This window comes from Odontesthes bonariensis, chromosome 15, assembly GCF_027942865.1.
Source record: "Odontesthes bonariensis isolate fOdoBon6 chromosome 15, fOdoBon6.hap1, whole genome shotgun sequence".
Taxonomy (NCBI): domain Eukaryota; kingdom Metazoa; phylum Chordata; class Actinopteri; order Atheriniformes; family Atherinopsidae; genus Odontesthes; species Odontesthes bonariensis.
The window spans coordinates 15409406-15553584 of record NC_134520.1 but is presented as its reverse complement, the minus strand read 5'-3'; the positions used below and the strand labels follow the sequence as shown (position 1 = coordinate 15553584).

At 41.3% G+C, this 144179-nt stretch overlaps 4 protein-coding genes across 4 annotated transcripts; 2 read left to right on the top strand and 2 right to left on the bottom strand.

Moving 5' to 3' along the window:
* Positions 1-37318: 37318 nt before the first annotated feature.
* Positions 37319-72474, top strand: lingo3a (leucine rich repeat and Ig domain containing 3a). Its single transcript, XM_075485170.1, has 2 exons — positions 37319-37968; positions 69480-72474. The coding sequence occupies exon 2, from the start codon at positions 69541-69543 to the stop codon at positions 71371-71373; it is 1833 nt and encodes a 610-aa protein (XP_075341285.1). The 5' UTR covers positions 37319-37968; positions 69480-69540; the 3' UTR covers positions 71374-72474.
* A 14357-nt stretch (positions 72475-86831) lies between these two features.
* On the bottom strand, positions 86832-88989 carry LOC142399785 (uncharacterized). Its single transcript, XM_075484325.1, has 2 exons — positions 88909-88989; positions 86832-88221 (listed from the first exon to the last, which is right to left on the bottom strand). The coding sequence occupies exon 2, from the start codon at positions 88215-88217 to the stop codon at positions 87309-87311; it is 909 nt and encodes a 302-aa protein (XP_075340440.1). The 5' UTR covers positions 88218-88221; positions 88909-88989; the 3' UTR covers positions 86832-87308.
* A 16715-nt stretch (positions 88990-105704) lies between these two features.
* On the top strand, positions 105705-121000 carry atp8b3 (ATPase phospholipid transporting 8B3). Its single transcript, XM_075484324.1, has 27 exons — positions 105705-105729; positions 106274-106359; positions 106512-106625; positions 106993-107091; positions 107680-107741; positions 108507-108579; positions 108754-108824; positions 111425-111516; positions 111596-111754; positions 112756-112844; positions 112934-113127; positions 113243-113451; positions 114512-114543; positions 114670-114826; positions 115168-115356; positions 115507-115619; positions 115953-116120; positions 116310-116421; positions 116531-116606; positions 116725-116848; positions 117386-117572; positions 117677-117900; positions 117997-118080; positions 118162-118386; positions 119759-119897; positions 120242-120372; positions 120726-121000. Exons 1-27 carry the CDS (start codon positions 105705-105707, stop codon positions 120927-120929), a joined length of 3438 nt encoding a protein of 1145 aa, XP_075340439.1. The 3' UTR covers positions 120930-121000.
* Positions 121001-123428: 2428 nt separating this feature from the next.
* onecut3a (one cut homeobox 3a) lies at positions 123429-143565 on the bottom strand. The gene is made up of 2 exons (XM_075485169.1): positions 142263-143565; positions 123429-128321 (listed from the first exon to the last, which is right to left on the bottom strand). The coding sequence occupies exons 1-2, from the start codon at positions 143299-143301 to the stop codon at positions 128029-128031; spliced, it is 1332 nt and encodes a 443-aa protein (XP_075341284.1). The 5' UTR covers positions 143302-143565; the 3' UTR covers positions 123429-128028.
* Positions 143566-144179: the final 614 nt, after the last annotated feature.

Below are 144179 nucleotides of genomic sequence, written 5' to 3'. Positions count from 1 at the left end.
ACTTTCTAATCAATCATCCTGGCAGCACATTCCAAAAACATTGATTGTCTACAGCTGCTTATATGAAGCCTAATGAGGAGAGCTGGTCAATCAAAACCAAGAAGACAACATGTGCTTATAATAGAGGAGACACAGCAGGGCAGCCCCTGAAAAGGTCATTATGATGCTCAGGCTGGATGGGGTTCTAGTGTCTGGTTCTGGCACCACTTTAGTCCTGAATGGCTGAATCACACGCTGCCACTGAGTGAGAATAGCTAGACGGGCTCCATCCCACTGGCCTGGTCCACTCAGGCGGTACTGGTACAGAGTGCAGGGACCTAAAAAGGCCTGGAGTGCCAGCTTGGGATCATTCAGAAAGAGCCACAGTATGTTTGGTTTGACTCCCACCTCCTTGGCCAAAGAGTCAGTTTTAAAAAAATACAATACAGTCAAGGGCAGAGTTTGATCTCTAATGGGATGTTTTGACTTGGATATTCTTCCCTAGTTTTTTTTAAGGCTGCACTTCCTTCTTGTTTTTTACTCTTCACACCAGTGTTTGAGTCTTTCGGCAGCTTGAGATTCTCCCAAATGCCCCATGTTGCTGAATACGGTCTGTGGCAGCAAGCCGGCTAATACGCTCCAACTACCAGCCATCCAATTAACCCACATTTCTATGCAGTTTCTCGTTGTTGTGGAGAAAGCATTTCTGTCACAGGAGTAGAGTTTTTAGCGGTACTGGTTGCAGAAGTAGGACAGATAAATGAAAGGATGCTCGGGCTCTGATGGTAAAGAATTCTGTTGGGAGAGGCTGAACAAACACCGCAGAGGATTTTTATGCTGGATCTTCAGATTTTCAGGCTCATGGAAAACTGTATTTGGTTTGCGGTTAGATAAGCTGGTGGGGTGGATGTTGGAGAAATTGCACATTTTCTTTGTGCTGCGGGACGTTGAGGCTGTTCAGGGTCTGCTATTGTTTTGTTTGCCATTATGTTTTTGCCCGCAGCTTTGTGTCGTCCTGTGCTTTTTGAGAAAGTGCCAGATGCAACTTGGGGACGGTGGTGACAACACGCAGGGTGGCTGTTACACCTCGTGCCTGCACACTCAGCTAGAGCAAGTTGAACCCTAAACCTGCCACTTTGATGTGGCCACTGGCACTAATGAGATTTGTCATCTTCTCAAACAGAATTATTTTTGTCCAAGGGTTTGTGTATCTACACACACACACACACACACACACACACACACACACACACACACACACACACACACACACACACTCAGCTCCCGGGCTGCAGCCGGGCTCACTGCACTTTGTTGGACTACTTTATTGATGAAATAACACAGAGTTTTAGGATAACTCGGCCTGGATTCTTGATAAAAAGTAATGTAAATAACTGTGAGTCACGTATGCATTTGTGTGAGAGTGTGTGCGTGTGCACTTTTATAGATTTAAGTGATACATTAATATAAACCTCCACCCTAAGGCTCGCAGAGTCCTGGTGGTGTTGATTATATCTGTGACTGGTGAGGCAACAGGAAATTAAGCGAGGAAGTAACACCTCATAGCTTCAACCTCAAGGTTGAAGCAACGCAAAGAGCCTGAGGCTACGAAAATAACAGTTCCTCACTGACTGTTGTTTTTTTGTGACATATTTCTTTGTGAGCGCTACTGTCTGGAGACCCCAGCCGTTTTAATAGATTTTCATTTCACCTTACCTTGGCTGTCTGGGCACTGCTTATGGGCAGTTGTGAGTTTATACCTTCGATCCTTCAAAGGGTTTTTCTTCAGTGTGATTGATTTAACTGTGATGGGCCATGAAGAGCAACAGCCTGTTTGGCCCTTTCGTTGCTTGTGCACCCACACTGACAGAGCTTTAGAAAAAGGTTGATATCACGGTTTATCAATTGAATCAAAATCTTTTATTTATTTTCTTTTGTTGAAATGCGGATAGTATTGAGGCAAGACACAGAAAAAAAAAAGAAAAAAAAGGTGTAAAGCTGCCAACATGAGCTAAAACTTGCTGGGGCTGAGAGTGCCTTTTAAAATCTGGCCCGTAAAGATAAAGGGACAGAAAGATGTACCGATGGAGAGCGGTGTCAGTGTAGCTTTACAGAACAAGGGAAGTGCCGATGTGCCGCTTTGCTCTCGCCTCCTTACATAACATTAAAAGCATGAAAAGAGTGGCCAGAGGCATGAGAGTACAACCGGTGAGCTGCCGGGCCTGGAGCGCTCCCGTGGTACCTCGAGGCACCAAAGCCGAGGCCATTTGACGGGTCTAAAAATAAGCAGGTGGTGAAAACAAATGTGGTGGCAGAGAGAATGAGTTGTCTCTGAAATACACTCGAGTGTGAGTAGACCAAACTCGTCAGGCTGAGTTTAGCTTGTTGTTGCTGCTGTGATGACCCCTATTGAACCTTTAGAGATTACATAACTTTTGATTTACAAGAGTGGGCTTCCAATCTATTTCCTTGCCCCCACCCTATGCAATCCCCCCCGCTCACTTTTCATCACTCCCTGCTGTTTGTGACATTTGCTGTGGTGTTTATGGGGGCTGTGTGTGCATTGCAGGGCTCAGCCTAACCCGACTGGCCAACCGTCCTAATCGGCTCTCCTGGACTGAGCGCTAACAAGCTTTAAGCAAAGAGGAGCAGTGGTCAGCAAGAAATATCATCCTGTCACAAACATTTTCACCCTGCTGTTGACAACTGGTGTTGAGATGAATATGTGGTATTTAAATGAATATGGTTTACTGAGACATTTAGTGTATAAAAATATACACGTCAGCTGATGCAGTACATTGTGTAAAGCAAAAGGGAGAAGATGATAACTCTGCTCTCTTAAAGTAATTTTTTTTTAAATCTCATTTTTAAATGTGCACTTACTAATAGCAGCTATTGAAGCATGAAAAATATCTCCCCTTATGCACATGTAATTGGTTTTTATTCTATGTACCCAGCTTCTATGTACCCAGCTTGTATCATCTGCAGTGATTGGGATTCTTCTTGTCTGAGCAGTTAAAACCGGCTGGAATCCACAGTGAAAGAGAAACATAACCCCAGAGCTTTCTAATCCACCCACTATGCTCTGCACTACTTCAATCTGCATACGATGTGGGAGGCTATTGTGTGAACTCACTGATCTGATATGGGCAGCACATGTACACACCTCACACAAATGCCCATTTATCATTTTGAAAATGTACCAGAGCTGCAATCAAAGCACCAAATGATAATGTTTTTACACAACCAACACAGGGGTTTTACTGCCTGAGCTTCTTTGTTTACAGCAGGTTGATGTGATTTCACCATTTTTTTCCCACACAGAAGGGAAATCAAAAGCTTTATTTTGTTCATATTAGACGAATACGGCCTGAGGCGGAGGATTCTCCAGGGGTGGAGTTTGAGGACAGTATTTGTTTGCTTTCATTTTGATGCTGTTGATCTGTGTGACGTGATGTCGCACAAATCTCAGAGGAGTCTTTATGAGCAATTATTGCCTCCTGATCTGTGCAAGCAACACGCTAATTTCCAATTTTGAATGTGCATTTATAATCATTCATTCCAAACAAAGCCAGAGAAATGCTGAGATAAAAGACAAAAGTCGTACTTTGCACCTTTTGGTAAATATGCTGATGGTTTCCAAGTTACTGCTCAATATCACTACGATGAAGCTCCCATAATCCCCTCTGACACGTTTCACCAGATGCACATTTTAGATTTAAGTTATTTTGGTCTTGGCAAAGAAGTTGCAGAGAGTGACATCACATCTGCAGCAGATTCTCTGAAAGAGAAAAGCACAGATGCACACGCCTGAAAAGATGCTGAATTCTCCCCATAATAATCCACACATAAGTCACCAATGTTCACCATGATGCAATTGCAGTTTTATGTACTGAATTATTGTGTTTCTGTTGACTTATCTATCTGCCTGCTGGCATTAAGCAGTTCAAAGTCTTTCCCTGTATTTATTTTTTTTATTTTATTTTTTTCATATTTTTATTCTGTCATTTTTATTTTTTCTTGTAAAGGTGGAAATGAGCTGCAGCAGAGTGGGGCTCGGTAATCCTGCCATCCATCCCTCCCAGTCACATACGCCTTATTTACTCCTGACAGCTTCAAATTGAAACTGTGATCACATTTTCCACACCGTTCCTCAGTCACGCTTACTTTTATTGCCGACCAGTATTACCCTCCAGGGGAAGGACGTTTTTTTTTTCTTCTCTTCTTTTCTCTCCCTGTCTTCCCCTTCTGATATCTCTCTTTACCTCTGGCTTCCTCGCGGCCTTCTGGGAGCCATCAGCAGCTGACCCAGTCATTGTTTTATTGTCTGTGTGTCCTCCAGCCTGCCTCTGTTTCTCAGCCGATTTGGCCGATTCATTAGGGTTGAAGACAAAACAGATAGAGAGGACGAGATTGGATTAAGAGAACAGAGGAGAGAAGGGGTGGATTAATCAAAGTGAGTGTGTTTCTCTGGCTGACAACTGCAAACAGTTCTTTCATTAACGTCCGATAAGATGGGTCCAAACACTACTTGTGAGCTGAGCAAAGATAGGCTGTTGTTTTTTTTCAAAAGAAAATCTGTGTTTTGCTCTTTAGCATTGGGTTGGTATCTTTAATCAAGGACATCCTCCAGAAAGAAATGCATACATATCTTTATACAAGATATTGTCTGGCCAAAAATACACACACACATTTTCTCATTTCAGCCTTTTAAAATAAGTCCAGTTAGATTTACTGGCACATTTGCACATAATTAAAAAAAAAAAAAAAAAAAAAGCAGAGATTGTGTGTCTCCAGTGTCGACGAGAGTGGGTCTTGTAAGAAATCTATTGACTGAAACAGATGGCTCTGTCTGAACACACGCATATACACTTAAAGTGCATTAACATCTACATCCAAAGATAAGCTAAAAAGTAATCCATACCTCCCTCCTTCTTGTTTGCTCAATAATACATACACAGCAGATTGCTTCAGTACACTCCAATACACACGAGCACACTCACACAGACACACACCAAATGTCGTCTGTGTCCTTTCTCTTGAAGGAAAAACATTAAGCCCGCCCGTAGGCTGCAGCCACATAACATATTTACAGTGTGTCTCAGACAGTCCTGCACTTTGTTGGTGTCCTGGCTTCCTGCCCAGTCTTTGTTCTGCTGTGTTGTTGTGGGCAGCAGATCGAGAGCTTGGCCGGACTTCACATTACCTATTAACTGCCCTGGGGCCACACAGGTCAGCGGGTGAGCATGAAGACATGACCCCATGCTCAGACCCAAGACTCCTCCCCTGCACATGTACTCAACAATGTATATCTGTGATGGTAAGGACACAGGGATTTGTGTGTGTCTCTCTGAGAAACATCGACCAGACAACTCATTTATGTTGCTACTCCCCCCCCACCCGCTACTGAAATGTGAAAATTAGAAGATGTTTTTTTTTTTCTTAGTAAAACAGATGGTGTCTGGGAACTTTTTTGAATAGAATAGAAGAGGCAATGAAAATAGGGCATTTATTTTTGCTTCATAATTCAAGGACATGTTGAAGAAGTGGTTGTGATTACTTAAACATGATAAAGTGCTATAGTGGGCTAACACACACACACTTCACTGACCTGCACTGTTAGATCAGGAGGAAAAGGACAATTAGGATGTTTAACTCAGTGATAATTTAGAAGTTTTACGCGGAGGACCATATTAGTGACTAATCATCATCATAAAAGAACGCTTTCTAACACTACTCGGGTCATTTTCTCAGTGCTTTAAATGATGCGACTGCCGATTTAATAAGCGTCTTAAGTCTTTCTTCCTCAAATGAATAAATTACAACAGAAATTATGCTTTTTTCTCACACTTGCATTTAAAGGAAAAACAAACACTGAAATAAGTTGCTTTACACAACATATTACTTTCTCCTATGAAATATGGTATCATATTACTTCATAATTCCCAATGTTTGATATAATTGAACATCTTTAACATGTAAACACAATATTTTATAGAATATGGAACTGCTGCAGGACTACCTTCTTTCCTATCAGCTCAAAGCATTATGGTATATATTTGGTGGTTTAATGAGCATGGATTATATGACACTTTTCAGGGTTGGATTGAAGGATTGCATTTGAGTGTACCATATAGTGTACATCAAATCTTACTATACATTTGGACTGCACTGCAAAAAGGCTATCTTACTATGTAGTCAGCAACAGTATATAGTCAGTACTGAGTGATTTCAGACACAGCCCTAATATAAACATGTTTGAGTATTATTTTCTTTTTTATGGTGATTTCCTGTCTTGCTTTGATTTAAAATGTTACTTCCCCCGAGTGCCATGTCTGATTATGTGTGCTCTCTTTGTCCTTGTCCCTTTTGGGTAAATAGTTACTTGTGTTGAAGTCAGTTGACTCTGTGTTGTATGGACTTCTGTACGCTTCAGCCTGTTTGCTAAGCTTTTGTTTTCCCTGTCTGACTTGGTTTTTTTCTATCCATCTTTGGCTGGAATTAAAGCTCACTTTTTGTTTCTAGTACTTTATCACACTGCCCTCTATTTGGACTCACTTTTCAGCCAAACATAACACAACAACATTCTCGTGTAGCTTGTTAAAACTCTAAATCTAATGATCAGTCAGCATTGTTCATTTTGCCAATGCTCCAGTCGTGCTGCACTTGCCAGGTTACAATAATTGGAAGCTTCATCACCAACTGAAACAACGCGTGAGTGATCCCCCCACCCCCCTTTTCCTTTGTGTGCTGTGCTTGGCACTGCAAGAGTGAGCACAGCTTCCTTTTTCTTTTATTAACACATAGACTGTTCGAGATGTCACACATGAAGGCTTAGAAACTGACGGGGGCACCGCCCCCCCAGCTTTAACGCAGCCCTATGTATCCATTTTACCAGTCTACGCAGCAGTTAACAGCTACCACTCTCAGCACTGCTGTGTAGGGCTGAATATAGCTGTCCAGTGAAAAATGAAGTGAAACTTTTGTCTCAGAATAATTTTGCTTTTCAGACTTTGTGGTCAGCCACAACCTGTAGGATAGGTGAAAGACCAGATTTTAGTGGGTGTCCAGGCTGAGTAATTGAGTGGTGAGTTTCAAGGTTACGGTGACAGATGGGTTGAAAAATACATGCAGTGTGTGGATTGTCTATGTAGAAACTTATTCATAGATTACCTGAGAGCTTGGATGATATTTGACCCAAACTCATGAATAACAACTGTTTCTAAAATTAAATTAAGGTCAAGGGCAGCAGTAAAACAGCTGGATGCTCGGAGGTGGACTTCAAATATAGAAAAGTTTTTTGCAGGCATGCAGGACAAAAAAAAGAAAATTAGAAAAGAATGAGTCATCCAAAACAGCATATCGTTTGACTAGAGGAGAAAAGACCAGAACTTTCATAATAAAATAATGACTTTTGACATCTCCCAGGCCTAGAGTCAGATGTTGAGGAAATGTTAAAATGTTGTAGTTTTTCTTGTTTTGTTTTTATAACCTAATGTTACATTTGCTTTTAATTCATGTGGGTTCTGGTAAAGTTTTTGTGTTTTTCTTAGCCCAAATCAAAATGATAAGGGCAAAGTTTGTGTGTGCAGATTACAAACCCTGAAAAATGTGATAAAAGCGTCAAAAGGTTAAAAATCTGGGAAGACTACAACAAACTTTTCAATTCAATAACACTTAATCAATTCCTGAAGCGAAATTCTATCGCTGCAATAGGAATGATCATCAAAGATGTGCTATTGTTATAGAAAGATAACAAAATAAAATAAAAATGAGCTGACAAACATTCAGAAAGTTGATCTGTAGCAGAGAGAGGTGCGCTAGAAATCTTCAGAGACTGCCATCAATGGGTTGGCGTGTTGTTTTTGTAACTTGACAAGAACTTATCCGTTGAGTACACACACAGTGTCAGCAGATAACACAGGTGAACTTTTTGTATTAGACAACATGGACAGGACCTCACAGCCCCGTCTTTTTGTCCGTCCTTAGAGTCTTAAAGTTGAGCAGAAAGTGGTAAAGTTGTTCCTACAGCCATATGTTGGTGAAAAAACAAATGATATTGCCTGATATTCCTGCTATTTCCTCATCAGGGGTCCAATCTCGTCCATTTTATTTGCCTTTTATCTTATCCTTCCCAGGATGATAAAGAGAAGAAATGGTTTAAACTTCCTCCTTCCTTTCTCCACCTTGTTGCCTCTCTTTATCCAAGAAGTCTCCTCTTCAACTCATCTGGACTTAGGGTCTTAGTCCAGGGATTACTTGAGCGTTGGAAAAACTCAATTAGCTCCTCCCACGTGCAAGCGACTTTCTGTTGCCATGGTTATGCATCATAACAGATGTCAAAAAAAAAGAAAAAAAAGTGAAAGAATTGCTGGAAGAAATTATACAGCAGCACAGCATCCAAATTTAACGTAGACATTTTTTTTTGTTTGTTTTAATGCAACAAAAAAACTAAAAGATTGATGCAAAGAAAGACAAACGTCCAGAGCTACTGTGGTATCCTGTCACCAGTGTGGTGCCACTCTAAAACAATATTCCTAAAACTATTTCAACGAGCAGCTAAAAGGGAAGACGGATCTCAAATACGTTAGTAGACATCGTATCTCCGACAATCTCAGTTCTAACATTGAATATCCTTCAGAAAAAAGAAACTGGCCAAAAATTTCCCCCCATACAGCAGGTAAACAGAACAGTGTGCTGATGGAGCTCAGTTATAGTGTGATTATACAGCAGTGTGTATTTGCCTGCAGAGGTGGAGCGTAAGTCTCTGTGGAAATCCTGCACGCCATTTGTGAGTCAACAGGAGCAGATGGTGAAAGTAATATTACTGCCATGATTTTCTTGAAATTTGCATTAGAGGAGGCTAAGCATCTCAGTTTCCCATCATTAAAAGAAGTGGCGGAAAAAAATTTGAGGTCACCAGGCTAGACATATGGGAGCTGAATAAAACTGGCATGTGCAAAATGAGAATCTATAAGCAACAGTTAATTTGCATTCAGTGCTTCTCCTGCCAACTTCAACCTTTAGTATTCCGTCTCTGGAGGCGACGAGAAACAGACTATACTGCTCGAGTTCTTTGTAACTGAATGTCAAGCTTGTAGCTTTAATAAAGAGAGGGGCTTCCGTTGCCACAGGGAAGATGATGATTGTTTCATGTATTCCCTGCAAAATGTGCATGTCAGATAACAAGAGTAGACTTGGGTTGTTATACCTCGTTTAAACCTGATAAGCATTCGTTATCGTTTCCTTTGGTTATATGCAACGTGTCTTCCACTCTGATCAGCTAAAACTTTGTGGATCGAAGTTGCTCAGAGTCTTTGTGTGTGAGATTAGAGCGAGTGCTGCACCTGTCTGATTGAATGTGAACCGCTGATTTATTTTGTTAGGAGATAAACAACCAGCTCTGCTCTGTTGCTGAGGTGAGGTGCACTCAAGCTCATGCAATGGAGATTCCTTTGCAGAGAAATAGCATCATTTATTTGTGCTTTCACATGTTTAACACTGATAGATCCCACGGTTGTCTACCAAGATCCCACGGTTGGACCAGATGTGGGCGTTTGTGCGTGACTGAGTCATTGTGTGAAAGAGCAACACAAGGGTGATGGTGACCTGGAGCTGCCAGTCTGTTCAAGCACTGGACAAGTAGTTTCTGACATCAAATAATCAAATCTAATTTCATGTGCGCTTTATTTGGGCTGTTTTTTTTTGTATCTGTTGCATGTGCTGCATGTGCATGTCACTTCTTCTTCTTCTTCTTCATCTTCTTCTTCTGGTGAAGCTGTTCATCTCATTCACATAATTTCTGCAAACCTAAGCTTTATTGAGGCACAGATATGTGACTGATTTTTTCCCCCTGCACCTTCATTTGCTGCCTCAGCTCGTTCAGAGCTGAAAGCTCTTATTTGATGGATGATCTCTGCAGTCACATGCTACCCTTTGGCTTCATGTTCTGTCTACTGTTTTGGCTTCATTCATACTCTGTCAGTTGCATTCATACAACCTTCCACTTGTATTTATTTTTACTGTGGTATCATAAAAGGGTCCAACTTAGTGTCTCCCTCCTGTCTGTACCACAGTTATATATTGTCCTTGTTATCAACACACCGCTCTTCACATTCGAAATAAGATTAAACATTAATTTAACTTTATGACTACCTTATGAATAATTGCTGTGATTTAATTAGCTAACCCAGCAGGGGAATTTACTCCCATGTAGCCCTAGTTTAATTAATGAATTCATACACTGCTTGAGTCAGAGTCATATACTACGAGCAGCATTCACTCACACACACACACACACACACACACACACACACACACACACACACACACACACACGCACACACACACACACACACACACACACACACACACCTGCTACTTTCTTGTAGCGAAGCACCACTCAGTAATTCAACATTTCATTGAAGCTGCCTGCATAGTTCTGGATCTGTCAAACCACATTCGCTTTGTCAGCTGCTCAGACTTCTGTGCTTATGCAGAAAAAAACCCAAATACAATATTTGTATGTCTGCGTTTAATAAGAGATCCGTCACAAATGCATCCTTGTGTGTCTCTTGGTTCCTTTCCCTGCCGTCGCTCTGGGTGTTGAGATGCTCTGTGCATCTTTGGCATTGGAAAGAAACTGCCGGGGTTATTCATGTGGGGCAGTGATGTGTGCAGAGCTGCAGAGATATTCCATATCCCTTTTGGGAGACGCTGACCCTCAACACGTAAGCCTTGGGACCGTCTCTCAAGTAAAGAGTTGGCTTTTGGCTTTAAGAGGACTGATTCTGACCCAGAAACACGCAGCCTACAATTGTTATGATGTCCCTTTTTATGGGCGTGCGTGTTTATTGTTCCTCGGGTAAAAAAGTGTTGGCAGGTCAGATTTAATCTAAGAAGAGTTGATCTTTTTCTTTTTTTTTTTTTTTCCATCCCTGAGGGTTTGATGGGGGCTGCACTAGAGAAGTGATGGATGGCTAATCTGAAAGAGCAGAAACTGATTTAGATGGATATCTCGACAACACTCTCCATGGATCAAGCACAAATCATCAAATTGTGCAAACCTTTTGCACAGTGATGATGCTGTTATGTTCCCACATATTTGTAAAGGTTTTTATATATCTGTTTAGTTCTCACCAAAGTTCAAGGCTATGTTGGATATAGCTTTTCAATTCATTATTGTTCTTCTTTATTATTTGGAATAGTTCTTCATCTGGATCCAGTGTTTTTAGACTTATTCCTGTATTGCTATTTGCTACCATTATAAATCTCTTTTGGGGATTGAGAAATATCTGCATATTAATCTTCACTTAGAAACCTATAATAATCATATGAATTTAATTTAAATGTGTTTGAGTCCACATATTTCCAGACATAACTGTATATGTCACTCAAAATGACAGTTAGAAACTGTGATCCTACTCTTATGTCTCTTTTTGTCTCCATCTAGTTTATTAGATGTGACTTTAAATTTTAAACACATTAAAAATTAGCACCCATTTTTTATGATTGACGTAATGTTGCCTGAGGTGGCATTTTCATGTCCTTTAGCTTTTGTAAGTGCATTTTTAATGTATATTCTGTTTTCTGCTGAGGCTGTGGATGAAGGGGCTGTCTTGAACATTGTGAAATAAGTCGCTTTTTATGTCTGTGTCTAAAATGTTCAATCCTAGTTTGCATAAATTTAGTTTTCCTTTGTAAGTCAAATGGAGAAAAATTGATATAGCACATTAAAACACGTTCTTCAGTGAATTGCAGATGGGATCTGGGATTTCAGTGAGCATGATGAAGTAAGTGTTCAGAAGTGCAACTTCAAAACCACAGATCACTGGGATTGTTTCAACCCAGATCATCATAACTTTCCCTCAAACTTACAGTTTTTTTTCAATCGCTAACAACCGCTTACCCATACTTCAGATACTTTTTCTAAACTCTTAACACAATTAGCACAGCATGGGTATTTTGTGGCCATACCATTCACACATTTCATGTCATTTCACACAATATGCAGTCAAACACATTTCCTTAACAGACAAGCTATACCCCCCAACAAAATTATGGATTATTTTTGCATTATTTACGAATGTTAACACACAACATCCCACAATAGCAAAAACAATATTCAAAACCTTAGATACAGTATAAAAACCTCTGCTTCTGTAGTGATATCAGTTCAAAAACAATATATCTCAGCTGATAATAAACAAACAATTGAATAATTGTTTCTATTCCCACTTGACATGTCAATAAGGGCATACAGTAATGCATTTGTTGATTTATTTTATTTTATTTTTTTGGTGCATTTTTTTTCTTTGACCCGGTGGTTGGGTACTGCTGCTCTAAAGAATACAACGTCTTCCTTCCTCTGGGGGAAGAGGAAAGCTCCTCAATAATGATCAAGAGCTTGCCATTGTAGAAATGGTTGTTACAAATAATGCAATAAAACTACATAAAGTTCAAACTAGAATTGTGGAGGACCATGAGATATTTGACAATATCGATGGCATCAGCCTCACAACCATTACACGGACATTGTCCAAACACAGAGTGCGGAGGAAGCAGCTCTACACTGTTCCCTTTGATAGGATCAGTGAGAGAGTCAAGGCGCTACAACGACAATATATCCAGGTATAGTACTGTATATTCAATTCAATGTCCAGTTCTATAAGCTTTGCACTTTGCAAATAGGTAACCTACACAGTAATAGGTTACAGTACAGTATGGTATACAGTAATGAGATTTACATAAACTTTCTTTCAGAGAGTTATGGAATTGGAGGCCAACCAGGCCCCTCATGAATTCATATACATAGATGAGGCAGGATTCAATCTGGCCAAAAGGCGTCGACGTGGACGAAATATAATCGGAAAAAGGGCCACAGTTGATGTGCCAGGTCAGAGAGGGGCAAACATTACCATGTGTGCAGCAATGCAAATGCAGGATTAGTCCTTCACAGAAGCCAGGTTGGACCCTACAATACAGAGCGCCTCCTTGCCTTTCTCAATGATCTCCACCAGCGCCTGGTTCCAGAGCAGGATCAGCAGGGTGAAAACATGAGGACCTTTGTAATCACCTGGGACAATGTGGCTTTCCATCTTTGCAAGCAATAACTACATGGTTTGATTGGTCTCTTCCTTCCACCCTATTCACCTTTCCTCAACCCCATGGAGGAGTTCTTTTCTGCATGGAGGTGGAAGGTTTACGACCATCAGCCACATGACCAGATGTCCCTCCTTGAAGCCATGGATGCTGGCTGCAGGGACATCACAGTTGATGATTGCCAAGGGTGGATCCGACATACCAAGCGCCTTGGATAATATCAAATGCAAAGTTGAAGAAAACATGTGGCCTAACCCTGAAGATCGCAGAGATTAGATATAGTAATTTTGTGCTTTTTTTAGTCCCCCCCCCTTTTTATCTGGGCTTTTTGCTGTTGTTTTTGTTCAGAATGCTTTTGTGTATTTCATGGATTTTTTGTTCACTGTAAATGAACTGTTTTCTGCTCTATCATATTGTAAACAGTATTTCTACTTTACCTCCTGTAGTAAACAGTAAAGGAAAAAAAAAATGTATTTGCTTTTTACTGGAATGCCTTTGAATGTGAACATTACATGTGGACATACAGTTCCCAACCAAGAAATTTAGTGAAAAAACGGTGGATTTCATGTTTTGCATGCAAATACCTGTAAAACTGAAACATAAAAGTCTATGCAGTTTTTGTAATGTCAACAATAGCCAGTATTTTGAAACCTGGGGCCTGTTGCACAAAAGTAGGATAAGGGATTAAGCGGGGATATGTTGGCTATCCTGGATCAACTTATCCGTGATCCAGTTGCACAAAAGTGGGATATGTTCAGACGTAAGTTACCATGGAGATTTATTCTGTGAAGCTAGCCTGCTCCAGACCAGGCTAAGTTCCAGGATCTATTTAATCTCATTCCCCATCTCAGTCAGCGGTCGCCACAAATGGATACCAATATTTATTCCACTGCCTAAAACATTTAACTATACCGATTATTATTATTGAAACATTTGTGATCATTAATTACAATCATTTTAGATAACTGATGATTTTAGATGAACCACTAGATAATTTAGTTTCCCACAGACTACACATAAAGTACATACCATATAAATATAAATACATTAGAGAGTACCACGATGTTCCTTTATTGAACAATGATGAATCAAAGCAAGTAAACCATCAGCTCCTTTCAAAACTGAAGTCACACAGTGCTCTACAAAACAAAAAGCACGGAATCAAAGCATGCAGTTTGAGACAAACTGTTTGTAAAAATGGGCTATACAAATAAAATTGCCTTGCCTACACAGCACAAAAACCTAACAAAAATTCCTCTGCCATTGCAGGCCCAACTTAAATCAACATGCATATTAATTAAAATAATTTAACACATATTGGTCTCTGACCAGCCGACCACAGTCGTCATCCGGGAAGATGGCAGGAATGTCCCAGTCTATGAGAGCTGGCACTCTGGGGGCCCTCTCCTTTCTCAGGCAGGCCACATTGTGGAGGACGGCACAGGCCACAATGATATCACATGCCCTGTCTGGGCTGACTCTCAGGTGGTTCAGACACTGACAGTGTGCCTTTAGTAGGCCAAATGTCATTTCTGTCCGGGCCCTTGTTCTGGCATGGGCATGGTTGTATGCCAGTTGTGCCTCCAGAGGGTCTGCAAATGGAGTGAGCAGAAAAGGCTGGCAGGCATACCCTCTGTCACCCAGCAATACACCCAGGAATTCACCTGTGAACACAAAATGTTACCATCACAACCTCATAAGTAGTGACATTCTTAACACAGCCATTATGTTAAAAGTGGTTATCAATAGAGGTTCTGTGGCTCACCTTGTGATAGGCGCCGATAGAGCTCAGAGTTCCGAAAGAGACCGAGCCGGGCCACTTTGCCATAACATTACTGATCAAATAGTTAGCATTGCAGACCATCTGAAATGATAAGATGTTAAACCAATTAATGCACATCACAGGCAATGTACAGTGTTCATTAATTTACTTTATCAAAAGTCATGTTCACCTGTACATTGATGCTGTGGAAGTTTTTCCTGTTCACAAAATGGCCACCTGAGGGGGATTTTATTTTGATGTGTGTGCAGTCCACTGCACCAATGACATTGGGGAAACCTGTAATACGATGCAATGAGTATCTTACTCCGAATGTTAACACTGTATTTGTAATTGCAATTTAAAAAAAAAAAAAATTCTTACCTGCAATCCTATAGAACTCCTCCTTGATGTCACAGAGTCTTCTATGCCCAGGGAAGGAGATGAAGATGCTTGCAAGTCCTTTAATTGCGTTTTTTTTTTTTTTTTTTTTTTCACTGCTAAAACAGTACAGGCATTGTGTGGGCAGGCACATTCTTAATAAAAAGTTGCTGCCATGTCCATTTTGGTTGCTTGCTTGCGCTTGACTCAGAGCGCGGATCTCGAAAACACATGAGAAGCTATGCAGAATCATACTCGGCGGACAGCACAGCTTTATGCCAATTACGCACACAGGCTCCACACCTCCACGACTCGCGTCAGCAATCATAACTCATCAGGGGAAATCACATTTTGCCAATATTTTAGAGACCCCCCAACATTTCCCAAATCCTGTTTTCGGGGGGGTCTCGTGTCAGTTTCAGGGGGTCTCGGATCCCCCGAGTCCCCCGTAGTTCGAATACTGCCTAATTGTGATAGTTTCAGTGGAGTGGTGAGTGTGTATTTGTGCACTACTTACGCATTCAGGCGGTCAGCAATGGTTTGCCACGCTTGCTCCCTTTGTTTTTTGACTGTGGCAGTATTTCCTTTTTGTTTTATTTTCTCCGTCACCTCTTCATATGCTTCCATTAATAATTATTGCTCCGCTGGGGAGAAATACGCCGCCCTTGTTGCCATGGTGAATCAGTGAATCTATGATCGATCGTGGGGTCTATTTAAGCAAGCCGTGTGCAGCACTTATCCAGGATCGGTTTCACCTGGCTTAATGAATCCGTGTCTGCTCATCCTGGATTGGCCTTTGTGCAACCAACTAAGCCTGGGCGCTCATGTTTTGGATTCCTTGAACCTGGCTAAGTAACTCATCCTGGATGTCTAAATCCTACTTTTGTGCAACGGGCCCCTGGTGGACTTTGATTGACTGCATGTACCTTGTGAAGTGTAAACAAGTGTTATTCTTTGACAGAATAATTTCATTTTGAGTCCAGTGTTTTGGTAAAGAATGTGTGCAGAGAAAGATGTGTTCTATTTTGAAATGAAGAGTTATTATATATTTAACAAAATGTGTTTTTGAGAAGAAAATTATCCATTTGGCCAATTGTGTTTTGTAGGTGTGAGTCTGTGTTAAGAGTTTAGAAAAAGTATCTGAAGTATGGGTAAGCGCTTGTTAGCGATTGAAAAAAAAAAACTGTAAGCCAAGCAATGTGAGCTCTACCAACATGAGGTCACGCCACATTTCAAATTCTTTGTATTTGTGTAAGCAGTGAAATTAAATACCGTAATTTGATCTGCTGCAATGTTTTCATAGCAAAAAGATGTCAGGTCTGGGTAGGTTGGTAGGACACAGATGCAGACTCCAAAAGGTGTTGAGCAAAAATTGAGCTTTATTCACAAAACAAAAACGTGGTTAACAAAAGGCGCGACTGAGCCGGATATCAAAAAACTTAAACTGTGGAATAAATACTTGAATAATAATTGAGACAAAACAAAAGGCATGCCATGGCATGCGTGATATTGACAGGTAATAAGGTAGGTGGATAAGGATATCACAAAAGAACAGGGGAGACTGGAAACTAAATAAGGAACTGGGAGTGATTAGTGAATGGGTGCAGCTGCTGACAATAACAAACAGGTGAGGGGAATTAATTAATGATCAGACAGAAACTGTGGGGAAGACAATGGTAAACTAAATGCAAGACATGACCTGAAAACCAAAACATAACCTAAAACATGATAAAACTAAACATAAAAAAAACTAACATAAAACTAAAAACATGGGGAAAATCCCATGGGCGTGACAAAAGAGACAAATCACAATTTGAAAATCTGGCCCGTTCCTTAAAACTATTACTGTGTTATAGTAATTTATCTTATAAATCCTACACACCATTATTTGGATGTATACAACATCCTTCTCTCAAATGCTGGAATTATTGCCTCGGACTGAATGTTGACAAGAGGAATGACCAGAGTTTTGTCTTTGAATATGCCTATTTGAGTGTCGAATTACTTAAAACAAACTCATTGTTTGAAGTGTTTTCCAATTATTTGCAGAAATAGTTTTCCAGATGTTTTTTTTTTTATTTTTTTTACTTTGGCTTCCTCTTTTCTTTAGATCAGACCTTGCTGTCCTATTGATGAGCTCCATTTCCATCAGACACTCACTCACTAAAACTCAGCTTCAAAGGACCACCAGAGGTGCCTTGAAGATCTTCAACTGAACATAAAACAAAGAACAAGAGTCGAATTTAATCACAGGTTATTCTCTGTGGAAATAGTTGAGCTGTGCACATTTCCAGCTTTGACTGCAATGATTTCTAGCTGGGTTGGACAGAATGCAAAAGGTCTGAAGATGCACAGGCCTAACAGCCAGTTCAGTCCCAGTGTGTGAAAACGCATTAGTAAGCATGTGCACACACAGACACACACACACACACACACACACACACACACACACACACACACACACCCACCGTTGCAATTGTTGCTGTATTTACTCGGGCAAATATGGTCCCCTTTCCACAATCGAAAGGAATTAATGTTTGTCTTTAGTCTCCAGAGTTCCTCCAAGCTCCTCTCCCCTTCTGTGCTGCTTCCTTCAGTGCTCCCATCCTGAAGCCTTTGGTCTCTCCCTCCTTTATACACTCCTTCATCTTTCCCTCAGTTGCCATAGATATGTCTGGAAGGGGAAGATGTTCTGCCCCCTCCTACTCCTGCTCCATTTCCTCTCTGCGCACACATTTTTTTCTCTTCGTTTGGGTTTTTTTTGGATCCCTATAAATCACCCCTCCATCTTTTTCTCTCCTCTCTCCTCTGAGCCACCACATATGCAGTCCTGTGTCATTTGTATACCCCTTTTATTTTCGGCTTGCTTCAGATGGGCCATGAGTCATCTGCCATTGTCCAAACCTAAAGTTTGGATCGTCCAGCAAACTCAGACACAAACTATAAACATACAACAACAGTTAAGCATCAGCATATCACTCCTCCAGCCTCTTCCTGGCCACAGCAGGGCAATCAATACATCCCCTCATCACATCATATCATAAAGAAAAGGGAATCAGCAGCTCACACCATCTGCAGGAGCTATTTCTGCCACTTTGCCTGGTTTGTGTAGATTCCTGCTGATAGTGTGATGAATGTACTTGCTGCCTGGAAATGTCTACACAGTTAGTAAAGTACACGTGCCACCTGTGAGCTCGACTCGTCTGCAGGCTGTCGGAAGCAGAGAGGTCGGCAGAGCAGCAAGCATTACTCATGCAACCTTTTTCATGGCTGCACAGAAGATCTCATCAGTGTCACAGTGGCAGCGGACACTTTGCTGCCTGGCTGCCCCCGTCCAACAGCAGCCAGAGGGGAGAAAGGCTCAGCATGAAGCTCGCAGAAACACACATATGGAATACTGGTGTGCCGGAAAAACATGTTTGACACATCAATGAAGACAATTATGAGGCCTCATTCTCAAGCATTTTCTCTCTTGTACAATTAGTTTTTACCTTGTGTTAGTCTGTGACTCTTGGCTTGACAGTCTCTGTTGAATTCCAGTTGTTGAATCGATTGCCGAAGCATTTCTTTCATTTCAAAGTCACAATATCTGATTTTAGTTTAGTTAGTTGAGTTTCGGTTATTCTTTGGTTTCCTGTTCCATTTTACATGGGGTTAGAGTAAAGTTTTATTTTCTCCCACTCCCTTTTCAGATGTTTCACTGTGTTCACCTGTGTCACTTTAGTCTATGTATTCAGCTGAAGAATATTTCATGGAAGAATGGCAAAAATCTTCAGGGAGATGGAAAACCCACAGGGTTATTTGTGCTAAAAGTTGCAAACTAGCTTTGAGATCAAGAGAGTACTGACTTTTTGACAGATAAATCTGACAGCAGTTGGAGTTTTTGTTGAATAAACTATTGAAAATCAAATTCCCCTTGTGATCTTCACGTGTACCACCTGCATGGAAGGCACTTTTAAGAAGATTAAATCTACTCACGTTCAAACGTGTAGAATATATCTTTAATATCAGTGGTACTGACTTCTTCACACGACTGTATATATATATATATATATATATATGTATATATATATGTATGTATATATATGTATGTATATATATATATATATATATATATAAATTGTTTGGGAAATTTTGGGCCAAGAGGTGCCATATGTGTGAATTGGGATAAAAATTGGGTAAACAGCAGCTGATGTGAGTTGTAAAGCAGACAGCTGTGAGCAGTTGGTCTGGCTTGTGTAGTTGTATTGTTTTTTTTGTGGTAATTAAGGAAGACTAGTCGCTAATGCTCGGGCAGGGAATAAATCGATGAGTTTAAACTGGAATAGTAGATACGCTTTTAGAGCGGGCAGAGTGGGAATCACTCGTCCATAGTGATGTCATAGAGCCAACGGCCGACCTTTTATGCATGGGGGGTTCGGGCTACCGTGGGACTATGGTTCGCATTAGTCATTAATATATGTGAAAATTATTTTCACTAGTCAAGGAGTAGACGAATGCTGGTAATTGATTGACTTGCGAACATAAAAGTTTGAAGGTGGAATCAAAAGAGCAGTTCAAGAAAACTCCGAAAAAGTCAATTCCAGTTTTATACGGGCACATTTTAAGTATATATGTTTATATCATTTTATATATCTGCCTAGAACTCTTTGGAGTTATCCGAGACCTCAGTATAAAGACATTTTGAGAAGAAAATTCAAATTCGTTTATGAAATTGGGCACAGGAGATTATTATTGAGAGGTCACAGCGAAGCTGGTAAAGTACACGTCAGCATCTGTTGCTTTGGTCAAGAAACCATATCACAAGGCTTGTAGGGAAAACACATTTTGTATTCCATATATTGCCGACACACACATCTCCTGAAAAATTAAAAGTCTAAATGAAAGAAATTGATAATTTAAAAATGTGAAGATTTGAACGGTGACTGACAAAACTTTGATCGACCGACTTGGTGATCGACTGACTTGGTGTGGGTGCGTGGGACCGGTCTCTGTTTTTGTGTCAATGTGTGTGGAGTCCTGCTGGTTTGTGTGAATCAAGAAAGAGAAGAAAAGAAAAAAGGTTCTGACTCATATCATCCCTTGACTTTTGAGTATTCGTAGCATTTTAAGTTAAACTCAGATTTGCTTCATTGTTATAATTTGCCTCATTGTTATAATTTGCTTAATTGTTATAGTTGCCACATTAATAACTTGGGGAGATAAGGAGTTGTTGCAGTAATGTGCTGTGAGTTTTAAACGCTGAGTGTTTATTTCTTTAAGATTCTGGATTTTCGTTGAGTGCATCTTGTTATTATTGAATTATTGAGTACTGCTGTGATTGGTGTTAAGTTTCTAAAGTTCTATTCTCAACAGGCGAGTGAAGGTGTTTTGGCTTTCAGGGGGACAGAGGGTGCTGCGCGTTCACGAGGCTGGTGGGAAGGCGCGGGCTCTGTCCTTGAGAGTTTCCTGCTGCTGCAAATGTTCGTGTGTGATCACATTTTCTTTCCTTGTGTCTTCCAGGGGCAATTTATGGTTGAACTGTAATAATTATTAGTTTTCTTTAGGTAATGTGCTAATTGCAGAGTTGTTATCAGTCGAGTAATGAGGGTTTCGCAATTCTAGAGGAGAGTTTCTGTCTCTAGTCAAGTTGAATGTGACATTCCTGATAAAGAAAGTTTTTCGCTTATGCATTGTTTCTGTATCTTTTGATTTGTAGTTTCCCTGTCCACAGCGTGTTAAATTGTATTTCTTTCTCTTTCTTAACAAATGCCATTTCGAGGTGAAGAATAGTGCAACTGTTATTTCTGTGTTAAATTGTATTTCTTCTCTGTCCAGCTGAAAGTTTGTATTTCCTCCTTTTTCTCAACTTGTAACAAAAAGTGTGACAAACGCCATTTTGAGTTGGGGTGTGGTTCAATTGTTATGCTTGGGAGGAGTTAATAACGGTCTAGGAAGTAGATGTAATGGTGTGTTCATATTTGATTTGTTAGAAATTCACGTGGTACATTAGAGGCAGGCTTAGAGGTGTGTTCATATTTTATTGGTTAGAAGTTACGTGTCTCAGACGTGTTTCATTGGAGATAGATTTAGAGGTGTGTTCAGATTTCATTGACTTTCAAAAAAAAAAAAAAAAAAAAAGAATTATTTCATTGGTCAGAATTGACGTAGCTGTGACGTACATTGGATCATCTGGATTGGTGGAGGACATTGTGTGTGGATTGGATCGGCAACATCCGGATGTGAGCAAAAGTTGGGGCAACGCCTTTAGCCTGAGTCACTTCAAACAGAGTAAGCATTAACTGAGCTTTCGATTAGCAATAAATTAACATTGGGTAGCATTAGCAATACAGCAAGTATTAATTAGCAATAATTAGTATTGATTAGCAATAACTAGCATTGTTTAGCATTGATTAGCGTTGATTAGCAATCAATAGTATTGATTAGCAATAACTAGCATTGATTAGCAATCACTAGCGTTGAATAGCATAATTAGCATTCAATTAGCATTGGTCAACAAGGAAGCTAGTATTGATTAGCAATAGTTAGCATTGGTTAGCATTAGTAGCATTTGTTAGCATTTCGTTAGCCATAATTAGCATTGATCAGAAATACAATTAGCATTGATTAGCAATAGTTAGCATTGGTTAGCATTAGTAGCATTTGTTAGCATTTCGTTAGCCATAATTAGCATTGATCAGAAAGACAATTAGCATTGATTAGCAATAGCAATAAGGCAAATATTGGTTTAAATCTTAATTAGCAAGAGGTTAGCATTTATTAGCAACAGCTAGGAAGCTAACATCAATTGGCATTGGTTAGCAAACATTAACATTAGCAATAATAGTAACCGAACTCCAAACCAGAAGTCAAAAAGCTAAATTAGCCTAACATTGAATTAACATTGGTTTAATTAAAAAAAAAAAAAAAAAAAAAACCTAGAGCATAAGCTTTCAAAGCTAACGTAGGCTAACCTTAACATTAGCATTGACAACATCCAATCCAATAATTAGCTGCATCTAAGCTAAATTTAGCCAAGCATTAAATTAGCATTGATTAGAGTTAAATAATTAGTTCATTTAAATTGACTTTCAAAAAAAAAAAAAAAAAGGGGGGAATACGAATAATAAATAAGGAAAATTTAGAAAATAGATAAGTAAATAAAAAGAAAAAGTCAAAAGACAATAGAAGGGAACTAACTAGGTGAAACAATGGATGTAACACCAACAATAATCATCAGCGCCAAACATCCTGAACATTCCAAAGATATTAAAAAGATATCTCTAAAATGGGAAAAACGAACAAAAAATAACGTCTCACCCGGGCCAAAAGGTGGCACTTTCAATGTAACTACCTGTAAGATTATGGAACAAAGGATTAAAGCTTACAAACCAAAGGACAAAAGCAAAAAGAGACAGGAAAAAAGAGAGCTTGAATTAAAAGTTTTACATTTCTTTGAAAATGCAGAGCTATTTCCAACACTGCCAGGAGCAGCAAACATACAAGGAGATTCTGAAATAAAAGATCATAAAATATCTCATGAACGTCCAGAACTACAAATAGCTACATCAAGCAGTCATGGAGCTCCTGAGCCAGACGCCATCTGTAATTCAGATCAGGCAAGGGGACAGCTCCCACAATACCAAAAATCACCCGAACTGGCATCTCCAGTTCAAAAGGCATCTTCTGAAGAACATAAGAGTCCAACAGCGTCAGCACCGAGTTTGATAGAAATGACGCAGGGACAGTATGTGCCGTGGCAGACGCTCGACCTAGGGGGGCTGGTTGCTCGATTGCCGGACATTCACACAGGTGCAAGTAGATGGATAAGAGCTTTTGAACAAGAGACTGTGGATAAACTGTTGTCTGTGGGACACATTAAGGCAGTGTGGGCACTGTGTTTTGGAACTTCTACCATGGAGGGCATTTTGAGACACAGTGAGAATGACTGGATGTTGAGCCACCGAGCTGATGGAACTGACTTTAATGCATATCGAGCTGCACTCTGGAGAGCGTTACGAGCTGAGTTTCCTGTGGGAGTGGACCTCGAAGCATTAAAGGGGGAGCCACTGTCAGGAACAGAGAGTCCGGCTGTGTACATTGCACAACAATTGAAGAAATGGAGACAAGAGTCTGAGGGAGAAATCGAGAAGAGCCCAGCTTGGGTGACATTGTTCAGAGTTTCCATCATAGAGGCTGTGCCTGCCCCAGTTCAGGGGCGGCTGGAGGATGTGGTGGGGTTGAATTCAATGTCACATGGACAATTCCGAGACCACGTGGTGCATGCAGTAAACAAATACAGAAAAGAACTGAAACGGAAGGAGCAGGAGAAGGATATGCAAAGGGAACTTGCACGGTTGCAGTAAGAAGAACTGCAAGCGAAGCAAGAAGTACGAGATGAGGCCATGACAGCGGGGGCCGCTGAACAGCCATCACAGGGGCAAGTCCATCGTCGACCCTGTCAGAGGTCAAGAAGAGATGCACCTGGAGGACGAAGGGCCTAGGGGGCATGTTGGGCCTGTGGCGAGAGGGGACACTTTGCTGACAGCTGTCCGAGAGCACCGAGAATCCCGAGTGTTCGGCAGGACCGTGGCCAGTCCCTGCGGGGCGGAGCAAGTGGCCCGGCAGGTCCAAGGCGTTCCTCTGGCAGAGGAATCCCAGTATTGGTTTACATTGACATATAGAGGTAAGAAGTACACTTACATCAGACGTACTCAAAAGGGTTTAAAAACCGCCCTCAGGTGTGTCATTGTTACAAAACAAAACAAAGTTTTTAAGTTAAATGTATCACAACTACTAAGTTTCTAAAACTTGAATTTAGATAGGTCACTGTTACTAGGACACAACAAAACAAAGTTTCTGAATGTAAAATTTAAATGTGCCACTATTACGAAGTTATAAAATTTGAACGGAACAAAGTTTCTAATTTAAATTTTAGCATTGATAGTCTGAATTAGAGTATCTATTTAGCCCATAGGGAATTACTGATATCTCTCCATCCCACTTGGAGGGAGTAAGAAAAGCGCCATGTCCAAAATAAATAAATAAATATCTAATGAATAAATAAGTAAGATTAAAATACAACAAGTATGATCTTCTTTTGGGAGGATTATGCAATAAAATGCGCTTCCTCTGGAAGGAATCATGAAAGATCCAAAGATCAAAGGTTGAAAGCACAACTGGAGAGGACAACCGAGGCTAAGTTAGCCTTTGAAAATTTGAAACGAAATTAGCAAAAGTCATCCAAAACGGCCAACACTAGTATATGAGAAGCCATTTTTCTTATATGTCTCCAATAAAAACCATAAGATTTCAGAACTAATAAATCAGAGTAGGTATGTTGTGACTCAGGCAGGATGTTTGCAGGTTGTGCATCTTTTGACACATCCAGATGTGAATACAGAAGTGTACTACATCGGATCCTGCGGATGTCATTTCACGTGAGTTTGAAGGAGAACCACATGAGCGTGTGTCAGAAGCTGTGAGATACATTAAACTGACACCTGACTTAGGAGCAACTCCACTTGTTCAGGCTGATGTCACTTATGTTGTGCATGATTCATGTTGTGAGATCATTTGGGTGATCATGAAGTTTTGCAGTTGTGAAACAGGAAGGTGGAAAACTTTGTGACGGTGAAAGCTGAGAAGTGTGAACGGCCATGTTCGGCACAGTTGGCTGAACTGAAGGCACTAACGGAAGCATGTTGACTGGTGAAAGGTAAGGTTACGAATGTGTACACAGATTCTGCATATGCTCATGATATTTGCTATTTGTTGGAAGCAGTTTGGAAGCAGAGAGGGTTCAGGAGGTCAGACGGAAGTCCAGCGCGACAGGAGGTCCAAATGAAGGAGCGGATTGCAGTCATGAAAATTGAAAATTGGCAGTGATACAGTGTCAAATAATCGTAGAGGTAACAAAATGGTTGGTAAAGGTAATATCGCGGCTGATGAAGCAGCGAAAGTAGCATCAAAGTGCCAGCTTGCTGTTTTGGCACCAATGGTGTTACTGGAGCCAGAGGTCGCCTCATCACAAGGATATTGGTCATACATATTGGATAAATAGTCGTAAATTTCTTTTGGTAAGAGAATTGATTCATCTGTTTGTCATTCCATCAGAGATTAGCTCAAATAATGGTTAAGTGTTTGTTTATAAAAGTGCAAGAGGCATTCTGCAGCAGCTGCGAATCAAGCAGCGCTGTGGGGCCGTTTATCATCCACAAATTCAAGGGATGGTTGAGAGAATCAATGGAACCTGGAAAGTGAAATTGAATTGAATCTGTGCTTCAACTAAACTAACTAGATGCTTTGCCGCTTGCACTAATGAGCTTTCGTATGCAGACTCATAGAGTCATGCACTAACACCGCATAAAATGCTAACGGGTCGACCCATGCCGGCACCTCAGTTCCCACTTGAGCAGGTGCAAACAGAGTGGACAGCTTACATGAGGCAACTAACTGCAATCCACAGAACAATCTATTTACAGGAGGAGTTCAGAGACTCGAGTCTCAAACAGCTGGTTGAGAGGCCAGTGGTGCCAGGCGACCAGGTGCACATCGAAGTGTTCCGAAGGAAGTGGCTTGTGCCAAGACGGAAAGGACTGTACACAGTGGTGCGAGCAACATCAACAGCAGTTCAAGTGGAAGAGGTAGCAACACATGGTACCATTTGAATCACTGCACTAAGGTTCGGACTAAAGACACAGACGGAGTCGAGTCCGAGGGAAAGGATGAACAAAAGGAAGAGGTTAAGATTTCTGACACTGTGAGCATCCAGGTGTGGGTGTTGGCCGACAGCATGGGTTCAGGAGAACGAAGCCTGGAGATGTTGGATGGGATCCCGCAGACAGGAGAGACTGGAAGGGTCCCGTGATGAAGCCACCCCGCAGGGAAGTAGCCAGCCTGGGTCAGATGAGTATGATGCAACAATACACACCCACTCAGACCATGCCACGCCACAAACTTTGCCAGCAATACACACTAGAGCTAGTTTTAGAAGAGGTATCTGCTAAGCTTGAATTTAAGTTCATGGAATAAACGATTTGAGGAGGGGTGGATCATGGGTCCGGTGGAGGAGACGACCAAATCACCGCCTCTGGACGCCACGACAAAGGGGCAATCTGGTAAGATCATGTCAGATTGGGTCAGAAGGAGTTGTTCACAATGGTTGTAAGAATAGAAAGATTTTTCGGGAAAGGCTAGGGGGACTTGATACCATTAGCACTACAGGATAGAATAATCATGCTAATCCAAAAACAGACGGAGTGTACATGCACAGGTGGAGTCAGGAAAACAGTGTAACTGTGGAAAATGGGTTAAGGCAGCACAGAATATGTGGTATAGATGGGCATGGTACACTACGAGGGAACTGACAGCGACGGAGTGTCTCATATGTGCAGACGCTCCAGGAGCATTGCCTGTTGTTGTTCCAGAGCCACACACCTTCAGAGACTGTGCAGTGGTCCAGCAACGGGAATGCAGGAAAGGTAGGTTCACATCGGCAGAGGATAAATGGTTATTGTTTCCTATGTGTGGGATTAAGTGCAGATTGATGTTTGGGGCAAATAAATTACAGGACTTTTTCAAAAAAGGTAGGGGCCACAAATTGGAGTCGTCCTGTGCTGAATTTAATCTTAGTACAACACAGGATGGGCCTCCGACTGATTATAGAGTAGATTACGATGGTGAGTTTGAATGCTTTTGGAACTCGCGTAGGTAATACTACTGTTAAATGAAAACAAGATTTATTGGGATTTATTTATTTGGATCAAAATGTGAAAATATAGAAATGATCATTTTAACTCTATATCTTTTTGGGGATCAGACACACCCAGTGGCTGAGAGTTACTGGATGTGTAGAGATGATGTTTTGTTAAATGTGCTACCCAACAGGTGGATAGGTCTTTGGGCACTGGTGAGGAGGAACACATCAGTTGTGGTAGTGTATGACAAGGTAAACGAGATGCGAGGTTTGGATGTGGAAAAAGGGAGAGTTAAAAGATCTAGTGATGACTACATCAGGGATAAGCACATTTACTTGGATGCAATATGGCAGCCGAGAGGGGTTCCTTTGAGTTCAAAGCACGCAGGGAGGTTGCAGCTGGATTTGAGGCTGGTTTGCAGGGAATCATATTTAACAAAATGGGGAATGGACTAATTACATATAATACAACCAACAGGGAATTCTTAGCTACACGAGTGAAGGGTTTGCAGGCTTTGGAGAACAACTACATGAGACGAGTATGATGGCTTGGTAGAACAGACAAGTTTTAAAATGTATATTTGAAGGGAAAATGGGGTGTGCCAGATGGATGGGGAAAATGTTGTACATTTATACCCGGGAACACTGCAGCTGATAGAACGTTTACAACGGCCGTGAAGGAGTTCAGAGAACGGAGAGAGGAGCTGACGTGTGATGCTGGTGGAGGTGAACGGTGGTGGACTGGTCTGTTTGGGATTTTGGGAAAAGGGGGAGCGATGGCAGTTAAGGCGGGAATAGCAATATTGTTGATAGTGAGGATGGTTTCCCTATTGGGGTGTTGCATTATACCCATTCTGAGAAGGTGTTTGCTGCAAGTGATGTTCAAACAAACAGTGGAAGGAATCAGGAGGCAGATGACCATGCGAGACCAGGTCTGAGGTCCAACGCATGGGGGAGCGGGTCAACGAATGAAGGTTATCAACGGACGGTTCATAAGTTTCTTTCCTCGAGGGTGGAACCAAGTTTAGTCTGACAGGGAGAAGAGATGCTGAAGATCTCTTTGATTGGGAGTGACGTACTGGCGACCTCTCCTCCCAGAGTTAGCTTAGCAGTTCCAGACCCAGCCGGACGGATGTTCGGCCAGAAGCAGATGACACCAGAGCACAGGAGATGGGACGGGACTGGAGGAGCTGCATTACATTGCATTTTATTACTATTGTTGTGTGATAATCCATAATTTTATGTATTGTACTTGATACAAAACATGGATGAAGGTGGTGTATTCAGTCTATGTGTATTATCAATCAAAACTGATCACTGATATGTCCATTGCCAATTGTGTCGGTCAACTGTTCGGAGTGCGACCTTGGTAAAGTGGTCGGTCGCCAGTGGGGGGGGCCGTAGGTGAATTTTCCCAAGATAAGAACATGAGTTACGAAAGTTACGAAAGTAGCAGCCGGTGGGTTTTTCGCACCTATGCACTGCGAACAGTGGACAAGTGTGATGGCAATGTAAAACTTGTAGTGTTGTTGAATTCAATATCGTGTGAGTTAATTTAATCATTTCATGTGATTCGAGTACACATATATATATTCCTTTTCATTTATTCGAAATGGTTCCGTTGATTGATATTGTAGAATTATTAGGATGATTTAGTGTTGATTATGTTAATTAATTCTTAATTAACTATGTGGGATGATTTTCTTTCATTTTAGATTATTTCTTTATTAAATCACTGATAAGTGATTTCAGGGGGGACTATGTGGGAGAAGGATGTCATGACATGCTCATGACTTCTGGCCTAGTTACATCCTGGGCCTTGTTGACTGGTTCATATGAATATGGGTAAAAGGTAGTATGGGCTGTTTACATTTAGGGCAGACGCTCGGCGTCGCAGAAAGAGATTGAGTCCGGATGACACATGCATGTTATGATTAAACCAGTATAAAGTTGGTTCACAGTATGAAGACGGTGGACATTTTGTACATTCTGTATGCACATTTGCTGTGACGGTTTGTTCAATAAACTCCCCAATGGACGGCTGACCAACGCGGGATTCGACTCTAATTTCTCCACAACACTATGAGTTTTCTTCCACTAAATTCATACAACTGGAGCTGCTTTTTTTGGGCCTGAGCACTTGTCTAACTACAGCATATGGTAGATATATATGGCATTAATCTTGGCTTCCAGGGCTACCATAAGGAGCTTTGGAGTTATTTAGACCAGGATATGTCCTTTTACTCACATATAAAACAAGTTTCCTTGATTGCCTTCTGTCACCTTTATTGCTATGAGTGTTTTGAAGAAAAGCTGGTCCATACTTTTTTCTTTTTTCAAGATTTGACAACTTTAATTTCTTACAACTGGGCTAATGCATTTTGAAAACATTATGACAAATTATGAAAAAATTTACAATTTCTTGTTTTCTTACCATCTAAAAAATAAGATGTGAGGTAAATCTGCTTAGACAGTACCAGCACTTTATTCAAGGGCTACATTTACTGTAAGATAAAAAAATAAAAAAAACGGCTTTACATCGCTGCATGAGTCACACAGTTTGAATCCCAGCACCATGACTGATTTTATGAAGAAATGAGAGTAGGCAGCCCTTTCAATTTGACAAATGAGTGTAAATTCTTGAGGCTGCTGTGCTTTCACAGCAGGCAGGTACAGAGGCTTCATGTTTTATGTATAACATATTTACCAGCACTCACCCGCTCAATGCCTCAGTGCTGCAGAAACTGTCAAAAATATTCAGTCACAAAAGCTCCTCGAAACCAGAGCAGAGGATGGCTCACTAATAATGCGAGATATAAGGCATTTGGCTGGTTGTGATTATTACTGTGCTGCGATTATAGTAAAGCCGCTACAGAGTGACAGAATATCCTTGACCTCACATCAAAGCTTTTACCAAACCTCTCTAGGAAATGTTTGGAGGGCAAATGACGCTAATGAAGGTCACTGTACTACAGACCACTGCAAAACAGCAGTTAAATCTTAAGAAAGCAATGACTAGAAATGGTCAGATTCATTTTGTTATTCCCCTCACAGGACAGATAGTCACATTTTAACATGCAGAGAGACTGTAACACAGATAAAACCAGCCAAGAAAATTCTATTGTGTCTGCTGAAGACCGCAGCGCAGACTACAAATGGGACAAAACATGGCACTGCTTCTATTTTCATTGGGATATGACACCCCTGCGCTGCCTCGGGCTCCAATTCATGCTCCTTTATAACATGGCGGTGAAGTGTCAAAGATGCCTGGAGGAATAATGCGAGTCTTCCTAAAGTCCTTGCTGCCATCAGAGGCCATTAAAAAGCGTTTTAGTTGAGAAAAAATAGAGTGGGAAATGTGCTCGGACTGGATAAAGGATAAACTCTAAATATATCTCCACACTGTTTTTTTTTAAGTACAGACCCACTAAATATAGTAATGTCTTAATCTTGATGATGTTTTTTATGTTATAATAGTCAATATTAAGTTAATATCTTACATATATGTAAATGCATCTTTGTGTAATATGCTGAATAACAGAATAAAAGGTTACAGTGAAATACTGACACAAATCCGCTATTTGAAAATGAATGAGTCGTCAAGTTTTGGCCTCAGTAATACTGAGATTTTCAGAAGCAGCGTCTTGATTCTGCACCCATCATGAAATGAACAACAGTTCCAACCTCATTGCTACATTGTATTTGCAGCCAGCTGGCACTCCATCCCCCTCTCCTCAGTCTCTCTCTGTAGTAGAAGAGCGTAGCAGCTGTTGCTCAGTTGGTGCAGTAGGTTGGTGGTCGGCTGTAGAGTATGTGGTTTGATCGGCAGCTCGTTTTTGGAGCAAGAAAGTGAACCTCAAACCGTGTTCCACAAGAGAGATGGTTAAAAATTGGCCAGACATACTGTATATGATGAAATGTCAACATGGGTCTGCATATATATGGAGACATTTTCTCTGATGGTTGTCATTTGGGAATAAAATACAAAATAACTTACTTTTCAGCTTACTTTAAGTTTTCAGCACTGATTAACTTGGACAATAAATAAATGACTGATGATGCATTGAAGCTTTGCAACAATAACATTATTAAATTAACAGCAGAAGGTTTGACAACTCGTGGAGATCAGGTTTGCTTCAGTTTTACAGAGATATAACATTTTTCATGCGATTTGTTTTATTGGTCAAGTCTCACTCCTCTCACTAAACTTAAATCATAGGTGCAATCTGACAGGAATGGGTCCTGTTTCTTTAGAGCAGGGTCGACTTAACTCCCAAAATATGAGCTTCGTGGCAAATGTTATAATCCCCAACACACATACACACACACAGTATAGTGATCTCAGTCATCAGTGCGCAGCATCTCAACACCTCATGTGCAGGTAGGTGGAAGCCAGAGGCGGAAAGGAGGCAGAAGCAAAACACCGGTGCTATTTTCTCTTTCACAAAAGTCTCATGATCTAGTGAGATGTGAGTCTCTATATTATGTTTTTCCATTTCGGAAGTGTAGTTTGCAAATTTTCCTTCCTAATCAAGAATTTTCATGTTTTTTATGTAAGAATGTAGGTTTGATAACATAATGTGGACAAGCTCACTAAAAAAAAAAAAAAAAAAGAATGAAATGTGTGAGAAAACTGTGAATATGAGCAGAAATCTTGTTGCATAAGCTGACTGAATAATATGTCAGAGGTGTGAATACTGTAGGTGCCACACGTACATCTACAGAGGTTAGGTTAGCATAGATGGAAGGCCAAATCAATCCACTGTATATACGTGCTGCTGACTCAGCAGAAATAACATCAAATGAAGAAACAGTACAGAATGCGTGGGAGCTTTACTGTCATATATTCCATTATATCTCGTTTTCATGGTGCCTGATATTTGTGTTTTCTTGGCCGGGTAAATCAAACATATTTTTCAAATATCATAAATCAGTCTCCTCTTTATTTTGTGGCCTACGAGCCAGCTTCCGTCACCCTTCCTGCTCTGTGCCAAATGGTTGACGGACAAATTAACACTCAGATGGACACAGAGAAGTATTTAGCTGATAAAGAGCCTAATCACCTGGTGTAGAAGAAAATTGAGCTAAAATGAGAATTAAAAAATGAGAATTACATTTGGCCCTGTGATGGACTGGCGACCTGTCCAGGGTGTACCCTGCCTCTCGCCAAATGACAGCTGGGATGGCGCCCCCCCCCATCAGCATCTGTGGAACCATGGCTGCTACGTGTGAAAGTTTCAATGAGCGTGCTTTACAGTGAGCATTTTAAGATTTAAGCATCTCACATATCTATCTCATAGCATATCTATCCATAGATAAAAAAGGAGACTTTTTTCTGCACAGTAGCTAGCCTGGTTTATAGTCGGTAACGCAAGACGCAACGCAAGCCCTTGCGCGGTTGCAAGCCCCCCCTTGCGTGCTTGCGTGTGTCACCTCAATTTTCTAAACTTCACGCAAGACGCAAGCGCAAGCCACTGGCTGTGGTCGAAACCGCCTACTAGATCGATCAGACAGTATGCAGAGCGTTTACAAACAGTGCACTTCACTCCTAGCCTGACTACGTCATACTCACGATTCTAGTCAGAATGTGAGTCTGATACCGCTCAATAGAGATTTGGGTATGGGGCGTGTTTCAACCGAACCAGGAGAAAAAATGCCTCTTCGCTCAATTGGATAGACCTACAACCAATCAGAGCAACATAGTATGTGACGTAGTTTAAGCAACACACACTTGTTGTTGGAAGGACGGCAAAAACATATTTTCTATCGATAAAAGCCTTTATCGCGTTCCTCTGTTCGTCTTTCAAAATGAATGCAATGTGGAGATCCTGTAGAACAGACTCGATGGCAGAATCTCCAGCGGCAGCCGTGTTCAGCTCTTTAGTGACGTAGTCGATAATGTCCCTGTTGATCATCTGTCCATCATCGTATAAAGCCCGCCCTGGCAATCTGATTGGTCCGACCAATTCTTGGTCGGGCATAATGATTTCCCAACTGAGCAGAGCCAGACCGAACTTCCCGACCAAAACTTTTATGGGCGGGGCTAAGTTCGGCTGGCACCCAGGCTACTTCACTCCTGCCCGAGCCGAAATCAGCCGGCCTGAAAAGCTGATTTCCCTTAAGCTATAGGCTAAACTCTGTAAATATATAACTTTTGCAACATTTGAAACATTTTCAGGCGAGAAAGTAGTCGTTTAGACCCCCAAGGTGTTGAAAATCTGACAAAATACCGGCTATTTACAAGAAGAAGAAGAAGCATGAATCCAGTCGAAGAGATCTATGGAAGAGAGACTTTTTTTTTTTTTTTTCTTTTTTCTTTTTTCTTCCTTTATTCAAATATGTCACATAGACAAAACAATGACATACTCAGAAGTAAACAATTATTATTTTTAACTTTACATATTCACACCTCCACATATAGAAAAACAACTTGAAGGATCTTAAATGCCCAAGATAAAAAAAAAAAAAAAAAAAAAAAAAGGGGGATAATAAATAATAATAATAAAAATAAATGAATAAAATAAATAACTTCTAAACAGTTACACAGTTACAAGAGGTTAGGACAGGTTAAGATCTTCTATGAGTGTGTATAATTTATTTGCATGGGGATTATTTATATGTTTCAAACATTTTTGTAATGAGGATATATTATTTTTTAATGCAAGCCATGAAGGTGGGGATTTGGCATATCGACACTTGTGAATATAAAATTTTGTGATGATGATGAGGTTATTTATCAAGAACTCTGTTTTCTTATCTTTGAGGATTACGCCTACTTGGATATCTTGAAAAGACCAAAAATCTGTGCTCATGGAACTGGATGATAATAAGTCATGTAGAGATTTCCACAAATTTTGGACAGTCTCACATTCATAAAATAGGTGTTCTGTTGTTTCCAAATTTATTTTGCAGTTATAACAGTTTTCTACAACAAATTTAAATCTTCTTTTTAAAAATTCATTTGAGGGATAGATGTTGTTTATACTTTTGAAATGAACTTCTTTACATTTTGGGGGAACTGGGAATTTTAAGTATTTTGTCCGAATATTTGATTTTTCACATTTGTTATAATTTCTAAGAATGAATGAGCTTCTTGCTATACCTGGGTATAAGGTGTTTACTGAATACTGTCTTAAAAATTTATTGTTACATTTATCACTTACTAGGTCCAAATCATCTAATTTTATTTTATGTAAATTTGGAGTTGGAATGATCAAGATATTGTTCTTTACGGATTGGATAAGGGCTTGTGGGATATTATGTATAACTTTCCTATAAGTCGCACTGGAACAACACAAGCTATATTTAGCATTAAAATAATTCAATTCAAGAATGTTTCCATTATCATCCATTATGTGTCTAACAGACCAAATTTGTTTAGTCATCCAGTCTTCCATAAACACAGACTTCCTTCCACTCAATATTACCCGATTATTCCACAATGGTACATTATGAGGGCTGAAATTATGCTTGAACATCAGTTTCCAATTTAACAAAAGCTGTTGATGAAATTTGGATAATTTTATGGGCAGTTTTGAGATTTCAAAATCACAGACTAAGAGAAAATCAATGCCTCCAACTTTCTTAAAAACAAGAGAAGGTAGCGAGAACCATATCTCATCATGATTTCTTAAAAAAGAACGAAGCCATTTGATCTTCAATATACCATTCATAATTTCAAAATCAATTGCTTTTAAACCACCATCCTCATAATCCTTTATCAAATCTCCATTTTTGATGTAGTGATGCTTATTTTTCCATATGAAATTAAAGTTCATTCTATTGATTTCTTTTATAATTCTAGGTGGGATGGCGAGGGAGTATGCTGGATAAATCAATCTGGATAATGATTCAACCTTGGTTAACATGGTTCTACCGAATAGCGTTAAGTCTCTTTGTAGCCAATTATTTAAAGTTTTTTTGCACTTGTCAATAGTATTTTGCATATTCTTTTTTTCACTAACTTCTTCACATTTAGTTATCCAAATCCCTAGATATCTGGTCTCCTTTTTGACAGGCATATCATACAACGAAGAATCAGAACAGTTATGGATACTCATGAGTTCACATTTGTCCAGATTCAGGTGCAAACCTGAGGCCTGAGAAAAAAACTTTATTGTTTCTAAGGCTAATGGGATTTGATCCTTATTTCTTAAAAATATAGTTGTATCATCAGCAAGCTGACTTATAATCAATTTGTGGTTGTTTATGTCTAACCCTTCAATATTTGAATTTAAAACAGTAATAGCTAGTAGTTCAGTGGCTATAATAAATAAAAGAGGTGAAATGCTGCAACCCTGCCTGATGCCTCTTTCTACCCTGAATCTGGAACATGTACCTTCTGAGAGAGAAACACAGCTGTTAACATCAGTGTGTAACATTGTAATCATATCAAGAAATACTTTACCAAACCCAAAATGTTTAAGTGTGTTAATAATGAAAGCATGTTCAATTGAGTCAAATGCTTTGCGGAAGTCCAGGAACATCATAAAGCCATCATCCTTAATTAGATGATTTTAATCAATAAGATCCAGAACCAGACGGATATTATTATGGATCTATGGAAGAGAGACTTGCTGAAGAGGTCCTGGCGGTGAATTTCCTTTCATCATAGTAGGCTTGTCATTGAAAAAACCCGCTACTCCACCTACTGTCCTGGCGGTGAATCGCCACGCAGCACACACAACCGCCGCCATTACGCGCAAGACACAAGCGCAAGCGCAGTTAAAAGAAGTATAACTCAGCCTTAACTCAGCCTTAACTCAGCCTTAACTCAGCCTTAACAGCTCTGTGTCACTGTACAGATTGGTCTCCCGTGGTCTAATTAAAAATGATAAATAATTCTTTTTTAGGAAGTTTACCACAAAGCGTTCCACCACAACCTTTAATGTTGTGGCAGAGGAATGATGTATATGTCTGCAGGGTTTTCTCTAGGGTGCATTAACTGAAATAGAAAGCATGAAGTCCAAGTTTTGAACTAAAAAAAAAAAACAAGAATAAAACAGGCAGCAGCACCTGAAAGCTGGACTCAAGTTAATGTTCTTGTAACACTGGCTGCATTTGATTATGAGCTGTAGTTTGACATTGTGCAAGCAAATTAGAAAACTTTACATGTCTGCGGTGGCAGGATGTGCTTTTTGTTTTGTTTTGCTCTGCTGAGAGTGGGACGGAAGAGCTGATTGGTTCAGGGAACACTGCCAGGTGAGACTGATTAGCACAGCTGTGGGGTATTTCTAATCAGTCCCCCTCTGCCTTCACATGCAGTGGTGTGCTGAGGATGGATCTGGAGCATTTGTGTTTGGTTGTGCACAGTGTTGAAGCTCTCAGTGACAGTGCACAGAGGAAAAACCTCACATCTTTGTTTACGTGCCTTTGGGCTGCGACTCGTTTTGGTTGAAATTAATTGGTTTCTCGACATGTCGGTTTGATAAGCTTTAAGCTTTTGAGTGAATTAAAAAAAATGGAATTAATGCTTTATTTTTGTTGTCATCATGATCATATGATGACATTTCATTTTCTCCAAAGGCACCTTGAGAGAGTCTGAATTTTCCAGTTTAAAGAAAATTTCAATTTAAAGAGTACATATTATGCCCTCTTTTTCACAAGCTGACAAGATTACCTGAAGACTTCACGATTTGTTTGTTGTATGCTTTGGTTCCTCTCTACTCCCCTCTTCAGTGGGGTTTGCCTTTTTTTAGATCTGGCCTACACCTTTGAGTTATGACGAAAACTCAAGTTTGGACACAAATACCCTCAATTACACCTGAAGTATGTTATTACCATATAAGAGAACATACTGTAGTTAGCCTGTGAGCTCACACTAGCACATGCCACATTGTCTTTGAATTGAGTTAATCTTCACTTATATGCATGCGGATCAGATAAATCTAGATGCAGCAGAATGTCTAAAGCATTTTTTTTTTCACACAATTCACAGCATTGTCATGAAATGTTCAATAAATCGATTCTGTGCCTGTGATTGTATACTGTAACAAAGACAGTGGTCTAATGAAATGGCCAGGTGGATCTCCAACTATAGCGCAACTCAACTGTGTATATAAGCGTACTGATTGTTGAGAAGAAGGATCTCTTCTAACCTGGCTAGATCAACATGGTTTTGATGAATAGATAAAACACTTGAGGAGATGTTAAACGGTCACCCAGTTTGACTCAACAGCACATGTGACCATGCTGACTGTAGCTTTTTTTCTTATGGGGGGGGGGGGTCCAAAATGGTCTCTCAAGTCCATCTTATCTTCTTTATTGCTCGTATATTTCAGATACTCGTTATCTACATCTTATTTATTTATTTAATTTGGTCCCACACGTGTTTCTATGCAGTTCCTCCCCAACAGATTACTGTGAGAATCTATCCACTGTTTTAACAGCTGAGGTGGGTGGAACATTTCAGCATGGTCCTCATCATCCGTTCTCTCCCACAGGACCTGAATGCAGCGCAAATCAACCCGTGAACGACAGAGAGAGAGAGAGAGAGAGAGAGAGATAGAGAGAGAGAGAAAGCAGCAACATCGTAGATGAGCCCCAATGAACGGCAGCCGGGTCCTTTTTCAGACAAACACACACCACGCTCTATATCCCCCACACACAAATGCCAGCACACTCATACACATGCAACCCAATCACCAGAGCACCATCAGCCAGAGCTGCCTGCCGCTGCCGGTGGAAGCCCTCACAGCTTCCCCCAAACAAAAAGCCGGGAGCCTGTCAGGAGAGGAGCTCTTGCTGCCCTCTTAGCACAAACGAGGAGAGGTGAGAACTGGGGACCTCATATTGGTGGCTGTATATGATTCATCAGCAGTGCTCGGAAGATCAGAGACAGAGGGGGGATAGTGAGTGAATGCACTCCGGTCCATTTGCTGTTGGTGCTGCTGCTGCTGCTGCTGCTGCTGCTGGAGGAAGAGGAGGAGGAGGAGGAGGAGGAAGCTCTGTTTGGAGAGGCTGCAAAGGCAACGTTATCCTGTGAAGCCAGAGCCAACGGCTGCAAGTGACCAGATCATCCCCCCCCTGGCTTGTAGATATGGAAGGAGCTCAGAGCAAGTTCTAGTCCTGGGTGAGTCAACTTCAAATCTTTTCATGGACACATAAACCCATCCATGTGGTCTTCCTCTTTATGTGCTGTCCGCAACTGTGTGAGATCCATTACCATAAAAATCATGCACATGCTGTTAACCTTTTTTTTTTATTTCTTTTTTTAAATGCATCTTCGCTGCTGTTTTTGTTGTTGTTGTTTTACTCTCACCCAAACAGACAACCTGATGAGCATGAGGTTCAGCCTGTGATTGCAGTGACACCAGTTTGCCCCCTCAGCCTCCTCTCACACCGTGATGGTGCAGTCCCGGCTGATAGATTTGCTCCCTAACTCAGATGGACATCGGCTCTCATTACCTCACGCTGGCTGTGCCTTTCTATTGTCATCCTTGAGATAGTGTGCTTGTGCAGCCAAGCAAGCACAGCCACTCTGCGTGTGTGTGTTTCTTTGGTTACCAGTTCTCAATTAGGTTTTAATGATCTAAACGGAAGGGGTGGTAAGGCAGCCTTTGATCGATCCCTGCAGTCATCTCGGAGTGAGAGGCTCGGTGCCTGTCGTCTGCTTGGCATATCTGAGCCCAGTGTGTGTTTGCTCGGCTCTGATCATGCCTGTTTTTATGTGTGCTCAGTTCTTAGTGCAGCATCAGTTGATTATTCTAAGGAATGCAGATGTCTTTTATAGCCATGGACTGCGGTTGACCTCCGTCCCAGCAATCCTTTCATACGTGGCAGAAACGAGCAAGTGGCTGCAAATGTCAAACCTGAGCAGATAACTTTCTTTTTAAGGACAGCAATGAGATGGAAAAGACTTGCTGCGCTTTTGACGATGGCAACAACCTTGCATGGTTTTTGTCAAATATTCTTGGGACCACTTGTGTTTCTACAGAAAGTTGACAGGGAAATGATGGGGGAGCGGATGACACGCAACTACTCAAACCAACGCCTCAAATTTGTCAGACTATCAGGGCATTTCTGACGGTCCCATCCTTCAGCCGCAGGCAGTTGTTTTAGTGTATTGATTCGTACGGTCGGCCCACTGGCCCTGTCAAAGATTTCTTCACTGCAATGTCACTGCGTGTTTGCCCCGTTTAATTGGCTAGTGTCAAATTAATAGCAACAGCGTGAAGTTCCACATATCTGGCACATTTTTTGATGAACTAACAAAGAAAACTGCTACATTTCACTGTCCACTCCATCTCGCCTGCCTCTTGTCTGCTCTGATTGTAGAGTTAGGTTGGCTGATCATCCAATTAGTCATCTCAGACTTATCATTCTCTGAACATGTTTTGCAGGGAAGTACAACAGGCGGAAAAAATGTATGTAAGAAAAACTGCAGCTCCTCAGTGTGTCTCTCTCTCTCTCCCTCTGTAAAGCGGGTTGTCTTTTAATTGCAGATAAGGGACTGATTGTTGATCATGCAAAAGTTTGAGTGCTCCAAGAGATTTTTCAGCCCTCAGGTAGCTTATCAGTGTCTCACCTTTATTAACTTGTCAGTCTACTTCAGTGGCCAGTTGACGTGCATGTCAAACATTTGTAAATACTCTGTCAGTCACTTTGTTCCAACAATCAGAAGCCAGTGTCTCTTTTAAGAAGCTGCCTTTCACTTTGAAAAATACAGCAATTAATGCCCGCAAACCAGTTGAAGATGATAGGATGATAGCAAAATGCGTTTACATATGATATATATATATATTTTTTCTAAACAAAGATATAAGTAACCGGAACAAATTTCTAGTAGAACTGCATATATGATTGCTAGAGGGCAAATCGACGTCTCGGTCTGATTGCAGAAGAGCTTTAGGGTACTTAAGCACACTTGAGGTGGTGCGCTGTTCTGATGTGAAGACACACCTGCACAAATACATAAAATCGCACACACTTTGTTGGACCACTTTTATCTTTCATTAAAGCCCGCATTGGCTGTGACATCATGTCAATAAGCTTATGATGTCAAAACGTTTTTATTCATCTTTTTCGAGGGAAAGTGGGACAGTGGAACCACTGCATAAAGTCTTCTTCAGCGCATCTCAAAGATCTGTGAGGTCAAGCTCCCCGAAACCTCTCTCACAGTTTTAGCCAGATGACTCCTGGTATTACCATCTTTGAATTTGCCCATGCCATTAGGAAATTATATCTATTGAGGTTTAAAAAAAACCCGAAAACTGGTTAGTTAGAATATTCAAGTAGTCGGCTGATATCATATTTTGGACAAATAGCGATGCCGAACCCGGACCTCACCAACAGAAGTAACCCCAGATCGTAGTGCTGCCCCCACAGGGTTGTAAAGTTGTCACCTGGCAAAATGGCTGCAGCACTTCATCCACTGCTCTTCTTACGCTGATGCCCCCATCACCCTGAAACAGAGAACATGTGGATTCATCAGACCACATTACCTTTTACAGAGTCCAATCTTTTAGCTCCCTTGGAAATTTAAGCCTTTTTAAAATAAGTTTAGTCTCACTGATAAGTGGCTTTTGTTCTGAGCACACTTCTTCCTCAGAAATTATGATTCAGCCCTATAATCCAGATATTATTAATGTGTCGCACATTTCTCAACCCAATTTTAGTGGTTTCAGTGATCTCCTTTGTTTTTAGGTTTGCTTGACCCTCCTGAAACAGTGTTACATCGATTCTAAGATCACAAGACGTGGTCTGGTGACAACAAGGTTGTTTAAAGAATCAGAATCTATCCACTGGATCTATTAGGGGTAAATCATTTGTTTCCAACCGAAACAATCACTGTAGTACTTTTCCACTTGAAGGCTCTTGCCTATTATTTGGCCTCGCAGTGCGTAACCTTTGTGGTAGAGACTTTAGAAGAAAAGCCTTTGTGCATCATCACACAGAATGAGAAATAGGATGCAGATCTTCAAGAAAACACAGCTGTGCACTGGATGAATTGATCACACTTTGAGATTGTTCTGCCAGTGACACTGAGATCATTTTAACAGATTCAATTTAATACCAGCAAATTCTAAAGGCAAGCACAAGGCGCTTGCTTAAAAAAAAACAAAAAACCAAACATGACAAAAGGATGGCACAAAAAATCCCACTGAGCGAGGAGCCTTTTTCAGAAGGAGTGTGTTGACATCCTCTAAACAATCATTTAAAGACTCTTAATTGGCTATGAAAAGCATTTTCAAGCTGTGATATTTGGGGTGTTACCGGCAACTGATCATGTCCACAAACTTCCGCTTTAAAAATTTGTCCTAAATGAGAAACTATCAAATATGGAGATAAAAAAAAAAAATCCTCTTATAAATTTTGCATAAAGTAAAAAAATATTTAATCTTTTTTCATCACCAATTAGTCACCCAGCGATGCCAAGTCAGACATTTTTTCATGGTGTGCTTAAACTGTTGCATGCCACTGCATGTGTCGATGCATGGATTCCTACCTGCCTGTTAAGAGCAGTTACAGTGTCAAAATCAAGAGGAAAAAACAGCATTGAAGTGAAAGCAATTATGCAAAAGCACTTAATGGCACCCAAGGTGCTACCTAGGCTCCTCATTCGACAGATTCATGTGTCAGTAATGAAATGTGGGCTGGCAGGTCTGCGTGTCCCTCAGAGTGCATTGTTGTATTAGGCCGGTTAGTCTTGTCCATTACTACGCCCACACTTACCTCCTCGTTTCGATCCTTTCGGCACATAAAGCTGTCATCTGAGCTCGGTGGTGACATTACCTCAGCTTAACACTGCCAATGCCTGGCCAAGCTCATTGTTTTCAACTCTGGAGTATTTATTAGGGCAGTAAAGCAGCGATGCATTCACTGACAGGAAGATGAGGGCATTGCTGCTCTTGTGGGAAGGATGTGCTGGAGGCAGGGGAAGAAAAGGGGGACACAGTGGTGGAGGAGTGTGGTGAGGGACAAGGAGAAAGAGGGAGAGCTACTAGCGAGTGGTTGTCCGCTACTTGCAGGCACGCTGGCATGTCGGCTGTCACTATTAGGACGTCCAGCTGGAACGATCGTGGCCCTGTGTGTGCTGGCCGTCCTCCCTCTCACAGACCAGTGTAATGGCATTATAGATGGGGCTGTTGCCTAAAGCAGCGCTTACAGCATTAGGGTCTTACAAGTTTTTTTTTGGGTTGTTGTTGTTGTTGTTTTGTTTTAGTTTCCAAACATGATTTCTTCATTTAACATTTGGTGGCTGGCTGACCTCATTTTCCATTTCTCAACCACAGATGAGCCTCCCAGCAGCCCTGTGAGAAGTATCCAAGCCCCTCTTTACACCAACTTTAGGTGGGAGATCATTTAACTGGTGATACTGAAGTGAAAATGATAGCTGATGTTGGAAAGTTCTTATCGTACGGTTGGTTTGTTATTGTTAAAGATATTTGCATTTGTTCTGCTTCCGAGTGAAGTGGGACTAGTTGGATGTGTTCAAAAGGAATTTCTTTTAGCTCATTCTGTCCATGTTGTCAGCCTTGACAATGTCATATATTTAATTTTTAACCGCTGGTTAAATTAGTATTTTACACAACTGTCTATCACAGCTCCAAAATCTTTGAAAAAAACCAGCAGCATTTATTGAGATATTGAAAATGAACGGAGCAGACGTGACTTGAACAGATTTATTTTAAATTAATTTATTGCTAGAATGATTTAAGTGATTTTTGCAGGAAACTGCAGCTTCAAAAGCAAGAACCAGAAGTCAATCCATTTCTAGATGTCGTTACCTGATAAAGCATTATTGTTTCATTTTTCAACTGTTCATTCATTACTTGTAGCCACATGTGCATCTCTATGAGCAGCACCACAATCTTTACTGTACATGTAATCCACACAGATGCAGATTCTGCTGCACACTATGTTAATGTCCCTTGTTGGCAGTCACTGTTTTAGGAATGACTTCAGTGACCTTGGTGAGTTGTACTTGCAGCAGATCTCCAAATGACATTTACTGAAATAGGATCTGCGTGTGTTTTGGCTTAATTGAGGCCAATTATGAATTAAAACTCTGTTAAAAATGGAGTATTTTAAATAAGAAATTCGGCTACAGTATCTCGCCAGGGGCAAATGGGCTGAGGCCCAACTTATTAAGGCAGCACGGTAATGAAGATGGCCGACTGCAGTTTGTCATTGCGGTATAATTTATTTATGTGACTCTAATGGAGCCACAAGCAACTACAGAGCCTTTTGTTATGGTTTCTGAAACCAAACAGAACTGAGGCAAAAGCGGGACACCGAGCAGGTCACTGGCCTCTCAGAAAAATATATTAGTCTGAGATTTAATGCTGTGTAAGCTTACAGCATACCAGGCTTTCTTTTTAATTCTATAACCTTTCAGCATCTTCCATCAGAAACACGCTCACCACCTCATTTAACATTTAGGCTAACCAGGAAGGATGCTTTACACTTAAAAAAAAAAAAATCTATCTTTTTATGCTTATCGAGTGCCTTTCCATATTGAAAATTAAAGGTCTTGTGTGCCTCTACTAGACCGGCTCAGGGGCTTGGAGCCACAGCAAGGATATAATCCAGAGAAGAATAAAAAAATGTTTTTGTTTATTTTTTCCTCTTTGGATGCTGCATAAATAAATTCAGGTCTGTAAATGAAAGGTGTATGGAGATGGCTGTGGTACTACATAAGTCAAAAAAAGGGAAGCAGAGCAATCTTCCTGAGTGTAGGTGTTTAAAAGGTTACGAGGAGTTTGGTGATGGCAAAACATCTTTTGCTTCTTGCATGAAGGCAGTTTTGTTGGCCCTGTGCTTCAACTGTTGACTCCTTGACAGTGAAATCATAAAACAGCTTAGACTGTTTCTCAGTGCGAGACAGCCAAAAGGTTGTACATTTATAACTCTGGTGTATGTGAACCGATACTTCAAGTTTGCGAGCTTCGCAGAGCGCTAAGTGTCTCTAACTCTGAGCTGCATTATGGGATAAAGAGCTGGGTATCTGCTGACTTTATATACTTGTCAAACTCTCTGCCTCATTTCATCTTATGTATTACTATTGCTGCTGGCAGCTTGAAGGGCAGCAACTGCACAGCCATAAAACAAGATTTTTCAATACGGATCGACTAACAGGGCTGAGATTGCTGGAGAAAATTGAGTTCAGTGCTCCTGCCAGGGCTTTCCTCAGGATGGTAGCATCCGTTGCAGCATAAGACAACATTTGTCCAGTCCAGGGATGACATATTTCCCAACAGTTGATTGATGTTTTTCTAATAGCTTCCTAAATCAAGATTTAATCATTAACATCATAACACATACAGTGTCAAGATTGATAACAAAGAGAAACGATTGAGTTAATTCTTAACTTCAGACTGACGTCGAATGTTCAAACACATCCTGCCTGTTGCTGAGACAATCCAAAATCTTGCTGCGCCACCATCGTGCACTCTGCTTTGTCCCTAACTGTCCTTTTCAGCCTCAGATTCAGACAGTATTCACCAAAAATAAATAAATAAAAACAGAGCAAAGGTCATTTATACTGCAGCACTTCTGTTATTTTCCAGCCAGCAACATAGTCACCAAAACACAATGCCACAATAGCACTCGATCCATAACAAAGTTGCCCTCAGCCATAGCACTGCATCCGCATTTAATTTGGTTCACAAGGTATAACCTTTCCTTCACTCTGCACTTTTGATATTGTAAACTCTATCGAAAGGCAGCGGGTTGTTTTCAACCTCACAGTAAACTCTCAGATTATTGTGAAGAATGTTTTGCTGCTTCAGTTGAAAAAGCCCCCAGACTCCTTCCCAGCTCTCAAACTGTTGCTGCATTTAAATTTTGTCCATATTTTTAACACTGCTGTCAAAGTTGTTGAAATCTTATCAGTGGAAAATCGCACGTGGAGGAGAAAGAAGAAGAAGAAAAAAAAAAAGAAAGGGAAATCCACCGTTCATGTTTTGTATAAACCGAGTGACAAATTCCAGAAGGGTTATTACTTCTATGCTTGAAGTGGTATCAGTCCGTTCGGCTCTCTTATTAAGCACATTTGCAGCAGCTGAGCCACAAAGTCACGGCTTTCTGAACTGTGTGAAGCCAGCTGTGTGCCGTGGGCTCACTCAGGTTACATACTTCTTCCATACCATGGGCCCTACAGATGATAGCTTTGTAATCAGACCCTTCTTAATTATGCAACTATGAGCACGATAAGATTAACACATGACATGGAGAGTGTTTTTGCAGCAAGACTGCTTCCAAGTACTGAGGTGCAAAACATTCACTCACAATGTTCCATTTTTCCTCATCACACGGTTCCTTTGATGCACATGCAAAAACTATTATGTGATTAGACGGGAATAAAAAAAGGTTAATCCAGTTAACTGTAGCTCACCAGCCTCTCCCTGTAGATTTTTAGGTGTTGGACAATCAAGATGTTTTATTTCTTTATTTATTTTCCCCCTGTCCCCATAGTCCTGAACCAACTAATTATGCGGTCAGACACTATTAACACTGTGGAAGGGAATTAAGGACTGGATTAATGAATCATTCTTCAAATGGATCCTGTCATTCACAACATTCAACAGTGTGTTCGACACTCAGATGGTCTCTGAACTGCTCAGCCATCTGTTTCTGGAGCGATGATGATGCATCAAGATAAAGTCCTGCACATGAGATCTGTTTTGGCTTGTAAAGAATTTTTTTAATCACCCCCTTCTCTAACTATTACTCCAGTCCTCCTTATTAGGAGATTGGTCTTTGAACCTACTAAACCCATTAAACTATCCCACTGAGCCGTCAGTACAAATAAAGATTATAGACCCATGCCTCTTAGCACCCTCTTACCAGTTCACAACCTGAAATGCTCTTCTCTATCTGCTCTGAGGATCACACTGTCAGAGCTAAAGTTGATCTTTATCTCCCTTTCAGCCACTGAACATAAATCAGATAATCAGTTGATTACATCACTTTCTCAGAGTGGAGATCAGTCGAACAGGGAGATGAGATTGAACTGCTCAGTCACTCTGCTCTTTCTATTTATCTTCACTTCAAGTGCTTTTTTTCCTCTTTGTTGCTTCTTAACAGACTCACAGCAGTCTGTGAAAGTGGCACAAGAGGAGTGTTTGTCAGTTTGAGCTGGTGAAAAAGTCTATAATTAAAGGCTGTGACAGAGGAGTTCTATACACGACTGCGATCGTGGAGAGACCTTTTTTTTTCAATCACCCTTTGTTTAGTTTTAAGTTTTAGTAAAGGGTTAGGAAAACCTCACGGCTTTCCCTAAAATAACCCCACCTTCACACACGTGCACACAAACACAAAATGTCTACTGCATGTTGAAATTGCTTGTTTAGTGAGACAAGCCCCACCCCATCTGCCAAAGACAGAAACATGGAGTTGGCACAAAACCACCTACAACTGAAACACATGACTGTGAGTTGCACTGTGTCACAAGAAAACGTGCCCAATTTATATCTACCTGCACAAACAAAAGGATGTAAGTGGGTTGATGCAGCTAGTCCAGCTCAATCCAAATGCAACAACATACACAAGAGACTCCAATTTGAGATTTTCATCACCAGAGGGATTACATTTTATTCCTCGATATGTCTAAGTGATGTGGAGGTTGTAGTCACTGTGTTCATTAGTGCTTTTTGAGCTTTTATCTGGGATACACTACTTTGCAAAGGAAGTGTGAATTCACCAGTTTAATTTCAAGTGACCTTTAATGTTGGCAATAAACTGATTTTTTTTTAAATTTCGTGTTGTAAAAATCACTGAACTCTTTCAGATTTGTGCACTGACAAAAATGAAAAATGATGCTGCTGATCATCTTGATCCAGTGAGCCTTAACATAATTGGTCTGCTCTGAATATAGGGCCTGTGATAAGCTAACAAAAGAAGTCTAACATGTATTTTTTTGTCTGAGCATGTAGAATGCGAGGAGCAAACCATGCATCCCCAGACAGGTGGATAAGAGCCACATGTTTTTTGGACAAAAACCTTTCTTTTTTTCTTTTTCCAGCCTTACATTTAGTCACGCGACAAAACTAAGAACATCTCTCCCTTGTGTTATTTCTGCCAGATTTGAATTAATAAATCTGCAGCTGTATGCGTCCGTGTGTAACCGTGACAGATGGGCGCGATGAGATTGCACAGAACAGGCTGTGCTTCCTCTTCCTCTTCCTCTTGCGCCTTCTCTCTCACGTCTTGCTCCCTCTCTCTCTGGGAGCATACGGATTTGGTACGCCTGCCGGAAGAGTTTGATCTGAAGTAGTCTTTGCTCTGAACTGACGCACAACTATGATGAATTTTTATTCCCTCTGTTGTTTTAGCCAATACTGTATATGTGCAGCTCATGGAATAGCTGGAACCCTTAACATGTGGAGGAGGGTTGAATGCAGTGTAGATCCCATCCTTCAGATCTATGTGGCTATAAATACCTCTCCATGCCAGTTTGCACACGCATATGTACACAAGCATTTACTACCCTCCTGCTACATCTTCTGAATTTGACAGGTACACTTTATCATCTGTGCTGTTTTCCACACTTTGAGGGGAAGTGGACAAGCCGCTTGTGGACATCGGGGGAATGTTATGAATATATAATATGGCTTTGGAGATTTTCACAGAGTGAGGGAGTGTTCCATTAGGCTGCCATTTTCTTGTCTTCGCTAACCTGTCACTGGTGTGGGAAAAATATTTTATTTTTTGTTTTTTCTCTTAGAATAACTTTGATCACACACACATAATCCGCCTGACTGACAGTCGGCCTGTGTGACAGCACTGTCGGAGCTTAACTCATCTCTTTCAAAGGCAGCCCTGCCTGTCTGCCTGCCTTCCTCTCCCTCTGTCCCTTGTTTTTTCAGTACACACATCCAGTAGCTTTCTTTCAAAGAATTTTCTTTCTTATCCTTCCTCTGCATCTTGCTTTTGTCTCACAATGAAATGCCATCATCAGAACCACTTTCAGCATATCTCTCGGCTGTCTCAGCGTGAGGAAGGCGGTGTCTGCATGTCAGCGTAAACGCTTTCAAAAGAACCTGTGAATAATTTGTACTCCAGACCTTTACTCTGGCGGTGTCTTTTTGTGTGGACGAGGCTCTTTATTTATGCACCGTCTTACTGTATCCAACATGCTGTTTCATCCCATCACATCCAATGCTGAGTCCTTGTGTCATGTCAGGACATATATATGTTTAATACGCAGGCATGACCCAGTTACTTAGCGCTCAAAGCTGTATCCAGAGACTTTAAAGAGGCTCCTTTCCAGGCCAGAAGAAAGGCTGTTATGTTGTAATCCATCTGCATTCTTGCGATGGTGTGACATGTTCGCCCCCTTTAAGGACATTGATTTCTCATCCTTCATGCTTGCCCCCCCCCTCTTTTTAGTCTCCAACTCCTGGAGGCCTTTCGGGAGAGCAGCTGAGTCACCCTCTCCTCATCCTCAGTCGGCTCTTGCTCCTCCTCCCTCCACCTTCCTTCTGTTTTCTCGCAATAAGAACTCATAACGGGAGCTGACAACCTGTGTCATCCGCCAAGACTCACCGTTAACTCTCTGCGGGGCATCAACTCAGAGTGGCCCTATTTTTCCCCCTTCATTCCTTATATGCTCATGTTTGCGATTTCACTGTCAACTTGCACGCCTATTAGTCAGAGTTGTTGCGTCTGCAGCAGCACACTCGTTGATACAGCCTCTCTTGTCTTGAGATTTAGGCCAGAGAGATGGGAGAGTGTGTCTGTCAGCCCCTTTACTCATATGCTCACATGGTCCAGTGTTTCTATGAAGTGCCTCACTTTCAACAAATCCATTTCTAAAGCTGTGCTTGATTCCACGACTCTGTCAATGTGACAGGCTGAACAATCCCTCATCACCTTCCCTGAACCATCTCAAATCTCTGTTTTCTGTTTTCATCCATCGTACTGTAACTCCTATTTATAATTTGTTTTTGCATACTCTTGTTTTCTTTCGTCTAATTACTGGATAGAGACATTCCTGTTCTCTTTCCTTTAGTTTCTCAGCATTTTGTCTCTCCTTTGTTCTTTTTACAGATGGTCAGCATCTTCATGTGTGCCGTTCTTTTTGCCAGCTTTTTCCTGTCTTCAAACACTTGACTTGTTGCCTTCTTTTAACAAGAAGCTTGCTGTTGCATTAACTAATCTCTCAGAAGACATGGCACAGATACAGATTCCACTCCTTTTTCTACTCCAGCTCAAAGCTATAAACTGGAGCTGCTTTCCAGACGAGAGATCCCTTTATGATTTAAGCAGCACAAGAATTAGTGGTGAATTAATACATTTGCGGATTAACAAATGAATAATTGTCTCCTTGGTTTTGGTGAAGCCATTTGAGAATGCAGAGCAGAGAACGCAGCATTGAAGTTCAAAGATTAATCAACAATTAGTTGCTGCGAGACTCTCTCTGTCTGTGCTGTGAGAGTCGTAAATGCAGTGCCAGCATTACTACTCGAGATCCTATAATTGCCTCAGAAATGTTTCTGTAATTAACACTGCTGGATAATTATAGCAGTATCCCAAACCGCGCTTCATTCAGATCATTAGGCTCGGCGTGGAATTCAGAATGTATGTTGCAAATTTAGACTTTGCTCGTTATAAACAAATAAAGATATTTTCAGCTTTTTTGTTGTTGTTGTTGTTGTTTATGAATGTTGTTTATGAATCTCTTCAGGAAACACTACCCAGATTCGCCCTCTTAGGACATCACCTGTTTCGTCGTAGCTTCTTACGCACTTATTTGTTTCCTAAATTGTCTTTGTTTTCTAAATTGTCTTCCTATTTGTCTAGGTACCTAACTTACTGCACTTACTCTCGCACTAGTTATGCTCTTAGCTGTTTGTTTTTGGAAGGAAATGCACTTATGATTTCTTGTGACCTGAAGTTCTTTTGCCTACCGATGTGGAACACACTTATTGTAACTCACATTGGATAAAAGCGTCTGCAAAATGACCGTAATGTAATGAATGTAGTAGCTCAGAAGATGGAGCGATTGTCTTCCAACTGGAAGGCCGGCGGTTTGATTCACTGCTTCAAATGTCCAAGTGACCATCCTCTGATCCGTTCGTGAGTGTGAATGTGTGCTCGGGAGAGATAGAATGCTTTAAAATGATTTGCGTATAGCCTGTAACATTGTATAGACTAAGCAGCACTGTATGGATGGCTGTGTGAAAGGTTGAATGTGTTTTTTAGTGTAAAAAGCTTTCAGTGGCCAACAAGACTAGAAAAGAACTACATGCAGGATATTTACCATTTATTTCGGCCAAAGCTGTGCATGACTGTCTGCCATTGGCACTTTCAGAGCTTACTGCATGTTGTTATCTTGGCTGCAGAAAGATTAAAGTGGACTGGAGGAGAGACAGGAAGTGGAAAGGGCAGTGTGGCAACTCCCAAAGGCACAGGATTAGAGGGTGGGACACTGAAGTAGGCCATGCAAACGGGCTCAGCTGAAGTATGGACAACAGACCAAAACACAGACAGAGCTGGATTGCCCTGTACATTTCATCAACAAGTGCTTTAATCCGGGGCCAGCCACTATTCTGTCTGCATGTATGTCAGACAGGGATAATTACTCGTCAGGGACACTTGTGGTAATTGCCATTTTCAACTTGGTGCGCAAGAATTTTAAGTCAGATGTGCCCTATTTTACCAGAGACTGAATTTTGGTTCAACATTGGTTTGCTCGTTGTCACAACTCTGTGTCTCAGAGAGAAGACTGAAAATGAGCAGCATTTGTCTGCCTCTTAAGAAACACGGAACTGGCAGATAAATCATGGGGAAATGTCAACAGTGTTGGTAGTTTTTACATTTTTTGATTTATGTTGTTTTTATTGTAGAAATGCGAGAAAAGTCGGAGAGAGACATGCACTCAAGTGTAATTTTTCTCAAAGCCTCAGTCATGCTAGGTAAAATTATTACTCATAAAAGTGGTAATGGACCTTTTTTTTGTGTGTAAAAGTGTAAAAAAACTAAAGACAAGTTGATAAAAATGGGCAAATTCGTGCTCACATTTCACACTTCCTCAGTTTGGCCAAATTTAATAACCGGTCCAAAGGAATGAGATCAAAATATTCAAAGCAGTACTTCCATTTTTGCCTGTTTTGCCACTTAAATGCGCAGATGATCATCTACAAAATTCTGTGAAAACCCTGCTTTAATCAAACATCCAAAAAACTCAGATAGTGAACTCCTATTCTTTAGGAGATGTTAATTATAAGCAGCTGAGATGGATGGTGACAAGGCTTCCAGATCAAGATTTAATGAGAGTTACAACCTGAAGTGATGTGGTTTAAAAGAGCAACACGGCATTGCAGATTGCTTCCTTCACAGTGAAAATGATGAGCCTATGTGGCTCAGAGTCGGCAAAGGGAGGAGAAAATCAGTGAGGAAGAGGTCAAGAATGCCTGCCAGCATTAGGTTGCAGACGAGGGGTAGAGAAAAAGCTTACTCCATATTATACATTTATACCCATGAAGGTCTTTAATGTCTTGTTTCACCTTATTTTATTATTTTGGGTCATGAGGCTTCCTTTCAGCCTCATGATACTAAATGTAGTCAATTTATTCACAAGGAACTGACAGAGCACACGTTACAGTGAGCTCATTTGCTTGGCTTAGCAAAAGATACAGGCAACAACAGACAGAGGACTTGGAGCTATTCAAAGCCATACGTGCTGCAATGTTAAAGTCCCCCCTGTTACAAATCAAGTTTTTAACCTTTTTAATTTATCCATTATATGTATATTTATTTTTTTACGTTAAAATAAATATCATGTGCAAAGTCAGCCATCACTGCTCTGGCTGACTGTTTTTGCTTGGAATCTGCAAAGCACCACAAAGAGTCTCAGAAAGGCAATTTAAAAATATATAGCTGAATTTTTTTATTAATCTGTTTCTGACTTTTTATTTAAAGTCATAAGACATTTGAATAAATCCCCTGTTCACTGAATGAGGAACAGGATGTAATCATATGCACAGCAATTTTAAAGGCATGAGAAGTTTTTTTGGTTTTTTTTGGCAAGACTTCAAAACATACAATTAGGAGATGCACAGATGAGTTTATAATAGGATTCATAACTAGCAACTGTTAGTTATTGATTGATAGGTTTTCAGTGTACGAACATGTGTGCCACATGGTGCCATGCTTCTCACGCAGTGTTGAGATGTGGCATACTAAAGTAGCTCAAGAGGAAGTGCAGTTGTCTGTCAATCGAAGGTCAGTAGCTCAGTTCCCAGCTTCCCCCGACCACATGTCAAAGTGTCCTTGGGCAAGACACAGAGCCCGACGTTGTCTCTGATGCTTCCTGAAGCACTGTCAACTAAAAATTTCTGTATGAATGTGTGTGTGAATAGGTGCATGTGGCTTGAAGTGTTAAAGCGCATTGACTTGTCAACTAGATTAGAAAAGCGCGATATAAGTGCAGACAATTTATCATTTAACTCAGCATTGGTGGTACCATTTTCCCTTTCTGCACCTCTACTGTTTTGTCCTCAGTTTTGGGTCAGTCCAGTGTCACAACTTCAGGTGGCCAGTCTGTTTCACGATCAGCCAACACCCCTGACAACCAAAGTCACCTCCACAATATACAGCACATGGTTTCACCAGACAAGCTGTGCGTGTCTCTGCATTAGGACATTTCACCGAACAAATGTCTTCAAGGTGAAGCCTCCGCAGACTCTCCTTGAAAATGCAGTGAAGGATGGGTAATATATTTTTAGTGTATGTTTCTTCTTTTATTCTACTTTTTAACTTTCAAGCATAATTATAGTCTAAATCAGTCAAGCAGCGTTGAGTAACGGCTGTCTGTCATTGTTAGTCAACTGCAGTTTCTGTTACTCTCTGGGAAGAATGTCAGTAAAGCTGCTAACGGGCTTCTGCATTCTTTGTCTTGCGAGTGCGTTACTTTTTTCTGCCCCAGTTATGCTCATCCATGAGATCTAATTTTAAGTTTGATGAACAAACCACAGGAAGTGGCATTTCTATTAATTAATTAATTAATTAATTGAGATAAAGTCGATTTTGTCTGTTGAATTTACTAGGATTAAAGCAATGAAGTGGCAATGACCTGTTTTTACATTAACCTGATTAAATGATTCATGAAAATGAGAAAAGGTGTCCTTGACAATGTGTCCCTGTGTCTTCTGAGCAAGTTTAGAGCCTTTAGTTTTAGCTTTTTGTAGCCTTTTCATCAAGCTTTAAAGAGACCAAAACCACACCTAAAGGAGAAGGAACCGTGGTCTCACCATATATCAGCAATTTCACGGTATCATTTTGAAACATAATTATGCTACTGATGTCAGTATCGGAGCTTAATCAGAGCGTCATTTATTCTTATTTATTTATTCTATTTGTTCTGTGAAGTAAATTTAGTTTCTGTTAGTTTTTGTCGGGTGCCTTTAGAGAGAGCTATATAACTTATTCAGTTCCCTGGATGAAAGAGTTGCGTTATGGCAAGGCAGAGGAGTGAAATATCTTTTAACTTTTCATTCGACACTTAAACTAAAATTGATTTCTTCTTCTGTCTAGACCTTTCTGGGATTTTTATAGGTTGACCAACTGGACATTTCTTAGAATCTGTGCCAATACTCCTTTTAAAGCTTTCTAAATTGGCCACTGACCACCATCAACTCAAAGTAATACACTGGCTACAGATAAGTACCTCAGATAACCTTGCTTCAAAGAGACAAGAGTCCCCCTGTCAAGCAGTCGTACTTGCTGCTGTTCCATTTGGTTTCATGAACAAACTCTAGAGGACTGAGTTGTTTGATTCCTCTGTGGACATGCGGACAAAGGCTTAAATGGCTCCAGCTGGAGGAAAGCTGGTGTCACGTTTTGAGAAGTCTCCGTGAGCGATGCTTGGAAGCCTTCTAATTAGGCTTTTGACAGTTTGTGTTTGACCGACCGTGGCTCAGTCAGCTAGTCCCCGCTGAACTATGTGGGTGTACTGCGGTAGGATCTAATGTGATCTGAACTCTACAGGCTCATGGTTATCTTGTCCCTTTGTTTCTCAACTTGTAACTAGTGTCATTCTCACCTTGGACCGTCAGCAGCACGGTGGCCTGATTCCATCGGTGCCTTTCAAAGATGTCTCTTATTGGCTTATTGCACAGGCAGACGTTTCTCCATCTCACTGCTGTTGAGTGATGAATTATGAATAGATGTGAATTCGGCAGCACTGCCAGCCAGGCCAGAGGATTACTTTCAATTTGCACACTACTCCACTTGCTTCCTCGCTGACTCGCATTGCTTGTCAGACTTCTTTCTCAGGAGACCTCCATGGCAGTATTAGATTTCCACCTGGAACTCTAACCCTGCCAGTCATGTAAAAGGTTTAAGAAATGAAGCCCCTATGGATGCCCAGTATACTGCGCATTTTTTTTCAACATTAATTGCATTGCCTCTTACACATAGATAACATTTCTCACTTTCCATTATAAAGGAAATTGGATAATGCAGTGTTTATGTGACCCCAGTCTTGTTGACTCCTGGTAACCGCTTGTATTTGGCCCTGTTGATGAGCAAGCAGCAGGCAGTGAGAGGGAAGTTGAAAGGACAGTGATCCTTCTAATGAAGGCAATGAGAAGGACATGGAAAGCCTACAGGCTTCAAGAAGGATTAAATCAGGCTGCAGCTGATTTTTGCCTTGATGCTTCCACAAGTCACCCAAACATGATGGGTAAAGGACAATGAAAGCGTTGAGAGTCAGAATAGAGAAAGAGACTTTGCACTTTGACAATCATATGCAGGGCTGTAGATATTCTTATCTCTGCTATGGCTTGATCTTTAGCTTCTTTCCAGAGAAGTAATAAACAGAAAGATTTTTTTCTAAAGGTCAGTATCCCCAAGACACTTACATGCATACCCCTGCAGATTGAAGTCTGTGTGTGGATATGCATGCATGTCCATATCTTCATCTCTTTGTATTTGTCCATTTTCATGAGTGAATTGGAACACATTAATCTTTTTATGTGCATGTTGTGGTGTGTAACGAAGTGAAGTGCAAAGAGCGATAAGGATAGGGTTGTGTGATGCTTGCCTCATATACCCCCTCTCCCCCCTCTGGAAATGGCAGTGCCTGCGAGAGCGACAAAGAGCCGAGCCAATTGGCATGGAAAAGAGCCTGGATTGAAGTGATGGCTGGTGACAAGGCAGACAGGCCAGCCAGGCAGGAACAAGATGCCAGCTGAGATGCAGATCACACTCACTGCCATCCCTTGATGACTTTGTCTTTCTGGCCTTTGTCTCTTTGCCATCTATCCAAGTGCAAACTGTAAAATAATTTTGATACAGATAAGCAACTTTAGTTATGAATTAAGAATAGATATGACTTTAGATTAAGGGTCACAGTTAAATCTGCTGCTAACACAGAAGCTGACCATTTGAGCAAGTGAGACTAATTTCTATTAGTTTTTGACCTTAGGTTGTATTCACAGAAGACCATTACCAAATGGGCAATTTTGGGTCTCACTATGGCCTTTAGCCATTCATCGCATCTCACACTTTTGTATGGAGTGACTGCTCGAATTACTAATTGTTTGCTCATTTACCCACAAGAAATCAGGCAGATGATGAATTGTTGCTGTGTGCACAAAATTGCAACCACTGTGGTCTGCTTTGTCTGAATTAATTGATAAGGAAGACAAAAAAGGCAATTGTGTTCACAGTTTTATTGGCCCCAGCTCTCTATTACACCAGTATAATGGAAAGAGAAGCGAGCGTTGTACAGTAATAGGTTGAACAGGTGCCATGCATACTGAGCAATCAAAGCAGAGGTAATGGCAAGCCGCCATTTGCTCTGAGGAAGCTAATGGATGTTTCCAAGTCATTATAATTTGTATTTGAATTGTTGTTTTAAGGACATGAATCTCATTGTTAAAAAGCCTCCAAAGACGCCTTCAAAATGGATCGTCTTATTCTATCGAATTACCAGTCGTTTCCAAACACTGAGCTGGTAACAAAATGATTTTTTTGTCTTTTAATCAAAACAGACAACATTTTTTTTTCTTTCATTTTGGTAACAAACCATAAACAATCATCCATTCTCCCAATTCCCCCAAATATGTTCTGTTGTTTGTAGCAGCCTGTCACTTCTCATCCCTACTGAAGTCGTACATGTTGCCTTAGAGGAGGCTCCACAAAGGGGAATGCTGGTAGACTGACTCTCTGATCATGGCGCCTGAAAGAAAGGGTGGTCATTTAATAGCCAAGCTGCCGCTAGCAGTCTTGCCTCCTGGAAGCTGGCTGAAAAGATGGACGGGTCACCGATTTTTCCTGCAAATTGAAGGAGTGACGCGGACATGTTCAAAATGACCAGAAAATGGAGACAACTGTCTTTTTAAAGGAATAATTTGACATATTGGGAAACATACTTGTTTCTTTGTTTGCAAGATGCAAGTTGCAAGATGATGTATACCACACTAATGTCCATCTGATGAATATGAAGCTCGTAGTGGAACAGTGGGAGCTGGCCAGCCAACCACCATCTCTTGAACTAATTACCTACCAGAGTTTCAGACACTTTCCAGTCCTTAGGCTAGGATATCCATCTAAAAGTTCCATCTTCACATTAACCACACACATTAAACAACTGACCGACTGGTAACATTTGTTTAAGCTTGATCTGTTTGATCAGAGCTTACAAAAATAAGAATATTTTTGGTGTATTTTCTCCTAAATTAACAGAAATAATTAAGAGAAAGGTTCAATGCTAAAATATCAGGTCAAATATTTGAATAATTGACGACTGTTGCTGGATTTTTTTTGTCATTAGTTCTTTCACTGTGGGCTTTCAAGTCCCACAAGGCCATGAAATAAGCAGATGATAAATAAGTCTGCCACCCCTATAATAGGCCGAAACTAATGGAGCACAGTAATGAATTACTGTTGGAGAACATGGCTAATAAAAGTGTGTCTAGTTGTGTCTTGATACAATAACCTCGTTGACAGTTCTATAAGACTTAACTAGCATCATATAGTGTGTCTACTTGATCTTGGGAGGACATTTCACCCATCATTACAGAGACAGCCTATGGCCCCTCTCAGTGTGGCATCAAATTCAATATTCTTTGGAGCCACAGATCACATTGTGTTAACGCAAGCCGACTGCACTGGGAGGGCTCAGATTGTGTGGGAGTGTTTGTGTAGGAACCTCCATATTTGTTTTAACCTTCAGCTGTGAACATGCCTCAGTGCATGTGGAGGAAAACAAAATCCAGGCCAGACTTTGTCACGATACTTACTTAGGAAGGCACTGCAATCCCACTTGCTTGCCCATACTTATAGAATTATTCCATGACTTTAAGATCTGTGAACACTGAATTTTCAGAATTAATTGGAATAAGATTTAACAAAAAAAAAGTGATTTATTTGCAAGCCAGTTATGGTTAGTTTGTTTTCTGAGGTGAGGTTTCGATCAGGGTCAGTATTTGGGTTTGCGTGTTTGCTGAATCCATCTGCATTATATATCTCATTCATCTCTTGGTTTTCATGCCGGTCTATAGAGATCTCTGTCATAAAGGGAAGTTAAAACAGGAATATTGAAGCATAGCAGATCTCACTAAACCTTTTTTTCAAGCTGATGGTGTAAAATACTGGGGGTGCTTTTTTTGGCAATTGAAAAAAATACCTAGTGTTTATGGAACCACAGAATACACATCTGGAGTTGCTCTTTTATCCCCTTTCCTAAATTGAGTTCATTTTGATGTAATCCTTTACTAGACTTAAAGCTTAAAGGTTCAATGTACAACATTTCAGAGCACAATACAGCAGCAAATTTGCCATGTGATGAAATAGCAGGGTAACACGGTTCTTACTGGTGACAGCCATGTGTGCATGTCGAAACATGTGAGTCCCTGCTGTACAGCCCAAAGTGAGCAAATTCCCTGGTTTTCCACCACCAAATGAATCACATTCTTCCGCTAAAGTTTCTTCAAAAGTTTCACATTTTGTTTGGGAAATGGTGTAGCTGCCACTTCACGACAAGGTTTCTGGTTTGAATTTCAACTGAACCTTTCTGTGTTGAGTTTGCATGTCCTCCTCATGCCAACATAGGTTCTCACCAGGTATTCTGGCTTCCTCCCACAGTTCAAAACATACATTTTAGGTTAACTGGTGATTCTAACTTGACCTTAGGTATGAGCATTAGCATGCATGGTTGTTGTCACCGTGTTGGATTGACGACCAGTCCAGGATGTAACCCACCTCTGCTGTGACAGCTGGGATAGGCTCCATGTCTCCCATTACTCTAAACAGACTGAGCCGGGTAAAGAAAATGGATCAATGATCTGCACTGGGGCTGTGTTCAAATTCGTTCACTCCCTTATTGTATTGTGTTCACTATAGAGGGCAGACTGGGGAATAAGGGCAGACAGTTGCTGATGTATTTTAAACACTACTTGAATGCAGAGCTGCTTCATAATTGTACCTCAGATATTCACTGTTAAGTCTTGCATGATCAAACGCTGGTGGGACTGGTACACGCCAAATCTGAGGTGATGAACAGCACAGGCTTGTTCTTTTTGGCTGAGAAAATGTTAAAGTCCCTGCAGCTTTAACTGTAATGTTTTTTAAGAAACTAATGATGAATTAATATTACCATTGAAATACGATTAGATATGTCAAAACGTAAGACCTACTGGTAAAAAACTATTTTTACAGCCAAAGTAGACATTTAGTTGTAGCTCGTATTCAAATATTTGAAAAACAAGCTGCACTACAGATTCAGGTAGTGGGAGACCCTCGTTCACTGCAATATTGTGCAAAACGCAGCATGCCAGAATAATCTGAAATGCTTTCTCTGGGCTATAGAGCAATTTGCCCCCCTGTATCGAGACACACCCACCTGGCCTTCACCTCAGTGCGCTCCACAGCTGCACGGGTGCTTTGATGCGTAATGTGTGCAGTCTATTGCTCCGATTATGTTTGGGAGTCCAGCCATGGCTTGAAAGTCCCTCTTAATTTGTTCTTGTTGGACAGCGGTGTATGGGAATTTGATGTACCACGGGTGATAAACTGATGAGAGTTTTGATGACCAAGAGGAGCGCACGATTCACAGAGGACTGGGATACACCCGATCTGTCTCCAATCTCCCTTTGAAAGGTTTCCATGGCCAAAAATCCAAGGGTGGTGAGGACCTGGACGTGTGGTGGAATTGGGTTTGATCAGTATGTTTCTCTCTGGAATTGTGGCTCTAGCAAGCTGCATATTTGCAGCAGCACAGTCCTTCGCAATCTAAATCGCGATGTCAGCCATTCGTGTGTCTCTGCAAGGATATCTACACATGTTCTCTTCCTAGAGCCTGACCCGCTAAGCCATCCAAAAGTAGCAAGTCAGCCATGACACAGCCTGTTACACTTCCCATTGACCTTGTTATATACGGAGTCAAATTAACCTTCAATTAGTGCATAATTTAAGTCAAACAGAATAATGTCAGCATCATTATGGGGCATAATGTATGCATTTATTTATGATATCTTCAAAATAATTAAATATACAATCCATTAGTCAAGCAAACTTGATTTGAATAACAGCTGACTATTTTGCGTGACAGGTCTGGATCGCTTGTAGATTCTGTTCGTACCGGAAAGAAAAGTTAAAATACGAAAAAATTCTCGTACAGGAGTAAATAATGAATTTGTATTTGTATTTGTATTGTATTTTGAGTTAAATTCTATTAAATCACTCGTACGCACGATTTAAGACAACAACAAATCTGTTCTTACAAGTGGTTCTTGCATGAGGCCCATGGACTCTCCTATAACCTTAACCCATATCATGTCAAGTAAAGGCGGATGTATTTTGGGTTCCCATTTATAGGACCCTATCATGTGTCATGCAGTATAAATCATCAGAAGAGGACCATGCCAACATAGGAATAAATATTATGCAAGGATAATGTTGTAAAAATAGGCAATGTTTGAAGTTTTAGTCACAACGTCTTTAGACCAAGCCAAACCAGTAACTCAAGAACAATTCATCTCCACTTTTTGCCTGAGGGTAGAAAAACATATTTTACTAATTTTGTCTCAGAAAATTGGATTGTGGTTTTCACATGAAAATCTGCAACCAACTGTGTAACCAGTGGTGCTGCAGGTGATTAGGGGGTATACTGCGTTTTATTTTCCGTCTTTTTTCGGTGATTACATCTCCAGGTGAGGTCAAACTCTGCATGTCAGTGGGTCATGCCCATGTAGCAAAACGTCATAAATTATTTAGCTCCCGTTCATTGAAGCCTTTACTGCCATAAGCCCTGAAACAGTTCACTCTCATTAAAGATTCATGGCACATGGCAAGACACATTCCTAATCACCCCTTTGTGTCCTTTGGTTTCACTGTTCATGCTCTGCAGACGACATAAATGCAATTTAAGAATCTCACTGTATTCAATTATTATAATGAGAATCCCATTTGGGACCTTTTTAAACTAGTTGTTCATATCTATCTGCAAGCAGTGCTAAGGTGTAATGGAAATGGCGATATATTTGATCAGTCAACTGCGACAGCCTTATTGAGCAAGTTGCTATGCATGAAATCATTTTAAATGACTGGACTGCTTACACATTATGTCCCTTATCCATCTTGTCCTGATTCTACTGTCACCTCATACAACCACAGCAGCTGTACGAACCCTGTAATAGTGTGCGGCATATACTCACTGGCAACTACTCATATATACATCATACAACATAGGTGCTCGCTTTCCACCCCAGCACCTCCAGCTTTTCCTTCTTCGCCCAACAATTGAGTGTCCTTGCCTGTGGAGGGTGGCATGACCCTGCCAGAAACAACGATCCATCACTGCACTGGAAGGTGGAAGGGACATAAGAGGGAACAAGCAGCTCAGTCACTTTTATCCCTGGGCTCTTTCTCTCTGTGTCCGTGTGAGTGTGTGTAATGGCCCGTGTGTATGTTTTCTGCTGCCTGGAACATGCACTACCATGAGCTTCAAGGTTTCCCTGGGGAGACTGACAATGGCTTCCCTGAGTGTAAATGACTAACACATTTTCCTCAGGGGGACACTTCATTCAGCACACAACAAACACATGCACACACACTAGCACCTACAAACGCTGGCACACACAAACACAGTTATGCTTATGTAAAGCGTAGTGAGTGGGCAGGGTAAAAATCATTGAGGGCAGCCATTTGAGCAGCCTTTGTGGATGTGGTATCTCAGCCTGTGGATTTTTTTTTTTTTTTTTCTGGCTACACCTACACACTCTCCAACAAGCTTCCTGCTCATTTGTAAGTTGTGTCCTACACCTGCAGCATAATTATAGGTCTGGCAACCTCATTTTCTATTCTGCTGCTGATGATTCTTGTTCAGATTCCTGCCATAGGCAACACTCACTCACACAAATAGGTAGAATGAAAGATACAGTTGTTTTTTTTTAATCAATTCCACAATGGCCCGCATTCAGAAATACTCGCTACAGCAAGTTTATATTAAGCCACAGCCGAAATTAGTTCCTGACAAATTAATTCTTTACTCCTGGACGAGTAACACCGTACCAAATCTACAGCTCAGAGCAGTTTTGTAAATCATCCTGTTTGCTTCAAATAAAAACTTACATGTGTGACCTGTTTTTAAGCTTCACTAAAAGCATCCAAATTTATGGCATCTTAACTCATTTACACAGATGTTCGCCTTAGTCTGTCGATAGGTGCCAGAGAGTCAGTTTTCGGATGACTTCAATTAGTCAGACCAATCTGTGGATTTAATTCATTGTGTTTATGCACAGAAAACATATTTGTATCAAAGGTCTGAACACACCAACCTACTTTAAACGAGTAGGTGTGTCCAAAATTTTGACTGGTATTGTAATCTGCAGCCCATGTACAGAACGCCTCTCAAGAGGTTTCCTTAATAACATTTATGAGTATAATAAGACCCTTACACATACATGCACACACACAGACTTTTTAACTCATTACAGAAGCTTTACGCATATCTTAATGGGGTGTGCGTGGGTTTAATAAGATTCAGGTTGTCGGTGCCCTCTCTCTGATCTCATCCTGATGTCCTCATGTTAAAACATTTGTAGCCCCTGTTATCTGCTATTTCAAACTCAAAGGGACTGCTGTTGTTCAAGCTATTTCTGCTTAAGTTTAATAAAAAAAGAAGCTGTAGATGATGTAGTCTGTAAAGGTAGTCACAAAAATAAACGATGTAGTAGTTTATGTGGAGGACGGGATCAGTGGCAGAGCGTCTCACTGAACCCCCTGCTGCTGCAGCTTTACAGCCCTCTCTCCACGTCTAAATCCGGCTCCGCTGCTATCTAACCTGCATTTGGCTCTTTTAGCTCAAAAGCCACACTTCTCAAGATCCCATCCCATTCTCACAGGGAATCCACAGTTTGGATGGTAATTGGTCTGCAGTCAAAGAGCACAAGAATTCCAGCTCCCCCATTCTGCCGTCTGTCGTCAAGAAAACAAGGAGGATCCTCACTATCGAGAGGGGATGGCAGACGAAACGAGGGTTGCCAACAACCTTGCATGTTAATAAATATATAGCATTTTTAAAGACATTGATTATGCTGCACACATCGTCATAAATAAATTCAAAGCAGAACCTGTTCAAATCATGTTTCACTGATATTCTATCAATAATTCTATACTTTTGCAATAATAACTATTTAAAATAGGAAAAAGACGGGTGTAAGATTTAAGTGGCTATACTGCCCAGCCCAGGCCTCAGCTTACTTATGTTCTCAACTACTCTACCTCCCAACTAACAAGCCTACTGATTTTATATTTTGTATTTGTGTGAATTAAACGACGCATTGAAGCAAATAATTTGCATTGGGGATTTTTTTGTAATTGAGTTATTCAAGTTACTCGAGGAATTGTTTCAGCCCAAAGGCTACATAAGGGAATCAAACAGTAATCTATTCATTCTAGTCGTAATCACCATGACGCTTAGACATAGGCAAATCCTAAACTTTGGGCTTTTTTCTTTTTTTCCAGTGCAGAAATTAACTCAGGCATCTTGACAGTTTTTCACTGTGGGTTTTGGAGAAAACCTCACTGTTCCAGAAGGATACGGGAAAAAGTAAAAAGGCAAAAAGGGAATCGGCCAATAATCTAATGAACTACTCGCTCAATTATGATGACAGTCAAACCGATAACCATCTACATGTTTTTCACAAATATTGGTATTGTATTGATAGATAAACAGTGTATACAAAGTTATTTAGTGGTCTTTCTTGTTTCACAAAGGTGGCTTCACGTCACCTGTAAGGCCAAACTCGCTTATTTCTTTTGACGCATTACTAGTCCCATCTTTGTGTGGTTGTGCTCCATGCACATATTCCATAATTCCAAAAGCCTTTCTTCCACGGCTGTGTTGCGGGACAAAAAAATTGTTTCCCTTAAGTTGAATGGTTAAAGACACAGTTTGTAAATTACAGATGCCTTAAGCTGCCGTAAAAGACTTTGTGAGGCTATAACATAATATGTGGTAATGTAATGGTAAAATATACGATAATGTGGGCATGAATTATTAATCAGACGATTCTTTGTAACATGTAAATGAGGAATTTAAATGGGATATCATATCCGCTAGTTGTGTAAACATCGTAATTGGTATAATGTCTTCTTTACATTAAGGTCAGTAGTCAGAATGTTGCTGTTCATTTACACGTAGCCACTGTCAACTCTTCTCAGCTTCACCCTTTTATGAAATGGTCAAGACTCTTAAGTGATGACTGCCAGAATTGCAGTTAACATACCAACAATTAATGTCTCGGTGGCTATGTCCACTTCGCAGGAAGTCTATGGTACAACAGTGCTTTGACAATTAAACATATGGCTGATACAGGTGGGCATGTCATATCCTTTGCTGTTATTGGCTAATACAATAAGCCACAAAATTTTATCTAATCATATGAAGTGAGGGTATCATCAAAGTGCTTATTCTCCATCCTGAGGGGAACAGATCTGTGTACAGACAGCTGTCATGACAGTTCAAATGTTCTGACAATTTCAAGGTGGTGCCAGAAAACAACCGTCTGTACTAAATGCTCAGCTTGAACCAAACCCAAAAAGGTTCAGTGAGCTGTATTCAATCTGTATGATAAGATAGCCACAAAATTCATGTTTTTTGTTTAGAAATGAGTGAGTAGTAATAATGTTGTGGGGGCCATGATCTATTCTTGTGAACACAAGGATGGCCTTAATGGCTGTAATATATGATACAATGCCTATGATACTCAGAATGGAGGAACTGAAACGCCAAAGAGAGTGCTGCCAACAACCAATCAGCTCATCTGTATGCACAAGCTGTCCTCGTCATGAGGGCATCAATAACACTTTCCCTGTCAAAGTTTCTGCAATAGAATTTGAAAAGCATAATATTCCCCTGTCATTTTTGTCAGCTTCCAAGTAAAACTGCTCACGGCTATACTCACGGCATGCTATACAACAGATATGTAGTCAATTAGATATTTTATTGTGACTATTTTATGAGGCAGTGGATGATTAATTCAAATTAACATCTTCACTGACATTTTAATTTCCAGTGTTACTTTGGTGCTCTTAAATGTTAGAAATACATGATTGGTACAGTGTCTCCCTCTCTCTGTGTGTAAGTAAATATTTTAGCTCTAGTTTACTGTGCAGAAAAAAAATCAAGTCCTATGTAAGTATTCGAATACGAGAGACAAAATTAAGTTTATCAAATTTGACAAGAAATTAACAAGGAGTGTGATTGACACTTTCAAGACCACAGTTCAGGAGAGGAAAGGAGGAAGCCTTCATTTAATTTGCACTTACAGTCCTCCTTTCACTCAAATATCAACCCTGTCTGACTCCTTGTCCCTGATGTAGCGCAGATCTTAAACCTTTTTGCACATTTTGCACTTTTAAAAATCACAAAATAATCTTACGCTTGCTCATTTATCCTGTGATTATACCATGTATTTGTTCATGTAGATACAATACAGAGTAAAGTGCTAGAAAATCTTTGCTCATAATCTACATGTATAACACCGCAAAAAAAAATTGAATCATATTTCAGTTGGGTGCATGTTAGCTCGTTGTTGCTCTGAAACAAAGAGATCCATATCCATAGTCCTCAGTAACAACTGTTTGTCCTGCTATTAACAGTTCTGATCTGATTCTGCTTTATGCCCATCAGTAAAAAGTTAGACTTTCATAAACTTCGCAACAAGAGTTCCAAGTGATGCATGCAGTTCATCTTTAGATGTCACCGTGCATTATTTTTCTAGATTTCAAATCCAGTTGCTAAATTGTCCAACATCATAACTCTGACAACACCGGCATGTTCCTGAGAACATGACAGGAAAAAATATTTAAAATCAATTAATACTCTACTCCTGGCCTATGAATTTTGAAGCACCTGCAGAATAGAACATTACTTCAGGCGGTGAAGTCGTACAGATAGAATGCACTAGATGAGTAAATGTTGCCTGGCGACAGAAAATGGTAGAATAACTGACCACTGGTCTAATGCTTTTGGATGTGTGTACAGATGTACTGACAATACTTTCATGTCGGGCTAATCCCTTTGACAGTGACTGATAACTACCATCTGTCCTTTGTCATGATCTTGGCAGCATGTAACAAGAAACAGAACATACGGTAAATGCAGCAACAAGACTCAGGAGGTAGAGGTACTGAAAGGCAGGCCATTATATAGAGGTATGAGGCAGAAAGAATGTCTCAAATATTACCACAACTTGGCAACATACTGCATGAGTTAGGACTAAATGAGTTCATTATGAAAAATGGAAGTCTTGGAAAAGCATTCGAAGCATGAGGGGAGGGGTGGAGGGAGATGGCACAGATGTAACCATGACAACTTAAAACATTTACGGTATTTTCCTTTTGATCCGAGCTTCTCAGTTAATTTCAGAGTTAAAAGATGTATTTATATCTGTAAGGCACCGAGCAGTTTGGTTTAGTAAACATTATTTGACTGCAAAGATGAAGTTTTACACAGCTGAACAATACACTAAGCCCATGACATGTCTATCTGGACCAGTTGTTTTAATTTCATTCATCGTGGCCTCATTAAAGCATCTGCACAAGTCACTTTAGTGCTTGTGCTCAAGAGTATTTTCCAGTTTAACTGCTGATTTTTGTCTCTGCTTTGGAGGTTTCCCAAAATGTTTTGTATCCACATTATTAGTGTTCACAACTTACCACCAGTTCAACACAGATTTATTTACCTCCTGACATGATGTGAAACCTCTGATGGTAATCATCAAAAATCGAGCGCAAATGAAATGTGAGCAGTGAATGTAGCATTTCATTAGTCCTCTGTTAGGAGTTGTTTCCCTTCAGCAGTAAGCACGTTTATATGTTCCAGTCCAACCAAACCAGGACTTTTAAAGGACATGTAGCCGGTTTTAAAAGCCGGTCTCATTCACACATTTTTGTTACTTCAGTCAGGCAGCAACTCAAAGCATTTCCAGAATGTCACTCTGCTCTAATAAAAACCTAATTTTATCATCACAGCATCATCTGACAGAATCACCTTTCAATAAAATGTGTGTGAATTTGGTTCTACTGACATGTAGACATGTATAATGACCTCCCACAGAGAAAGTTAGAAGTAGCACAATGTTTTCAACATCTTCTTACACAGTCCAGTGTCTTACATACCTTGGTTAATAACTCAGTTTTGCTGGCTGGACTTATCATCAAGTCACTGCTATCAGATGTTTGTTTGCAACACCATGGGAACAACAGGAAATTGGAGACTTTTAGGAATGGGTTGGCAGGGTGGATATTTGTTGCTCTTTCACTCACTTCCCACCTGTTGGTGGAACAAATATCTCGAATATCTGCAGCGGCGGGTGAGTTGCTGCTGTTTTAAATGGAAGGAGCATGCTCTAAATTCAGGCTGATGAGGAGAACTGACCAGACCAGCAAAAAATTTTAAAGTCAACATGCATGACGAGGTAAACGATTAAAGCTCTTGAAATTGCAGACAGCAATGTCATTATCCTCATGTCAAATTTGACCTGACATTGGATATTCTCAGCACATCAGTTAATGTGGGTCAAACTCAAGATCGTAAACAATAAATAATACAATACAAACATTTCAGAATGCTGCAACGGTTTCCCAGTGGAAAGGAAACCCTCTTGGAATTGAGTTCACATTGTAATAATTAGAGCTGTAAATGCACAAAGCAACCTTCCGTGACATCTTTCCGGCTTCCGACATCTTTCCCAGACACAGGAATAATTTGTATAAATCAAAAACATCAACATCGTACCACTTTTGGTTTTGAGAAACTCAAACCTTTGCCAAGATATGACCTCAATTTTTGTTTAGCTAATTTAAAAAAAAAAAAAACCTACAGAAGCTATGCACTAAAGTTGATATAGCAATTTGCACTCAGTGTGTTTGAGTGGATTTTTATTTGATCTTTCTATCCACAATCTTGACAAAGGAGACGGCTTGAGTTTCTCGACAGTTCCTTCACTAACAATAAATGTAGTGTTTCAATGTATGTACATATTAAATTCAGTTTGTTTTTCATTTTTCAAAAAGTTGTTTAAAGGCACTTTGCATAAAGAAAAACTCAACAATCCCCTTCAAACAAGCACTTGTCACAAAAACTCCCTTAAATACAGACACACCTACTCATTCAAATGAACTGTAGATAATTCTCTTGCTGACTGACCTGAGTAACATAGAAAAAGTTTCATAGATTTTATTCATCAGCATCCAAAATACTTGGACAAAGCAGAAAAAAAAAAAGCAGAAGTCGGTATGGTAAGCTTTGTGTAGCTCGGACCAAGGATCGCCTGTGCTGGTTGGAAAATATTCGTGACCTGTCAAAAATAGGCATAATACAGTACATAACACTGTGAGCACGATTTTCACAAAGGGCTATTAGTTTTTAAAATGTACATTTCATAGTAGGAAGCTGGAGCCGTGAGTGATGCAAATAGATTTACGCTATGATTCCATTGAGCACTGTTGTATTATTTTCAGCTGTTCTTGTGAACATCTGCTAAACTAAGTGATCTTTAATCCCTTGGCAGTTATTTGTTTATTCAAAGCCTGAACTGCGTCGTAAAATTTTGCTTCGGTGTCTGCTGATCCTTGTTAGGTCAAATTAATGACAAAATTTGTGTGCTGACTGAAACAAGCCACATGTCAGGCTGCTATGCATACATGTGTGTGTGTGTGTGTGTGTGTGGGGTGGGGGGGGGGGGTAGTGTCTTTCTAAAATGTCTGAAATTTTCCTATCTTTTGTGTAAACAGTATATATAATTACATATTTAAGCTGGTCAGGTTTTAAAGAAGTCGCGCACACATTTCCAAATGATTAAGTTTTTTTCAGTGGCAGGTTAGCTAATGGGAATATTAATCTGTGAACCAGGGGGAATTGCAAATTACTGCTGGAGAGATTAGTGATTCAATTGTTTGCTTTTGAAGGGGGTGAGAATTTTGTGCAGTACCTAGTCATTTCACAGTGTTCATTAAAGATTTATCTAATGTTTATATGTAAATTATGCTAGTAGATGGGGGAGGCAAAAATAGAAACACCGTCTGGTCATGTGATTTTATGCGATGCACACGACGTGACTTTTGAGTATGTTTTAACATGCTGTCAGCTTCACCATCCAGTTAGCCTGTTATAAATGTGTTTTTCCGGGAGTTACTAGCCATCCTGTTAGTTGGCATTTCATGGTAGGTTTATGAGGAGATCACTAAACTCTGCTGTTGTAATCCATCAGCAGACGGATGCATTGGGTGGGAAAGAGGATATGCACATGCATGTGTGTGTCATAGGAAACCTGGGGGCAAGCCCCCTTATGATAAGCCTCATGCCTCAGAGACTCATGCACATAAAGCAATGGGCTGGATTATTGTGTTTTGTAGCCTTCTGCTATGGTGAGTGACCTTCTACTAATGTGAAATTGGCTGGGTGTATTGTGCTGTACGTCTGTTGATTGTTCCGTATTACTCTGACATGCTTTGCTTTTTAGCCTGTTAACAGGCTGATACTTTCCTCCACAGGGCAGTTAGTCTTTTTGTTTATATTCTGTTCTTAACAGTACTGTATATAATTGGGCTAGTGGAGCTCATTTTCTGGGCTATTTGCTGTTTGTTTGCCCACAATTGTTTTTTTTTGTTGTTTTTTTCCATGCATTTTAAGATGTCTCTTGAATACAATTGTCTCTTAAATTCTCTGCTTTTATTATACTATGCATGAGCTAAAGGGAAAGCAACGAGAGAGCAGAATTACCATCTCATATAAAACTGACTCATAGCTATTATAGTTGTCAGTCTCCAGCCATTAGAATTTATGTGTGATGGCATATGATTTCATTACTTGATAGCTTTCAGTAAGGCGAAGTCCACCATTGTAAACTAAACCATTTCATCTGAATACCCACCCAATCCACTGAGGATTATACTTTACCACTAGCTTTAATTTCATTGCTGTGTTGAGTCTATTAGAGTTTGAAATTGTAATTCTGCTCATTCACAGTGTTTGATTGCCACTGTTTAAGGGGAATTGAGTTTAATTAATTTGTGTTGCTGTCTCTCTTTTTGTCTCCTGCGTCGTCTTCTTTCTCTCTCTCTCTCTTCGCCTTTTCTTTTTTCACCCCTTTCTATACATCCATCCTTGTCTTTTCTCAGGTGTTGGGCCCAGTGATTCAATCCCAGACAGGAGACTGAGGAAGTGGCAAATAGAAAGGCCATGGGGGTTAGCATGGGCCAGGATGTAGGCTGGCTCCTGTCTTTCCGGTTCTTGCTGCTGATGATCACAGTGTCATCCACCCAAAGCCAAGGATGCCCCCAGCGTTGTGAGTGCTTTGCCAAGCTGAAGACAGTGTCCTGTTATGGTAAACGTCTATCCGCACTGCCAGATGGAGTTCCATCAGACACCAAGATCTTAGACCTAAGTGGGAATAAACTTCGCTGGGTAGAGCATGGGGACCTGCTTCCATATCCACGCCTTGAGAAGCTGGACCTGAGTGATAACGTGATTAGTGTCCTGGAACCAAATGCTTTTTCTAGTCTCCAAAACTTGCAGTCACTTTCACTGAGGGGTAACCAGTTGAAGCTGGTCCCCATGGGGGCTTTCTCGCGTCTCTCCAATCTAACTTCTTTGGACCTTAGTGGAAATAAGATTGTAATTCTTTTGGACTTCACATTCCAAGACCTGAAAAGTCTGAAGAACTTGGAGGTCGGAGACAATGATTTGGTTTACATATCTAATAAGGCCTTCCTGGGTCTGGTAGGACTGAAGGAGCTGACAATTGAGAGGTGCAATCTGACTTCAGTGTCCAGCCAGTCGTTGTCTTACCTGCATAACCTAGTGACTCTTCGGCTTCGCTACCTCAGTATCTCTGCCTTAGAGGAACAGAACTTCAGGAAGCTGGGAAACCTGAGGGGGCTGGAAATCGATCACTGGCCCTTTTTGGAATACATCTCCCCTCACAGCCTGCAGGGTCTTAATTTGTCTTGGCTGTCTATTACTCACACCAACATCACCTCTGTGCCCACATCTGCACTGCGCAGTCTGGCTCACCTCACCAGCCTCAACCTCTCGTACAACCCGATCTCTGTGTTAGAGTCCTGGGCTCTGCGGGATCTTGTCAGGCTGAAGGAGCTGCATCTAGTCAACACTAACCTGGGTGTAGTGCAACCCTATGCACTAGGCGGTCTCAGACAAATCCACCTTCTGAACTTCTCCACTAACAACCTGGTGACCCTGGAAGAGGGAGCCTTTCAGTCTGTCAACACTCTGGAGACACTGCGTTTGGATGGAAACCCTCTGGCCTGCGACTGCCGCTTGCTCTGGATCCTTCAGCGCAGGAAGACCCTAAATTTTGATGGTGCCTCTCCTGTGTGTATGACACCTGTTGAGGTGCAAGGAAGGGCTCTCAATGCTTTCTCTGACTCAGCTCTCTTTGACCATTTTACCTGCCAGAAGCCCAAAATCCGCAACAGGAAACTGCAGCAGATATCTGCCCGAGAAGGGCAGGTAGTCTCATTCATTTGCAGAGCAGAAGGTGAGCCGACTCCCATGATATTCTGGATTTCTCCTCAGCGCCGCCGCATAACCACAAAGAGCAGTGGTCGACTAGCTGTGTTACCAGAGGGCACACTAGAAATAAAGTACGCCCAGGTAATGGATAGCGGAACATACATCTGCATAGCGAGCAATGCTGGTGGAAATGACACCTATTTTGCCACACTCACAGTGAGTGGGCTGCCGCTAGATGCTGCCCTCATGGCCAATCGTACCTATTATGCCGGAGACCTTAATGACACAAATCTGAATGACACCAGAGTCTTCTTGAAGTTCACTCTTGACCTCAAGACCATCCTCATATCAACAGCCATGGGCTGTATCATGTTTCTGGGAGTGGTTCTGTTTTGCTTCATTTTGCTGTTTGTCTGGAGTCGAGGTAGAGGGCAGCACAAGAACAATTTCTCTGTCGAGTATTCTTTCAGAAAAGTGGATGGACCCGCAGCCAGTGGAGGACAGGGAGGAGCACGGAAATTCAACATGAAAATGATTTGATCTGTCTTATTGTTCTTTCCACATTACTGTTTACAAACAGTCCCCAACTAAGTCACGAAGGAGCACAACAGATATTCAAGCATATAATAGTGATCAATTATGGGACATTTTACTACGGCAAAGTTTTGTAATTGAAAAAAAAACTACTGCATGCAAAAAAGCAACTTGTGACGCTTTGACAGACACTATTTCTACTGCTCTTTGTTGTGTGTTCACATTATTGTGCAGAAGAAATCTGAATTATAGTTGAATATTTATCAAAATCTTGACCAGACTGTTAAAAGACCAAGCAACAAGAGAACTCAGTCCCACCAGTCTGTAACCTCTTCGAAGCTCATGCCAACTCCACCGTTCTTCCCCATAAGGAACTTGTCCTTCACCTCTCTGCTCCATCTGAGGAGATTCAAGCACTCTGTATCTAAACTGGTGAATACATAATTACTGGGTTGTGCTCAGTGGTTGCCAAGGACTTGCCAATACATATTTGGATAGTTCCAGCTATTTACTGCATATTAAGACTTATTTACAGTGATCGAGGCTCTTTTTGTGGAGGCATATTACTAATTGTGGGTTCTTACAGAATACGTCACATCTGGAGACCTCATTCTGCAACACTGCCAATGTGTCCATAAAGCACCACGTAATATCACTGTCCTTCCAAATGTGAGGTACAGGGAGAAACCTACAGTACTTGAAAGCACTAAAAGTTGCTTCAAGATGTTTCAAGCTAACATGGGATTCTATTTATTAAGCCACAGTGCAGAGTTTTGTGGTAACAAATAAAACAAACACACATTTTCTAGTTAGATTTTCCATTGTTGTGCACAGTCTTACCGTCTTGATCTGTAAAACAATAAATGCATGTACACCCTTTGCTTCTGACACTGAATAATTTGTATTTGTACATTCAAAAGCTGTAGGGGTGCATTCATCCCAAATGTTGTGTAGATAGGATATATGAAATGTATGAAATGTATGAGATGTATTATATATTTTGTAATCACTGACCTTGAAATCATTGTGGTTGTTTATAGTACCGTTGAAAGTTTAATCAAGCTTTACTGTTCTATTGTTATTAAACTGCTAAAGTCTCTTGTCAAATTCAGTGATATCCAGTTTAGTTATGAGGAGAATTTTAACAGTGTACCATGCCATCACATAGATATGGCTGCGAAATATGTCTGCTCGCTCTCTGAGCTCACACAGCAAATCATGAAGGACATTTAGTGTACAGCAGGTTTCAGTTCACTTGCCTATTTTTGGCTGTGTAAGTGTCAGTGGGGAGGCCTCGCTGAGCAGCAGGTGAAGGGCTTAAGCAGGTTCTCATCAGGACCGCAAAAGACACATACAGGGAAAATGCAAATGTATTAAAGACCTTCCACAGAGGTCATTATGACACTGAGATGGGAAATAACTTACTCTGAAGGTTGAAACGGATTACTTTGAATAACATTAGGCTTAAAAGAAAGGTGTATAATAGGGTTTAAGTCTAAGTGTAAGTGATTCTGAAGGTGATTTCAATGTGCAGCATTATAAAACTTTTCAATTATTTCGGTCTTCTTAAGACTGCTGCTGATGTCCATCTCAGCTTCGGTAGTAACAATTGCACTTTCATCAGTGTTGTTTTTCTGCCCCCTGGTGGCTAAAATCAATACTGGATTTACCCAGTTTTTACAGTAAAATAGTGTGTTGACCGTACCACGCTTTAGCTCTAATAGCAAGCAATTTACTCAATTTCCACAGGAGGAAAATTGTTTAGTTAAAAGATGGCCGACCTTAATGCAGTGTGGCAGGAAACAAAGATTTTAAGTTCCTGGCCTTGCAAACCCTGTCTCTGCCAATATTGAAGGTTACAAAAGGTTACAAATGGGAAATTGTAAAGAGTTTCTTATGTTACCTTATTTAGGTTTCACCCATATATACATTGCACAACAGATAGCACCGGCAAAATCATTAACAATGAACTGTGAGTATGTTCATGTATGGATTTTACATCAGCTTATCTTTCTCTTTGTATTTGCACAAACGTGTAAGTGAATCATTTTCAGTAATTTCCTTGTCCTTTGATAAGTTCATTCTGTAACTATGGAGAGCTCTGTGTCTGGAAATTGTGTAACACTGTTTTTTGTATTGTATTGTTTTATATAAAAAAAAGGATGAAGCACACTGTTCTTAAAGCATGTATTATCTGGATGATGATGTTGTGTCCCCATTCCATTTTTACTGCGTTTGTCTTGTCTCTTTAGTCTTTACGGTGGCAATCTGAGGGATAAGTTGGTCACTGAGTCTAGAACAAACCTGTGACCTCCCCCACCCTCACAGTGTGAAACCTCCATTTTAATTAGTTCCACCCAAGAGGTCTTACTTTAATTCTAAAGGTTATTTCAGTCAGAACGATGGGTGTCATGAGTCATTTTAGCAAATGATGTAAGACTGTATGACAAGGGTTTTTATGGGTCATTTTCTATGCATTCATCAAAAGTTCTTAAAGAAATAAGCTAAACCTTGTGAGCGGATAAAGGGAGCAGAATTCACACTTTAATGTGTTGTTTGTTTCTCTTTGGCTTTCTAGATCCTAAAATGTAAAACTAAAGTAAGTTTTGAAACTAAACCAAACTAAACTAACACCTATTATTATTTGTGTATGATAATTGATGCCTGACAGAGTACAGGACCCTTTACAGCCAGCTTGAAACTCTATGAGCCTTAAAAACCACTAAACACGAAAAAAAAAAGTGTTTTGGTTTTAAATACTTGAATATTTGAGCTTTGCGTTGACTATTATCTTGAAACGAGAAAGACGTTTTCACATTCATCATCTGGGAGGTGAAGTTCTGTCCATAGTCACCTTAAATCACAGTTCAACTCTTGTACATAGACAGATGATTTGGGGACATTAAAGGCTCAGTGTAGAATGTTAGTGACATCCATCAGCATAAATTGCACATTTCAACCAACTGAATGCTATTCACCTCTTTCTCTTCTTCCAAATATCGAGGTAAAACTTTACTAGATGATACTAACAGCGCAAAAAGCCATCCCTTATAACAGTGTTTAGTTCGTCACCACTGGGCTACTGTATTAGCATTGGGATGCAACGGGGCAAAGGGCTGAAGAGGAGGACTTGACTTGATGTGATGACTCATCCTAAGGTTGTGAAAATACAACATTTCTAATTTCCATGCAGTTTTACTTCAATCCAAACATAGTCCAAACATATATGTGTAAACATATTACACTCGGGATAGATTTACTATGGCTTAGCACCTAGTGTAAACTCTGTTTTAGCATTTTAAAAGAATTACAATTATGTTTGCACCTGAAAGGTGTGTGTTAATCATGGGTGTTTCCCTTTCAAAATTCAAGGAGAGTATTATTTGAATGAATCTCGCAGAAACCTCTGTTGCCTGGATGTCATCGTACACATTTACACCTAAGTTGCCCCTGAATTCAGAGGAACATGACTACATCAAACAGCCAGGAGGCTGTATTTCACCGACAGGTTTGTATTCACATGCTTTCATCTTCTTGAATAAGAGCTGTTTACAGATTTCCAGTTTGGCTTCACAGATTGTTGGATGCTAGGCAAGTCTGAAAGGTGTCTTACTTGTTGTCATTTGGCTACATGTTAGACTTTAATGACTCTTCACTAATGCTTGACGCTGTTTCATTAGAAAATAAAAGTGTTAGGGTTTTTTTTTTTCAATTTAGACCCAATAAACAGTCTTTTTCTAATCTGATTTTAAAGATCTCTCACATGTCTTTTAACTGATTCATGTTTATCTGGCCTGCATCATAGCAACAAGAGCAAGGTGCTCCTCTGCTACTGATGAACTAAGGCTCCTAATTATCAACCAGTCTGATTGTTTGTGATTTTACACTAATTTGCTCCTGGTTGACTGATTTGATCATTATTAAAATTAGCTGGATGCATCTTAAGTTTGAAAATCAGCTGGGTTTTAGGACCTCAACTGCAGAATTGGACACTCACATCAGTAAAGTTTTCTGATTTAATTCAAATCTTGCATTGACACACATGTTCAACACGAGACCAGATTCAGTCACTATTGGCAAATATGACAAATTCAACAAGAAAAATGAACATCATTATCTCATCTAACTTCATATAGGTAAAAAGAAGAAACACCGGGCCACTTAAAGGTTCTTTTATTCCAGGTGGTGCTGTTAGGTTTGCATCCTAATTGTTCAACCAGTGCTAGCTCATGGCTCATATAGATGCTGGTATCATCCAATGAAATGACATTGGTCATCTCATTACCCTCTCAGGACACAAGTGGATCGAATTCAGGGGAATCAAACAAAATGTAGAGCAGACATACAAAGCCCGCTCTCTGCAGGGGCCGGCTTCTGTGTTGCTGCTGGTGTTTACCACTCTTGCAAAGCCCCCTCCAACTTACCATAAATATGATAAAGAATGACTCATCTGTTGACATATCCACACCTCTGTTGAGCTGTGTGTGTGAAGGGTTTTTGCACCTCTGGTGTCTCAAATATATTTTTGACTTTTCAATGTGTCACTTACATCTTCCCCTTCTTGTTACTGTGACCCAAACTTAAAGCTATCTAAGCCTGCTCAGCGCTTTCATTCAGAGTGAAAAGATGCAAGCTTCTTCATTCTGCCATATCATACAGAATTTGGTGTGGTCCTCCAGCCGATTGTTGTCTTTCTTTACAGTGTCCCTGTTGTTTGTGCACAGCAGATTGTGTGATATTTGATATTTGTCACGACAAAACCTGAAAAACAGTCTGAGGTGACTCAGAATTACAACTAACACAGGTTTCCTTGTGATATTTTTATTGAGGATCGGTCCAATACATGTTCCGTATATGACAAGTATTGCTGACTTTCTGTGCAGTCTTCAAAACCCCAGCTACAATCTTCTTGTTTATTATATTAGTAGAGCGGTGTGCATTACACATTAAACTGTTGCATATATAAATTTTCCTGTCCCATGACAGGAACTTTCTATGAAACCTTGCAGAGAACAGAACTGATTTTCAAAACGATTTAAGAAGTTTTTCTCCACATTAGAGCTCAGTGCTTTCATTTTATAACTTCAAAGTACCTGAAACTTCCTCCCTCATTAGTATGTGCTGACTATGGTTACCATTGCAGAGGAGGGGATGTCTGAACAGGAATTCACAGTTATCGCCAACATTTCAGATGAGCCACGGAAAGATGCGTCACCAGGGAAGTGTGTGGCACCTGCATTATAGTGTGAAATTACATCATTAACCAAGTTGCACTGCCGTGAATTTGATCTATCTACCAATCAATGTACTTGGGCGAGCCAGCTGTGACGAAATGCACAACGAGCTTCAACCTGGCCCTCATGTGCCCCCTTCATTTGGTTAAGAGAGGAAATGATGTTAGAGTGCACTTTAGCACAAAGATACTCAACTTCTGCTTCACCAGAGGTTATTTGCAGCTACACATTGGGAACATTTATTGGGTGATTTTAGTGATATAACACTGCGTATGTGCAAGGACGAGTGTGTATGTCTGTGTGGGTAGTAATCACACATTTTGTGTTACCATGGTGTTGAAATGCGGTGGCCTAAATGGGATTGTTGTGGTTAGCAGCTGTTGAACAAACAATTTACTGGCAAAAAAAAAATGGGTGCGCTTTCTTCCATCAGCCTGCAGAAAGGTTGATGAGCTGCAAGCAATGGATTTATGAAAATGTGAGCATTTATGGTAAATAGATCACTAATAAAAGTGCTCTGAAAAGCTTTGTTTGGATATGATTCATGGATACACTTTTGCTCTCTGTACTTAATCATGCTGCCAGCTACGACCTAGTAAGATTGTAGCTCAAGTGTGACTCATTCTTCTCTGAAAGTTAGTTTTGGTTTCTCACCTTTGTGAGTAGTTTCATTTCATCATTTACATTTCATCAGTTACTGATCATGTGTGGTGTGTCCTGCCACACGATACGGATAAGAAATCTACCATCAAGACTGGGTTTGTTCTGCATATGTTCCATGTGTTTGACCTTGGACTCCGCAATACTCTTAATAGAAGTTGATAACCTTGTTGAGGTCTGTGACATTGCTGCCCACCAAATACCAGGAAAAAGCAGAATGTGTTTGTAGAAGCACACAAACTCACTTCTTTAACATATTACTGCCCCTTTTCTGCGGCTTAGAGGGCTTGGGAGTGTTACTGAAAAAGCATCGGCAAAAAATACGTTCGGTAGTTCACAAAAACATCCACAGCGCGACCACTGGAGCTTTAGTCTACAGCTAAAGACCAGAGTAACCAGTCTAACCAACCGGGCCCTAAACACCTGTAAGTATCTTCCAGTAAGAGTTCATTATATTGGCTCATTCGCTATAGTCCAGAGTCCAGACTAAACATGGAGAAGCAGCATTTAACTGTTGTGCTGCAAACAAGCGGAACAAACTGCCAGTGGAGATTAAACTTTCACCAAATCTAGACATTTTTAAATCCAGGTTAAAAACATTTCTTTTCTCATGTGTCCATGCATGAAATCTGCACGATATCTTTGGACTTATCTAGACTGTTGCTTGTATTTAATTCATTTTAATTTTATTTGTTGCGCTTTATATTCTTTCATGTATTTTTAATGCTTCTTACACTCCCCGCTGCAATGCTTTTATTTTATGTAAAGCACTTTGAATTGTTTTGTACATGAAATGTGCCATAAAAATAAATTTGACTTTGACTTTGATGTGTTTTTTGGTACAGTCGCAATCTGGCAAGCTGCACATGAAACATACACTGTTTATTTATAAGATAGTCTGACTCCCAATGTGCTCAGATCTGCTTATTGGCTCCTAGATGTGAAATGTTTCATAAGTTATATGAGTTAATAGTCGTAACCATGCTAAGTTATTGAATTTCTGGCCATAAACCAAAAAAAAACAAAACGTGTTATGTTGCAAAAAGTAGTAGTCAGTGGTCAGCTGCTTTCTGTGTGGAAGCCAGCAGGACAGGCCGCTTCTCTGGCCAGCAACAATGTTGCTCTGAGCACTTTCAGCCTGTGAGCCAGCAACCTGACCTGCTGCTGACACACACATATCCTGGAAGAAACAACAGTTTTACTATTTGTCTCTGTGAGGTTAGACCATAGACTTTTTCTGCAGTCTGTGTCTCGGACTGACATTTTCAAACACGAAGCCCACAAGCCTCAAGTCTGCTCCTGGCAGTGTAGGTAGCATCTGAATGGGAGAAGCCCTTAATCTCCTCTCCGGTTGAGATCGGAAAGGATGGTCATGTAAATATCAGTTTCTTGGGGGGAGGAGGAAGGAAGAAATTATCTGTACAGTGAAAAGTATTGAACACTGTGGGTGGCAAAGAGTTTTAATCTTTTTTTAAAAAAATCAAATACATTTTGCATAATGTAATCGCAAAGCTCATTTTGATATTCAAGTTTCAAACACCAATCATCACGCTTCAGTTTCCATTTAGAAGTGAGATTGTAGCTTCCAGTTATTTTTGGCACAACATGATTACAGGAGTAAGGAGATGAATGCTCAATCCTACATTATCTAGCCATGATCACGGCTGGTTAACAGCTGCAAGTTTGCACAGAGTCATGTTTGTCCATTATGAAAATACAAGCTGATGTGCGACAGTTTAGTCAAAGTTCTGTTTAAACTCATACATGTAAAAAAGGGCCGCATATAAGCCGGTTTGCGATGTTTGAATTGGTAGCAGTCCAGTCTTTAGGAGAGGATGATTAGCTGAAAGTAATAGCTGCAATCTTGTCTCTTGATGTTTCACATTTGACTATCAACCCTTTTGAAGTGCTCAGGAAAGTCCACATTGCAGAGCTAAAGTAGGTTTAGAGCTATATTTGTGTGATGCGCCACTGCAGGATATGAACTTCGCCAACAGGAACAGATTCTATTTATTTTTAATGTTGTTGTAGTATGAATGATCATCATCCATCATATATACTACAAAATGATGTAACGAAGAAAGCTGACAGTGGCGATTTCTTTCCTGTGTGCATTTAATCAGTTACTTTTAAAAACAGCATGCACTGTGAGTTATCAGTTCACAGAAATACAGCTCTGATTGTCAGCAGGGATATTGGTCATAATGAAACTAGTAATGACAAAAAGTTTCTTGGCCATTAAGTCTAGCAAATTGTAAAGTAAATCAGCCCTTCTGCATTTGTCAGTCAGAGATATATTGTCTTTGTGGAGATTGTTTTTTGCCGCCTCTGGTTGTGATTTTACGAGGTGGAGCAGAATACGACAGCAGCCCTGGTACCTGCTGCTCCTCTTCCTCATCTGAAGCTGCTCTTGTAGGAATGGGTCTCAGAAGGGGGGCTCCGGGACAGGCAGAATAAGTCGGCAAGAGATTTCGAGGAAGGACAAAAGGAGCGAGGACCCCAGATCCCGCAGTACCAGGTGCATTTAAGTACGAATAGCCTCTCATGGTTTGGAGGGCATATGCGGGGAGTAAAAACGACTGAGAGGGGAGGTGGCCAGGCATAATGGAAGAGTCTCTCCCGCCCACGTAGTAGTTTCTCTGCAAGGACTGGTGATGGGTGCTATTGGCAGTCATAGGTTGGGTGCTGCTGTGGGAATGGTGTGGCAGATGGGTACTTTGGTGACCCGTATAGCCAGCAGGGTGGGTCAGACCGAAGTGGAGCTTGATGGCCATTAACTCAGCACTTAGCCTAGCATTTTCGTCTTTCAGAGCCATGAGATGACTCTCCAGCACATAGTCGTTCACCCTTCTCTTCTCTCGTGACCGTTTGGCCGCCTCGTTGTTCTTACGACGCTTCTCCCAATAGAGGGCATCCTTCCTCTCCTCAGGTATGAACTCCCTTCTGCGTCGGGGTCCTTTACGACCCACATCATTTTCGACTTGTAAAACAGTACCGTTTTGCTCTCTGTGATAAGGTAATGATAGGGACTCCATGCTATGTGAAAAATGAGTGAAATCACAGACCTGGAATAAAAGCAAATAAGAGAGTAGTGTTGGTAGAGCTGCAGAGATGGGTTAAACAGAGAGCAGGTGAGTAATATGATATTACAGACATTCCTCAATATTTTTCTATTGTGTGGAAAAGTATATTGAAATAGACAGTATAATAAGAAAATTACTGTCCGGTTGATAAACAATGAAAATTCTAGTTACAAAGGTTTAGAAATACCAGTATATGAAATGACTTCATCAAATTGTAGCTCCTTACCTTGTGGTGATGTATGTCGGCTCGTCTTCACTGAAACCACTGTAGTATTTCTCAGTGTTGCAGTGTTGATTGATCTGATCCTTGATATCCACAAACCAGTCCTATAACCTGTCATGAAAAACGTCAACAGACAGAAAGTCAACAATTAGTTATTTTCGCGGAAATATATGCGTTTTAGACGAATGTCTATGAAAATGTACTGAAGGTGTGATGGTTTGTAAGCATTAATGGTTATATACACCAGTATGTGAAGAGAATATGTACTCACATTGTCAATGTGTAAAGCCCTTGTACCAGTTCATTTGAAGCAGTGTCTTGCAAGTCTAACAAAAAGATGTTCACCTCTAAACCTCCAGAGCACTCAAACCCTGTCTACACCTCCAGCATTCAAACCTGCTTCCTGAATCAACCTCACCCCCTACCTGTGTTGACCACGTGAGAAAACGTGACGGAAACATGAAGTAGACTAAAAAAGAGTATGGACTTTTTTTTTTCCAAGTTTCATGTTGTGGGTTATTGATGTGCAAAGGTTACAGTGTTCCTTTACTGCTGATTGACTGGCATACTTAAAAAGATGCTTCGTGTCTCCCGTGGTTGCACGATAAATTCAAATGTATTCGTGGAACTCAGTGAAATATTTCATCGGTGTTGCAGAGTTACATCGTGCAGAGAGTTTTCTGTGGCCACGAAGTTGCAGTTGCAACCAGAATGCGATTACTTCAGCTTGTCGTTTACAATTTAGACAGCTTTTCACCATCAGAGTAGACTCCCATCATATTCTCAAAGGAACTTGTTCTTTAGTCTGACAATTGCTTGTGTTTCTTGCTCTATCCCCCTCAACTTCCTCTTCGATGGCTTTGTCTGCCCTCTCCACCTCTTTAATCTCTGAGTCAGTGACGGTTAATCCCTTCCCTTTCAAAATTCAAACTCAAACAGGTTCAGATTGTTGTTGTTTTCTTCTTTTAAAATCAGCCTGAAAGGAATGGTGGTAGCTTTTAATAAATTCTCTTTCATTCGCATGGGTTTGTGGGCGGTTTTATGTGAAGCTGTGCAAAATGAGTGAACACAGTGGAAACCACAGCCAGCCTCCTCTATGCGCGATCAAACACTAAAATGCACGCAAACTCCTGTGCATAATAAACTTATACTTCTGTCTCTCAACTCATTGATGTGCCTTTCACACATTAATGTTGCATTCAACAACTCATGAGCCCATTTTTCATCAGACATCACACTTAAAACTTTGACGCTAAATGTGACGCCTCATAACTGAGCTGCTGTCTGTAAGCTGTCTCTCAGGATGTCACACAAGAAGCACTCTCTCAAGCACAAACTATAACTATTTTAGTGAAGTTTGATTGTTAACTTCATTTGTCTGTCCTCGAGTGCCTTCCAAGCATATTTACTTGCCCTCTAGTTATACTTTGACATGCGAATCAGACCGAGCCACGAAAAAAAGAAAAAAGGTTTCAGAGAGGCCATGTACTCTCTGTGCAGAGGTGAGAATATACATGAGGTTAAAAATATTCAAACCCATTCCCAGCAAGAATGCAGACCCTAACTCTATGTGTTTGTATGTTGTGTGAGACCATGCACACCTGCATGCTCGTGCGGGACACAAAGACTGTGTGCTGTGTACTGAAAAAGCAACAGCAGGAAGAGAGAGAACAATAATCACTCAGGAAGACACAGATGAAGAGAACATAAAAAAAGACAGGGTTCCTGAGTGAAATCTCTCTTGAGGCCGAGCCCACTCGCTACTCCGCTGCACAGTTGCACCTGTTTCTTATATGCTAATTATAGACAGCCTGCTTTTTAGTAAGGAACTCTCGAACTTCTTCTTTTGGTGACTATCCGTTGTCTTGCATTCTGCCATCTGTTGTTGTGTTGCCGTGCACCCTCCACTGAATCTGAATAACCTCTCATAGGGAGGAACCTGGTCAGTCTATATTCTGTGGCTTTCCATCTCAATATTCTGTGTTCACATTGGGCATAAACTGACGCCCGGGGGAATTGGACAACACTTAGCTGTGTGTATTGTAAATAGATAGCACCATTGAATATGAAATTTGCCTTTCTAAAATACTTACTGTGCATTGGAAGGAGTATTTAAAGCAATTGGAATATTTTCACATTCTTAAGTTGCTTCACTGTTACTTCAGTTGCTTTTAAAATAGATGGATTTTCTTTCAAAGTGGTCATGCTCTACACACAATACTCCAAAATGACAAAACAAAAACACATCTCTTGGTGTTTCACTGATTGAAAGTGTCAACGGCCTTCGAAAAGGTTGTGTATAGGAACAGATCTGGAGCAGAATAGAAGCAAATGACCTAAAGCACCATATCACCGATCAATGTCAAACTGAAGAAGTTTGAAACACCTACAGACTTCTGAGCTCTGGCTACCCAGCGAAATTTGATAATCACAGAGGAAGAGCCCTGCATATGCTGTAATAGTGTAAGCAATGAGATCCAGAGCTTCTTGTTGAGATGGCAGAACCTTATATCACGGACAATTATCTGTGCAGCACTCCACCACCGGGCCTTTATGCTCGGTTGAACAAACGGATGTTCAAAACAGGCGTTCTTGGCAATAGTGCACTACATCGTGCAAAAGATAAAAACAAAACTACGTTTCCATGTTATAACTCGTATCAAGTGACCCTAAAGACTGGACAGTGGTGCGCATGCTGTAAAACAGGGGCATTAACTACCGCCTTATTTTAAATGTTTATTTTTGGTGAGACAGATGCTCGATGCAGTTGTGTAAGCTGCTGATCATTTGATGAGTGAAGGTGGTATTCTTTTCCGCCCTCTCACTCTCAAATTGAACTTTGAGATATATAATACTGTGCAGTTTGAAACAACTTCCCAACCTACTTAGAAACAACAGAACAATGTTAATCAGCGCGTGTCTCACACATCACATGCATCACCAGCCTGACAAAGAATCGATTGTAAAACTGCCTATTTGATTACATTGCAGGATACAGGCGTCTCGTCTTTTTCAATCTCTCGATGCAACAATGGTCAGGACAAATAAAGTACAAGGACTCTATATTTGAATCACCAAAGTATCCCAGAACAAAATGTATCACAGGGCGGGTAATTGAGATAAGGCTTCCCTTTGATTCAAACAGTCATTACTCAACCTAAAGATCCTTAACAGTCTCAGTGTACAGCATTGTACCAAACTCATTATTACCCGCTTTGGCCAACTAAAATAAGATGAATATTGTTTTTAGGTTATCTTGCATATATATGTGAGGTAGAAACATTTCCTCTTCCTTATATTGTTACAGTTTTATATGAATCTATTTAGAATAAGTGAAAGTTATTTTAGACAGGTGGCGGTTTCTTAACAATCGACAGATGTAAAATTGAATTTTGGTCACACTTGGAAAAGAGTTTTTACTCAAGTTTGCCGATGTTCGACCTCACGGCATTCGTCATTATGATGTGCCATGATCAGCACAGCACACTGTTATGGTCGTGTATGTGTGAAAAATGCCCATCCTTTGGCCACCAACACCTCGATTCATTTCCTTCCCCGAATCCATCTGATGAGAGGCCCACACCGCTGTTACATGAGCTAAGAAAAAAAAAAAGGTGCCTTACCGTCAACTGATGTGTGCACGAAATCCAGTGTTGCCACGCTGCCAGTGAGCTCTTTCAAAGATGTCCTACTCTCTAATATACAGTTTTAAGCAGCAACCTGTCCTGTGAGACTGTGCAAGGCAATTTATGCTCATATGAGTGGAGGGGTGGTGGGGTGATAGTAGCTTGTTGCTCCTAATCATACTCGCTCATCTCTATCTTCCTTTGCCTTCTCTCACTCTTTATGTGTTGTTTTCCTGTCTTTGACTCTGACTGTCCACCTCTGGTGTCAAATGAAAAGTGACTGCCTGCCTCGTTTTATCGTGATCAACATAATGTTGTGGTGTCCGTGGCTTTCCAACACAGGGGTTCCTCCTTGTGTGATGCCGCTGTCAAGTGCAGGCACGTTTTGCGTACACCATGATAAAACTGCTCGATTTTGATAAGACACAGGCTTATTCAACTCTTGAAATAGACGCATTTTAATTGTCTTGAGAGTATTTTGTTTTCGGAGGTGCTGTAGCAGCGTAATCGTGAGCTGTTTTGTGCTATTCTTCGCCTGTTTGGTCGACATATTTTACCGTCATGTTTCAGACACTTTCATGATACGCTTTTTCCAGAAGATAATCGGTCACGGGGGTCGTGTGGTCATTGCTACCAACAGTAGCAATAGAGGCAGTGTTAGAGAATGCAGCACCCATGCGAAGATGAAACTGAGTAAACCCAAACCGAAGGGAGACTCTTTTTGGGTGTGTGTATGAGTTTTTTTTAATAAATCTAGGTTGCCTCAGACTCACAGAAAATACAGAAGTGTATGTCCCTTATCAGTGTAGATGTCAAAGTTGCGAATACATAACTAAACATTTGTTTCTGCTTTTTGCAGCTCACTCTGCTCACTTTAGAACTTATTATTGGAGGAGCAACATTTTTAAAAGATGCAACGATAACACTTTGTCACTCGTTTTGAAAGCTTGAAGATGTCCCAACAAAAGTATGTTCCCTGTTATCATTCGCCTATTATTGTAGAAAATACTTCAATTAAGTCTGCATGGACAAGAAAAATGCTATAACCTTGTGCAGTGTTGTTTTATGTCAAATAGAGTTTTATTTTTAACTTCTTTTCATTCTGTCACTCCACTTCATGAGGGACAGAAGTGTGAACGGCCCTCATGTCAAAGCTGGAATAAATTTACAAAGACATTTTAATTTAACATCATCTGACAGTCAAAAAATTACTAAAGATTTGTAAGTGCTATGAGAGGTGAGAATTCAGTTGGCCGCCATTTTGCAACCAGTAGTTTCAGACATTCATGTGCTGTTTTTTTTTTTGTTTGTTTATTTTGTTTCAATCTCCATCAAGTTTAAGGTATGGTCTTTTACAAATATTGTGTCTAAAGCATGAGAAACATTAGCAAAGGCTGAGCTCCTTTGAAAAAAATATAGGTTGGATTGTTCAAAAATAAATTAGTGCACAAGAAGATGTAAAAAAAAAACATGCCATATTTCAACTAGGCTCATTTATTATACTTTTACTTACAAATGTGTCTAAATATTACACGAATGCACTGAAAATGAAAGTATTGTTGTATTTACTCAGAAATCGTTACTCATCTGAAGGGTGCACCCTGAAGAGCCAGAAATGATTTTACACTAACCACGTTGGCCTCGTTCGACTCAGAGCTCACTGTTGGCAACTGCTTACACTGTCGCGCCCTCTGCTGGTGTGTTCTGGGACGTATGCGTCCTCTGGACACTCAGGTGTCACTGCAGTTTCGTCAAGGATGCTAATATGACCAGGAGCAAGAAGTCAGTTTGTCATTTGTGGAGGAGTTAACACATGAGATGTGCAAATTAAAATGAAATGTCATCTAGCTTGTGTGATCATGACCACCACTGAGACTGCAGTCAGAAAATAGATGGATTTTCCACAGTGCACTCAGAAAGGCATTTTCTGGATGGGTCAATCACGAGTTTTCCGATTATGAATGCAGCCTTACATGAATGTAATCTCAAATGAACACTAACCTAAAGAGTGCCCAATAAATAGGTCGGAGATTGATTTCTTTTTTCAATTGTAATCATCTGCCTCTATGAGGGAAACGGAAAATTAGGGATACTGTTCTCAGGTGTCATTTAGCCTGATGTTTGAAATATAGTCTTATTCCCAAGTGAATGTTTTCCATTACAGTTTGAAACGGGCTAATGCAGGAGAAACACTTTTCTTATCATTCTCGTACAAAATCCTGAGCAGACTGACCGACGCACGCGTCGCGCCGTGTCTTGACTTTTTATTTATCATTTATTCAATCATTTGTTTAACCTGGTGGTATGTAGCAGGCGGATGAGGTGTAAAAAGAAAAAAGAAAGACGGAAAGAAAAAAAGAAAAAATAAACGGTTCAACGTTTAAATTTCCCATTGAATCAAAGTGTGCTGGGAAATCACGCAGTGGGGATAAAGGGGAATACCAAGTCAACAAGCAAACGGTTTCGTTGGTGCATGTTTGTTTAACCACAGGCAAAAATCCATCAACAATAACCGCACTGCACCCTGTAGTTAATCCACATATCAAACCAGACCATATAAAAAAAAGAGGCGCTGGATAAAGCTTGTGTGGTATATCGTGTTTATTACATCATAAAATCACAATATCATCCCTAAGTGACCATAATCAGTCCATGTTGTTTCAGTTATTTCTTTGAGAGACGTTCTGCTTCAATACAAGTTGGATTCCAGATGTTTAGAGTCCAAAGTTTCTCATTTCCACAAATGATAAGTTTAATTCGTTCTCTGGCAATTAAAAAAAAAAGAAATCTCGATAAAATATCCCAAATTTCCTGAAGCTTTACAGGAAGCATTGATTTAATTGGCTTTTTCGTCCTTGCAGTAACCCGCCCCCAACGTCACAGTCAAACTGTCCTGTTTGCGTCGGTCAGGAGGACTGCAGCGCACCCTTGGCAGAGACAGTCCTCAGGGTGCACTGCTGGACCGGCTCTTGAAGCGTTCTGTGTAAGCGTTCCTCTACACCGAGACCCTGGCCCGGCCTCCCTTGTGTATGTAAAGGAAGGCCGGGGTAGACGGGCGGTGTGGCCAGGTAGGAGGGCCGCCAAGGCAGCAGATTATTACAAACCGCCGTGTGGCTCAGATGGGGTACGACCCAGTTTTGAGGTGGGTACGAGACGGTGGAGGCATGGAGTGTGTCAAATGTTGGTAGAAATGTTGGGAGGTAAGAGAGGGGCTTGGAGTGCGCATCTGTGGGAATGGGGATGTCATCGCTGGAGGAGACCTGTCGCTGGGCATCCGTCTCTGCCTCCGCTGCCACTCCACCGCCCAGAGCTCCTCCGGACCGTGAGAGAGGACTCTGGGCCTCGAGAGGGGCACGGAGCCTTGCTGTGTTACGCAGTTGTGGTGACTTAGATAATTGAAACCGCCGTAAACGCTAGTCGGGCTAAGATAAGGGATGTTGGCGTCGGACTGGTGCATCGCTGTTTCCTGGTGTCTCATACCAATAACAGCAGCCGAGCTGCTCCCCCTAATGCCCCAGAGTCTTGCCTGGAAGAGAGCAGGGGTGTGAGCTGGAATGGGCGATAAGGATAAACTGGAGGCCAGAACAGATACAGGTGATGTTGCACAGGGAGCTTTGCTTTTTTCCAGATTCCGGCTGGTGTGGTACTGCAGGTTGAGCACCTGAGCCCGCAGCTGGGCGTTCTCCTCACTCAGAGCCAGCAGCTGGCCCTCCAGCAACAGGTCGTTGAACCTCCTTTTTTCCCGGGACCGCTTGGCCGCCTCGTTATTCTTACGCCGCTTATCCCAGTAGGTGTCATCTTTCTTGTCGGCGGAGATCATCTCCCTCTTACGGCGGCTAACGGGGTTTAAGTGGCCGCTGCAAGTCCGCAAAGGCACGAGGCGTCGTGGCACCAGGGAGGACCGTATCACGGGGAGGGCTCGTCGGCCTGGCCTCGGCTCCGTGTATCCGCTGTTCTGCACCGAGGAGGAACGCTGGTAAAGTGTAGCCGAGCCATCCCCCCCAGGACCCGCTGTGGTTGACATGCTTCTGGTGGGGGGGAATCAAGTGTTATTCTAACATCTTGTGGTGTTATTATCACGAAACTGAACGTAAGAATAACCTAAATGGTTGACTTGATTTTGAGGGAGGCCACTTAATGAAAAAAAAATTGATTTTTTTTTTGCAATGTTTGAGAGTTGCCGATTCAGATTTTGGCCTGTCATGCATGGCTCGTAAGATGAATCAATCAAAAAATGTTAGAGCACAGAAGCGCATGATTAGTTTCCCCTCGATCAGCTGCAACAAATGTTGCACACTTGTTCATAACAGTAATAAAATGGTACCTCTGCAAATAAAATGAGTGATTCTGTATGACCCTTTAACACACACACACACACACACACACACATACAGACAAAATGCTACTTTTTAGTAAATGGCACGTGCATCTGAAACTATCTGTACTGGGTTACATTTAACACGAATCGAAATTTTAAAGGTGGAATTTTGCTTTAAGCCTATAGTGAATATATTGGACTGCTTAATGTGTCTGATGACTTCCTCCATCACGGACAGTGATGTGCTTTCAGATAACAGCAAAGATGAAAAATAATGACTTTCATAATGGATTTACTAACTCAAACCCATGGCACAAATCACCACTAACTTTAGATAACCGAGTCGAGCAAAGTTGAGCCTGACGATCAGACAATATGTTGAACTCATCGCACTGACCTGAGTGAGAGGATGATACCTTTCGGATGACACGCTTTAAGAGAGCCTGTTGTAACACGCACAAACAAGTTTATCCACACAAGCCTGCTTAGACGGAAGACCTGATTCTACTCGCAAGTTTGTGTGTGTTTCATGTTTGCCCCGAGTGGGTTGTGCTTACCTTTCAGACGCGCAGCGGTGACATAAAGCGCACAGCTTACTGGGCGGTTCACGCTTAGTGCGCATGCAGCCAATCGCGTTGTGTCTGTCTTCATAGGGAAAGTGATCAGACAATGTTATATGAAGAGCAAGCGAAGTGGTCACGTCTAAAACCCACAAGTGATACTGAAATTCGTCAGTTTGGATTCACTGTTCCACTTTTTGTTCTAATGCAGTTACTGCGCGTAACTGTGTATTGATACAGCAGTATTCAGTTGCATGATTTAATTTTTCAGCTATATATTTGCACATGACCATAACCACATTTATACTCGATTTAATGCTTAGAAATAAAAAAATTCAAGTTGGACAAAATTAGGAGTCAAACAAACAGTGAAATTGTAATTTGGGAAACAAGTTCAGATAACTTTTTGCTGATGTAGTGCCTTCACTTCAAATCATATGTATACACACACACATATGTACAGTACTTTGCAAAAGTATTTGGCCCCCTTGAACTTTTCAACCTTTTGCCACATTTCAGGATTCAAACATAAAGATATAAAATTAATTTTTTTTGTGAAGAATCAACAAGTGGGACACAATCGTGATGTGGAATTAAATTTATTGGATGTGTCAAAGTTTTTTAACAATAAAAAACTGAAAAGTGGGGCGTGTAATATTATTCGGCCCTTTTACTTTCAGTGCAGCAAACTCACTCCAGAAGTTCAGTGAGGATCTCTGAATGATCCAATGTTGTCCCAAATGACTGATGATGATAAATAGAATCCACCTGTGTGTAATCAAGTCTCCGTATAAATGCACCTGCTCTGTGATAGTCTCAGGGTTCTGTTCAAAGGGCAGAGAGCATCATGAAGACCAAGGAACACACCAGGCAGGTCCGAGATACTGTTGTGGAGAAGTTTAAAGCCGGATTTGGATACAAAAACATTTCCCAAGCTTTAAACATCCCAAGGAGCACTGTGCAAGCAATCATATTGAAATGGAAGGAGTATCAGACCACTGCAAATCTACCAAGACTCGGCCGTCCCTCTAAACTTTCATCTCGAACAAAGAGAAGACTGATCAGAGATGCAGCCAAGAGGCCCATGATCACTCTGGATGCACTGCAGAGTTCTGAGGTGGGAGAGTCAGTCCGTAGGACAACAATCAGTCGTACACTGCACAAATCTGGCCTTTATGGAAGAGTGGCAAGAAGAAAGCCATTTCTCAAAGATATCCATAAAAAGTCTCGTTTAATGTTTGCCACAAGCCACCTGGGAGACACACCAAACATGTGGAAGAAGGTGCTCTGGTCAGATGAAACCAAAATCAAACTGTTTGGCCACAATGCAAAACGATATGTTTGGTGTAAAAGCAACACAACTCATCACCCTGAACACACCATCCCCACTGTCAAACATGGTGGTGGCAGCATCATGGTTTGGGCCTGCTTTTCATCAGCAGGGACAGGGAAGATGGTCAAAATTGATGGGAAGATGGATGGGGCCAAATACAGGACCATTCTGGAAGAAAACCTGTTGGAGTCTGCAAGAGAACTGTGACTGGGACGGAGATTTATCTTCCAACAAGACAATGATCCAAAACATAAAGCCAAATCTACAATGGAATGGTTCACAAATAAACGTATCCAGGTGTTGGAATGGCCAAGTCAAAGTCCAGACCTGAATCCAATCGAGAATCTGTGGAAAGAGCTGAAGACTGCTGTTCACAAACGCTCTCCATCCAACCTCACTGAGCTCGAGCTGTTTTGCAAAGAAGAATGCGCAAGAATTTCAGTCTCTCGATGTGCAAAACTGATAGAGACATACCCCAAGCGACTTGCAGCTGTAATTGCAGCAAAAGGCGGCGCTACAAAGTATTAACGCAAGGGGGCAGAATAATATTGCACGCCCCACTTTTCAGTTTTTTATTTGTTAAAAAAGTTTGACATATCCAATAAATTTCATTCCACTTCACGATTGTGTCCCACTTGTTGTTGATTCTTCACAAAAAATTTAAATTTTATACCTTTATGTTTGAAGCCTGAAATGTGGCAAAAGGTTGAAAAGTTCAAGGGGGCCAAATACTTTCGCAAGGCACTGTAGATGTATATATGTATATACACTATATTGCCAAAAGTATTGGCTCATCTGCCTTTACACGCATATGAATTTAAGTGACATCCCATTCTTAATCGATAGGGTTTAATATGACGTCGGACCACCCTTTGCAGCTATAACAGCTTCAACTCTTCTGGGTAAGCTTTCCACAATGTTTAGGAGTATGTTTATGGGAATTTTTTATCATTCTTCCAGAACCGCATTTGTGAGCTCACACACTAATGTTGGACGAGAAGGCTTGGCTCACAGTCTCCATTCTTATTCATCCCAAAGGTGTTCTATCGAGTTGAGGTCAGGACTCTGTGCAGGCCAGACAAGTTCTTCCACACCAAACTCGCTCATCCATGTCTTTATGGACCTTGCTTTGTACACTCTAGCGCATTCATGGTGGGACAGGAAGGGGACATCCCCAAACTGTTCCCACAAAGTTGGGAGCATGAAATTGTCTAAAATCTCTTGGTATGCTGAAGCATTCAGAATTCCTTTCACTGGAACTAAGGGGCAAGCCCAGCTCTTGAAAAACAACCCCACACCATAATCCTCCCTCCATCAAACTTTACATTTGGCACAATGCAGTCAGACAAGTACCGTTCTCCTGGCAACCGCCAAACCCAGACTTCTCCATCAGATTACCAAATGGAGAAACGTGATTCGTCACTCCAGAGAACGCGTTTCCCCTGCTCTAGAGTTCAGTGACGGCGTGCTTTACACCCCTGCAGCCGACGCTTTGCATTGCACTTGGTGATGTATGGCTTGGATGCAGCTGCTTGGCCATGGAAACCCATTCCATGAAGCTCTCTACGCACTGTTCTTGAGCTAATCTAAAGGCCACATAAAGTTTGGAGGTCTGTAGCGGTTAACTTCGTGGCTGAGTTGCTGTCGTTCCCAAACACTTCCACTTTGTTATGATACCACTGACAGTTGACTGTGCAATATTTAGTAGCGAGGAAATTTCACGACTGGACGTGTTGCACAGGTGGCATCCTGTCACTGTACAACGCTGGAATTCACTGAGCTCCTGACCCATTTTTTCACAAATGTTAGTAAAAGTAGTCTGCATGCCTAGGTGCTTCAATTTATATACCTGTGGTCATGGAAGTTATTGGAACACCTGAATTTAATCATTTGGATGGGTGAGTTATTACCATTGGCAATATAGTGTATGTGTGTATGTATATATATATATGTATACATACACTATGTTGCCAAAGGTATTAATGGTTGTGTCCGTGTCATATGAGAAAACATTTCAGCCGTTATTCTACTGTTTGCGTTGAGCAGATTAGGAACATGAAGAAGTGGAAATCTGACAAGGGGCATTACTACCAACCACCAAACACCTCCGTCAGATGTGCTCCTATAGAACCCAGAAAAGGCCCAGCCTGGGAGAAGGAGCTAAAATGGTTATAGGAACTGGGGCCGTGGTCCCGAGTTCCTGTATGTCCGAATGCAGGAAAAAACGACCCTATTCCTGAAAAGGTTATAGGAACTGCAAAGGGTTCCTGCAGTGAGAATGCGCCTTACGTGTGACAAATTACCCTAATGGAAACCCTCTATAAAACAATACATCAAGAATTAACAAACAAATGGACTGAGAGATGGATAGAGACATGAATCTTTCCATATACTTAAAGTAGGGAAACATTATTACAACAGTGTTTTTACTATGACCAAGAGATCCATGAAAATAACATTTTGTCAGAATTTCCAGAAATTCCGTCTGTGGAGGGTTTTTCTCAGTTTGTGTAAGGAGAGGCTTTCCTGCTGTAACCCCTTTGATAATTCATCTGTGAATCTGTTCAAACCACACCTTCAAACTATTGTCAACCACATTCATGCATGCTTTGCTTGCCACTTCCCCGACATTCACAAAGGCTTCATATTTTAGCACATTTAAGAGCCGAAAGAGCGGAAAAATGTCACCATTAAGCTCTGCACAAATACGTTTTTCTGATTCCCCCTCACCTAAGGTGTGACAAACCCCCCCAAGTGTGGAAAACCACACTTGATTGCAGCAGATCACTGTTGTGCAGTTTACACTAGGCGCATCTTGTGTTGTTCAGTTATGGGGGTTGTCCTGACCAGGGGCTGTCCTGTGAGATCTGTGTGTGCACAAAACTCCAGCAGATTTCTCTGTCTGACTCACTGTAGCCACACAAGCCACATTCAGCCCTGTTCCAACAGTCAGTTTATCCCTTGTGTTAGAAAGGTCATCCCCAGATTGTTAAAGAATTAGTCATATTGCAGGTGTTATTAAGCCGTCGTGATTTTTTTTGTCAGCTTATAGAGGAGGCAAACGAGTAAACATGAGCACACACAAAAGAAAGGCACAGTGGTAACAACAACAACTTGTTGTGGGAACAGGGAGGCTTTCTCATGAATTCTGTTTGATTCAGAAAACATATTGAGGTTGATTACTAAATGCAGGGCTGATATGTTTGTGGGTTGAAGTCATTCTGATAATGCCAACTGTGTAACAGTGGTGGCTGCATCTGCTCCTTTTGAAGAAGTTTCATAGACATTTGTTCTGCTCAGAAAGCTTTGCGGTATGTCATGGTGGGCCTGTATAAATTGAGGCACTGCCAGATTCTCATGGTGCGGCAACACCCACATCCTGACTGATGAAGATGATTTCTTCATGTGGATAGCTTATCTTGAGCAGTATATGTCCTGAAATAATCAGCAATCTGGCAAATACACTCATGTAAGAAATTAAAATACACCCTCTATCAATTTTAAAGTGGTATATATCAGGAGATATTTTAAAAAAAAAAAGTATTTCCAAGTCTTAGAATAACTTACATTCACCCTCAGTTCACCCTGTAAATAAACAAAAACTAAACCAAAAAGCGATGTGTGAAAAACTGATTGCACCCTGATTGCTAGGTATTAAGATAATAAGTTGCAGCCAGGTGCTGCTCATCAAATGCACTTGATAAATTCATCACAGGCAAGTTTGACCATCTCTATTGAAGTGGAGGTTTTATTTACTGGTCTGAATCATTCAGGCGTGTGTTAACACAATGCCGTGGAGGAAAGAAGTCAGCAATTTGACTTAAAGAAGCATTTGTGGGCCAATAATTTGGAACAGGTTGTAAGGCAATTTCCAAACAATTTAGAGTCCATTGTTCTACAGTGAGAAAGATAATTCAAGACTGTTGCCAAATTTCCCAGAAACGGATATCTCAGCAAGTTCACCCCAAGGCCAAATCTTACAATGTTCTGAGAAATTGGAAAAAACCCAAGAGCTACATCTCAGACTATACAGGCCCCAAATAACGTGTTAAATGTCAAAGTTCATGACAGCTCATTTAGAAAGACTGAAAAAGTACGGCTTGTTTGGAAAGGTTGCAGGAGAAAGCCTCTTTTTAAAAAAAACTAAAAAAACATGTCAGCATTTCTTATATTTGTATAGTTGCTTCTTAACAAGCCACAAAGACTTCTGTAACAATTGTTTGGTCATACTTCACATCATCTGTGATCGAATTAAGCACAGCAAAAATACCTCATACCAACTGTGACCAACCACATGACCTGAGCACCTTGCAGTCACTGAGTCAGCCATAAACTTCTCTGGATACCAAAGTATTCTAGAGTCAAATGTGAGGTTTTCTATCCAACAGCTGATGCATCACTGAAATTCAGTCATCAACAGGACAATGATCCCAAACACGGCAGCAAATCTGGAGAGCTGGAGAGACAGTAGCGTTCCTCTAATTTAGAAGAGTCTCAATTAGTCTGAAAAGATAGTTTAATAACGTATAAGAAAGCCCTTCGTAAAGCTAGAACTGCTTATTATTCATCATTAATAGAAGAGAATAAGAACAATTCCAGGTTTCTTTTCAGCACTGTAGCCAGGCTGACAAAGAGTCTGAGCTCTGTTGAGTCAGGTATTCCTTTAACTCTCAGTAGTGATGAGGCGGTCGTTGGCGTAGTGGGTTAAGCAGCCGCCCCATGTACAGAGGCTATAGTCCTCGCTGCAGCTGGCCCCGGTTCAAGTCCTGCACTGAGCAGCCCTTTGCTGCATGTCTCCCCCCTCTCTCTGCTTCCTGTCTCTCTCATACTGTCCTCCAACATTAAAGGCATAAAAAAGCCCCAAAAATAAATAAAAAACTCCCAGCTGTGATGATTTCATGAGATTCTTTATCAATAAAATTCTTTCTATCAGAGAGAAGACTGATGGAGTCCTTCCCACTATTATCTGATGTATCATCAAGTGCAGCAGCTTTAGAAATATCTTTAGAACATGATTTGTATTTAGACGGCTTCTGCCCAGTTGATCTCTCAGAGCCAACAACAGCAATAGTCATCAACTTGTATTTTAGACCCAATCCCAACCAGACTATTCAAGGAGGTTTTCCCCTTTCATATTGGATTTGATCAATCTGTCTTTGTTGACAGGATATGTACCTCAGACTTTTAAGGTTGCTGCAATTAAACCTTTACTTAAAAAACCTACTCTTGACTCAGAAGTGTTAGCTCATTATAGACCTATATCCAATCTCCCTTTTGTTTCTAAAGTTCTTGAAAAAATAGTTGCAGCTCAACTTTGTGATCATTTACATAGAAATAATCTGTTTGAAGAGTTTCAGTCAGGATTCAGAGCGCATCAAAGCACATGAACAGCACTGGTGAAAGTTACCAATGATCTCCTATTAGCTTCTGATAGTGAACTTGTGTCTGTGCTTGTCCTGTTGGATCTCAGTGCTGCATTTGATACGGTCAATCACAGTATCTTATTACAAAGACTTGAACATGTTATTGGGAATAAAGGAACTGCATTAGGCTGGTTTAAGTCATATTTATCTGAGAAATTGTCTAGCTATATAGTTACTCTAGATGGTATTTCCTTGGCTTCTAGTCGTATAGTGAGGAACCTTGGAGTTATTTTTGACCAGTATTTATAATTTGACTCACATATAAAACAGGTTTCTAGGACTGCCTTCTTTCACCTTCGTAATATTGTTAAAATCAGGAACATATTGTCCCAGAGTGATGCAAAACAACTACTCCATGCATTTGTTACTTCAAGATTGGACTACTGTAATTCTTTGTTATTGGGCTGTCCCATATATTCTCTGAAAAGCCTTCAGCTGATCCAAAATGCTGCAGGCCAGATTTCTGATGAGAACTAACAGGAGAGATCATATTTCTCCAGTTTTAGCTTCTCTTCATTGGCTCCCTGTTAAATTCAGAATAGAATTTAAGATTCTTCTCCTTACATATAAAGCTCTTAATGACCGAGCTCCATCATATCTTAAAGATCTCATTATAAGATATTTTCCTAACAGAGCACTTCGCTCCCAAACTGCAGGTTTACTTGAGGTTCCCAGAGTTTCTAAAAGTAGAATGGGAGGCAGAGCCTTCAGTTATCAGGCCCCTCTCTGTGGAATAAGCTGCCAGTAAATGTCTGGGAAGCAGACACCCTTTCCACTTTTAAGACTAGGCTTAAAACTTTCCTTTTTGATAAAGCTTATAGTTAGGGATCTTTCAGGTGATCCTGAAACATCCCATCGTTAAGTTGCGATAGGCCCAGACTGCTGGGGGGCCTCATCTGTCACACCTTTCTTCACTTTACTCTCTTTTTCCCCCGTTTGATTTCTCAAATGATATTATGTACATGTGACATTATTGTGGTCATTAACTCGTGTTTCCCTGTTCCAACAGGTTTATGTTTATGTTTATGCATTTAGCAGACGCTTTTATCCAAAGCGACTTACAATTGAAAAAATATATAACATTACAGCTAATATCAAAGCTAACAATAAGCTACATAGAAGGAAACCACAAGTCAGACTCTATCAGAGGTGACAGGGGTTACAGTGTAGCGGTAGAGTGCAGGCATAGAAGGAAGTACAGAAAGATAAAGTGCAGTAGAGGGGGTAAGGAAGTACAGGGTAAGTGCTAGGATAGGAGATGCTCTCTGAAGGTATCCTTTGAATGGTGTTACGTTTTTTTTCTGTCTTCTCAAACCCCAGCTGGTCGAGGCGGATGGCCACCCTTCCTGAGTCTGGTTCTGTCAGAGGTTTCTTCCTGTTAAAAGGGAGTCGTTCCTCTCCACAGTCGCCTCAGGCACGCTCAGGACGGGAGATTGGACTGATGAGAAGTTTCGGTGCAATCTGTTGGTTTCTTTAGCTGGGAAATTGTTTTTGAATTGGCTCTATATGAATTAATTGGATTATTTTGAAATTAATTCTGATTACAATGAATTGAACTCCAATTGGCTTGAATTGGACTATATTATTTAAGTGCCTTGAGAGGACATTTGTTGTATTTTGGCGCTATATAAATAAACTGAATTGAATTGAATTGGACTGAAATCTACAACAGAGTTTCTGGAAAAAGAAAAGAATGAAGATGTGGTAATGACCCAATCAAAGTCCATCCCCAATCCTGATTGGAAATCTGTGGTTGGACCTTAATAGAGCTGTGCTAAAATAACAGAAGAACACAAGTCAAATTGAGCCAAAATTCCTCATAACAAGGTGGGGGACTCATAACATCATACAGAAAATAATTGCTTGAAGTTATTGCTGCTATCTTTTGAATTATTGTGTGTAATTAGTTTTTCACACAGCGAATCAGAATTTTTGCTTGATTTTGGTTGAATGAATAATGTAACAGTGTAATTTGTCATGTGTATACACACACTCCTGATTGGGGTTGTATTTATATGATTTTAAGACTTGTTTAGGAACACATGACTGTACTTCTAACATGGGTACATTCAACAGATTGGAGCCTGATCTCCCTGAAAAGGTGAGTGGAGTGAAAGTAACAGTGGTAATAGGAGCACAGTCTCTGACTCCTAAATGGTAGCGTTGCTCCAACGGATCCAAGGAACAACATCAGAGATCTTTGTCCAGAAGAGCACAGTTCTAATGAGTACATGTTCTTAATTTATTGGTATCATCAGTTAGTTGTTGAAATGTTTATTGTTGTAATTAAAAATTTACTATGTGTCTATGTGATATGAAATGAAATGAAATTGAATGAAAAATACTTTATTTTTTGAAAAGGGAAATCATGTAGTTATATCTATAATGTAATTGTATAATTATATCACTGTCCCAGTGGATTCACAGAATTTATGAGAGAAAGATAGTGCCTGCATACTCAACTTTAGATAAATCCGAAAGTATTGTACAGTGCCTTGTTAGAGTGGGTTAGAGTTAACTATTCATCCCCTTTGGCATTTATCCTATTTTGTTGCTTTATAACCTGAGTGAAATTGTATTTTTGGGGGGCATGTATGATTTGATCAACTTAACATCCCCACCACAAGAGAAACGCATGATGTTGCCACCACCATGCTTTGCCGTTAGTGATGATCTTCGAATGATGAGAGATGTTTGGCTTGTGCCAAATGCAGTGTTTTCCTCAAGACTCAATTAAAGTTCAGCATCTGACCACAGTACCTTGTCCCACATTTATGGTGTGTGTGTGTGTGGGGGGGGTCTCATAAATGCCTTTTGGTGAAATCCAAACGTGGTTCAACATTTTATAGGATTACTGTATTCTGTTGTAAATGAAATGTGGATTCATGAGCTTTTCAAATAACTACATTCTGTGTTTATGAACATTTTACACAGAATCCCACATTTTTGGAGTTAGGGTTGTAGTTTGAGATGGAAAATGTGTGTACAAATAGGTTCAGAACACTTGCCTAAAAACTTATTGGATGACCCAAAACTGACCTTTGTTTAGTGTTACTTGGATGCATTAGCTGTACCTTTAGAATGATTACCTTATTTCTATTACACTTTTGAAAACACATTTTTACACCTTTCAAACCATATCTATCATTTTCTATTTAAATGATCAACACGTGATGCTTATATTAAAGCTACTGCACAAATGTTCATTTCAGTGACACAAGAGCAGTGCAGTTTTCCACCTTAAGTTTGGCACAGTTAGAGAATCTTACACAAGTAGGCTTGGTTTAAGCTAAAACTGTCATGAAATTGCTTTATTGTATTTCAGATATGCTCTCCACAGGGTCACCAACGTACCAAACTGCTCAAAACCACATTTTCTCAATACTAACTTGTAACTGTACACCCACACGTTTCACTTAAGAACAGTGCCGTAACCAGCATTGAGGACACACAGGTCATGACCTCGGTATTTTCCCCTGTGTTTTTTTTTTTAAATTTATTTATTTTTTTTATTCAGAGAAATGTCAAATTAATATAAGATGAAAATCGTTCTGACTTTGATTGGTGGAAAGATCAGCATGCATTCTCATTTGTTTTTCTGAAAATAAAGTCCACATAATCCCTTTATCATCACGTTATATTTTAAAACTGAGCGGAAAAACGCCACCCAACTTTTTTTTTTTTTTTTACGCCACCCGACATTGGAAACATGTTTATCATATTACGCGCTTCGACGAAAGTCAGCTATGGAAGCAAGATGAAGAAATCTACTAAACAAACTAAACTCAGCTTTGGAAAGCCAACTGGCCAGGGGAAAAGAAAGAGAGAAGGAGGTGAGTTCATTTCGCCAATCGCCAGTGAGAATGAGTGACAGTTCATAATGTTCATATGCGTTGAAAGCGCGGCTATAGGATGCTAGATCGTTGTCCTCAGCATTTCAAGCAACAGTCACAAAGCCCCTTGGTTAGGATTTCGTTTTCCAGTCGGCACAAACACACTGCACACAAATCTCTCTCTCAATTCGATTTTCCAAAAAAAAGTAGCGACCTGTAATGAAATTATTGGGAATCGTGACACGGCTTGGGCTGTTAAGCTAACCTTTTTTTTAATCAGGGCTTGACAGTTTTGTGCCAACTGTGGCTAGTGGTCATTCACCCTCACTAGCTACAGTTTTGTTCAGTGCTATATGGCTTCCTACATGTAAATAAAGCAGACTAATAGAAACTGGGTCAGAAACTTATATTTTTCTTTTACTTAAAACAATTGATGATACACACGGGGCAAAATAACAGAATGAAATACCCCCTGTACTCTCTCATATGACACAATCTTGAGGTTAGTTGTGCTGCTCATGGTGCATTATGAAGCCAAGTTTTACCAGCATTTAGCTAGTTGTCAGGCCCAGCATGATACCTATGTCTTCTCTGTGTTGAGTGAATGGATTGAATTGAGAATATACATCTAAAATACAGCCAACATCTTGTGGTCTGTTTGGCACATTCTACGATGTTAATTTAGTGGGTAGATTCAACCAGTTACTTAGGTAAAATGATTGCATTTTCCCTAATGAACCATTTGGATTTTATTGCAAATGGTGTCTAAAATTTTGCACATCGGTTAGACCAATAACCCAACTCATTCATTTCACCTTTTAGTGGGTCATGCACATGCATGGTGATGATGGTGACAATAGTAATAATAATAATAATGCAATATTAATAATAACAATAATATTAACAATAACAATAATATTAATGGTGATGCTGATATTTTAAAACAGATGACACAGGAGAGGATGAGAATGAGGGAGTTGAAGAGAGAGAGTCAGTAGAGGAAGAAAGGGGAAGAACTGATTCTCACTCACTCAAATACTCTACTTTTGTGATCACATTGTTATAATAAACTTGTTCACCTACATATTCACCTCCTTGATAGGCTTGTGATTTACCTCTGTTTATTCACATTTACAAACTGTATTTTAAAAAGTCACCATATTAGGATGTTTTTTTGTCAAATAAGATTTATCGCAATATTTGACCTCGGTATTTGAAAAATCCTGGTTACGGCCCTGCTTAAGAAAGTTATACCAACAGGTGACTCATCACTGGGGCCTAGATCAGTTTGTTCCTGTAAACTTTAATGTTGTTGTGTTACCCCCCCCCCCCGACTCTTCACAGACAAACTCCCACTTAACCCCCAACTTGTGTTCTACTTTGTACAAGCTGCTGTCTGCTTTGCTTAACCTATTTAACACCGGTTTGTATGTGATTTCCAACCCATCTCTTCTGCAACCCTTTTAAGGAGGTCATTTGTGTGACTGTTGAGGTTGACGTCTGCGGCCGGCCTCCTGCTCCTTAACTCACAGCTGAGGTGTAAACCACTTTTTACAGGAAGTTGAGCCTCAGCAAGAATTGAGGATATCACCTTTTCATTGCAGTCTGACTTTTGCACTCGAATCACATGACAAAGTTGTAGTGCAGGCCCTGAAAAATAATAAAAAAAAATTAAAAAAAAAACAATGTGTAGCTGCTCAGCACAGAAACTTTTCACACACTGCATACTGAAGATAGGGGTGGTCTGAAGATCATGAGACCTGTGCTGAGATCCTGTGAGAAGTGAGATCATCAATATTAACATCAAGCATGTGGTGGAAATGTGATAAATTTTTTTAAAGCTGCGATAAAGTGCAGGGAGATGATGAACTTGTTTGTTCTCCCAACTGTGGTTTTTATTGTCAATGTAAGACATTTTGATGAATTGGTAACAGTGACAGTGACTGGTTAAACAATGGTGCCATCAGGAATTCAAACCTTCACTTTTTCTACTTTATATATTAGACTCATCTTGAAATGTAAAATTTGAACTTTTTAAATTGATTTCAGTTTTGAGCTTAGAATGAAAGACTGAAATATCCCACATCTAAAAGTATTCAGACACCACACTGGTACACCTTTCCTTTAAATCTTTCTGCTATTCTTTCCCGCTGAATTGCTCTTGCTTGACCAGGTTTGACAAGAAAACTCAGTGAACAGCTACCTTCAGGTTTCTCTGTTGGGCTCTGACTGGAACTCTTTGGGTTTCAGACTTTTTCTAAAAACCACTGTATTTCTGTATTTTCCTGTCTGTGTTTTTCAGATTGTTGTCTCGCTGAAACGTATTCCATTAAACTGGCCTGAGATCCTGGGCACTCCTGAAACGTTTTTTACTTTGCTTTTTTTTAATTTTACTTTTTAGGATGGTACTCTATTTTTCTGCATCCATCTTCAGTTTCCCATGGAGGCCTAACAGGTGGGGGGGAATGCTCTAATGTAAGATTATCCTCTCACCATAAACTGTCTGAATCTCATTAATGGTAACCAGGTTACTCCACTCAACTCAACTCAACTTTAATTATATAGCCTTTTAACACAGCCGTGGCTGAAACAAAGTGCTGTACAACACAAAATACACAGGTTACCCTCATCCCAGATTGTTCGGTTTGAAAAAGTAACCAGATCTAGGAGGTCCTCTACGTCTTCCATTTTAGAATGATTGGGGCTACATTTCGTTTGGACTTTTTCAATGTAGGAGAGATTTTTTGGGAGGGTTTCACTCAGACTAAACCATCAACAGTGAGACCTTGTATGTTGCAGATGGCCGCTCCTCCAAACAGAAGTCCGGCCCCTTCACATATGTCTTTGTGCTCATTAATGTGAGTGTTTTTATTAGCTATAGACAGCAAGAATATCAATGTGTGTGTGAATAGGTAATTGTTTAACATACTGCAAAGCACTTTGTAGAACCTAGTGTAGTTTAAAAGACATCATTTGATGAAGGGTTGCCATTTTGGAAAAATACCTGGAAAGTGATAAGAAATTGAATTATTTACATGTATTTTAAGATAACACTTGAAGTTTTTGCCGGAAACAACTCACTGTCATCATCGATGCTTTGCTTTGTAGAAATGAGTAATCGCTGACCTGAGGGCAAGGAATGACATCAATTACAATTGTTTAGTGTACATTGACGGACTTGAAATAAAAGTCAAGATTCTCATCAACTTTTTACAGTCAGTTATGGTATAATCATGTAGGCATGTAGCGTGGACTTTGAGGTGTTAAAACCACTACGTGTTTAGCTACATGTTTCCATGTCGTACTGAGCAAAATAAAAAGGAAGTTCAAATTTGTAATTTCCTCCTTGTTTATGTGTTTCTCACTTGATGCTAATGGAACTGATTGACAAGATGTATATTTAAGTGTGTGTGTGTGTGTGTGTGTGTGTGTGTGTGTGTGTCCTCACCATTTGTTCAGTTCTGAGAATTTGCAAGGTGTGAGAATAAATAAGAGGCCTTCCTTTCATGTTTGCAGATCTTGATTAAAAAAGCTGGCCCGTGAACTGGTTTGAGTAGTGTAAATATGCTAACCATCTTGAATTGCCATTTGATTAGTTTTTATATAACTAAAGACATTTTTAAACTGTTTTTTTTTTTCAAAAGCCACTAACGTTCATTAACATCTGACTCGCAGGTGTTTAATTGTCATTTGTTCCTGCGCTAAATGATTAAAGTAGTTGCAGTTTTTATTGGCCTTCAGTTGCCAAACAGATAGGGTGCACACACTAATTTTCCCTGAGTGTGCTGCAGTTGGGGTCACAAAAACAGGCATATATGGGCACATAGCTACATATTAGTTGATTAAATTTGGGCCATTCAGGCCTCATCGGTATATAATTGATGACAATTTTAGCTTTGTGAATCCCTTCCTCATGTTTCAGCTGCTCAATATGTCCAGACAGAAAATCATTTCTATTTTTCATTTACTCTAACTGTTACTTTAATTTTGAGATATTGCCTACGGTTGGCAGTATTTTGAGACACTAGCTTGATCCTTGATCCAAGCTCACAGGCCTGACAAATATCCATTGTGTCTATGGTTGTTGAGTTTAGCAGCCGTGTCTGGCAACGGTTAAACTGTGGGGGGAAAAGTTTAGCCTATTGACTTTCATTTGTTTGCGGAGGCCTGAGAGCACCCTTGGCACACCACCGGTGCATCGCCCTAACCACTCTGCTGCTGCACCCAGCTGTAAAAATAGATAGGAAAGATCGTTCCAGATATGCACACGCCTTCGCATGCAGACACATATTAGACATAAGATAGGCACACCTTCAGGTGTTGATGTGTGGCCTTTGTGGGGGGCAACCTCACTAAGGGAAGAGAAATGAGACAAAGAGATATGAAACCACAAATAGCACATTTAACTGACAATCAGTGAGCATCAATTCAGTAAACTGCCTTTTGTTCAGAGTTGTCATTGCTTCCAAAGTCACCCTTCTTGACCCTCCTTACAGGGCTGAACTGCAGTGGGTACTCTCCTCCACCAGATGGCATTAGATTCACGAAGAAGGCAGCGAGCTTGTTATGAAGGCCTTGAATCAATAAATGCATTCATGACAAAAACTATAGTGTTGCATATGAAAAATGTGTTTTGATTTGAAAGTATAAAAAGGAATGATTTAACATTTGGGGTCAAACCACTTTTTAATTCTGGTTTGTTTGTTTTTGATACCACACAAATAAGATGTGATCGTTTATGTTTAGGATGCTTTGTGTTTATGGAATTCAACTATTAAAAAACTGTAGATAGCAACAGTAGTTTGGTGTTGGCTGTGTGTGTGCTTTGTCTTATCACAGCGTTCACACTCCTGTAAACCAGTAGTCCCACTGCTGCTGAGCAAGAACAGCATTATCATTCTAACACAAAGGTTTTCTGGGACACTTGCAGTAAGAATTTAGGTTGAAAAAAAAACGCCTGGAAACGTGACACGCCAAACTTTGTAGTTTACTCTCAGTGACTAAAACTTCTCTCATTTACTGTGTGATCACTGTAGGACTGTAAGTGCAGTAAACCGAACAGTGGTCTGATATTTGATAGGCTTATAGCCCTGCAGCTCCTCCTCCATTACTCTTTCTCTCCTTAGGTAAGGGTGCATTGGGAGTACAGCCTGTGATGCTGGAGTCTGCACCTGGGAGAAAAAGAAAGGTGTGGCTGGGGGTCATGTTGCCTCAGCATAAAGGAGGGAAAGAACCTGAAACTGATTTGTGTTATGGAAAGCAGTTGCAAAAATGTTATGAAAGCATCCATATCAATCTCTAACTGTGGTCAGGGGAGCTTAGTGATTTGTGGCTCAGCTGTGTCACTTATTTGCAAACGCTTAACAAGGATTCAGTGATGGTAGCAACGAACCCTGCAGGTAAAGGCAAAAGTTTTTTTGATTAGTGTGTCTTTTTTTTTTCTTTCTTTTGTTATGCTGCTTGTAGTTAATTTACTCTTTAAAGTCACAATTTACTGCCACACAAAGGGAGACTAATTTAATGTTCTCCCAGGCTTTTCTCTCTTTGTAAGTTCCTTTGCAAATGCAGCCTGGCTACGTATTATGTAGTTCGTGGTACATTTTAGAATGACATTTATTAATGACTTTCTGTGCTGATAAATCCGTTTAGACTTACTTGTGGACACCCTGTGGGTTTCTTCCAACTGTTTGGATCTGAGCTGCCTCGGGTTTCTCTTACCAGCTTCCTGCTAATTCATCTGGGAGTATGTGCATTTCTCTGAATTTCATCTTAAAGAAGACAAGCAGTGTGTCCTTGAGCTCACCATAGTAACATTTTGTTTGTGTTTTAAAGTAGTTACAACTGGCGGGGGACTCTGTTTAGCTCAGCAGCAGTGACTTGTAACCTTCTGTCTGTCATGCTGGGTGCAGGTTGAGTGCAGTAGCTTTGTGTAATCAGTTACAAAACTGACAAAGGTGTCTCGGTTGGTGGATATAAGCACCCATGTGTTTTCTACTTGATGTAGCATAACCAGAGTTTATAAACGTCCGAGTCTGCACAGCATCATGGCCAAGGAAAGTGTTGAGACTGGTACGTCTGTTTTGATTTTTTTCTTTTTACTGGCTCACTTATGTCTTCTTATTTGTCTTACTGTATTTAATATGATTCATTCTGAAGGAGGTGAAGTGTTTTGCATTGTTTAAAGAAAAGCCAGGTATGTCACTGATATCAGTGTGCCCAACTAAATGTAATTGATCATCTATCTTCAGTACATTGTTTTCACAGCAGCCATTTTGTGATGAAACAGTACAGTCCGGTGTTACACTGATGTTAATGAGCTAAATAAAACAGAACCTCTGTGAATGTCATTAGCTACACCTGTGTTTACCTTCCATTTAATGTGAAAAAGGCTGCTGTGAAAAAAAAAGGTTTACAGATGCTGTTAGTGGATTTTTTTTTTTAGCTTTCCTTTGGCTCTGATTTGGAGGATGGAAGAAACTTATACTTTAAATACATTTGCATATAAATACACACTGTAAAATGCACACGCATCCATCTTTTGCTTATGATGAAATGTCATACTTAAAGTCACTTAATGCAAATGGTCACTAAGAGCTATGAGTCTGCCCGACAGGCTTCACGTGGGAGGTGAGGGCGAACGACCGTCAATACCACAAACAGAAGAAATCCTTTCTGTGCTTCCGCTGGGGGCGATATGCGGTAAGTCAGTGCCTCCACCAGGCATTCTGACAGCTGTTTCCATGCAGAAACAATTACACACAGGTTAATAAGATGATATGTGCCATACTAATGTCCCTGTGCTTTCTACTGTTGCTCTGTAACCATTTGTTTCCCATCTTTTTGGTTACCAGGACAATGTGGTACGCAGCTACAAGTACTCCCCCCTGACTTTCCTGCCCCTGACGCTGTTTGAACAGTTCCAGCGAGCAGCTAATCTCTACTTCCTCCTCATGATGGTGTTGCAGGTCTGATGAAGGCTCTGTTGTCTCTTACTGTTTTCACATGATTAGAATGTTGTTGTTTTTTTTAATCACATGCTGTATGGAGCTCAGCTTTAGCCTTTGATACAGTATTTAGTTTGGAAGAAGACAAATTTAGTCTCAAGCCTCAAGGTGTTATGCTGTCGGTGACACACTGGTTACATTACACCTTGTAATTTCTCATAGTATCTGTGGCATAAATCTGTTGAAGTAATGACCAGAAATATTCTTTCCCCCCTTTTTTCAGCCTTTAAGTTTCTTTGCATGGATAATCAACCATGTGATGATATTGTCTGTGCGAGCATGGTTTTTTTCAGAATTTTGGACTCTTGTTTACTCTCGTGCTTTCTAGTGTATCCCTGCTATCACATCCATACCTTGGTACATCACCATCATCCCGCTGCTCCTCGTACTCTCTGTGAGGGGGCTCAAAGACCTCGCCAACGACATGGTGAGACAACCTGTCCCTTCTCCCCTTCTAAGCTTCAGCTGCATGTACCCGGTCACACAGTTGCACGAGCTCAACACAAACGCCGCACATATGACGAGCATAATGCATGCATTTATGCTCTCAGCACTTAAGCATGTATAAGCTCCCTTTTCTCTCCTTCATTGTCCTCATTGACTCCTTGTCCTCTCCTCATTGACAAAACCGGTCATCCTCGTAGCATTAATTTTCTCTTCTATCATTAAAGCTTTTCCTTTTAAATGCAGGCGTGATGTTTTGCATGGAGAATTCTCTGGTTAAGTGCATCACTGAGTTATGGTCGTTAACAGCTCTGGGTGAAATGCTTGCTTGACCCCTCTCTATTGACTAATCATTTAGTGGAGGGTGTAAATCTCCCAGCTGGTGTCACTGTAGAGCCCCATAATGGCATCTCTCCTTTTCCTTTCTACTGCTCAGCCTTTCATGGCCGTCCTCGCTCCCTCTCACATGCTCCCTGTCCATCACTCTCATCTCTCCTCCTTGTCACCTGTCTCTATCGTTTCTCTAATGCTCTTTTTCACTATTTTCTGTCTGTCTCCGTCTCTGATTCAGGCAAGAAGACGCTGTGACTCTGAGATCAACTCCCGACCCTGTGACGTACTCATCTCCCAGAGGTGAGGACAAAGACAGTGGTTTATTCTCACAGGAGTCAGCACAGCTTCACTGTGAAACTGTCCACTAATGAATCTCTAATGAAGTGTGAATCAGTGAAGTCCCTGGACAGTCCTTTCATGAATTAGAGCAGAGTAAAATTACGAAGTTTTTCCTAATTCATCAGGGAACAATGACCAACCTCTTGATGACATCTTTGCTAATCCTCAGATATTCTACCTCGGTCTGTTTCTGAGAATGTTAATTTTAAGATTGTTATGCCTTTTCTCGTCAAATACTAGACAACTGGACTAATGTGTGTAATCATGGCTTTCCTACAAATTGTGGTAAATGCAAGCGAGGCACAATCAATATCACGATAATGCATCCTTTGTCACCATTAAAAATGTAGTTTTTGTTATTGGCCTCACCAAATATTTCTATTACTATATTCATCAACAATCAGAGGGTTCACTGTATGCGCATGTTGAAAATAAGCATTCCCATGTTTATTAAAAGTTATGCAAGCGAAAGGAAAAGCTTCTCATAAAAACCACTCGTCTTTTTTTTTTTTAGTGAATTCATTTCCAGCCTGTTTTTCTCTTTGAGTTGTGCTTTTTGTCAGGATTGTGATTACCTGATTCTGCTTTCAATCAAGATTCAAGCATATCTACTATCACTTTTAATCTATTCAACAAACTGATTGAATTTGTTAAGCAAATTGTATAAAAATTGATTTTTTTTTTTTCTCCACCAAATGCTCATTCCTTATCGGTTCTCTCGCTCAGTTTCAACACAGCACAGTGGAAAGATCTGTGTGTGGGAGATGTGCTGCGGATCCACAAGGGCCAAGTCATCCCTGTGAGTCCCCAGATTCATGAAACAAAGAAATTACAATCATTTTTAAATTAATTATTTGTCACCGTTGCTGGACTGGGATGAGATGCAATAAAACTGTTTAGAAAAAAAAAGCATAGGTGCATGCACTCACCTCCCTCTCAGAACTGCTTTAATATTTTCTTTCTTTCCTCTCAGGCCGATCTCCTCCTTCTATGCAGTTCAGAACCTCACAGTCTGTGTTATGTGGAGACCGCTGATATAGATGGGTAAAAAAAACTACCTAATGAATCTGTTCATGGATACATTGAATAATTTTATGAAAATACCTACTCGATTCCTGAAATAATTGTGTACAACATACGCTCTAATTCTAGTGTAAATTTTCCGTGGTATATTTGTATTCTGTCCCCCTCCTTTAAGAATCATGTTTTTAACCTTAACATTTTATGTATTACAAGACATATCATAAGTAAAATCAGCCTATGGCTGAAAAATCAGCCTATGGCCTGTATGTTACATCTAGAACACTGGAGGAACCTGCCCTCACTACTTGCTAGATTGGGTTGTACGGCTAATTTGCATGCGCTTTGAGGAGCCGAAAGAGGAACCAGCCAGCAAGCGCCATGACAAGTTGGCACAAGCTTGGTGGAGAAGTTGCTTACTCAAAGATGTTAAACTGCAACATACGTGGATTCACTTTATCAGGAGATGTTGCGATATCCCATCAAAATACCAGAGAAGACGTGTCTGCAGTCTTTCTTTTCAGGATCAGCATATTAGATCAAAAGACAGCTGTGTTTTGCCATCTAACTCATTTTGAAGACTGATGCTGTTCTAACCATTCATCCAGAAGACATTGCAAATCCAAGCAGATGTGTCAGTCACCTGACAAGTTTATTTTTCTAATTCGTTATCTGTCATTAGGGATTTTTGCACTGAAGCCGTGAAGCAGTGCTTAGCCCTTCGTTGGCCGGGACTCTAGAGGCCAACGCTGGCTTTCCAGCAGGCTTACTTTCTCTTTTCCTCTGCTCAGGGCCGAGGGCCAGGCCGTGGGCAGCTGTCCGAGAGCTTGCTGCTCTGGTGGCTCGAGTGCAAGAATCGCTATCAATACTGGGGCAATAAGATAACAATTAGAAAAACAAACTTGAATAATATGCCTTTTTGTGCTCGTAGTGTTTCCCAGAGACAAGGTTGGCACGGGATTGGCCGTTGCTCGAGAGGGTTCAGTCAAACCGGGACAGCTCTTCAAGTGTTTAGCTAAAACTGAGGGAGTGAGTACAAAAGGGTGCTGCTGTGAAAAAACCATTAAAGGGACACTATGTAATTTCTTCCCCCATCTAGTGGTGCAATTTTATTTTGCAAAGTTGAATGAATTTGCTCTCTAGCGCCTCACGTTTTCAAATGTGCGCTGCAACTTCTTGAACTACGGCAAGCGGAATGTGTCAAGATTCAAGAAGCTATAGCTTCAGACTCAAGGTCCATACAAACAAAAAGAAATCAAGACACACAGTACAAAGGATTATATAACACACATACAACAACACTATGAATACAGATGACAGATAACATGTCAGATAACATAACATCTCCTTTGGTGTGCAAGCAATGCAATTAGTCATATTCCGGGAGTTACCGGAAGTGACGTCGACGCAGCGTTAGCATTAGCCTTCGTTAGCAATAGGAGCATTAGCAGCGGTAAATAAACTCCCGGTAAACTTACAAACTTTCTAATGCCTCGTTTTGTGAGTTAAGAGCCTATGTGTACTACGGCAGAAGTTTGGTAACAATTAATGCATTATTAGTGGGATCATTTACGAGATAAAATCTATTTAGCATTTTTTTTTTTTTTTTAAACTTTATTAGTAAATCAACAAAATAACAGTTTACAAATGTGAGCATAACGCCAAAAAGAAGATATCCAGGGGGAGCATAGGAATAATAATAAAAAGAAGAAGATGATGCACTTACAAAAAGAAAGCTAATGAACACAAAGACATATGTGCCAAGGAATAAAATCTATTTAGCATTAGCGGCTGTAATAAGCCATTTGGCGGAAATGACGTCACAATGACGTCATTTCTGCTTGTAGGCCTGGTGGGGAAATCGCGATTCGAAGTGCTTTATGTCCCTCTCGGCACTTCGTCATTTTTCATAGACCGGAAGGACATGGCAGCCTCCATAGAGCTTACCTGCTCTATGTAGATACAGACAAGTTATTCTTCACTCAGGAGGATAAGTGAGATTTTTGACAGAGATCATTTTACACCAATGAGGACTAACTTATGAATGAATATGTTGATTTGAGCTAAGAAATGACTTAATTTATTACATAGTGTCCCTTTAATATTAGCTGCTGGAGTGGGGCTTGAAAGCAAATAATACAACATTGAAAACACATTCACACAAACTAATACAGAAACCCTGCAAGTAACAAAAGCCAACACAGAAATGTTTTCAGGGGACAAAAAAATGCAATACACACATTTGTGGCATGGTTGTTGTTGCCTCTGTGACTCTTTGTGACTTTTTGTCAGTTAATTTGGAAAATTAGCCAGTATTTAAAGAATTTTAGAACAATTTATAGATGTGATATCCTTCTTGGTAATTGTATGAGTCTAGATGCTCCAATTACCTGCTACTGCACTGCTCACAGCAGTAGACGTCAATTATTGAGCTTGTAAACCTACAAGATTAAGAGTTTGTGATTGGGATTTTCTCACGTGGCCTATATATAAATATATATATATATATATATATATATATATATATATATATATATATATATATATATATATATATTTATTTTTTTTTCTATCTAGTCACATACTCTCTGTTGAACATTAACCGTGTAGTTTTCCTCATTCAGAGAGACGAATCTCAAGTACCGCCAGGCACTCAGTGCTACACACAATGAGCTGACCTCTCACCCTTCAGAAGAAGCCCTCGGTGCCTTTGACGGTGACTAAATGTTTTTATTAAGACTGCGTATTCTACATTTTAGAATAGAGTACACTAGTGTATATCTTTTATTGCACAGGTGTCGTGTTCTGTGAGGAACCCAACAGCCGCCTGTACACCTTCAGAGGTCAGCTGCAGTGGCGGGGGCAGTGTTTTCTCCTGGACAATGAGCACATCCTCCTGAGAGGAACAGTCCTGCGCAACACAGACTTTGCCTACGGCTTGGTCCTATACACTGGTAATGGTCGGAGGATGTTTTCAGTTCAAAGGAATAGATATGATCATGGATTATTTCTGTGGAATTGCTATGCCTGTGGTATGTTGCAAATGGGTGTAAAGATTCACGAATTGTTGACAAATGGGTTCCAGCCACTGTTACACAGTTTTATTAAAGCAAAAAAAAAAACACTGATGCAAATATTATGAAGAAAATGTCCTCTTAGAGGTATATGATAACAGAAATAAAACTATTAAATATGCTATCAGACCACCTATCTTCACGGCACCGTGCTCGCTTCAATGACAAATTTTATTATGTGGAATATAGTCTACTGCTAATTATGCACTAAGTGGCTAACTCTCGCAGCTGTGTCTTAAATATGGGGGTTTTACTGTCTGAGAGATTACAGGCTCCTCCTGTCCTTTAAGTAATCATTGATCGGATATTACTGGACGAGGCAGAGGTGCTATGTGACCCTTTCAGTTCTGGTTAAACAGATCAATAGATCAAATTCTTACAGAGATTCATTTTAGGCCTTTCATCATGAACTGTCTACTATTTTGACCCCAGTTTAACTTGATTATAAATTCTATCCTGCTTCACACTTGACATCACCTACTTTAAGTTTACCAGGTTCAAAGTTGACGTATTACTGCTGTATTAGAACTTAGTTGGAATCACTTTCCTGCCCTTTAACGCTTTTGTCATTTTTACACATGAGGTTCACAGTCTTTAAACAGTTTATGTGAGATCGAGACAACATCTCTGGAAAAGTGAATGCGATACTTTATTGATCCCTGCAAAGGAAAATTCTGTCTTCCCCTGGCCTCCGTGCCAGGGTCAGATATCCCTCGAGGGTGGAGAGGATTTAGCATCTTGCTCAAGGGCACATCAGCAGAGGCTTGCTGACACGACGGCTTGAACTCTCACCCTCTGGCTGCGGGATGGTCTTCTAACTTACTTGATGAGGCCGCTGTAGTGATAGCAGCTAATTGTAAGTTGTTTTTTTTTTGTGCCAGGCGCAGACACAAAGATCTTGAGAAACTGTGGGAAACTGAGAGTGAAGAGGACTCAAATGGAGGAAGTTTTCAACAAAGTGGTGATCGGGGTGAGTGGGTGAAGGGCAGGGAGATGACAGTTTGAGACTTCTCTCGGAGTTGTTATAACACAGTCTGTGTCTATATTCTGAACTTCTAGATTGTCTTGTCTGTGTTGCTGGCAGCTCTGCTCCTTGCCATCGGCAGTGGTGTGTTCTCAAGCCAGGTCATGAGCCAGACGGGGGTTCTGTCTGCTCTGGTGGTTAACGGCGATGCAGCCTACACCGGATTCCTCATCTACTGGAGCTACATCATCCTTCTCAGCCCAGCCATGCCCATAGCTCTCTACATCTCGTTAGTTTCATCTACAGTAATGCAATTATCAGTGAATGGGAAGGGAGGAAGAAATACACATAAGACTGCGCATAGGTTTAGTTACCGTGTCCACTCTGTGTGTGTGCGTCTGCAGGTTTGAGGTGATCCACACAATCCACAGCCAGTTTATTGGCTGGGATTTGGAAATGTATTGGCAGCAGGCAGACAGACCAGCCCAGGCCAGGAATACTTCGCTAAATGAGGAGCTCGGCCAAGTGGGTTACCTGCTGAGTGACAAAACTGGGACACTAACCCAGAACCGTTTGCTGTTCAGACAATGCTGCATAGCAGGGGAGATCTTTGGTAACAATAACAAGCATTCTGTTCTCTCCTGAAATGCTCAAACAATTTTCTTTATCAAAAACTACTTTTTTTATGTGATCATTTGATTTACCATTTGATTTGTGTTTAAAATAAACACAAGAAAAACATTCTACAAATACTAATTTTAAGCGTCTTTTTGTTCATACTAAACAGGCAATCTCCAAACACTTTATTTCATGTATCGATTTATTTTCTCATACATTGGCTTTCAATTATGAGTTACAACAAATGAATGTGCTCACAAGTTTCGATTTTACATGGCATAAAGTAGGTTTTTGCATCATCGTTGGAGTCCTTTTAGGAAGGGGTCGTGCAAACTATAAAGCCAAGACAAGCAAAATAAGGGTTACTACTCTCAGACTGTAAGTGTAAGATTTTATAAGCTAGAAACTCATAAATATGGAAATAGCTTGGTGGAAAAGTGTCTTACAATCGAGTCATAAAGTTTCTGATTCTTCGGTGGGAAAATTTGTGAAAAAGGCCACAAGTTGAAGATTTCTTTCCAATCATTGTGAATATAAAGTAAACAAGTAAAAGCTATAATAATGTTGCCTCTTCAGCATCACAGGCCACAAGACTGTTTGAGGTTACAAGGCTGATTACTTTGAACCCTCTTAAAATACATTTTCTTTGTAATATAACATACAGACTTTTGATAAGGATCAATGTTTTCTCTGTGTCTTACAGTGGAACAGATTTTGCTCTTGAGAAAAAGAAAAAAAAACTCACATAGAAATGTCTCTCATTCCTCTAGAGGGACAACCAGAGACACTTAACATGCTCATTTGCAACAACCGTCTAGCCATCTACTAAATATTTAACACTGTCTTTGCCCACGGAAGACAAACTGTAACTGACACCTTGTTAAAATCACATCAACCATATGTCGTATGTCTGAGACACTTCCTGGTTTGGCCCATAAATCTGCATGTTTTTTCCATCACTTAAAAAAAGAATACTCTTGACGATATCATTAATGTATTTTGCTTCCATTTGCAATACTTTTTGCTAGTGATTAATATCTTGATTTCTTTATTAGGAAATGCATCAGTCAGGGCAGAGGACGTAGAGGTACCTTATCCTTACACTCCAACCAGCATCTTTAAACTGTTTTGTACATGTGTGTTTCAGACCCATTTCCAAGATATTCTGCAAGTGCACACGTACATTTGGTGCTCTATCTTTATGTTTGTGCAGCCCATGGATTTAAGCTGGAATCCATTCTCCTGTGGTGGCCTGTACATGTCAGCTCCCAGCCTTGTGGAGAAGCTCAGAGGACAACAGTGTCCACACAGCAGGCAGTTCCTTACGGCACTGGCTTTGTGTCATACTGTCATGGCAGAGTGGAGGAAAGGTGATGCTGTGTGTCCATATTATATGTAATTCACACTTAGATAGGTCAGTTATTATCTTCAGATTGACAAAAAAAAACCTTATCAGTTACCAACTCTAAGCCAACAGCTGACCTAAGGTCTGATATTTATTAACATGCTGTCTGATTCATCATGTTTTAGTATTTTGCTGATAAGATAGAGTTTCTGTAAAGGTCCAAATATTGTAATCAACATGAGTGAATTTTCCATTGTTAACAAAAAGAAAGTCCTTCAGACATAATAACACGCATCTCTGAGTGTCTGTCACAATGGTCCATTCCTATGTTTAAGTCCACCTTCCGCATTGGCCACGTTCCCCCAGAGACTCCAGTTTACCAGGCAGCCTCCCCAGATGAGGAAGCTCTTGTTGGTGCAGCCAGGGAGCTGGGCTGGGTCTTTCTGTCAAGGACAAGAGACTCTGTTGTCGTCTCAGAGCTGGGTGTCGCTTGCCAATACCAGCTGCTTGCACTGCTGGACTTCACCAGCAAAAGGAGACGAATGTCTGTTCTGGGTGAGAGTGGCCCTCTTAACACACTCTGATATCATAGCTTTTCTGTTTGTCTCAAATAGGCTTATTTGAACTCATCACTTGGGCTTAAATAAAACAATCTTCTCTCATCTTTTATTAAAAAAAAAAAAAAAAAAAAAAAAATTCTGTCAGTCCGTGAACCTGACGGTGGGTTGAAGTTGTACTGCAAAGGGGCGGATATGGTGATTCTAGAGAGACTGCAGAAGGACTGTCCATATCAGGAAAGCACTGAAAAAGCTCTGGAGGTAAAGTACTGTACTTTACATTTAGACATATTCAGGCTGGCTCCAGTTGCTGCAGTCAGCTTTCATAGTGAAACCAAACAAACCGGGTTCTTTGATGTGATCATCAAAACGTTTAACACACTTTTTAGACTATTTATAGGGTAACTTTGTTTGTCCAGAAAAATTCATGTTAGTCATCTCAGGTTTAGTCCTACTGAGATAGTTGTGTTATTCCTGTCCTGACAGAAATGTTTATCACATCTTCTTTCTGTTGATCCTTCATTCCTGCCTCAAGGATCACTCAGTGTATAATGTGCAGCCTTTCAGAAACCATATAAACTCATCTTCTGTCAGTTGTTTGCTGAGGCCTGTCTGAGGACACTCTGTGTTGCGGTTCGATCTGTCCCTGAAGCGTTGTGGGAGCAGTGGAGTAAAACTCTGGCTCTGTCTGCTGCCATGGCGACCTGTGAGCGTGACACACTGCTGGAGAAGATGTATAATGAGATGGAGAGGGACCTGCAGGTGGGCTCTTCCTGGGTTTGATTCTATGTGCTGATTGTCAATCCTCCATTTAAAAGCAGCATCGCTGATAAGTGGCACACCATGGCCAATACATAATCTTTTTGTGAATTGAAATCACCTGTTTTCCTCTTTGTTAATACTTTAATAAAGTGAACATCTTGTATAAATGCTAAAAAGATACATTTGTAGCTTCTAGGGGTGACAGCAATAGAGGACCGGCTTCAGGAGGGAGTTTCTGAGACTATTGCTCTTCTCCAAGAGGCTGGGATTAAAGTATGGGTACTGACTGGAGACAAAAAAGGTAATATCACATGCAAGGGGGCATGTTTTCATTTTGAATACCGTATCACAGTGGTTTCTGAGGGTTTTTTCTCCCTCCTTTCCTGCCCCCTCCTTAACTGTGCTCGTAGAGACTGCGGTGAATATCGGATACTCTTGCAAACTACTGGATCCTGATGCCAGACTCTTAGAATGGCAGGAACTGAGGTTCGCAGTGATTTAAAAAAAAAAAAAAAAAACAGTAGAATGAATAAACAAATGCTCAAAAACACTCACTAGACAAACTCACAACATCAAATTGATCTCTGTTTGTTTGCTCATATAGACAGATACTCCAATCGCCAGACCCCGGGGTCAGTTTCCTCAAGACCAGACAGACAGAGCTGTGGGCTGCACCCAAGGAGACGGTCAGAGCAAAGACTTCTGTGGTCCTCACCGGAGATGAGCTGGTAAACAACGGGCTACACCTTAAATAGATAGCATATAAAGTTTTGAAAATGGACAAACATCTTGTGTAGTTTGTGCAAGGTTATGTCTTGTGAAAATTTGTTTTGTTCATGTCGGACACATCGAGAGACTGATGGACTTCCCTGTTCACTTTGAGATAAAGAACAAGACAGTATTTATGTTGGTGAGAGTTTTTAGGCTGTGTTTTTTGTTTTTTTCTTCCAGAAATGATATTTACCGACAGAAGGTGTCTTAAGACCTCAGAAGTCAATTTTCTTAGCACATTCTTCTTCTGTTTTCTCGCCAACTTTTTGGCTGTTCACTAGTTATAGTTTTGAAGCCAATCATCAGCTTAATGTTAAACTTTATTGCCTTTTTCAGGGGTTTGTCCCATCCCTATTCTCTTCTTCGTCTCAAAACTACTTTTTTTCACAGTTTGGTCAGACTCTGGTGCTTAGGTGATATATACAGCACTGGATAAATCAAACAAAACATACGCTTTCACAGGGACTCAGCTGCTTGTTGGTGTTTTATCCCAGGCAGAGTTTAACCAAAGACCGGAATGGGGGGCCTCGTTCATGAGCCTGGCCGAACAGTGTCATTCGGTGTTGTGCTGCCGTGTAACACCTGCACAGAAGGCTGACGTCGTCAAGTTGGTCAGGAAACACACCAGCTCGGTCACCATGTCCATCGGTGACGGGGCCAATGACGTAAACATGATCAAGAGTAAGTTTGGTGAAATGAAAAGAAGTAAGAGTGAATGTTTGTAAAGAAGACATTTGATAAATTGCGGTGCTCATATTGGCGTATTGATCTGTGTTGTGCTCCAGCTGCTCATGTTGGAGTGGGCCTGGCCGGTGTGGAGGGGGGTCAGGCGGTGCAGAACGCAGACTTTGGCTTGTCCCAATTCAGGTTTTTGCAAAGGCTGCTGCTCGTGCACGGTCGCTGGTCCTATCGCCGCATTTCCTTCTTCCTGCGCTACTTTCTGTTTAAGACCTGTGGTTTTGCTCTTGTGCATGTATGGTTCGGCTTCTTCAATGGGTTCAGTGCTCAGGTTAGAAACACATCGATAAAACTGAATTGCATAACTCCTTAAAATCACACTGAACTGAAGTTGAACACATTTCTTCACTGCCTATTTCTCCCGCAGTCTCTGTATGAGACATGGTTCATCGCTCTCTACACTGTCTTCTACACGGCATCACCAATTATGTGCATGGCCATTTTTGAACAGGTCAGTCAGTGGTTTTTAATTACAACATTATCATGTAAAGATTAACACCTCCACAGTGAAAGCTACACCTTTGTGTTGAAGGATGTGAGTGCAGAAAGCAGCCTGAAATTACCTGAGCTGTACAAGTGTGGACAGACACAGGAACTCTCCAGCCCTTGGAAGTTGTCTTTGTGTCTCCTGTATGCGGTCTACACGTCGCTCGTTCTCTTCTTCATCCCATTTGGAGTTTTCCACGACACAGCCTTGGACTACCAGACAATGGCAGTCACTGCCGCCATGGCAGCCACCTTCGCCGCAACAATTGAGGTCAGGATCGCTGTTTCACAAGTAAAAGAGACCTTCGGTAACTTATGACCAGAATTTTACTCTGAAGTCTTTTGGCACTTCTGAGGAAACTACTTTTTTAAAGGTTTTTAAGTAGGGCTGGGCAACGATTACAATTTTTTATCTAATAATTAATCACATGATTTCCCTGATTAATCACGATTAATCGCATTTGTACGCAAAATCCAAAAAAAAATTCAAAAGTAGTGTATAGCTTTTAGCATTTAGTCGTATTTTAAAGTCTTCATGCCATATGAATGAAAGTGCCATAACATTTGTTGTGCAAACACACTTTGGTGGTCCGTGGCGTAGTGGGTTGAGCAGGCACCCCATGTACAAGAGGCTATAGTCCTCGCTGCAGCTGGCCCCTGTTCCAGTCCAGCATCGGACAGCCCTGTGCTGCGTATCGTTCCCCCTCTCTCTGCCCCCTGCTTCCTGTCTCTCTGAACTTTCCTATCCATTAAAGACACAAAAGCCCCCCCCCCAAAAAAAAAACTGCGTTAATGCGCGATAAAAAATGTATCGACGTTAAATAAGTAACGAGTTAACGCGATAATAACGAGTCAACTCGCCCAGCCCTATTTTTAAGTGAATATACTGATTTGAAAACCAAACATGTTAGGAAGAATTGTTATTATTGCATTAATAAAATGTTCTACTATATATGAAAAGGTCTCTTGATGTCCTTTAGTCTGAATTGAATTGCAGACATTGAAATGGTTTTTTTTGTGGACAACTTTAAAGTTTTCCAGCATTTCTGCATATTGTTTACCACATTAGGTGTGAAAAGCTTCATTCGCAAAGAATCCTAACAGTGCAACTGCAGAAACATAAGACGAGCAATTTGTGGCGTGAATCAAACTGATCGACTTGTGTAGATGCTTAAAACAATTGTAGCACATTGTAGCACAAAAACTAAAGGAGCAAGCTTCCAAAGGTTTCCCATGCGGTCAGTGATCGACTCAGAGGAACACATGGGAACCCTTTGAGAACAGAACGTGAGGTGGGAATCTCTTCGTGGACACACATTCACGTGCTTTATTTATTTTTTTATTTTTTTAGGCCAAATTCTGCATTATGTGTAAAAAAAAAAATAAAAAAAAAATTGCTGAATTAATAAATGTTCAAAGCTTCAAATGCGACACAGTCTTTCTTTGCTAACATGCTTATATTTAATATATTTATACCACTCTACTGTGCTGTGATATTCTAAAATAAGAAAATTGAAATATAAAAAAACAAATAAACAACGCATTTCATTTCTTAAAATAGATGTTCTATCCTAACACCCACCTTACTGTGAAGCCACATATAGCATTAATTGACCTCTGATGACAGTGTTTCTTTTTGACAGATTGTGCTGATGACCAGATACTGGACAAAGTTCAACATAGCAGCTGTGTGTGTCTCTGTGGTGCTGTTCTTCATCTGCACCAGGATCACCCACAGCCCTCAGCTTTTCCAGAGATCACCCAGTGACTATTTCTTCCTCGGTACATTTCTACTCTATTGAGAGCTTTCATTACCTGTTCCTCTGCAGATATGTTGCTCCGAGGTTATGGCCATTTTAATATCTCATGACTGGAAATTAGTGCCTAATTACAGCCAAACGGATACCAAATGCAGGATGTCATGCAAACTATAAAGCCAAGACAAGCAAAATAAGGGTTACTACTCTCAGACTGTAAGTGTAAGATGCAGCATGCAGGCAAACGACAAGAAACGTCCCTGGCAGTTGTTTTTTTCATGTTGAAGAAATTAAGAATCTTTATGTGCTCTTCCTGTGAATATGTTTGATTCTTCTGTTTTGTTTTGTTTTATTATTTTTTTTTACCAGGGGTGTCCAACAAAGCCTTTATCGATCCCATTGTGTGGCTCACGGCTTTGCTCACTGCCTGGACAGCTGTATTGCCCTCATTCACTGTTCTCGCCCTCAATGTCATTCTCACCGTCCATCACAAACACAAGGTGAGGTATCTATGTGTATATTTGTGCTTGTTAAACAAATTAAACCAAGCATTATTTGTTTATAAATGCATACTTCTCAAAGGCCTAATCTAAGACTGCAGCTATTTTGTAGCTTTCTGGATTATACAATTCACTTGAAATGGATTAGATCAGATCCACCGATTGGGGTTTTGGATCGCTGGACCACATTCTGGATGATAACTGCTAGCAGCTGCCGTAACAAACAATCAAGTGTTTATCTTAAGAGTTAAATAGTTTAGATGTTCGCATTGTGGACATTGTGAAAAAAGATTACAATTGACTTTCTGAACTGGGTTTGATAAAAGGTCACTGTCATTCTCATCGTGATGTAGGTCCACATCACATCCCCTCAACCAGTGGAGCTGAGGTCAAAGTTCAGAAGAGGAACGTCTCTCCGCCGATCGTCTTACGCCATCTCTCAGGGGGCCGGGCCTGGACGTGTCATCACCTCAGCGACATCCATCCGCAGCACAGTGCCGTCAATGGACAAGAAGGTGACTGCAAGTAGCAACCCAGCTGATTCACAAGGCCACTAACTGTGTATGAAATGCATGAGCCATTTTATTTCTATTTTTTTACTTGAAAATATTTGATCATATTGATTGTTTCTGCCCCATGGAAATAGAAAAACAACATGTTACGTTTCTATATCTTAAACATGATTTTCTTGCTACTCTTCATTAAACCCTCACACTACTGTATTGCTTCCAATAAAATGAATTCTACAATATGAAAACTATATTCTGCCCTATAAATCTTGCTGACTGCCTTTACACTGACAGTTCATCTCTTTTTGAATGTCTTGGATCTTGTGTAAAGTTCAAATTTCCCTTTGTTGAAGATCAAACCAAATGCAATAAACCGACAGCGCCTCTTTGTTTTACAATTGTTTTATTTGTTAATTTATTTCAAAACACGCAATTTACCCATATTATCCTTTTAAGTTTTTATTTTTCTGTAACAGTTATTACTCAGATTTTTTTCCTTCTCAAGAGTCTCAAATAGAGTGAAACTAAAAGTCCTCCACAGGCTCTCCGGCTTCTGCAGTGGGAGGAGGGAAGAGAGGCTTTCTGATCAGACGTGAGTGGGTTTTTTCCCCCCGTTTCCATGTGGGTGGAGGTGTGTGTGAGTGTATATGTGTGTGTGTGTGTGTGAAAAGGTTTACACCAGGCTATGTGTATGTACATGTGTGTGTTTAAGTGCAAGACATGGAATGTCCACATGGCCGGTCAATCACGGGACCCGTAGAGCAGCCCGGAGAGCTGAACATTGTCTTCTAGGTTTGGCAGCCAGATTGTCATACCTCTGATTTCATCTTTGGTTTCAACAAACACTCTCAAAAGGCAGACTTACCCTCTCCAGCATGTGCCTGTGTCTGTTTGTGTGTCTGTCTGTCTGTCCAAGTGCAATATAAGCCACCGTCTCCAGACGACTTTGTAAACTTAAGTAGGTACAATGTAAGTGTCTTTGCATTGATTGTGGCCCTTCCTTGGCGCTGGGGACAAAGACAGTCAAACATTGTAGGACAATGGAGCCATGAGCGGGGAGGATCAGCTTGCAAACATCAGCACAGACTCCATTTTGACGTCAGTGGCAGTTTGGGGCGTTCATGTAAAGCTGTGTGACATCAGTGTGGTGAAACGTGGGGGGGCTGTAGTGCTCTTCTCTCCCCAGCCATTCCCTTCAACAAATTCCGAGTGACTGGGGTCGCTCCGCCCTCACTCGGCTCGTGACATGGGTGGGAAGAGCGGAGGTGGAGGAGGTTGAAGTGTGAGTGTTGAAATGTGGAGGGGGTTGAGGGTTACACACTCTGACCCAGCAGCAACGATTAAGATTGGGGGGGTCAGGTGTTTGCATAGTTCTCTGTGCAAAAGCCACCAACCGGAGCCATTTTTTATTCCTCGCGGCTGGTTACATCATCATTAGATTAGCAGGAAATTGTGGTGGATGATGGGAAACATGGTCTTTGCACCACAGCTCTCTTTTGTTGTGCTCCTGCACAATGGCAGGAGTTTAGGCAGAGTGAGAAGTGACAAGGTGAGGGTGGGAATTTGGTTTGTTCTGAGTTTTGGTTTTTGTGTATGGGATGAGTGTGTCTGAGTGAGTGGGGGCGGTGGGGCAGTCGTTTGGCAGTCACGCACTACAGCTCGTCTCGATTCAGAGAGCCTCTTTTCCCATGATTTTGCTCTTCTGTCCTCCCCTTCCTCCTCCCCACTGGCCTGCCCTCTCTCTACCTTTTTTCTTGTTTTGAAACTGATTGTCTTCTACCATCACAAAGACACTTGGTTCTGATTGATTAACAGGTAACAGAAGAGGGAGAGCACAGTGTGACTGGGGGTGTCTACATCAGTCCCATTGGCAACCTTTTCAAACCAACTATGAAATGACACACATACATATGCTGTTTGACAGTAAATGCCGACGACATTTCAGGTCGGACGATCAGTTGCCACATGTTACTGTGGTTGGTTGGTCGGTCAGTCAGTAAGAAATGCTTTCAAATTTTTGCATGACAAATATTGCAACCCATAGTAAAGAAACATAAAATAGAAAACACTTTGCCTTCCACATAGGTACAAATGAACACATATACAGAGATTGAAGAAAAGCGTGTTGACAGACATACATGTATATTCAAGGCCACTCGGGTCTGTGTGTGTCCCTCTGATTAACTCCAAGTAAACAGCCCGTCTTTGGAAAAGCAAGACACACTTTTCAGGACCCGAGCGTGGACCACAAGCTGAGGAATGAAGATAGAGCGGTATTGATTGGGAGGAGAGGAGTTTGACCTCCCCCAGCACACACTGCCCCCTACTGTTTGGATTTATATACATCAAAGAAACATGGGGAAGAGGGGAAGGGTTGCAACAACACATGCACACAACCAGTGAATCCAACAGTGACGGAAATTCTAAAAACAAAGACCCCTCCAACGCCTAAAACCCAAATCCTCCCACCCTTTTTTTTTTGTTTATTTTGATAACCAAAATATCCCCCACCCCTTTGCCACCCACTCCCAAGTCTTTCCATCCTCCTCTCCCCACAAAATCACAGGTCATTCCTGTTGGTTTCTATACAGTTATACAATATCCATGCACAAAAGAAAAAAAGCGCACCTTCTTCTCAATCGGAGGTGCTGGTCTTTAATATTCTAAGAACATCAGGAGCACTTGAACACACCCAGGAACCTTCAAAAGTAACTGTGAAACTTTTTTTTTCTTTTTTTTTTCTTTCAGAGAAAAGACAACTTAAAGGCAGAAGAAAGCTAACAATGAATATACGGTTTTTCCTCCTTTGGTTTAACATCAAATTTTTGGTTTATAATTTAGGTCAAATTATATTTGCGTTCTTTTGTTGTTGTTGTTTTTGTTTTTGTTTTTTCTCTTTGAATGTAGCCGTCCGTGAGAGAGATTTGAATTAAACATCTAAAGCCCGGCTCTCTCCACTCTAGCCTTCTCTTTTGTCTCTTCTTTTCTCAGCTAACCCTCCACAGAAACATTCACAATGTCTTTTCCTTTATGAAAACAGTAAGTACATGCCGTAGCAAAAACAAACGAGAGAACGTACGAGAAAAATAAGCAAATAAAAGGAATTTAACAGTATAAAGCTTCAAGTCACAAGTTCCAAAACTAACTATCATAGTATCATAGTTTCATAATCATCGTTATCATTAGCAGTATTATTTTCAGTTTAAATTACATAAAGTTTACATGAAAGGTTTTTGAGGTATTTCAGAATTAATTGTCAACACATGCCTACCGAGTCTTAGCAATAGCCAGGGGGAAATGTTGACTGGACAGACAAGGTGGAGGGAGGAGAGAGTTTGTGTCTTTAAGCTGTCAGTGAGTCTTCCACACTTTACTAGTGCTGCCTCTGTGCTTGCACGCAGCGGACAGAGAGAGAGACATTAAGTGGTGGGATTTCTTACAACTGCTGCCCTGCGAGTGCTTAAAGCCGCGGCCGTCTTGCCCCTCTCTTTCTCTGTTACACAAAAATATCTCTGATGCGAGGAAGGTAAAACGGCCGAGAGATTAAGCACACCGAGCAGAGAGCAAAAAGAAAAAGGAAAAGTTTAAATAAATATTTTTTTTAAAAGGGGCTGTGAAGCTAGCAGAAGATCAGCGATACAGTAACAAAGACTGACAGATTAAGGTGTAACAGAGAATTTTGCTTCAAATAAATAGTGTATAGAAAATGTTTTATAGACTTTCTACGTGATAAAGTGCTTGTATTCTAGTGTATCAAGATGGAAAGTCAATATGGGAGAAAATGCTGACACAGCCCCCACTCCGTGTCCCTCTCTTTGGCCCCCCTTTCTGTCCATCCAATTATGGGTGCATTGTCTGTGTATGTGCTTGTATGTAAATGTGTGTGCAGCAACATGCGTGCATCTGCATGGCTGTGCTGATGTGTGTTTTGTGTGCGTGACCAGTGCAGTCCCACCCGTGGTTGAAGGGAAAAGGCACTCAACTCTGTCTGCAAGGCAGCCACCTCCTCCTATGTGGCACGATGCAGTCTGACTGCGCTGTTAGTCTGAATGTAATGTGTGCAGGTGTGTGTGTGTGTGTGTGTGTGTGTGTGTGTAACTGTTTTGGGCGAAGAAAGGGGGCCTTTTGTTTTTGGTTTGTGTCCCCCTAGGCAGTTTGCGACTGGTAGGCTGCAGTATCTTTGGTATTAGTGGCGGTTTCACAAACCACTCAGCTTAGTGAGGTAGCCACACTGGTTCTCACTACAAACAAATGTCATTTTGTCAGCTTCATACCTGGAGCTGAAACTAACTATTTACCTATGCTCACTGAACTGTATACCACAAGTCAATTGAAGCTCATCTTCCTTTGGCGACATTAACTCACTGCTTACAGCAGCATGAAGTTAGTCAGTGCCTCCTGATCAACTCCTATACAATGACCATTTCTTATCTAATCTGCACCGCTAATCAGACTACATTGTTGGAAATGCTACAGTTGCATCTTAAGACCAAACAGATAACTATTGAGTCCCGAGCTGTAACCCTCACCCCCACCCTCCAACAAAACACACTGAGTCAGCCAGGATGTCTGGAGGTCATGTTTCGTCCCCTGCCATTTTTCCCCATTCTTGGGGCTCAGCGTAAAGGGGGCTGAGAGTACCACAGTTCTGACATGAAATGCCAAAAGAGAGAAAGCGTTCATCATTTATCCTTTTCCTCAGCACCTCCCTGTTTTTCTTTCTCCCTCTTTCTCGTGGTAAATGTCTCCTCCAAGTCTGTATTCACACAGAATGCAAAGAAAATATGTCCATCATCAGCCTCAGTCCTTGCATCCCTCTTTTCCTTTTAAAAAGTCCTTCCTTTTTTGTTTTTGATTTATCAACAAGGTGCCTTACTTATGCACAACAGAGCACAATAGTAACACGAAATAGAAACTTTGTGTCTATGGTACTAATTAAATACCCGCATCAATATAGAGAGGAAGAGAGAAGGGGTGAGGGGGCAATGGGGTTAGAGGGACAGAGGAGGTAGAGAACCAAAGATAGAGAATGAGATTTTCTTCTACTTCAAAATGTGTCCAGTTATGTGTTGGAGACATTTTCTGCTATATTTGTAACACATACCGTATGTGTGGTATCTTTGTCATTTGAGGTTTGGTTATTGTAGGCCTCTGATTCTGTTTTTCATTTCTTTTTACTAAAAAAGTATATTTTAATTCTGTTAAAAGCTGATTGTTGGCTGCTATGGCACACACTGCCCGTCATCAGTAGGGCGCACTGTAGCTGTGTGTGAACCCTAGTACCATATTCTCTGACTCACATTAAGGCAGTAAGCATTGGCACTAATTGTTGTAGCATTTTAACAGCTGAGTGTGGTGGTTAGCTTTGGGTTAGCTACTGATAACCCTTGTGTGGGAAAAACCAGAAGGTTTGCTTTTAATCATGTCTGTTGAGAAATTGTTCTCTTTTTCTTTTTTTTCTTTTCTTTTTTGCTAACGGATGAAAAGGATGGATGAAAAATGACTTGACAAAATACAAAGCCTCCCGCAATAATCTAAATGAAACCTCAGCTGTCTCTGTCTCAGCTTTCTGTTACATTTTACTCTGTTGTACTTTTCTCTCCCCCCTTTTTTGGAGCAATTTTTGTAATTTGTGAATCCTTGTCAGATCTGGATTGCCAAAATAAATCCCCGCCTTCACTAAATCCCTGCATTTTCAGCATTCAGCGTGACCATCCCCCTCCTCCAGATTTACCAGCGCTGGTTGGACGAAGAACAACAATAGGATAATGGTTAGCTATTGATCTGTCTTCAGAGAGCTGCGAGGGCCTGAATGTGTTGTGCCATGACTTCTCCTCAGCATCTTTGTGGCTCTTCCCTCCCTCTCCTCCGTTCTGAACCCCCTTGCTCTGCTGGATACAGGTTTCTGCTGGCAACAGCAGGGGGCACTGTTGCTCTGGCAGCGCAGGCAGGACCAGGATGGAGAGGTGTGCTGCTGCTGCTGCTGCTGCTGATGTAGTGAGGCCTTTGTGTCCCCATCTCCACTGGGTACCATGTGCTCCTCTTACATTCTGCTTTTCATATGCAGCTGTAATGTAGTTGGCTGGATGCCCGAGCGTGTTGTTGTCATCGTTTGGTTCTCAGTTATTGATTTGAGGAAAAGCTCCCAGTAGAACAAAGAGCATGTCCAGACATCTCAGCCGCCTCTCCTGTTGGTCAGAGAAACACAGACTCTAGGCTCAGGCTAAGAGTAACAATGACATGTCTCCCTACAGGCCTTCGACATCTGTGCAAAAAATATAACCTGGGCCTCGAAGACCTGAGAATCTCCCGCCGAGCGTCTTGAGTTTCACCTTCAGGAGGGGTCAAGGCCCCGCTCTCTCTGTCTGCATCGATTCATTTTTCAATTCATTAGTTTGCTGTATGATCAGGCTGAGCTGCTCTCTGAAATGGCTGGCCTTCAGGGAATACCTTTGGCCGAGGAACGAAGGAGACTACAAGGGGAGGTGGGGGCGGAGAATTGAAGAGCCTTGTTTTGGATTTTTTTGGGGTTTTTTTCATAGGCGGCGTTCTTTTCTTTATGACGGCCTCGTGTGTGCAGGATGGGGCTCTGATAAAAAGGCTATGTGCTGTTGTCTTGTCAGATTTATTGCCGTTCTTTCGCCCTTGTTGCTTCTGTATGCCGGCATAGAGGGGATGTGAGTAAGGAGGCAGACACAAAGAAGGTGAGTTGAGCAAAAAAGAAAGAGGGAAAAAAAGAAACTGTATCAGTGGCTACTTGGGTGGTAAAGGAGGAGGCCAGCGAAAAATGCAAATACCGTCCAACAAAAAGATCAAATCTTTGGTGTCTCTTTGCTTTGTCAGATGCCATAAAAATTATTTTCTTTCAACAAAAAAAAAAAAGACTAAATCAATGATTGTCCTTATGTGAGTAATGTAGAGTGGACCTGACTTTACACTTCACCTCTTATGCTTCTTTCAGGTGAGAGCTTGAGATTTTGACTGACGAAAAAGATGATTGCATGGCACAAAGGATTTTTCGGGCAGAGGACACATTTAGGTGGTCCAGGCCAGGCAGGGTTCTTATAGACAGGTTTCACAGCCAATTCCCCGTGTCTCCTGTTGTTCCAACCTGGTTCCCCAGCCCTCTGAAGGCCCTCTCCTCCTCTCAAGCCTTGGAGAAGGTAGTGGTGGATGTGCCCGGCTGCCCGGGGCTAGTACCATGGTCATCGTGCCAGCGGTCGACGCAGCGGCGGCGTGCATTCATAAAGAAGTTGCTGACGGTGCTGAGCTCCAAGCCAAGCTGTTGGGAGATGGTGATCTGCATTTCCTTGGATGGACGCTTGTTCTCTTTGAAGATGGCAATGAGCGTACGCCGCTGCAGGTCAGTGAAGACGAGACGCTGTTTCTTGGGTGCCGTGTTGCGGTCCTTGTGTTGCTCCTGTTCTTTGCGCTTGCAGGCTTGGTGTGGACGGCAGCATTGGGAGGGATGGCAATGAGAGTGGGAGGCAAAAAGAGGAGAAGAAAACAAAAAACAAGGTAAATATACAAAAGTGATGGCTTTCATGACCACATCACAAAACCAGGAGGTGGAGGGAGTTAAAGTAACTATTAGCCAGTACTTAAACACATAAAATCTAGTTTATACACCAGCAGTGATGCTACAGCTCCATCTCTATTGCCATATTAAAGTTGATTTAAAGCTAATCCATGCCTCCTGCCCAGTGGGAATATTCCTTCCATCCTGCAGAGTGCAGACAGGGAGCCAGCCTGCGGTGAGAGAAAAATGTGGGGGGGTGATGGGGTGGGACAGGCTGTTGCCTGCTAGCTGGAGACACTGCTGTTTGATTCAATATTAATGCAGTTTGAGTCACAATGGGGGACTGAGTGACTGTTGCACAAAAGTAAGCATTTTGTGTTTCTGTGTGTGTGTGTGTGTATGTGTATGTGTGTGTATGTGTAAATGAGAGCCAGAGGAGGGGCGGGGAAAGAATGGAGACAAGAAGAGAGAAGGTGCAGGAGTGAGACAAAGTGTGTGTATTTGTGTGTGCAAGAACTAAAGAGAGGAGCTGAGAAGAGGAGGGAGGGCGGCATGTGAAGGAGAAAGCGAGATATTGACCGACTTTTCTGTAGGAATTGGGGGGGTTCTCTGTAGGGACTGAGGTCAGAATCCCCCCCCAGCAGGTCTACAGTCTGCTACTTCAAACAGAGCCCACTGGAGCCCACTCTATAGAGCTCTGAGAGGGTATTTATAAACCCTCACACACCCCTCCAAACACAAACACTTGAGAGGTGCTTGCACTGGCTGCTATGAGCCCCTTCCCATCCACAGAGCAATTTTCAAAAGAAAAATGTGCGCTCTTGCATTTGGGAGGGGGTCCGAGGGGGTGATGGGGTTGTGTGCAGCCAACACAGAAATTAATAGTTAATAGAGTGCTGTATTGTGGGTAAGTGCGTTGAAACTCAAGATATTTGTAGGAGACGTGTGGAGAGCAGCAGACAGGTGGAGAGTAAAAGGCAGAAACGGCGCCCAGAGATGGCGTAGGAGGAGCTGTCTGTGTGTGTGCGTGTGTGTCTGTGTGTGTGTGGAAGGTTAAGGCACCACCTCTGCAGCCAAACGTTCCCCCTGCTGACTGAGGATCGAATCCTCCCAGAACGGACTGTGCGTCCCACTCAGCTTCCCTACTGTCTCAATTAAAAGAGAGCAAATCTGGGAGAGAAAGATGCCTTCCCTGTGGGGTCTCCACCTGCTGCTGTTGGTATTGTCTGATACTTTCATTCCTCCTTCAGTAATATCTCACTCTCACGCTGGGTGTGTGTGTTTTCTTGATGCATTTAAGAACTGATTTTTTTTCTCTCTTTTTTTACCCTCTTATGTTCTACTTCCCTATGTGTGTGTGTGCATAAGAGTGTGCACGTGTGTGGGGTTTATAGGGAGGTTGTGATTATGCTGAAGTGGCTGGAGCCAAGCAGTGGCGCTGTGTGTCTAATTACAGTGGAACAGAGCCCATTGATCAGCCATTGCAGTCCAATCTGTTTACTACAGATGTCTAACCTGCACACTTGCACATCCATCATATTCATATTTCACATCAGCACGGCCGTTATATGCACCATGTCTGTGTGCACATGCTAATGTGCCCCAAATAAATTTGTCCAAAAGCATGCTTATATGAACAGCGTGTATGTCATCAAATATAGAACTTTGATTTATTAAAGTTTTAAGTATTGCCATGACAACGGGAAAAAGGAGGATGGGATTCTTCCAGTTGTCGTTTTAGCTGGAATTATTTCCCAATGAGTTGAGGTCGGAAATTTTGGTGGAAATATTACAGACTTAGAACGTCTTGCAGTTCTTTTCTTTTTCTTGCTCGAACAAAAGTGCTTTGATCAGAATTTCAAGCACTTCAGCAACTTTCAACTCATGTTTTCTGGTGACATTTAGCTACAAATTTAGGCTAAACTAAATGCCAACTGATAGTTCCAGGGGACAAATACTGCAGGCTCGCTTGTAAAATAGATTTTTATGGCGCACTGATTTATTTGCCAGTCATCAATATGGCAATAATCTATGATATTCTCTGACTCCACAGCCAAGAAGTATTTATAGTTTTTTGTACGTGAAGTTTGCTCAGTCCAGGCTAATTTAGCCAAACAAAGAAATGCTTGATTAAAAAGGATTATTCATTTTAAACATAATGGCTCCCACAGATAAATCATAGAGTGTAAACAGAAAGCTTAAGGGATCAAAACGTGATTTAGGAAAAATCCAGTTGTGAGGTTCCTCTTCCTATTCCACATTTGTGTGCTGGATCACACGGATCAGGCAGACGTTACTGCAGTACACACATCAGAGACGCGCCAGCTTGTGTGGATCAAACTTGCGTGGAAGAGGATTTGTTTCCCAGCAGGACTGGGAGCCTAAACAAGCGTTTCAGCTCCACAAGGCCCGTTTGAAGTTCAAGGAGCAGCAAAGTAATGCCGACATGTGTGACAGGTCTGTTCCTCCACAGCAACCAGATCTCACATCTGGTAACGGTGGGGGGAAAAAATCTGCACACTCAAGAAAAGTGCTTGCAGAAATGCTAATTTTCCGAAGACAGTGTGTTATTGTGAGTGCAAAATGTACAATACTTAATTATTATTATTATCATCATCATTTTTTAAGAATATCTCCTACAAATCACTGATACATATTTGATTTCTGACTGCACTTTTGACATAAATAATTAGTATGTGGTGGTAAAAATAGCATAAGTGGAAATTCTTAAATTTGTTGTAGCTGATTTTTTTTATTATTCATTTATCTTTAACCAACTTTGGTGCAGTTACAGATTCATCAACGCCTTTACTTCCCGTTCATTTTACGCAGCTCCCGGTTGAGCCGTTTCTTCCTTTGTCCAGATGTGAGTCCTGGCACAGGTGTGCATAAAGACGTACACACGCGGTAACACGCGCCTTCTGGCTGAAGTCTTTCATTTTGGGTTTGTGTTTTCTCATTTTTGCCTCAGTACTTTAAAATAAAATTATATGAGCTTTATAAGAAGCAAAATTTGGGCTTAGTTGATTATTTTTAATTTTTTTATAAAGAGAACTTTTTATTTTCCATGATTGGTCTCACATTGTGTATTGTATTTACAGACTCTGAACCCAAAACGGATCTGACTACAGGGAGACTATTCTTCCTGAATCTATTTATAGATTTACTTTTAAGTGGCTCACACGTTTGGAAGAAACGCGTTGGGAACAAAATACAGAGCGATATTTTCAATTAAAAAAAATTGGAGGGGACATATTCTTGTCTCTTTCAAGCCTTAAATGTAAAAAGTATAGCATTAAGGAAACGTAACACACGTTCACCATTAATTCCTCTATTTATGTTCGAGAAACACAGACGGGAGTCAGCAGGAGGAGGAGTAATTCTCTCCTCTTCCACAACCAGCTGAAACACACGCTCCCATCTTTTCACCGGGCAGTCACGTCCTGCCACTACAATCGACCGCCTGCTCCGCACCTTTTCGGTCGGCAGGTGTCGCTCTCGTCGTGGCCCGGCTGCACGGGGGCGCCATAGTGCGCTGCCTTTGCTACAGGCGCTGGATTTAGTAATCGATATCGATCGATCGGTGAGGAAGGGGGCCCTGATTACTGAACCGAGCTCGGTGTAGAAAAGAAAAAAAGGAAAGAAAAAATCGATCATTGCAGCTTTTAGAGCTACAGTAGGCACCGAGCAGAGAGACGGACATAAACTCATGCACAAAGAGCGAGCTGGACAAGAGCAGAATCCCCGGTTTGGTGCTGCTGAGTGTTTTTTGAGGTGTACATCCTGCTGGTGTGAGAAGAGTGTGATTTCTATAACTCGCTGTATGGATCTGTGAGCAGGAGCTGACCTACTTTGAATGGATTCCTCACAAACAGAGATTGATCAACACAACAATGTCAGCCCAACGTTTCACTTAAAAAAAAAAAAACACATATAGTCTGTTTTTTACAGGTACATTTCCTATAACATGGGTTGTTGTTGTTTTCTCTTTTTTTATTTTGCAATAACAGGCCTATGAAGTAAGAGTCCAGTTCCCCATGATTGTTGAGCTCAAGGGCCTCTCGGTTGGATTAAACGCGCCTCGAATCCCTTAATGAGTGATTTTCCAACTTGTGCTCTGGTGAAAACGGCACAACTCGGGCCTTCTTTATTTTCCACTGATAACATTAATATTCCTCGCTTCACGACAAACCAAGCGAGGTTAAGAGAGAGGCCCAGGGTGTTCAATATCGATCGATAGATTCGTGAATAATTCGTGTGTGAAATTCAGTTCGTCCAATTAATTATGCCTCGGAGGGGAGGGGAGTCACGGGCCTCGAGAGAAGATTCATGAAGGGGGCTGGAGACGCAAAAGAGATAGATGGGTAGATAAATAAATGAAATAAACACATTTGGCAGGAAGCGGTGTGATGATCCGGCTTTTGCTGCTGAAATCAGAGAGGAAAAGGAGTAAATAATCATCACCTGTTCCGGCTGTGTGTTCTGCATGATGCTGAATATTCACAGCTGTCTCCAGCAGGCCTGCTCACTCCCTGCAGATGTGAGTCCATCTTGAGCATTAATCATTTATTGATCATCGCTGCCCTTCCTGCTCATAATGAGAAAGTCAAACCGCCTAATATTGTGCCTATAGTGTTTCGTGAAATCATGATTAGACATTTACAAAAAAAAAAAAGAAAGAAAACAGACACAAAAAAAAACTTCCAGCTTTCGGTTTTCTGACTCCTATACCCGGCGTGAAATCCAGTCCCAGAGCCTTGCCTGTGATCCATATAAAGCAGACGAGGTCACCATAGTGTGCTGATTTAATTCATTTCCAAGTAAACATGTTTTTCCCGTCACGGTTCGGTGCCTTTGTGCTCACACAGTGCAGCTATTTTATTGTTGCAGGGCAGTACTGTCCTCGCTGATAATCTATGCTGAGCGTCGCCGCAGCATTCGTTGTAAATAGCGTGATTGGGCACTTTAAGACCATTTATTAAGTAACTTCTCTGTTGTTTCGCATGGGCCGTTGCTCTAAAGATTGATGGCTCTGTTTTTTATATTTCCGCACGGGGTCCTCTGTCTATAGCTGTGGCATTTGGCTGCAGGGGCAGTGCCAAGCTGCCTTCTCTGTCTCTCGCCAGGCCCAAACACTTCCAGCTCGATACTCCTTAATGTAATGAGTGAGAATTGGTGTTAATATACTGATAAAGCGGGACAATTTGTTTGTTTGCCTTCTCCTGCGTTTCAGCTTGGAGGCATTTACTTCTCCAGCGCTCCAGTAACACTCAACACTGCAGCTCACCGGCTGCACCTTCGGCCCCCTTCCAGCCTTTTTAAATCCCGTCAGACTCTGCAGCCCGAAACATCTGGAGACGGCCCCTCTCTTTGGACCCGCAACATCAGCTGTCACACTCGCTCGTGCGCTGGGATTTACATCTTCAGTTGACAGTATACGCCAGGAACACGGAATGTCAATTGCGACGTGCGATGCACGACACGACGGCGAGGAATAGTGTTTATTCGGCTCGGTGTGTTATTAGAAACGCGGTGGTGAACTAAGACATTGCGCAGCGTTAAGAAAATTCAATAATCAGTGGAGGCTGCTGCCTGTGATGATCATCCACCTTATGAGGTTTTAGATAATTAAAACCACTCAGCCATTTGGGCGCATGGCTAAGAAAACCTGACCGAAATTTAACCTGTGTGTTATATATGTATGTACATATTGCCAGTTTAATAGCAGCCTTGGTCTTCATGTGCCATGTGTTTGTAAAAGTGCCTCCATACTCTTCTCTGTGATTACCATTGATTCCATTCATAATGGCTTCGACCAGTTATACGTGATAGCCGTAATGATTATGATGCTTTATTTTATTCTTTCCCCACTAATAACAGATGTGGGCACCGCCGCACGTGTGTCCGATTCAGACTAATGTCATTTATAAATTTTGTCAGGGGATATTTTATTATTAGCCTATTTGTTTCTTTAATTGGAAAATTAGAGGAATTTCGGCCGAATATCAATAAAAACAATTTACCCACAAGCAGAAAAAAAAATATGAATTAAAAATAAAAAACATACTTTTTAAGTGAGTTAGTAGACAGCTTAAACTACTTGAAATACAATTTCTTAGAAATGATTCCACCTGTGGCTGGTGGAGAGAATGCGGAGACGTTTCAGAGGCTAATTCGTCGCTTTTAAATCCTTAGCAGTCACACGAGAGGGGGAAATAAATTGCGAGCCTGAACACGTTTTTAAAATGATTATCATTGTGCAGATCCCTCACGATGAGCAAACATCCTCATGCTATCGCGGGAGTATATGGCCGGATATCCAGTTCAGGTCGAAGTTTGCCCTCTTTTTTTAATTACATTGCCCCTCCTGCAGCGAAACGTGAAGGGTTGGAGGAGATCCGCTGTTTGAGGTTTTTGATCCACCTCATTAAAAAAAAAAAAAGATTCTTCAAATGTCAGCTGTCACTGCTCTGCTAACCTCTTATTTTTGTCGCAGGAGCATCGTCACGCTGATCCGCGGCCGAGATGACGCTTCGCTCTCCAGAGGGACTCGGAGCGGACTTTCTGTTTTGTTTTTCAATATGCAGGAAATTTTTTTCGAGATTCAATTCAAGAGTCTCCTCGCTCAATCATCTGAACGGCGAGACAGCAGCAATATTAGTCACCCACACCTTAATGCGATGATCCGCTTAGTGCGTTCAAATCAGAGCAAAACAGATCAAACTAAAGTGAGATGAAGTGGTGGTCTTTATTATTGTGGGTTCAATTGCTCGCGCTCTTTTGCTTTCGTTTGGTTTAATTGCGGCTTTTATTGGTTGTATGTTGACATCAAGTAAAAAGAAAAAGACTGTTCAAAAAAGGGGTTTAAAAAGAAATCCAAATCTGTGTGCAATATTTTTCATAATAATAATAATTTCCTACATGTGTCATTCTGTCCTTCTGCGTTATTAAAAGCAAAAATGAATAAGGTAAATTAAATGTTCTTGGTGTCGAAAGAAAAATAACTCCCGCACACACATTCTCTCTCTCTCTCTCTTACACACACACACACTCTGCAGTGTTTTTCTAAAAGTTCAGAAATCCTGAATAATTAATCGAAGAAACAACAGTCAGCGGTTTTCATATCGTCTCACGAGCGCAACCGAATTATTAATTTGAAAATAACCTGAAGCCAGTTCGTTATATTTAATAACATGTAACACAAAAGCTTTATGGGCTGACATCGATTCATTCATCAATTGATTTCACAGTCGTTTTGTTCCTTTGTTGATCTGTGTGGGGTTGCCCAACCGGAGTTTCGGGTTGCATCTGTGGGTACGATAAGCTGTCTGTGTGTGTGTGAGTGTGTGTGTGTGTGTGTGTGTGTGTGTGTGTGTGTGTGTGTGTGTGTGTGTGTGTGTGTGTGTGTGTGTGTGTGTACGTGCACGTGTGTGTGCCTGTGAGTGTGTTTGCGGTTTTGTTGGGATCGACCCTGCAAAAAGACTTACACAGTCTCCATACAAAACCATCTGTGGGCTTTCGTTTCTTTCAAGCTATGAGTTGTCAGCAGGAAAATATCAGATTTGACCTGCTTTTTTAAATTTTCATCTTATTTTTATTATTTTATGTGATCTGAGACTAAATGAAAGTAGAAAAGAAAAAACGAAAATATGTTGTACAGGTTGCATAAAATGTCAGTGTCAGCACTGAAGCGCTCGCAGATCTTTGTTGTTGTTGTTGTTGTTGTTTAACCAACAACTGATGCAGATTCATAGACTTTTTTCTTTCACTTAATCCTGTTTTTTTTTGTTTTTGTTTTTTTATTTTCACCCCAAATACTCATTTATTCATTTGAAAAATTAAAACAAACACTGAGGTGGGAAAAACTCAGAAACGCATAAATGTGGGATTTTAAAACATGTCAAATGGCGTCTCGCTTTTATAGATACCTCTCCCACAGTGATCAACTGGATCCCCGCCTCTCTTCTCTTTAATTGCGTGGACAATGTCCTTGCCTTGTGTTCTTAGCCTGCGCATTAAACAAGCCATTATCGGCCCTTTAATAAGCGATGGCCTGTCAGGGCTTCAGATAAGCAGGGGGTGTGCGGAATCACTGCAGCTCCAGCGCCGCTGGACACTGATTTATAACCTCGGGTGGGTTAATTCACCCAAAAAAAGAGAGAGCGAGAGAGAGAGAGAAAAAACAGTGATCTGTGTCTCGGCCTGTCCGAGTTGTAACTCTGTGGGATCAGGATTGTCTCACACGTCAAATAACAAGGAAAGTACTGAAAAGACTGTGATCTGTTACAAAGTGATTTGTAGGGGCGCATACAGGACGCAAAAAGCAGTCACAGTATTTTTCCTTTTTTGGGAGGGGGGCGTACGGGGGGCACCCAGGCGTTACATAACAACACACAGAGCTCCATCAACACAATGCTGACGTGGTCTGGTCAGCATTTTAATTGCACAAGCCTGCTCTTTGGAACCATCACTTGCATTGGCTCTTATGTAAACCAGCACAGATTGTGGCGGGTCAAAAGCCCCACAGTCTGATTAGTTTCTTTGCACCACACACACGCGCACGCACCACACACACAGACACGAACATTAATTCGTCTCACTTTTGTGTATCCTTTTCGCGCCTCTGTTTGAGTCCACTGCATATGTACGAATAATGAAATCTGATTATGATTATCTCAGGTTTTGGCCCTTTGTATTTATTTTGCCTGGTAAGCGGGGCGCGCTCACTGCCATTAACCCTTTGGTGCTATCCGCGCGCATTCCGTTGACTCTGCCAGCAATTTGATTTAAAGGTCATTCTCTCCTATCGATCTGCTTCGGCGAGGGGGCGACGGAGTAGCGTAGGAATTGATCATCTAAAATAGAAGAGACGGGCCGCGAGACTGTACAGTCCAGACCTCTACTGCATTTATAATTGCTAACCACCTATCCCGTGTGAATTGAAACGTGCGCGCGTGTGCGTGCTGGAAGAGAAATGGGTGAAGATACAAAGGAGTGAGTGCAGGCTCCTTCTTCAGTCGGGCTAATCTGATTTCTATTAAAATTACATTATTTTGAATTATTAGGTCAACGTGGTCAGAACATTGTGTGCAGGATGGAGCGCTGTGGGTGGGATGTTTAATGAGTGAAAGGAGGTTAAACGAGTGTGAACTTTAAGTAGCCTCGTGCTGCTAATCCCACTCCATCACACAAATAGAGAGGAGCCACTGAAAATCTTGGGTTTTCAAGTCAGCGTGTGACACTCTTTTGCCGGAGCACGCAGCGTGGTGCGCGTCCGTGTGAGAGACTACCCGTGATTGTGTTATGTGTTATGAAAGGTGAGCCGTTAACGGGAGGAAAGGTGTTGCACCGTGGAGATGGAGGGGGTTGCATGGCTGCATGGCGCAGCTCCAGAGATGGAAAGGAGAGGCCGAGGAATGGAAATCGATACAGATTCAGGGCTCGCCAGATCGGCCTTAACAATGTGGCGCAGACGCACTCTACATCCCGATCACATACATACAGGAGAGAAGGCGACACGTCTGCAGTGGAGCTGGTGCTGTGGTGTTGTGCATGGACGAAGGAAAAGCTTCCCACTGCAAGCTATACATCGCACTCATGTAAACAAAATCACATAAGCGTTCTTTTTTTGTTGTTGTTGAATTTCTGCCTCAAACATTTGGCTTTCAGCTAATTTGATGCAGAATTTATTGACATGTGTCAACCAGGCTTTTCATGCCGGATTGCAGATAATGATACAAGATGTGATGTGTCATTTCATCTGGAATGAGCCACTCTGAACCCGGGATTTAACCAAAATAGCCTCGAGGTATGACCTCGCGAAAATGTCTGTTGCTCTCCCACCAGGGGATTGGAAAGGCGATGCTTGTACATGTGTGTCTCGGTACTTACAACCCGCGTTGATGTGCTTAACGAAAGAGGAGGCTCTGAAACCACAGCTGCACTGTTTACGCCCCTATCTTTCCCCTCATACATCAATTATTAAACTCCCAATCGATCATTTCACAGGCCAACATCAAGCCATTTCTTCTTGGAAAAAGAAACGGTGTTAGGTTATACTGCATCAATCACATGTTAATGCCTTATCCAATTTTAACATCTTACATTGCCAAAAAGAGCACTTCTCCTCACAAATATTTGCTGTGTCGGGATATTTGGGAGAGCATCACAAAATATAGGCGACCTTCTAGTTTGTAGACTACACTGCTGTTCCCAGAAGATATACAAGCGTCATTTAAATGGAAACCCCGGTGGGCTCCGTGCTGGCTTGGAAAGTAGGATGCCGGATGGAGTGATTGACGCGATTGTGGATTGTAATATTGATCGATGGGTGGAAGCTGTTGGATGAAATAACGGTGTTTAGAGCCTACAAGAATCCTATTAAGTATGTATTGGTAAAACTCCAGTCCACCACCTTGAACTGTCCTCAAAAGAGAGACGACATCCTGCAGTTGAGTGGGGATATTTCAGCACCTTGGACAGCGCTCATTGTAGGTTCCCTCACACTAAATGCCTTGCAGAGATACATGAAAGGTTATGAGCAGCTTTCCTCCTCTGTGGGTCTCACATACAGGTTTAAATATTTTCCATTTGAAGGTAAACAATCGTTTTAGCCTTTCCCCCACACATTGTCTACGTTCAGGAGTGTTTATGAAGTCAGAAGAGATCTGTGAGTTAATCTTAAAATTGTGAACGCTTACCGAAGATGAAGGTTAACTCACCTAAGAACATTCTAAAGAAAATGGATGTAGGCTTTCTGATGGTGCACAGTGCAGAAGAGAAAGGGTGCGGTGTAAGAGTGGGGTGGATGGGGTGGGTGCTACTCTTGGATTAGGCCTAAGTAAACTGCGTGTAGTCCATTGAAACATGGACAGAGGCCTCCCACCCTCATTCCACACAATGTTTTTTGTCCGTGTCCTGAGGGTCTTGACCCGCGCACCCTGGCACGTGCTTCGGCCATTCAGATGGAAATGAACCTACTGAGCTTTGTTTTTTCTTCTTTATTTTTCTAAGAGAGGGGGGACTTGAAATGCCATGGCACCTCTTCACACAAGGTATAGCTATCTGATGGGCCAAAAATAGGAATGTAAGCCGTTTATTTTTGCTAATAATATTGGATTTTTTTGTGTGTGCATCAGCCTGGAAAGATGAGTGGGCGTGAGCGCTGTCCCGACTAGCAGAGGAGTGAGCTGCATACAACAAATGCAACACGATAACAGCAAAGACAAAAGAAAAAGGTGTGCAGCAGCGTTTTTTTTCCTCTTCTTCTTTATAACAGCTGTCCTCTCTCCCAACCTTTTCCGGTTCTCGCCTCCCACCTCCCCCTCTGCTCCAGGGGAGAGACCAATGGGTGAGAGTGCTGAGGCGGGATAATTGATAGATGCACTGGCTATCCTTATTGATCAGGACTGTATTGACCCGACCAAATACATTGAGATGGAGTGTGGAATTCAACACAGATGCAAAGACGAATTGTTTTCATCGTTAATGCGATCTTTAAATGCCTCCCAAACCTCACTTTTCCCGCGTCTCTCTTACTTGTGCAGCTTTACAGCGAAGCTGCCTGTTTATACAGCAGCCGTCTAATCCGTGGAGTAATTCTGAGATGCCCAGAATATGTATGAAGGACTCCCTGTTTACTTGGCTTGGGTGATATAAGTCTGCAAGAAGAGCAAAATAGGCAGGGGAGCCTGTGTGTCTTCGCCCTCGTTGTTCAGCGTGAAGGACACACAATCCACCCCCCAAACAGGCCAATCTCTATTCTGTTTTTCCTGTCACGAGTGGATCGTCGTGTGTGTGTGTGTGTGTGTGTGTGTGTGTGTGTGTGTGTGTGTGCGTGTGTGTGTGTGTGTGTGTGCAGACACTGGCATTTTCGCATTAGCTAAGCAGGGCAGCTGCATTGATTTGTGTGACTGTGATGAATTTGGAATAGTAATTTGAATTTATTGATTGATGTGGCCGAGCGAGTATGGCCCAGCCTCACTTTCAGCATCACAACCCCCCCAACTCCCACTCCCAGCCCACATGCACACCGAGGATAATTGTGATTTTAAATGCAGTAAGTAAAATGTTGCTCCTTACATTTACATACAAGTCATTCGTCATTTAGCCCAACTCGAGTCACAGTGAGATCTATTGTGGCGGCAGGTTAATGCACAATAGACAACAAAGGCTTAAGATCTGCTGCATGTTATAGCAATAATGTATAGCAATTGTGTTTTGAAATGGAATTGTTGAGCACAAGTATCACCACTAGATCAAATGACGCCAAAGAAACCCTGATGTTTGTTCTGCCAAATTGTGAAATAATCTGCACTTTTAGGCATAGCCTACACCTCTTACACCTGGCTGCCCTGGGCCCAACCACATTAACACATGCTGTAGGTATACACTGCACTGGATTGTGCCACTCCTACACGTCAGTCGAACAGGAGGTTTTATTCTGATGTCGGCTGTGGAAGATATAAAACCCCACAGCCCAATTAGCTTTAACAGCAGTGGCACTTAAAGAGACAATTGTGGAGTGTTTAAATCTTTATTTACCAGAACCCCACTAAATACGCAAAGGAACAATTTACATGCCATTAAGTGCTTTTCAATAGGGCATTGACTGGAACTAAAATATGCCACTATATCTGCTTAATTGAACTGTTCGCTGAAATACGACGCAGATGCGCTGATTGACGTTTGGAGGCGCAGCAAGCCGAAACAGGGCCTTTACACAAACATCAATGAGAGGGGACTTCTCACTCACATCTTCGTTTTAACCCCGCCGTACCGTCTCGTTTTCATTTATGTCCCGTTAATCAGGTGTTAAAGGGTTTAAAGGGGGGCGGGGAGGTGGGTTCAAATCACAGCCTTTAATGTGATAATCTTTGCGCAATAAAAATCGAAATGACCGATCAAGGGGGTAAACCATTCAGGAAATCAAAACGACGAGGCAGAGAGGGCTTTTGTCAGAGTTACGTGCCACATAACTTCACGAACCTCAATGAGCAATTTCTCGGCTGCAGAGTGACTATGCAGGCCTTAAATCAAATTTGGAGACGTGACGGTCCCTGAGTGCGGGGGGGGGGGGGGGGGGGGGGAACGCAGGGCAGAGAAAAGACGCATCTGTTTGTGTCTCTGTCTTTCAAATCCAAATCGATCATTTATCAGTGCGCTGCTCTGAAAGGGGACGCCTGGACCCGAAATATTGATCCATAGGAGGTCATGCCCCCCCTGGCTCTTTGGCCAGGCCTCAGACTACCCTTGTTTGCGACGGCGTGCGTATTAGAAAAGGAAAGTAGCAAAGTATCGGATGAAGTTTGTCTGATGAATAAAGCTGGGCATTTGAGCAGCAGTAATATGCATCTTCATGTCAGGTTTTCCTTTAAATAGCTGAAACCCGTCCTACTTTGATTTTCTTTGTTAGGCCATTTTTTGTGTGTGAGTGAGTGAGTGAGTGAGTGAGTGAGTGAGTGAGTGAGTGAGATAGAGAGAGAGAGAGAGAGAGAGAGAGAGAGAGAGAGAGAGAGAGAGAGAGAGAGAGAGAGAGAGAGAAGGAGACAGAGGAAGAGGAGGGAATGTGTCCATATTGTGTCCGTGCGTAAAACCAAACATGTCTGCAGACTGCTTCAGAGAGATGCCTCTTTTGTTTATCACACAGCGTTGGTTTATACCATCGTGGTTTGTAGCATCAATCAAAATATAGATCTACCCCCAACATTTAACACCCCAACTGTCATGATGAAGTTTTACTCAATACAATCGACTAATAACTTCTAGTAATGTCTGTTTGAGCAGCTATTGGCAGTCTCGCCACATTGACTTCTAATTGATCCCTCCACATCACTCAGGTTGGGAGCTGTCTCCTCACTCACCTGCAAGCCTGAGCGCTGACATCCGCTGGAACTCGGGTTCCTGGAGCCACTTCCACATCCTCCTGAACGTCTCCCGGCCAGACTTGAGTTTACTCCACGGTTTAGGGTTCCGCAGCAGGTCAGACAGAGTTCCCTGGGACCGGCACAAGATCCTCTGAGCAAAGATGGCCTGCGGGATGCTGTAGCGCTTGAGCTCTGCTGTTATTCTCTGTGCCACCTCTTTGGTGTTTATCTCCTCCACCTGCCCTGACCCAGCTCCCTGCCCGCCTCCCACAACCGTCTGTCTGTCCCGGTCTGAAAGCATGGATCCGTTTGCCTGAGAGTGCGGATGGCTGTGATGATGTAGGCCGTTCAAGGATGTCATGAGCCCGGCCCCGTGGCCCCCGAGACCTCGAGCCAGGTGCTCCTCTCCCCGGGACAGCATGGCCGCGTGGGACTCGAAGCCCCCCGATGAGAGCATCTTGTCGTTAGAGAGGTGAGCTCCAGGACCGTAGGCGCTGAGAGTCTGCTGGGAGCTGTGCAAAGACCCGAGACCGTTGGACAGGGGGGATAGGGGCTGCCCCATACCTGACATGTCTTTTGGATAGTGGCCATAGAGGTTACTCATAGAGGCCAGGCTTCTGTCGTCCCTCATCAGGGTGAAACTGCCGCTGACGTTCCCAGCTGCAAGTCTCTGATGCGCCGGATGATGGTGAGCATGAGGGTGTGGATGGTGAAATTTCTCCGAGACGGTGGATATGGGGGGCAGGTGCTGCAGCGGCGTCAGCGTGGTGTATGTGCTGCTCAGGCTCATCCCAGAGTCGCACGACATGGTCATTGCCGGATGCAAAGGGCCAGACAAAGCGTGGTCTGTGCGGTAGTCCCCCGCTCCCTCCAGTATCGAGGCCATGCTGGATACCATGGCTGACCGTCCGTGCGACACCAAGTTCCGATGCGACGCCGACGACTGGCGCGCGTGTGGGGAGTTCATTAAGTCGCTCGTTTGATGGGAGTGAGACACACCGTGCAGATTTCCGATGTTTTCCATTGTAAGCTCCATCGTTGAAAGGATCTTTATTTCCACCTCTCGCCACTCTCTCGCTTCTCTCCCTCTCCCACTGTCGCTCTGTCTCGCACTCCTTTCCAATAAATTTTCAACGATTTCAAAGCCAAGCCATTGATTGTAGTTGCCTCTCTGCAGTCAATCCAGCATGGTTTTAAAAGATCGGATCCCGGCTGCCACACAAAAGTGCGCCGCAAACCTCTGCTCGGTGCGTGAAGGTGTCTGCGCCTGCCTGGATTTCTCTCGCTGTTCTGCACCTTCTACCATACCCAAAGCGCTGCTCGCCTAGCTGTGTGTATATTGACGCGCCCGCGCTCGTGTTAAGTTGAGACCGAGCCTGTGCGCACGTGCGCGCCCCCGCGATGTGTACTCGCTCTCGCTCGCACTGTCTGGGGCCAATCTGACGTCACTGGCCCCCCGTGTCATGGGTTGTTCGTGTTGCAAGCTGAACCTCGAATTCCTGAAAAAGATTGCATTAGATACCTTAGATAAAACACAGAAGCGCAATTCTTTGCAGAGTGCGCAACATTTAAAGTCGGATGGATAAGGAGGACTCGCTCCTTGTTTTCTCTGATAATAGCGTTTGACAAAGCGTCGGCAACACATGTGACGGCTCTGTTGAAGGTTAAATATTAATTCACGTGTCACACCAGGCAGGAATTTAAAGAGACAAAAAACAGAAGTTATCTTGTGGAGTTGATCTAACAACCTTTATTTCTCCACATGATTACGTTGAAACGTTGCCATTGTTCGTTTAAGCATTAAAACGTTAAAAATGCAGCTCCAGATCTTACGTTTGACCTTTTGACACGTTTATCAGGCAATGAAATCACATTTGCATGCATCATAAATAATTTAATCATCAAACTACTGAA

Excerpts from the sequence above, each read along its gene's own strand:
- LOC142399785 (XM_075484325.1), bottom strand. The coding sequence starts at position 88,217 with ATGTCAACCACAGCGGGTCCTGGGGGGGATGGCTCGGCTACACTTTAC.
- onecut3a (XM_075485169.1), bottom strand. The coding sequence starts at position 143,301 with ATGGAGCTTACAATGGAAAACATCGGAAATCTGCACGGTGTGTCTCAC. Across the intron at positions 128,322-142,262 it reads GTCAGCGCTCAGGCTTGCAG|CCTGCAAGCGCAAAGAACAG; the intron begins GTGAGTGAGGAG and ends GTCCACACCAAG.
- lingo3a (XM_075485170.1), top strand. The coding sequence starts at position 69,541 with ATGGGGGTTAGCATGGGCCAGGATGTAGGCTGGCTCCTGTCTTTCCGG.
- atp8b3 (XM_075484324.1), top strand. The coding sequence starts at position 105,705 with ATGGCCAAGGAAAGTGTTGAGACTG. Across the intron at positions 115,620-115,952 it reads GCACTGAAAAAGCTCTGGAG|TTGTTTGCTGAGGCCTGTCT; the intron begins GTAAAGTACTGT and ends ATCTTCTGTCAG. Across the intron at positions 117,573-117,676 it reads TGACGTAAACATGATCAAGA|CTGCTCATGTTGGAGTGGGC; the intron begins GTAAGTTTGGTG and ends GTTGTGCTCCAG.